General features: G+C 39.1%; 1 pseudogene; it reads left to right on the top strand.

Annotated features, from left to right (window-relative positions):
* The first annotated feature begins 1,473 nt into the window (after positions 1–1,473).
* Positions 1,474–2,390, top strand: LOC114688262 (annotated as a pseudogene).
* Positions 2,391–144,179: the final 141,789 nt, after the last annotated feature.

Below are 144,179 nucleotides of genomic sequence, written 5' to 3'. Positions count from 1 at the left end.
AAGGTACTACCCCAACTAGTTCCATGTTTTTATTAATTTTGTCCTTTGACAATTTCATACACGTATATAATGCATTCTGATCACTCTTTACTGAACACCCTATCTTATCTCCTCCCTTTCCCTGTGAACCACCCCAGTATCCCTTTCCCAGATTCATGATTTGGGGTTTTGTTTTGTGAATCATTTAGTTTAGTCAGTGTCTCAGCCAGTTTTCTATTGCTGTAAAAAGGCACCATGGCCACAGCAATTCTTACAAAGGAAAGCATTTAATTAGGGCTGGCTTACAGTTTCAGAAGTTTGGCCCATTGTCACCACAGCAGACAGACATGGTACTAGAGAAATAGCTGAGAGTTTTATGTCCAAGGCAGCAGGAAGAGAGAGACTTTGAGCTTGGACTGGTCTGTTTGAAACCTCAAAGTCTGGGAACAGTGACACTCTCCCTCCAACAAAGCCACACGTCCTGATCCTTTCAAATAGAGTCAGGGCCTGATGACCAAGTATTCAAATCTATGAGCCTGTGGGGGCTGTTCTCATTCAAACAAGTACAGTCAGAGACATCTGTGTAACCACTGGGTTTCCACTATTTCCTTGAGCCTGGTGGGATGTGTGGTCATCATCAGAAGGTACAAAATTGAAGACAAGGACTTTGCACTCCCTAATTCTATCAATAACAAATAGTTCAGCAGTGAGGGGTACTTCCATGACTTACTGTTAAGAGCTCATTCTTGTGTAGACTCAGTGCTGGCTGACATCCACTGAGTGGATGAACTCAGGTACTGAGTTCCTGATTGCAGTGGCCATGTCTCTCTCAGAAGGTGACATTCTGTGTAGCCCTCCTCCCTACTTTCTTTCTGTTCCTTCTAATGTACCAGAGAGTATCTTGATTAGTCTCTACAGTTCCTTAAAATCCTGACCTTTTTAGCCAAGTGTCTTAGTGCATGTTATTAATCACAGTACTCTGGAGGCAGGTAAATCTCTGAGTTCCAGGCCACGCTGGTCTACAATGTAAATTTCAAGAAAGCCAGGGCTACATGGAGAAAGCCTGTTCCCGAATTTCTAGATGTGCTAAATATGTCTAGAGAAGAAAAGGAACACTTAGCCCTTAGAAATGGAGGACTAAGGCAGAGGCAGGAAAATTTGAGCCCTGTGTGGTTTACATAGTAAGCTTGGAGACAGCCAAGATTACATAGAGCCTGTCTCAAAAAATTAAAATTAAAATTGAAAAAAAAGAGAAAAGAGGATAGTCATAGGAAAAAAAAAGCCAACCAACTTCAAAGTAAAGGGAGAAAAAGGGAGCAGAAAGGAGCTAGGGAGAAGGGTTACACAAAATACTGTCATCTGGACTGCGGCTCTGCCGGCAGTTGGTAAGAGTGTGAGGTGGATGAGGTAAAAGCCAGCATCATCATACAGAAGGAGACCAGCATCGGGGGGGCACCCTCAGAGCAGGAAGCAGTACGACCCAGAGATACACCTATGACCCAGAAGTGACTTAGAGCTTCCTGGGTGCTAACTGTCTGCATGAAAGGACTTGGGGCTTAAATTGCCAAGAATCTTATCCTAGTGGGAGTGAAAGGACTGGCCATGCTGGATCACAAGCAGGTATCTCCAGAAGACCCTGGAGCTCAGTTCTTGGTTTGGATGGGGTCTGTGAACCAGAATAGGGCTGAGCCAAGAATCCCAACCCCATGGTGGATATAAAGGTGAACACTGAGAATATAGAGAAGAAGCTGTATGCATTCTTCACTCAGTTTGATGAGGTATGCTTGACTTGCTACTGCAGGGACATCATAGTTAAAGTCGACCAGATCTGTCACAGAAACAGCATCAAGTTCTTTACAGGAGATGTGTTTGGGTACTGTAGGTACACCTTTGCAAATCTTGGAGGGCATGAGTTTGTAGAAGAGAAAAACCAAAGTTCCCAAAGTTGGCCAAGGAATAGAAGATGGACCCAATACCAAGAGAGCAAAACTTGATTCATCTGAGACAACCACGGTAAGAAGAAAGTACTTTTCTGCTCTGTAAAAGAGGTGCTGTAAGTGCATTTGAGTGGAGAGTAAGTAATCTGAGCATACAGCCTCAGCTTGCTTTCTGCTGCAAGTGCTTCTGAAATTCCATGCAGATAAATGGAGAGATCCTAGTTCTGATAACTACAGTGAGGATACAGAGCTGCTGCTGCAGATCTAAAAAGATGCACTTGATTCACTGGTGTGAATTCCTGACCTGCTTCCTAATGACTTTGTCAGGTATTGCTTCACTGAGATGGCCCCAGTATGTGCTGTTGTTGGAGGGAAATTGTGAAGGCCTTGTCCCAATGAGACCCTCCTCACAACGACTTCTTCCTTTTCGATGATATGAAGGAGAATGAAATTGTGAAGTGCCTGGGTTCTTAGTGAGCCTAAGGTGTGGCAGCTCAGAAGTGCATGTGTGCTCCACACCCACCTGTCACCTGCTTTCTTCCCAAGAGGGCTTGCCTGGATGACAAAGAGCAAGGAGGCAGGAAGTAGTTCTAGCAGCTGTCAGCAACCTGCAGGCTCCCCAAGTATGACCATTGCCTAGCATCCCTCTGGCATTGCTCATTTGTGCTCTCATTGGGGACTGGTGATACTTGGCGAGAGCAGCATGCTTCATGATGTCAGAGCTTCTTGCAACCTCTTGGACTTACTCCCTTTCATAGGTCAATGGGAAGGAGCAGTGATACAATGCCCAGAGCCTTTGAAACCCAGTGGAAGTGCACTTTTGTCAAAGCTTGGAGGACTGAGAACAGCCCTCATTTATTGAGACTTGGTCAGGCTGTAGCCTGAATTCTGGAAGGGAGAGACTGTTACCCAGTTGTCTTGCAAGTTAAACCTTAGTGGAACTGCTCATTTCTTGTCTTTTTGTTGTGAGCCTAACTAATGGCTGAGCCCGAATTTTTATTTCCAAAAGGCAGCTTCAATGCAGGGGGCCATGACGTAGGCCTGTAATCCTAGAAATTGGGATGCAGGGGCAGGAGGATTGCTGTAAGTTCTAGGGCAAGTTGGTCTACAAGAGCCTGTCTCAAAATATAATAAAAGGAGCATTCCAGAGTTAGGATTGGGCCACCATCTCCCTCAGTTCCTCGTCTTGGGCTCCCAGGTCCTCTCGAGGGAGGGCTGAGTTGGTTTAGTCTTCTTTTTGGGAGTGGAGGGGCAACTTGTTTTCTCTAGTTTGTAGATTCTCTTAGTTGTTTTATGAGGAACAATAATAAAGTGATTCTCTCTCTCTCTCTCTCTCTCTCTCTCTCTCTCTCTCTCCCTCTCTCTCTCTCTCTCAGACACACACACACACACACACACACACACACACACACACACACACACTGTAATAAAGATTGAAATAAGCAAGCTAGTCCTGTAGTAGAGGATGAGAACAAAGTAAAGATAATAGATGGAATTTTAAGAGGAACAACATTTTGGGTTGTAGAAAATTATTAAAGACACTTACAATTTATAAGATTGACAAAGATAATATAAAAATAAAGACACAGGATATTGTAGATATTCTAAAGGCATACTAAACCAGGCATTCAAGAAACATTGCTGCTTTTTGGTTGTTTATTTAAAGGACTTAGAAAACTCTGAAGTTTCTGTTAAAAGATGTTAAAATATTTGAGACCCTTGCAAGGATCTTTGTAGCAGGTAGGCTTGTGGTATCACCTACTTCCATCTTAATTTACAGAGAGAAGTTACTGAGATTTTGACTAGATATGAATGGTGGAGAGGCTAAAACTGCACAATCTTTACTCGGGGCAGACAGTGGGTATAGTGAATCTTCTGCTCTGTTTCAATAATTTAAAAAATTTTATTTTTATTATTTTTAATTATGTATAAGTGTATACATATGGGTATGTACACCTGAATGCAGGTGTCTACTGATGCCTGAAGCCAGAGACATCTAATCCCTTGGAACTGGAGTTACAGGTAGTTGTGATCTGCCTGACATGGGTGCTGGAAACTGGGTGCTGGGAGTCAGAATCGGATCCTTTGGAAGAGCAGCAAGCACTCTTAACTGTGGAACCATCTCTCCAGCCCACTAATGGCTTTGCCTCTTTTCAGATAGCAAACATTATATAGTTATTAAAGTGTATTTCACTTCAGTCTTCAGGCCAGGTGGTTTGTGCTGGTGAATTTTTTAAGGCTTTTCCAATATTGACTTTTGCTCCTTTATATGGATTTATGCATGAGTCTCCATTTAATTATGTGTTATAGATTTGTGATTAGTGAAGACAGAAACAGTAAATTAAAAATGTTCAAAGGTCAGCTTCCAATTATATAAATCAGGAAATATCATTTAATATACAAATAACTGACCTCTCCCCAGATTTTGTTGAAATATTCAACTCACCCATTATTGTATATCTTTACTCTGAAGGTCCTTCTGCAAATCTGGGTCTGATGGTCCCAGTCAAACAACAGAAAATGATAGTAACATTGATACTAAGGTAATATTCTCCTTTGTGAGATTAATTTTCTTGCTCTGAATTCTGTTTTTGTAGTGTTTGCTAAACTTTACAGTTGTCTTCCCATCATTGTTTCATGTGGAGAGTTGATCTAGGGGGATATTTTTGTAGAGTTGTGACTGATTTTATTTTTACCTTTCATAAATTCCAAATGACAAGTAAAATACTTCTGATATAGTGGTGGCCAAATAAGAGAATAGACTGAAAGAGAGAGACAGCTCATTGGTTAAGAGCACTGGCTGCTCTTACAGAGAACCAGGATCATCATTCCCAGCACCCACACAGTGGCTCTATAATTCCAGTTGCTGGCATGTCTAAAGGCTTCTTTAGGACTCTGTGGGTACCTGGCATGGTCATGGTACACAGACTTACATGTAGGCAAAAAAGACTTACACATGGCTGGGCGGTGGTGGCGCACGCCTTTAATCCCAGTACTTGGGAGGCAGAGGCAGGTGGATCTCTGTGAGTTCGAGGCCAGCCTGGGCTACCGAGTGAGCTCCAGGAAAGGCACAAAGCTACATAGAGAAACCCTGTCTCGAAAAACCAAAAATAAATAAATAAATAAATAAATAAATAAATAAATAAATAAATAAATAAAAAATAAAAAAATTAAAAAAAGACTTACACACAAAAAATAATTTAAAAAAATGAGAAAATGGGCTAGGTTTGTTGGTGCATGCCTCTAATCTCAGAACTCATCAGGCAGAGGCAGACAGACTTCTGTGAGTTCTATATCAGTCTTGTCTACATAGTAAGTTCCAAGACATCCAGGATTACCTAGAGAGACTCTGTCTCAAAATGAACAAACAACAATAACAAAAAATAGTATGGGTTTGAACATACACAGTGACTGGATATTTATATTAGGAATAGTTTCTCCATAAAGAGGATATTTGTTATTTGACCAAGAGTTATTTGGGTAAATCTACATTTAAGTGACTTTTTTCCTTTTTCATGTGTTTGTGTGCGATATGTATGTGTATGTATTGGGCACACATTTGTTTGTTTGTGTGCGATGTGTATGTGTGATGTATGTACACATGTGTGCACAAGGGTGTAGAGGCCTAAGGCTGATCTTGGGTTCCTTCTTCACCCTGTTTCACATCAGTTTTTGATGCAGCATTTCACTGAACATGGAATTCACTATTTTGGCTGGTTTAACTAGCCAGCTTGCTCTGGGTATCCCCACCTTTAGAGGATTGGGGTTACAGATGGGCCACCATTCCTGCATGGCTTTTCTGTGAGTGCTGGGATCTGAGCTCCAGTCTTCATAGTTCATGGAAAGTGCTTTATTTACTAAGCTAAGCCTGCATTGGTAGAATGATCTTTGAATTAACTAATATGATTTTGATAATACTAACACATAACTAAGTAAGTTCCAATGGACTGGGTAGTTATTATCTTGGAATCTCTCTGGTGCCTTAAGCTTCACAGAAGAGCCTAGTCATGTCTTCCTTGGACACTCTCATTTTACCAGCATATAGGTTTTAAAGAACTTCTCTATGTCTATCTTTTCTCCTATATTAGGTTAACATTAAAGAAATTGTGGAAATATAAACATTAATAATGTACCTGGTATCAGTGGAGGCCAGAAACAGGTGTTGTATCCTCTGGAACTAGAGTCACAAATGACTGCTAGTCTGACAGTAAGGGTGCGGGGGTCCTCTGGACACATAGCAAGTACTCTCAACTATCAAGTCATCTCTCCATCCACCATTCAAAATATTTAAAACTAGTTAAATTTCTTACAATGTGGTGAAGATTCAACATAATAATCTAACATTATTAATTAATCAATTAATTAATTAGGTAATTAATTGAGTCAGGGTTTCACTATGTAGTCCTGGCTGGCCTGGAATTCACTATGTAGACCAGACTGGAACACACAGAAGTCCACCTGCCTCTGCCTCCCACGTGCTGTGGTCAAAGACATGTACCACCACACCTTGCTTTCTCATTTATTTGTATAGACAATGTGCTTATTCAATTTAGGGCATGAAATATTTAGTTTGGAAAAGAAAATTACTGATCTGTAAAGGATCTTAGAAAAAAGTTAGAGTGACTAGGTCACTGTGAACTGGGCGTATCAAAGAATTCATTGACATTTCGTCCTTTTCTAAGCAGTAACAGCTACTCAGGCAAGAGAATGAATCCTGGTCTCCATTCTCCAATGTCTTAAAGGAAAGTGGGAGGGATTTTTTTTTTGCATTTTTATATAGTGAAATATGAAGGTACATTTTGAAGTCACTGTTCCCTGAGCTGTCACTATCCAGGAAAATTATAGGAAGTTGTCAGCATGTGACTCTGACAGTTTTCTCCTCAAAGGGAGGAGGGAAAGATATGTCTGTCTGCCTAGTTCCCAGGAGACCATGTGACACAGAACCCTGAGTGAATCTGAAAATGCAAATCCAAGTGCTCTACTGAGTTTTATTCAGCAAATCTAATAGGGCCTGGATATGAATATGTAAAAATATTTTTTCCAGCCAGTTAATTCTAGTACTTGGGCAGGTAAATTTTGCCACAACAACTCCAGTGTCTTCTGTGTGACATAAACAATTATGTCAATAACAGTGGACGAGAGATACCTGTCCCACTGGACTAAGCTCCCTGGCAGAGTGCCCGTGTTATGCCTCCCTCTCGAAGAAGATTTGCTTTACAGATCATGAGCTCTCTGGGCTATGGGTTCTGTATAACTGCTTTTCTGATAATGTTCTAATTAATCTATGAAGCACAGCAAAAATTAATGAATGCTTGGGTTGTGAACTATGGTGGAAAGGGGAAGCTGGACATGGATCTTAATCAGATGTAGCAAAATGAGCTATTTTTAAGACCTCAAGCCACTAGATAAAGAAAGTATAATAGTTTAGGCACTTCTAGAAAATGAACACTCACCCACTAGGAATCCTTTAGAAATCCCAACTAAAGTGATTTATGATAGAAGATGTTATCTCATAGGAGGCAGATGATGGGCCCCTCCGTTGAGGAAGTTCAGCATGGGAAACTTAAGTACTACAGCAGAACCCCTTCCCCTTACAGGTGTAAAAGTACAGGAGTCCATATTCCAACAGGTAAAAAGGTTTTATATTAGAAGGGATATATAGTAAAGAACTGAAGAAAAACTTAGGGAGGATCTACAGCATCCAAATTGGCTAAGTAGGTCATGAGAACCAGAAAAGTAGAGGTACATAATAAACTAGAGAGTGGCTGAGATAAAGATGAAGGACACAGCTGCAACCACAAAGAAGCCTTCACAAGTCTAGGGACTGTACTAAGTTTAAAAACAGACTGCTCTTTGGGTCATAAAGTTCTCATGGGTAAAGGGATATGTCTAGCACCGATTAATAATTCTGTGCTTACTGTTTTTTAAAGATGATATAATTGAATTATTGCCAAACTCTTGTTGTTCCTTGTACGACTTGATAGTTTTCTTTTCTGTATATAAACTACTGATTTGTAGACGTAAAATTGCAGCAGATTCAAACCACTTCTGAGTGTGTTGTCTGTCTGTCATTCGCCGAATCCTTGCCTTCCTGACTACCCAAGCCCTGGTTCCCCTACGGTCGTGGGACCCTGATGGGCCAGTCCGTCGCAAAATTTCTCAGACTAGCGTAGCCAGCTTAGGTCAGGGAGTCCCTGTCTTCACTTCTGTGGGATTGCAAGTGGCAGGCCATTAAGTTTTTAAAGTGGATTCTGAGGGTCCAAACTCTGATCTTCATGATTGTGTGGCAGTCATTTTATCCCTTAAGTCATCTGCTCAGCTCAACCCTTGGCTTTTTATTTCTGAATTATATTTTTGCCTAAAACATTTTGAATGTAGAAACACTAAATAAAATATAAACTATCCTTAGAATATCTTTATAATTGAGGTATCTTTTCCTGTGTAAAGAAAAGGTTTATTTTTATTTACTTGTATGGGTGTTTTGCCTGCATGTATAGCTGAGCATCATGTATGTGCCTATTGTCTTTGGAGACCAGGAAAGGGCATTAGATTATGCTAGAAGCAGAGTTACAGGTGGTTGTGAGCTGATATTTGGGTGTTGGGAATAAAGCTCAGGTTCTTTGGGAGATCAGCCAATGTTCTTAACCAATGAGCTAGCTCTCCAGCCACTCTGTGTAGTTTTCATGCTCTTGTTTATGTGATAAAGGCATGATCTAAGTTGAATTCTATTTTTAAGTGGTTGGAGTTGTGAACATTGTAATAGTGAAAGCACTGGGTTAGAGTCAAGAACAAGGGATTAATTCCCAGTGGTTTTATCAGTTACTCATGCCAACTGTATAGAATTAGTTCTGCTTCATGGTCTCTAACTGCTCTCAGGGTTTATTCTAAGGGAGAGAGCAAAGTTATAAAACCAACCCAGTCATCCTTAATAGACTTGTATCTACCAAAATATAACCTGTGGTGTAGTGCACTGTCTAACTTACTTGTAGTATTTACTTATATAGTAAATACTGTGAAAGTATTTATGCATTGTCTTTAGTGGAAATTAGAATATTTGAGAACTGAACTTAACACAGACCATAAAGGTGCAACTTTAAAAACAATAATATGTAGCTTAAAGTAAAATTTAAGAACTGATTTCCTTTTTGATGGATATTTATTAATTTTTACTCTTACTCATTTAATACTTGCCTAATTCTTAGTTAGTGACATTTAGAATAAAGGACTTATGTACACAGGGATTACTATGATCTAGGTAAGGTGAGGTAAAACTATTTTTAGATGAGAATTCCTTTGTAATTTTTTTTTGGAACAAGTCTATGTAACTCTGGCTGTCCTGGTTTATTCCCAACACCCAACACTGTTGAGACCAGGCTGGCCTTGAAATCACAGTGATCTCTCTGCCTCTGTCTCCTAGTACTAGGATTAAAGACATGTACCACTATGCCTGGCTTCTTTTTTAATATTAAAAGATAATCTAACTTAGTTGAGTATAGTGGACCACAGCTTTAATGCCAGCTTTCAGGAGGCAAAGGCACAGATGTCTGTGAGTTCAAGGCTAGCCAAAAGTGCAAGCAAGACTCTGGCTGAAAAAAATCATTTACTTCTTAAGTCTAGCAGATAATGACATGTTTATTCCAAATAACATTGACAAAGGTAAGTTCGTTACCTCATGATTCTCTTCTAGTCTAGGCTGGGGTAAGTTATTTTCACTTTTTATTATTGTTTTTATTTTCTGGTGCTAGGCATTGAATTTATTGCCTCACAAATTTGAGGCAAGGGCTACACCACTGAATTATATATGCAGACCTGTTCAATTCTTAATGATAGGCCAGTGGGTTGTGAGTGGCTAAGCAGATATGAAGATATGAATTTATTTCTATTTGTTCTTTGCCTCCCACCCCAATAACATGTAAGGGTGAAGTTGCTTTAAAAACAAGTACTCCAAGACAAAAAGCATTACAAACCAGAAAAACAAACCTTCAACATGATCATCTGCAAAAGACATCTCAGGAACAATAAAGGAAGAAGAAATGTGACACAAGACATACACCTGCACTTTCAGGATGTCTTCTTATGAAAACAGATAAGGAAGCCCAGCAAAGTGAGCAGCTTAACAATGTCCTGAAAAACAAATTAAAGACATCTTCTGAATCTTTTGAGAATGAGCCACCACTTGGCATCTTTAAAGGAAAAGCACACTTAAAGGTAATTCCCTTTAATTTGAAAAATATTAGATCTGTCTGTGAGGGAAAAGATGTATCTGGAGAGACTGTTCCTATCGAATTGCAGATATTTAAAAACAAACAAACAAACACAAAAAACAATGGATTCCATCTTGACATTGTCTTTGCGCCTCCTTCTTGTCCTCAGTTCAGGGTTACACTTGTCACTCACCTTCTAAGGTTTAAGTAAAAATAAATTAGACTATGAGGACAACAAACCAGAATAAGAAATTTTATTTTATATGTATGAGTGTTTTGCTTGCTTATATGTCTGTGCACCATGCAGTACCCTTGGAAGTCAGAAGAGGGTGTTGGATTCTCTGCAACTAGACTTACAGGTGGTTGTGAACTGCTATGTGGATGCTGGGACTCAAAGAGGGGTCCTCTGGAAGAGCAGCCAGTGCTCTTAACTGCAGAGCAGAGTCACCTGAACATATTTTTTTAACACAAATAAGGACAATTTTTATAACAATTGTAGTGGGTAGCCATTCCAACTTGGTTCTGGAAGTTCCAACCCCCATTGAGACTCTGGCAACTGTCACGCCTACGAGGCGGGGCGAGGGGAGGCGCCTGGGGACCCGAGAGCTGGATGGGCCAGCGCTCGCGCTGGGCGCTCTCTCGTGCCGGGACGCTGACCAGTGCAGATTGACTGTGTAGAGCTCCGGAGAACACCGTTGGACTGCATTACACCTTCCCCAGACCCTGCGACCTACCCATTACTTAATTTGTGAGTTTTGCCATTAAATACATATCCTTTTAACTACATGGAGTGGCCAAAATAATTTCTCCAATATCTGGCGCTCACGTGGGGCAAACTCCAAAGGCCTGGGCGGCTCCCGCCGTCTCCTCCCTAGCTGGCGGGTACCTAAACCCGCCTGCAAAGTTCCATATAACCAGGGAACACCTACACGGTTCCATTCCCGAAAAAGGGAGCAGCTAGTCCTATCTCAATTCCCTAGCTTAGCCCCAGACCAGCGAAAGAGGCAGGAGAGTGCTAGCTCCGATTTCCGCCATCTCCGCCATTCCGCCATCTCCCTCCGACCCCAGCCAAGATCGCCAGCAGGCCCTGTTTCGGAGCTGTACCAACGCCACCTGCTGGCTGAAAAGGGCTACTACACGAAAGGTAAGCATATTGTTTCAAGTAAAGGTACTTGATAATTTTACACCTTAAAATTGACTAACAAATTTTGAGTAATTCGTGTAATATGGCCGACAACATTACCTCACAAGAATTTAAAAACCTTTTTGCCTGTATGATGAATGACATCTTCCTGGAAATATACGACATTCCTAAGGCATATCTGGGCTGTACCATTTTGGCATTCATCATAATAATTCACACACTGTTCAAACACTGGTTTAAGAACAAAGATGAGTCATTATTGGGACTGATACAGGCTTTAAAAGATAGCAATGAAGGCTTAGAGAAAAAGATTCTCTCTCTGGAATCTGCTTTCAAAGATAGCAATGAAGGCTTAGAGAAAAAGATTCTCTCTCTGGAATCTGCTTTCAAAGATAGCAATGAAGGCTTAGAGAAAAAGATTCTCTCTCTGGAATCTGCTTTCAAAGATAGCAATGAAGGCTTAGAGAAAAAGATTCTCTCTCTGGAATCTGCTTTCAAAGATAGCAATGAAGGCTTAGAGAAAAAGATTCTCTCTCTGGAATCTGCTTTCAAAGATAGCAATGAAGGCTTAGAGAAAAAGATTCTTTCTCTAGAATCTGCTAATCAGGATTTACAAAACAGGCTTGTACCCAAAATTGATTTTATTGATAATAAATATGAATATTTAATGGATAGAACACTAACTCTCCAGAGTGAAGTTGTGGCTACTCAGACAGTATATAAGGAAGAAAGATTATCGTTAATTGATAGGATAAGGTCCATGGAATCATGTGTTTCTGAGGAACATAAAAACTTCTATGATTCCATGAGAAATATGGAGTCCCTTACAAGAGAGGAGGTTCACTCCCTAGAACAGACCCTAGGTGCTCGTTTGCAAGCCCTAGAAGAAACTCTCAGTAAACATGACAAGGGAACTAATAAGCAGAAGGTCAAGACCATAGAGGTTGTAACATCTCCAAATGGCTCTCATACAATGGCTTATCCTGTTATTGTCCATGAGAAGCCAGCAGATGACACACACCCCGAGCCATATATGACATATACATTACAACCAATTTCAACAAGGGACTTTAAAAATATAAAGGAAACAGTAGTTACGTATGGGATACAATCCACATATGTAAAACAGATGTTAAATTCGTGGTCTACCTCACATAGAATCATTCCAGATGACTGGCATCAGTTAATTTCAGCTGTTCTAGAATATAGTCAGCAGTTACAGTGCAAAAGCTGGTTGAGAGAAGAGGCAAAAAATTTAGAACAACAAGGTAAAATCAGAGGTTTTGTGATCTCCCAAGATCAAATACTTGGTGAGGGATGTTTCGCTGACAGGAATGTACAAGCCACTTATGATGAGCATACAATATCCCTATGCCGTACAGCAGCTCTAAATGCTTGGGAAAAAATTCCAGAACCTGGAAAACCAACTGAGGTATACACAAAGATATTTCAGGGACCGCAGGAACCCTTCACTGATTTTTTACAAAGACTGAACAGAGCTATAACAAGAGCTGTGTCAGACAAAGAATTAAGAAAAGTATTAACTGAGTCCTTGGCATTCGACAATGCTAATGCAGAATGCAGAAGAATACTTACACCATTAAAGATCAGATCAGCTCCTTTGGAAGAATGGATTCAATATACTAATGGTGTTCAGTCTCTTAACTACAGTAATGAGGCTTGGATAGGAGAGACAAATCCCAGAGGTGAAAGAAGGCCCCGTGTTACCAAATGTTTTAAGTGTGGTACACCAGGTCATATAAGTAAAAACTGTACATGGGGTACTCCTAGAAGCAATACTCCTTCTAGGAATAGCCTAAACAGGAGACCCCAACCACCTCCTGGATTATGTAGAAGATGTGGCAAAGGCCGACATTGGACCAGTGAGTGCAGATCAAAAATAGATATACAAGGCAACCCTTTACTGGCGGGAAACTCCTCAGGGGGCCTCTTGCAGGCCCCCAAACCAAACGTAGTACGAACATTCCCTGCCACTGTGGAAGAAATTCCTCTCCAGGACAACTGAATAAACCAATGCCTAATGTAAAAACTGATATTGCAATGGATGATAAAACAGCTTTGATAGCTGGATCACAGTTTACAAACAACACTATAAAACAAATATTTTGGCAGACTTCCATAAATGAACAAAGACCAAAGCTTAGAATTCGAATTAATGGCCTGGTTCTGGAGGGCATGGTAGACACAGGTGCAGATGTGACTATAATTACACCAAAATCATGGCATCCGAATTGGCCTCTTCAAGAGGTAGATGTCCAACTGTTAGTGATTGGCACCCTATCTCAGATAAAACAGAGTTCGAGATGGGTTGAATGCATAGGGCCAGAAGGACAGAGAGGAAGGCTGAAGCCTTATGTAGCAAATGTAGCAGTAAATCTTTGGGGCCGAGATCTGTTACAACAGTGGAATACCCAGATTAAAATTCCTACACTTTCAGAAAAGGAATACAGACCAATGCATGTTTCTAGGAATAATATCATAACATGCTATAAAAATCAGTCACCAACCATTCAGGCTGTTCACAAACAGAGCACGACTGTTGTTGAACTCTCAGAAGTACCAACTGCCTTACCTTTAAAATGGCTAACTAATAAACCTGTCTGGGTTGGACAATGGCCTTTGACAAAAGAGAAGCTACAAGCTTTAGAACAGCTGGTTCAAGAGCAGTTAAATGCTCAACACATTGAAGAATCTACCAGTCCTTGGAATTCTCCTGTATTTGTTATAAAAAAAAAATCTGGTAATTGGAGAATGCTGACAGATCTGAGAGCTATTAATAAAGTAATTCAGCCAATGGGCTCCCTACAGACTGGGATGCCCTTGTCCTCTATGCTACCAAAAGAATGGCCTATAATAGTTATTGACTTAAAAGACTGTTTCTTTACCATACCCTTACAGGAAAATGATAGAGAAAAATTTGCCTTCACAGTACCTAATTATAATAATTCTCAGCCAGTCAAGAGATATCAATGGAAGGTCCTCCCACAGGGAATGTTAAACAGTCCTACTTTGTGTCAATACTTTGTGCAGAAACCATTAGAGATTATTCGTGTAAAGTTTCCACAATCCATAATTTATCACTATATGGATGATATCCTATTAGCTGATAAAAAGTTAGATACATTGGAAAGCATGTTTAAAGAAGTAAAAAAGGTTTTGCCTCGCTGGGGACTGCAAATTGCTCCTGAAAAAATACAAAGAGGAGATTCTATTAATTACTTAGGATATAAGATAGAGCTACAAAAAATTAGACCCCAAAAGGTACAACTAAAAAGAGATAGATTGAAGACTCTTAATGATTTTCAAAAGTTATTAGGAAGCATTTCCAACTTACTGGGTATCATGGGAATACCCAAAGATGGACTACAAAATTTGGCTAATACTCTAGAAGGGGACAAAGAATTAAATAGTCCAAGAGAATTATCAGCCGAAGCTGAGAAGGAATTGGCTCTAGTAGAAAAGACAATTCGAGAAGCACATGTGGATCGTGTGGATCCAGAACTTAAATGCATTCTTGTCATATTCCCCTCCAGACATTCCCCAACAGGTATTTTGATGCAGAGGGAAGATATTATATTGGAATGGATATTCCTACCACGTAAACCAAATAAGAAATTAAAGACTTATATAGAAAAGATCTCTGATTTGATTCAAAAGGGTAAATTAAGACTTCGCCAGTTGACAGGAATGGACCCAGCAGAAATTGTAGTACCATTAACTAATGAGGAAATTTCATCACTATGGAAAGATAATGAATACTGGCAGAGAGCCTGCAGTAACTTTTTGGGAGAGATTAACAACCACTATCCCAAAAGCAAGAGAATAGAATTCATAAAGAAGACTGAATGGGTCCTTCCTCACATTGTACGACAAAAGCCAATTTCTGGAGTCCTCACATTCTATACTGATGCAAATAAATCAGGGAAAGCAGGATATAAATCAGGAGACTTAAGTAAAGTGGTGCAAAGTCCATATAGCTCTGTACAAAAGGCAGAACTGTATGCCATTCTTATGGTACTGATGGACTTCACAGAACCCCTCAATATAGTCACTGACTCTCAATATGCAGAGAGAGTTGTTTTACATATTGAAACTGCTGAATTTATTCCTGATAATACAGAATTAACTTCATTATTCATACAATTGCAGGAAATCATCAGAAAAAGGGAACATCCTATATATATAACACATATCAGATCCCATACAGGTCTGCCAGGACCTTTAGCACAAGGTAATGATGAGATTGATCAGTTACTAATAGGTAATGTGCTAGAAGCTTCAGAATATCATAAGAAACACCATATAAATAGCAAAGGTTTGAAGAAAGATTTCTCCATCACTTGGCAACAGGCTAGGGATATTGTGAAAAAATGTCCTACTTGTTCCATCTATAACCAAACTCCATTACCTGCAGGGAATAATCCAAAAGGTATACAAAGAAATGAAATTTGGCAGATGGATGTGTTTCATTTTGCAGAATTTGGAAGATTAAAGTATGTACATCATACCATTGACACCTATTCAGGATTTCAATGGGCAACTCCTATGAGTTCTGAAAAGGCTGATTCTGTGATTACACACCTATTAGAAGTTATGGCCATCATGGGAATACCTGTACAAATTAAGACAGACAATGCCCCGGCATATGTCTCCAATAAAATGAGACAGTTCTTTGCTTATTATAATATAAAGCATGTTACAGGTATACCACACAATCCCACAGGCCAAGCAGTCATAGTGAGATCCAATCGAACTTTAAAGGATATGCTAAATAAACAGCAACAGGTAACAATGACTCCTAGAAATAGACTGCATAGTGCTTTATTAACCTTGAATTTTCTCAATGCTAATGAGAAAGGAACAACAGCTGCGGAGAGACATTGGACAACAGACAAAACTCCTGAGCTAAACCAACCAGTTTATTTTAAGGATGTGCTGACCTCAGAATGGAAACCTGGATATGTTCTACGTTGGGGAAGGGGTTTTGCCTTTGTTTCTGCAGGAGAAGAAAAGCTATGGATACCAACAAAATTAATAAAAATTCGATTTGAACAGGAAAAACCCCTTGATGAAGACAAGTAAAAGATCATCCACCAATGTGACATCTCTACAAGTTGTAAGAAAAATTTAACAATCAAAGGGTGGGGTAGGGTTCTGTTTTTGTCTTTACAGGATAATGGAAATACCCATCTTTCAAAACTCATAAGGCCTTGGATATCCGGATGTCTACAGCAGAAAGGAAGAATCTATTGGTACCAATCTACACATGGTAAAATCTCACTGTCTAACATCTTTCTCTCTATCAATCTAGAAAAGTTGTGGTTCCAATTCAATTACAGCCAAGCTGGCTTTGGAGATGGAATTGGCTCACTCCTTCTCTAAACCCAAGCATATTGCTAAAAGAAAAGTTTAAGAGATTCTTCAGTCCCATATCAGAAGAGCCCTCTGGTGTGAGACAGAAGGAAACCAATAAAAAGGGACCATTGTCTTCTAAATTCTAATTCTCTCCATGCTTACTCTTGATTTCTCAGAATCCTTTCTTACATGCTATGTCCTCTTTAAATCCAAACCTCCCATTTTTGATAACAAATAAGTTTTTCCAATAGCAATCTCAGAAGTCACCAGAAGGAAGATGGGGCCCCAACAACAACAACTCTACCCAATCCAGAATGATGCCATGGTAATCATCATCATACTACACTTCTTGCCAGAATTTCAGACAATCTTACCCATTACTCTAAAACTTGCTGCAGAACCTACAGTTAGTCTAACTGAGATTTAACTATCTGAGCTTTCTCACAATACCCAACAGAGATAACATCACCCCCTAAACGGCAGGAAGCAATTCTAAGAAAACGACGCCCCTTCTCCCTTAGGTTTCATAATTCTCAGGGTTATGGATGACGGTTATAGGGTTGGGGGTGGAAGAAAATATTAACTCAGGATTGTAAAAAAAAAAAAAAGAAAAGAAGGGGTGGGGGGAGAAGAAATGGAACGGATAGGTATAAGATATGATGGTAAATCATTGTATATACTAGTAAACAAACTTAGTAAAATAGCAATCTTAGATAATTTGCACTGTAATTTGTACTGTTATAAAATCTTATATGTTGATACAAATGTAGACTATTTTTATACTCCTGTTTAAGATAATTTGTATATTGATACAAATACAGAACTATATTTGTTATAATGTACATATATTTCTACTCTTATTTGAAACATTTTTATATTGATACAAATGTAAATTTATATCTGTCATACTTTATATATGTTCTACTTCTGTTTAGGATATTCGGTATATTGATATATACTTAATATTATTGTCATATTGCATATCGCACTATATATTCCTACCTCTGTTATAAATATCTTGTGTATTGTCACAATTTTGAAGTCATCGTTCTTCACCATACATTTGCTTATAGACTGTTTACCTTATTTACGTGAAGCCTTAGTCCTTAGGTTATTTTGATAGATAAGATTTATAGATTTATAGTCGCCTATGTCATCTCTATAGTTACGTTAGTTAGGTTATCCAGATTTACAGATATATAGGTTAGATGGGCAGGTAATCTTCAAACACTTCATAGACCTGGAGAATATGGCATTTAAATAACTTAGAATTATGTTGACGTGAGACACAATTGCTCCTGGCTGCACCAATTGATCCCGAGAGAATGTTGGGCTTCTAAGACATTTCCATTTGGAAGTTTGTCTTTTGGCACAAAATGACCTACTGGGCAAAGAACTGCCCTTGCCTTGATGGCTGACAGTACAAATGAAATGCTCTCCTTTCTGGACAAGCGGGACACAAGGAAAGTGACCACTGTACTCTGCCAAGACAGGGTAAGATGGTCTTTCAGAAATCCTGCTTCTGAAAATGGTCTGTCAGATACTCTAGGCCTGTAGCCAATTTGAATGCACCAACAATGCTGAGAAACATTAGGTGACTGTCCAGGCTGCCAGCTGTCTTGGTCTACTCTTGCAAGATTCCCGAAAGTTGCTTGCATCCGTCTTCCATTTCTCAGGTACCGTTATATTCCTTCTCAGGTCTTTGATGGGATTGAAGACTAGCAGTTATAGTTACAACTTAGTATATATAATATCTTAGATAGAACTTATTAAGTATTAGGTTCAGGTTCTTTAGGATAGGACACCTTTGAATGATCTTTATAATATGCTGTTTACCTATGCTCTATACTTCTCTGGATTTTAGTATGTGTTTCTTGCTTGATATTGTTTGCATTGGTTGTAGTTACATCTTATCTAGGTCATTATCTCTCATTATTTCTGGACAATATTTGATAACCATTCCTTTGTATATAGTCTTGTATTAGTTTAGAACCTTCTTATTTAGACAAAAAGGGGAGATGTAGTGGGTAGCCATTCCAACTTGGTTCTGGAAGTTCCAACCCCCATTGAGACTCTGGCAACTGTCACGCCTACGAGGCAGGGCGAGGGGAGGCGCTTGGGGACCCGAGAGCTGGATGGGCCAGTGCTCGCGCTGGGCGCTCTCTCGTGCCGGGACGCTGACCAGTGCAGATTGACTGTGTAGAGCTCCGGAGAACACCGTTGGACTGCATTACACCTTCCCCAGACCCTGCGACCTACCCATTACTTAATTTGTGAGTTTCGCCATTAAATAAATATCCTTTTAACTACGTGGAGTGGCCAAAATAATTTCTCCAATAACAATAAAGAAAATAATGATGATGATAATAATAATGATTTCTAGAGTACTTACATTTGGAATGAAAAGAACCAACATGTTTGATATACAAATTATAAATTCTCAATACATCATGGGACTGAAAAAAAGTATTTCTGCAATTCAATTAGTCTAAAACCACACCAACAAGACTTGGAGTAGAAGTTATTACCTGGCAAAGGCAATATGCTAGGTGTAAAATCATGGACCAAGACAGACACTGACAGTTCTTCTCTACCACACTCTAGCAAAGCATCAAGTTTTGTGTCTTTTTAAAGGGTGACAATAAGCCAGCTGAAGCTGACAATGACACAGGCATATTACAAGGACGGTAATATGATAAAAAAAAGCTCACTTTGATCACTTCATGGATTTTCTCTGTCAATTTTATTCTGCTTACAAAAATTCACATGTACCATTGGGTTTTCTGTTAATGAAATTGTATCTAGATACAGATTACTTTTTTTGTGATACATTCCAGCAAGTCTGGACTTTGCTAAGTAGATCAAGTTGGCCTTAAAATCTTAGATCATCTCCTGCCTCTGCCTCCCCAGTGCTGAGATTAAAGGCATTCACCACCATACTTCTTGATATGAATTCTTTTTGATGTATAAATAAGAGTTGAAGAAAATATTTTCAGATATTTCTTTCTCAATCATCTTCATTTTTTTATTTTCCACATGGTGTGTGTATAAATTGACTTGGATTTATAACACGTGGCCTTCTGACTAAAAAATAGAGGGAGATGATAAAAGTGTTATAAACACAGGGGTTTTCTTTTTATTTTCTTAAGGTAAATTGCATAATGGGAGAAAACAATAAATGAGAAGAACTGTGAAAATGTGTCTAAGGCTGACAAATATTCTCATCAAACTCATGTGTTCATTGTAATTCAAGTTCATTTCTCTTATTAGAACCACTGAGCTTAGCCACACTACCATTTTAAGTACTCTTAACAAATACATACACTTCCACATCTTTTTTTATTATTAATCTGTCTTAACATTTTTGTTTCATCACCTCTTTATACTATAGTATTTGAATAAGTTTTTTTTTTTAAAAAAAAAAACTTAGATAGCATATAAAATTGGCAAATTTGGCATTTGATGCCAAAGTAGGATGCTGAATTCTGAGATACAATGAGTTGTTAAGACTGACAACAATCTAGAGATATTATTTAAAAGTAAAAGCAGATGAGGCTTCTCATATGCCAGGCAGCATTAAGTTGGTTTGTAAAACTCACTCTTTTTCTTTTACTTTTATGTATGCTTGCATATAAGTGTTTTGCCAGCATATATACCTGTGCACGATCGGTGCCTATTGAGGTCAGAAGAAGGCATTGGATCCTGTGGAACTGGAATTTTAGAAGGATGTGAACCCCTGTGTTGGTTCTTGAACTGAACCCAAGGGCTCTTAACTACTGAATCATCTCTCCAAGACCCAAACTCACACTACTTACATTTAACTGATTCAGTAGGTGTTCCGGGTAACCTATCTGAGTCAAGTTTATAGATTGTTTTGTTTCTTTGTTTTGCTTCTTTTGGGACAAGTTTCTCTGTGTACCCCTGGCTGTCCTGAAATTCACTCTCTAGACTAGGCTGGCCTTGAAAGATCTGCCGCTGCGTCCCAAGTGCTGGGATTTAAGGCATGTACGACCACAGGTTTATGGAAATTTATCAACTGCATTGTGACATAAACCAATGGATAACACTATTTCAGAGCTTTGAATGAATCCTTCAGGCTTTGTTCTATAATTTCTACTGTAAGTAGACAATGGTGCTGAAACAGGCTATTGCCAGCAAGTGTAACAGTTATGGTTAAGGCATGAGAGTTCAGAAGCCATCTCCAGACGCCATACTTGCAGCTCAGCAGCTCCCCTATGCTGTGGGTAGTGGCATACTTTGTTCATGCATTTCAAAGGTCACCTTCACTGTTCTGTTATCCCAGGATCCCATGGGGAAAGGACTAATTTAGTACAGAAGGGAGAGGTTCCTTTCATTCCAGAAGCCCTTTACTGTTACACCTGGTTGTTATGTAAAACCAGGTCATACAGACTGGATAGGAAGCATTTTATCCTTTTCTTGGTATTTCTTCCTATCATGCAGGAAGTGAATGGGTTAGGTAACAAAGAGTAGATTTTTAAAAGTCAGATGGATCATGTCCCCTTTGAAGATTTCTAAAAATGTTGGGTCATTTAGTCAAGCAGAAATGAAGCAGAGGTTACAAAATGTGAGTGATCTGTATGGATAAAATAAAAACACATATATTTGTAGACTAAAATCAAGACCATGGCATTGACAAATAATAAAATGAATGAAACTATAAAACTCCCTTTTAATGAAAAATAACATAACTTGAACTTTCCTTGAAGGCTGAAGAAGAGAGGAAGTACAGACTCCAGGTACAGGAAGTCACACTAGAGAACTGTTGTGACAGAACTGCTGGCACTGTTGCTTCTGCTGATGCTGACACTGCTTCTGGTTTCACGTCTACTTCATCTGCTTCTAATATTGTTTCTGCTGCTTGTGCTTCCACTTCTGCTTCAGCTTCTGATGCTCCAGTGGCTGCTGCAGCTGCTTCTGCTTCTGCTTCCACTGCTTTGACTGCTGCAGCTTCTGTGGCTTCCTCCAATGCTGTTATTAATGCTGTGGTCACTGTTGCTCTCACCGCTGTTACTACTACCGCTGGCCACAAAGGCAATGAACGAACCCGGCAAAGGCACAGTGGGACTACTAACAAAAAGGATTTTGCTCTTCAGGATAAAGAACAACACAATAAGTAAGACTATAATTTTAGTTTAAAATAATCATTTTGATTTTTGAAACAAATCATTTTGGCTAAGGTTCATGATGAACACATATACTTGGTCTAACAATAGTGAGACATTGCTCACTATCAGAAACATTTAAATAGTTTGATCTCATTTTCCAGTTACATAGAAAGTGATTTATATAAACATAATCCTCATAGCTGGCAAACGTGAGGGATGCCCATTGCCATTTCCCATGGTTAAATGAATTCATTGACACAGAAGTTAGAATGCTGTTCCTCTCCTAGAGCCCACTTACCTCCAGTTATGTTCAGAGTACATGCCACATTATCTCATGAGACAAGTACATCAGGCTCTTGTATTATCTCTGAGTTGATCCTGGGTTTTTCTTTGTTATTGCACCCCAGCCACATTGAACACTCAAGGCATATTTCTGAACTTGCAGGTTTCCTGACAGCTGCCTGCCATGTCCTTGGCTGTTGTTTACAAGCCATGTTCTCAGCATAGCCCAGCTGGTCCTACTTATTCATGTTCTTTTCACCTCACCCCTACAATACATAAAAGTTTATTTTTCTCCTCTAACATACTTTATGTCTGTATGTGTCTCTGTCTCATTGTTAGTTTATGTACTTTGTGGGAGACAAGCTCACACTTTTTGCCCCAGAGTACTCTTGAGGAGGGAGAAGTGAAAAATATTTAGATAGAAATATAGAGGGGAGAGAGACAGGTAGAAACACAGGAGAGCTAGATCAAAGCATACGACACATCAAAGTTGTATTACCCTTCCACACACGTGGTAATCACACACGTGGTCAAGCAATCCTCTAATGCAGCTCTGCTGGGTAAAGCAAGCTCAGATCTCACTAGGAAACCTTTGTGGGCCTCCACAGAACTTCAATATCGGTAGGCTTTTGTCTACTTACTACTGTAGCCTTGTTGATTATGTAATGGGCTAGCATACAGTAAATGACTACTCAAAGTATATTTTTTGAATGAGCAATTAACTTTACATCGAGTGTTGTTATAAACTTTAGACTAATTGTCACTTTAAATAAGTTTAATGTGGATCAATTCTGAGAATTTCACTTACTAATTATGATCATTAAAAAATTCTGGTAATCTTTTATAGTCATCACAAGAGTAATTTTAACATAGGTAGAAAGTACTACCATTGTAGTTACCATTATTTATTCTTCTGCTTGCATTTATGATGGTTTTATCTATAGCAAATAGACAAAGGAATAGCAAAAGTCACTTATATGTATGTTATTAACAAAATAAAATATAAGGAGTAAATGTAGTAAAAGCCATTGTAGAAGTGGGAAAACTGTTACCAAGGAGGTTCCTATTGATATGATAAGCAGCAGTTCAAGAAAAATCATTGAGAGACTTCAGTTTCTCCCACGATACACATTTGAAGTTATTGCTGTCTATGGTAAGAGAGAGCTGTGCTGGTCAAGCACAAGTATAACACTTAATTCTTCCTAATTTTACATGATTTTTTTTGGAATAGTGATACTAAGAGATGTGCCAACTTCAACTAGGTTCACATTTGGAGAACATGGAGTTTTTCTTAGTTAGAGCTTCTATTGCTCTGAAGAGACACCATGACCACAGCAACTCTTATGAGGGAAAACATTTAATTGGGTGCTTTACAGTTCAGAGGTCCAGTCCTTTATCAGCATGGTGGGAGATGGTGGTGTGTGTGCAGGCAGACATGGTACTAGAGAGGTAGCTGAGAGTTCTACATCTTGTGCAGGCAACAAGAAGTGAACTGAGACACTGGGCAGTATCTTGATCATAGGAGACCTCAAATCCCACTCCCACAGTGACACACCTACTTCAACAAGGCCATACTTCCTAATAGTGCCATTCCCTATGAGATTATGGGGGCCAATTACATTCAAACTACCACATACCTGGCCCCCATAGGCTTGTAATAATATCATAATGCAAAATGCATTTAGTCCAACTTCAAAGTTCCCATAGTCTATTACAGTTTCAACGATGTTTTAAAGTTCAAAGTTCAAAGTCTCTTCTGAGATTCATGTAATCTGTTACTGTAATCCCCTGTAAAATCAAAATAAAAAAGCAGATCACACACTTCCAACATATAATGGCACATTCCAAAGCATAGGGAAGGGAGCATAGTGAGTAAATACTGGACCAAACCAAGACCCAAAACCAGGTAAGCAAACTCCAAACTCTGCATCTCCATGTCTGATGCCAAAGTGTTCTTCAGATCTCCAACTCCTTTCAGCTTTGTTGACTGAAACCACCACCTTCTTCTTCTTCTTCTTCTTCTTCTTCTTCTTCTTCTTCTTCTTCTTCTTCTTCTTCTTCTTCCTTCTCCTCCTTCTTCTTCAATTTTTTAAGACAGAGTTTCTCTGTGTGACCTTGACTGTTCTGGAACTAGCTTTGTAGACCAGGTTGGCCTTGAACTCACAGAGATCCACCTGCCTTTTCCTCCTGAACACTGGGATTAAATGTGTGCTCCACCACCACCAGGCAAAACATACTTCTTTCTCTTGGACTGTTTCTACTCCCTGTTAGCAGCCCTTTCAGGTATCCCACAGTTCTGGCATTGCTAACACCTTGGGGTCTCCTTTAAAGCTTCACACAATGGCATCTCTGGGCCTTCATTCAGGGATACCCCTAACATATGACTGAACTCAGTGGGTTACCTCAGTCATGGAGGAAGGTTCCATAATGCCTTTCTTCTAAACTTTGTGGTGGTAATCTAATTGTACTGAAATGTGATTTTGATTGTATGTTAATAAATAAAGTTGCCCGGGGGTCAGAGCTCTTAGAGCCATAGCAAGAGTGTGGTGGTGGTGGTGGTGGTGGTGGTGGTGGTGGTGGTGGTGGCACACGCCTTTAATCCCACAGACCTCTGTGTGTTCAGGGATACAGCCAGCATTGGAGACATATACCTTTAAGACCTAGGGGGCTGTACATTCAGACAGTGACGAGGCAGTCACATGTTTGGGTTTACAACCAATGAGAAGGCAGAACAAAATACTATAAATAGGCGAACAGACAGGAAATAGGTCTCTTTCGGGAAGCTGGGACACCGCAGGCGGAAGGGTGAGATCTTAGCTCTGAGCTCTGACCTCTCGGCTTTCTCTTTTACATTGTTTCTGTGTTTCTTATTTAATAAGACGGTTAGATACATCTACATCTGGCGCCCAACATGACAAGAATCCATTAAAAACTGCTTGGCTTGGCGGCAGGTCCGTTTTCCCGCAAGGGTGGCAGACCGGGTGGCCGATGTCCTAGTCCAAGCGCCGGCTTCCTAGTCCGAGCAGCGGCCCCCTAGTCCTTGGCCTCAGGCCGGACTAACTGAGCTGCTTGCTTAAATCCTGCTAGCTTAAAGCTGGTGCTACAAACAAGTCAGACCTGCCCTGCCGAACAGGGCCCTGCCTGTAAAGCCAACGCATGTGGTTGGAGCTTAAGGGAGCCAGACCCAAGCCTTGACTCGGCACAAGAGGGAACACGTGATTTAAGCTTTAGCCAGCTATGCTTTCTTGTGCGATCTCTTTCTCTTTCCTCTCTCTCTCTCTCTCTCTCTCTCTCTCTCTCTCTCTCTCTCTCTCTGGATTTACACCTGGGACACTAGGTGGCTGCTTTGAAAATCCCCTCGGATTTCTACTGTTCTACGCAGATTTGTTAAGTCATAACATATCAGATATTTTAAAGGAAACTATCTAAAAGAGAAATTTTTTCCACATTAAAAAACAAATGGGTTTTATGTGTACATTGGAAGAAAATTGGTTTTTGTTCGAAATTTTAGGCAGTCTGACAATGGAACAACTATATAATATTAGTATTGGTGGAATTATGCACCTTATCACTATGCTAATCCACATTTTAATATTTAAAAAGATAGTCAATTTAAGTGCCAGGATAACAGCTTTAGAAGAACTTGTTAAACCTGTAAAAATTCAGACAGAAGAAATTAACAGTGAAGTTGTTTCAAGTTTGGATCATAAGGTTGCAGAAAGAAAGCCTGTTTTACAACAGTCTCCCTTAATTTATCCTGTAACCGTACAGCAGATGCCTGATCAAATGGCTACACAAAATATTTGGGCTCCAGTTGAAATGTTGGATTTAAAAAGGTTTAAGGAGGCAATAGTATCTTATGGCATGCATTCCCCATATGTAAAGCAAATGTTAAACTCTTGGTCAACATATAATAGGATAGTACCACAGGACTGGCGGGACCTTGCACAAGGTGTTCTGGAACCCAGCCAGAGACTTCAATTTCTGACCTGGTTTAAGGAGGAGGCTAAAAACATAGAAAAACAATGGAGGGATAAAGGAATACAAGTTTGCCAGGATCAGCTAATTGGAGAAGGCCAATATGCTTCAGTACAAACACAATGTTTATATTATGTCTAAACCCTAATTTTATGTCGAACGGCAGCCTTGAATGCATGGGACAGAGTTGAGGAACCAGGAAAAAAATCTGAGTCATTTACAAAGGTGATGCAAGGCCCAAAAGAGTCTTTTACAGATTTTTTACAAAGACTGGCTTCAGCAGTAAAGAGAATGGTCTCGGATTCAGAAGCTGGTAAGGCAATAATTGAATCTTTGGACTTTGAGAATGCGAATGCAGCATGCAAAAGAATAATCAGGCCATTAAGGGCAAGATCTGCACCTATGGAAGATTGGATTAGAGAAACAATTAATGTTGAAGCTGATGAGCATGATGATACATGGGTAGGGGAAGTAATTTCAAAAGGTTTGAGGCGTGTTAGATGTTTTGGATGTGGAAAGCAAGGACATTTGAAAAGGGACTGTAGACAGGTCATTCTGAGAAACAATGTTTCTTCAAGGAACAATGGCAACAGAATGCCCCTTCCTTCTGGAGTATGCAGAAGGTGTGGTAAGGGAAAACACTGGACCAACGAATGTAGATCAACAAAGGAAAGACAGGGTAATCCTTTGCCTCAGTCTTCGGGAAACTCCCAGATGGGCCTCGCGCAGGCCCCCAGTGCAAATCCAGTTCAAACCTTTCCTGCAGCCATAGAGGAAATCCCTGCTCTGGAGAGCGATTAAATAACCAAATGCCTATTGGAATAAATCATGCTGGTCAGGTTGATGAAACAGAGAGAATAGAAAATTCAGGAGAAAACATAAAGAAAATTTTTTGGCAAACTTCTATTAATGAACAAAGACCAAAATTAACAATAAAAATAAATGGTATTTTGTTGTCTGGTCTGGTAGACACAGGTGCGGACGTTACCATAATTGCACCAGAATTTTGGCATCCAACTTGGCTTCTTCAGGAGGAAAACGTTCAACTGTTAGGAATTGGGACATTATCTCAGGTGAAACAGAGTGCAAGATGGCTCGAATGTATAGGTCCAGAAGGACAGAGAGGAAAATTAAAACCATATGTGGCTAACATAACTATGAACCTGTGGGGTCGAGACTTGTTGCAACAATGGAATACTCAGATTAACATCCCTCCAATCTCAGAAACAAATCATAAACTAACACATGTTACTGAGAGAAATATTAGAAGATATTGTTCTAATGAGTGGTCACCAGCCATCCATATTATACAAGAACAGGGCACAATAACTGATGATCTTCCAAAGACACCAACAGCTCTACCTTTAAAATGGTTAACAGACAAGCCTGTATGGGTCCAACAATGACCTTTAACAACAGAGAAACTCCAGGCTTTAGAAGAGCTGGTAGAAGAACAGGTAAATGCTCAGCATATTGAAGAATCAACCAGCCCTTGGAATTCTCCTGTAGTTGTTATTAAAAAGAAATCTGGTAAATGGAGAATGGTAACAGACCTTAGAGCAATTAACAAAGTAATTCAGCCAATGGGCTCTCTACAATCTGGGATGCCTTTGCCTACTCTGTTACCAAAAGGATGGCCTCTCATAGTTATTGATTTAAAAGACTGTTTCTTTTCAATACCCTTACAAGAAAAAGACAGAGAAAGATTTGCTTTTACAGTGCCTACTTATAATAATTCTCAACTGGTTAAAAGATTTCAATGGAGTGTCCTTCCTCAGGGAATGTTGAATAGCCTAACTCTGTGCCAATACTTTGTACAACAGCTATTGGAAGTGATACGTAAAAAATTTCCTAAATCTATAATTTATCATTATATGGACGATATTTTACTAGCTGACTCAAATGCAGATACTTTAGAAATAATGTTTGAAGAAGTAAAGAAAATTTTGCCTTGCTGGGGATTACAAATTGCTCCTGAAAAGATACAAAGAGGAGATTCTATTAATTATTTAGGATATAAAATAGAGCTACAAAAAATTAGACCCCAAAAGGTGCAAATTCAGAGCGATAGACTACAGACTCTTAATGACTTTCAAAGATTATTTGGAGACATTTCTCATCTACGAACTATTGTTGGGGTAAAAAATGATGAACTGACTAATTTGTTCAAAACCTTAGAAGGTGACAAGGACTTAAATAGTCCAAGAGAATTATCACCTGAAGCTGAGAAAGAATTGGTCTTGGTAGAAAAGAAAGTGCATGAAGGACACGTGGATCGTATTGATCCAAAGCTGGATTGCATTTTGGTTATTTTACCTTCTAGGCGTTCTCCTACTGGAATATTAATGCAGAGGGAAGATATTATATTGGAATGGATATTTTTACCAAATAAACCAAATAAAAAATTAAAAATTTATGTGGAAATAATCTCTGACTTGATTTACAAAGGAAAATCCAGGCTTCGTCAATTAGCACGCATAGACCCAGCAGAAATTGTCATACCATTAACTAAGGAGGGCATTGAAAAATTATGGACAGAAAGTGAACCTTGGCAAAGAGCTTGCAGTAATTTTTTGGGAGAAATTAACAGCAAATATCTCAAAAGCAATAGAATTGATCTTATAAAGAGAGCTGATTGGATCTTGCCTCGAATTGTACGGCAAAAACCCATATCTGGAGTTCATACATTTTATACAGATGCCAGCAAAGAAGGAAAGGCAGGTTACAAATCAGAAAATTTAAGTAAAGTGGTTCAAAGTCCGTATAATTCTGTTCAAAAATCAGAATTGTATGCTATTCTGTTGGTATTAATGGATTTTTCAGAACCTCTCAACATAGTAACTGACTCTCAGTATGCTGAAAGAGTGGTGTTACATATTGAGACTGCAGAATTTATCCCTGATGCTTCAGAATTAACTTCACTATTTATTCAATTACAAGATACAATCATGAAAAGGAATCATCCTTTATATATAACTCACATTCGATCTCATACTGGTCTGCCAGGCCCTCTAGCACAAGGCAATGATGAGATTGATAAATTATTGATAGGAAATGTGCTGGAGGCCTCAGAATTTCATAAAAAACATCATGTCAATAGTAAAGGTTTAAAAAAGGATTTTTCCATAACTTGGCAACAAGCCAAGGAAATAGTAAAGAAATGTCCTACTTGTTCCTTCTACAATCAAATGCCATTACCAGCAGGATGTAACCCAAAGGGTACTCAGAGAAATGAAATCTGGCAGATGGACGTGTTTCACTTTGCAGAATTTGGAAAATTGAAATATGTATACCACACTATCGATACTTATTCAGGATTTCAATGGGCAACTGCTTTGAGTTCTGAAAAAGCTGATTCTGTAATCACTCATTTGCTAGAAGTTATGGCCATCATGGGTATACCTGCACAAATCAAAACTGACAATGCTCCAGCATATGTCTTCGTTAAAATGAAACAGTTTTTTGCTTATTACAATATAAAGCATATTGCAGGCATACCACATAATCCTACAGGTCAAGCAGTTATAGAAAGATCAAACGGAACTCTAAAGGATATGCTAAATAAACAGAAATGGGTAACAAAAACCCCCAGAAATAGACTGCATAATGCTCTTCTAACTTTGAATTTTCTGAATGCCAATGAGAAAGGAACAACAGCTGCAGAGAGACATTGGATAATAGAAAAAACTACAGAATTAAATCAGCCTATATACTTTAAGGATGTGCTGACCTCAGAATGGAAACCAGGGTATGTATTACATTGGGGACGAGGTTTTGCTTTGTTTCTACAGGAGAAGATAAGCTGTGGGTACCATCAAAATTGATAAAGGTTCGATTTGAACAAGAGAGACCTCTTAATTAGAGGAGGTGGTAGTTCATCAACCAGCATGCACATCCAATTTAAACTAACTTGTATCAATAACACATGCCTTTTCATTTAATTAGATGATAACTTGTCAAAAGGAAACATCCCCAAAATTAGTCTTGGGGAAAGGTTTTTGTTTTTGTCTTTTCGGAGAATGAAGGTTAAGGAATTTGAAGAACACTGGACAAATGAGACAACTGAAGAAAAGGGACAAATCATCTATCCCAAGAAACAGAATGAAACGATGTATGGGTATATATTATCTAAAAAATTTTATGTCTTCCTAAATGTTTGTTTCTGCTTTTCTCTAAAGATTTAACACTATTGGTCTTCTAATAGTCCCAGTTCAATTAAAATTTAAAGCTGACTTTGGAGTTGGAGAATGGCTCTCTCCTTCTTTAAACTCAAGCATGTTGTTAAAAGGAAAATGCAAACTCCCTGTATCATGCCAGAATAAAAGAGCCATCTTCTGCTATGGTACAGGACAAAAGCAAAATTAATTAAGGGACTATTCTATTACTAATCTCTACTCTTTGATTCTATTCTGATTCTTTAAACTTTTCTTAAAATATAAATTTTATATCAAAATTTACAAGATTAATATATATATACATTTTAAACTTTGTTAAGATATGAATGGTCATATAGAGTACTAACTAATTCTAGAAAAAAGGCTAGCTGCATATATATGTTTTTGTGTTCGAGTCTCTTATCAGTTTTCTGCAGGAAATCAAGGCCAGGCCTAACATCAACTGAAGTCTCCAGGAAGAAGATGGGGCCCCACAACAACAACAATTCCACGTGGACAATAATAATGTCATTAAGCTGACAAACATCATCCACAGATCAGCTTTGAACTAGAAGGTGCTCAGAGCAATTTTGAGATGACTAGCTGAGATGATCCAGTCTCAAAGACTACTTGAATAAGGACTTGAGATAAACCCTGAACTTTTGGCATTATACACAGACTGGATAATAGTTACCTCTCCTAGAATTTGACAATTAACCTAAAACTTTTCTTTCAGGATAAAGAAAACTTCGCCCATACCCAGCAGGAAGCAATTTTAAGAATACGACGCCCACATTCCCAAATAGGTGGTCTGGGGCGGGTGGTTTTTCGGTCTTTTTAATGGGTTTTGGGTCTGGGATAATTTTCAGTATTTAGGGGGGTTGGTTACAAGTTGTTGTCAATGGCTAGGAAAAAGGTTAAGCAAAGGAGATTAGATTTAAGGTTCTTATTTAAAAAAAAGGAAGGAAAAGAAAGAAAGAAAAGAAAAAGACAATTACTAGTTTTAAATACTTTACATTGGATTGGATTGTTTTATATTGTATACAAATTTGAAACTGATATTGTTAGAAAATGCTATATGTATATTTTTAATTGTATTTATACCATTCATTTAACAATGTAATGCAAATTTCTGATCCTTGAATGTTATTATTACCAACTATTAGGATATAAAGAAATGAAAGTTAGTAGTTAGATATTACAATAGAACTTGTAGTCATATTAGATATGTTTTAAAAATTGAGCAGAGATGTTTTAGACAGGTCATCTTCAAACTCTTCAGAGATCTACAAAATATGGCATTTAAAATGTTTTAATAACTTAGAAAATTTTTCTTTTTTGAGACATGTCAGCTCCTGGCAATACCAATCTATTTCAGAGAAAATATGGGCCTTGAAGAAACTGCATATGGAGTCAACTTTCATTGTGGCAAAAGTTAGCCACTGGACAACAAAGTATCCTCGAATCAACAGGACAAAATGGACAGGCAGAACATGAAACAAGGGACTACTGATTCTTGCCAAAACCAGTGTGGTTATGGCTTTATCAAAAGGCATCTTCTGAGGCCAGGACAATATGGCCCCATCCCTGAAGTGGCCTTCACATCCGGAAAAGGTACAGTGCCCTTTTCTTCGAAGGCAGCTTAACAGGCAGAGGGCCAATGGCTTCTGTTGTGCAATGGAACAGCAGCTGAAAGTTCATGCCTCTCGAAAATAGACTGGCATTTAATAGAGGGATGTGGAGAAGAAGGGGATGCTGAGATGAAGCCATATATACACAGCCAAGAAGAATGGACAGCTGAATTTAAAAACTGTCAACAATTTCCAGAATTTAAAATCCTGAATCATGACAGGACACTAGTGGAATTCAGGTGTTTCTGGTACGTGGACTGCTCTCACCCAATGTGAGGTTGAACTGTTGACCTTGTGTACATCCTACATCACAAATGAGTCTGTCAGATACACTAAGCCTATAGGCTGAAGATGATGCCCCAACACTGCGGAGAAACCTCAGGTGACTGCCCAGGCAGCTGGCTGTTTCTGTCAACTCACAAATTTTTTGGAAGTTGCTTGCATGCACTTCCTGTTTTTATTTTTGTTAGCTAATATTATTTCCTTCTTGGGTCTCTGAGGGAGTTGAAGATTAGTTAGTTATGGTTGAAGATTAGTTAGTTATAGTTGAAAATTAATTAGGATAGAAAGTGCATTAGATACATCTTGGATTTACCAAAATAGGATAGATAATGGAATTATTTCTCTGATTTGTCAAATACCTGTTTAGGTATTTATTACTTGTATATATTGTATATAGTTATTGTACTTTTGTATATAGTTTTTATTTTGTTAGTTATAACCTTTTTCTTTTTTTTCTTTTTATTAAAATAGAAAAGAGGAAATGTGGTGGTAATCTAATTGTACTGAAATGTGATTTTGATTGTATGTTAATAAATAAAGTTGCCCGGGGGTCAGAGCTCTTAAAGCCATAGCAAGAGTGTGGCGGTGGTGGCACACGCCTTTAATCCCATAGATCTCTGTGTGTTCAGGGATACAGCCAGCATTGGAGACATATACCTTTAAGACCTAGGGGGCTGTACATTCAGACAGTGACGAGGCAGTCACGTGTTTGGGTTTACAACCAATGAGAAGGCAGAACAAAATACTATAAATAGACGAACAGACAGGAAATAGGTCTCTTTCGGGAAGCTGGGACACCACAGGTGGAAGGGTGAGATTTTAGCTCTGAGCTCTGACCTCTCGGCTTTCTCTTTTACATTGTTTCTGTGTTTCTTATTTAATAAGACGGTTAGATACATCTACAAACCTTGATTCTAAATCCAGAACCATGTGGCTGAAGTTCTGCTCCTTATTGGGGCTAGAACATGGGCCCCTCATTCAATTGCAATTTCACCAGCATTCTGTTTTCCATGGTTCCCTTCACTGCCTAATCTTAGCTGTCCTTGAACTTACTTTGTAGACCAGACTGGCCTCAAACTCAAGAGATCCACCAGTCACTGCCTTCTGAGTGCTGGGGTATAAAATATGCACCTCCACATCCAGCTCTATGCTTTTTAAAATTCCTTTTCATAGGTTGGAAACTTTGCTGGGTGGGATCTTGCCCTGAGATCCAACCAGCCAACATCAGCAGCTGAAAAAGTAAGCAGACTGACCCCTGCAGTGTATATTAAAACAGAATCATACTAATCAACATATTACTATTGTTGCCCTGTATTATAAATATCAAGTATTTTAAAAGTAAGGTTTTTCTCTAAAGGTATTTTTTTCACTCTCTGTTACATTATATAGTCAGTAATATTTTAAACTAAAAGTTAATGTTATATTTAAACAAGACAATAATATAGCACAAATCTAATTATCAATATTATTCCTATGTCTAGCAGTGACTGGGAAGATGTCTCAGCTAGTAAAATGTTTGCTCTGCAAGCAAGAGGACATGAGTTTGGATCTAAGTACTCAAGAAAATGCAGGCATGGAAGCATGTTTCCACACTTCTAGTCCTGGGGTGGGAGAGTGGGAAGATGGAGGCTAGTCAGCATGGCTTTGGATTCAGCAAGCATTGCTGTCTCAAAAATAAGATGGTGGAGGATACCCTCTGTTGGCTTTGCCCCCCTCATCCCTTTTACTGCTTGTAAGCAGAAAGGTCCAACCATCTGCTTAGCATTTACAAGCAGTATGACATTCATCTCTGAATACTTGTATGTTTTCCATTTTCCCTTTTAAGATGCTTGGTACCATGCTGGTAGTCTTTAGTCTCATTCTATTCTCTAAGTAGAATGGTTTCCTCTCAGGTATTTTCTATTTTACTTTTCTGCAAAGCCTTCCTCATGAGGAACACCCACTGTTTATCCATCAACTCATGTATATGTTACCTGTTTTCATAATTAGGAAATATATCTTTCATTGTCTTTTTCTGTAACATTTTAATCTTTTTAAATGAATAAGTGAATTAATACGGGGAAGACAGGGTTTCATCCAGTTGTTTCTTAACCTTGGTTGCTAGAATTACTAAAAAAAAAACCACTGGCTTTTATGACTCTTTTAAAGGAGTGAAACTGCCACACATTTGATAGAAATAAACAAAAGTGAAAATACAAAATATTTTTTTTCCAGAGTCTGTGACTATACCAACAATTGGGAAGTGTACTTCAGACATGAGTGCTCTGCTACAGCTGAAGGACAGTTGTGCTCATGAACTACATCAGGATAAACAAAACTAACAATTAAATGTTTTGTTCTCTGTGAAGGAATATTAGAAGTGAGTACTTTCTCTTGAAATAAAATAAACGACTATAGTAGTCATCCAAAGCATTCATTCACTTCATTTACTCAAAGAATACTCAGCTGTACCAATGCTGCTGGAAGGCTGAGTGAGATCAGGACAGTGGTCATAATAGAAGCCCAGATGCTTTGAGAGTGTTGACTCAGAGAAGCATTAGAGAAGGAGGTAATAACTGTGGAAGAATGTGAGATTTAGGTTTCTCTTATTAAAATGAACACTATGGAGTATGTGTGTTTGCATGCTCTTGGAAAGGGGATGGACATGAGTATGGGGGAATTGTCAAACCTTAGTCATTTAACATTAGAAAGCACAGGCATAATGGGGGACATGGAAGTATGGGGCCAGGTAAGGTTTCTTTTTTTTTTTTTTTTTTTTTTTTTTTTTGGTTTTTCGAGACAGGGTTTCTCTGTGTAGCTTTGCGCCTTTCCTGGAGCTCACTTGGTAGCCCAGGCTGGCCTCGAACTCACAGCGATCCGCCTGGCTCTGCCTCCCGAGTGCTGGGATTAAAGGCGTGCGCCACCAACGCCCGGCAAGGTTTCTTAAGGAATGAAATCTATAAGGTAAAATCACGACACAGAACAGAGCTGAGACATTACCACTGATTCAGCTGCTACCATCCTGCTATTCTGCTCAAGGGTAATGGAACAAAACTGCAAGTCATGCTTCTCTGCTGCTTGCTACTGCTCTGACCATCTAAGAGAGAGTGCAACCCTTGCTCCACAGTTTTTAACGGGTCATGTATCTTCAAAGAAAACCACATCCATAAGGCCAAAACATTTCATCCAATTGGTCATTGGACCAATTGAAATTCCCACAACACTTCTCCTATTTTGCCTAAAATAAAAGGAAGATTCTAATCATAATCTAGTAAAAACTATATACAATAAAATCTATTAACATGTATTGTCCAGAAGGAAGGAAAGGTAATAATCTTAACAAAAATTGAAACTACATACAACAAGAACAATTATCAGTAAGGAATACACCCTAGACATCCAGACCATGGATAATTGGCAATTTTTATAAAGATTGCTCCAATAGTTGTTCTTTCCCAAAGAATCTAAGTTTTGTACCTAATATGTCCTTGGCAAAGATTTGGGAAGATTGTAACTGTAACTATTGAGTCGTAAACACCATCAAACATCTGAGAAGGAAAATAATACTACCTGAGTAATCAGGAAGTGCAAGCAAATGAATTAAAAAAATGTAAGAAGTGACAGAAACAGCTGGCTGCCTGGAAAGTCACCCAAGGTTTCTCTGTAATGTTGGGGCATCCAACTTTGGCTTACAGGCCTAAAATGTTTGATATACCTTTTTCAGAAGCAGGAAAATTTGAGGGATTGTCCTACCTGGTCTTGGCAAAGTTTGGCAGTCACTTTTCTTTGTGTCTTGCTTGTCCAGATTGGACAGTGTGTTTACAGTTGAGGCAAGGACAGTTTCTTGCCCAATAGGTCAGTTTTGCCAATAGGAAGACAAACTCCATATGGAGTGTCTTTTGTGCCCATCATTCTTTTGGGAGTAGATTGGTGCTGGCAGGAGCAGATGTGTCTTATGTCAAAAGAATTCTAAGTTATTAAAACATTTCAAATGTAGGTCTTTGAAGTGTTTGAATATCATCTATCTATTTAGAACATATCTGTGCATGCCTAGAAAACCTAACTAGCATGACTATAGGTTTGACAAATATGGGTGACTATTATATTGTAATTCTCATCAACCTACATACCTTAGGGACTGAAGCTTCACATTATAAGAAACAGAGGTACAGTATAAGGACAATAACCTTGTAATTGTGACAATATATAGAATGTCTTAACCAGAGGTAGAAATATAAAATGCAATATGACAAAAAATAACCTTAATTTGCATCAGCATACAAAAATATCCCAAACAGAAGTAGAAACATACATACAGTATGACAAAAATAATTTTACATTTGTATCAATATACAAAAATATATTAAACAGAAGAAGGAATGTATATACAATATAATAAAAATAATTTTGAATTTGTATCAATATACAAAACTACCTTAGACAGAAATAAAAACATATATACAGTATAGCAAAATAAATTTGAATTTGTATCAATATACAAAAATTCATATCAATGTAAATTATTTAAAACTGATAGTGTATCTTTTAATCCCATCATTCCTATCTTCCCCTTTTTCTATTCCAAATGAGATCCCTGAGTTTAATCTCTATTGTTCAGCCCCCAAACCTATAGCAACTTTTTACCAACCCCCTACAAATGACAATTATCTATAACCCAGAGAAAAACCCAAAAACCATTCACTCCATCTAAAAGGAAAATGGGCATTGTGAATGACTTCCTGCTGTCAGGGGAGCGGCAGTGTTTCTATGGAACCCTGTAAGGACTGAGACAATGGGTAAGTCTTAGTATAACTAGCTGCAATATTTGAAATTGCAATATTCAGTCTCTGAGTAATGGGTAAAACTTATCTGAAGTTCTGGCTGGAGTGGTGCAAGAGGGTGGACCATCTCAGCTAGCCACCTTAGAATTGTCTTGAGCAGTTTGTAGTCCAAAACCAATCTTTGTGTGGTGTCTCTCAGCTCAATGGCATCAAAATAAACCAGGTAGAATCATTGTTGTGGCACTCCATTATTCTTTTGGAGACTTCAGAGATCATTGTTAGGAAAATTTATTGTTTACTACAGAATATTTAACCATCATTAATATCAAAATGGAAAGTTTAGGTTTTAAGATAGTAATAAATAAATTAAATTTGAGAGGAAAGAGATTTGTGACAACAATAGTCTTTAGATTTTGGTTTTCTTCAGTCCCATACCAGGGGGCTCTTCTGATATGAGACAGAGACTCTGAGTTTTCTTTTAGCAACATGCTTGGGTTTAGAGAAGGAGAGAGTCATGTTTTAACTCCAAAGCCAGCTTTGACTTTTAATTGAGTTGGGACAACAAATATTTTGAGAGGTGAAGAGATTTTACCCTGTAGAAGCAATTATAGCATCATGCCAGATTGTTTTTTTTTTCTTGGTAATTTTTTTCTGGGAAGTTCTCCCTTCTTCTTTAGATGTCCATCTGTCCAAAGGTCTTTGCCATTCTTAAGATGGATATTTTTATTCTCCTGTAAGGACAAAAACAGAACCCTGATGTAGACGAATTTATAAACAGTCTTATTAAATAAGAAACACAGAGCCAACTACAGGGGTGAAAGCCTTAGAGATCAGAGAAATAAGGATAGCCACCAACCTTAGTTCACCATGCCTCCATAGCTTCCCAAGAGAACCAGCTTCTTCCTGTCTAACCTGCACCTTTATTGCCTTGTTGTTCTGCCTTCTCATTGGTTCTTAGCCCAGCCAACTCACTTCCTTGTCACTGCCTGTCTGTACATACCTCCATGTCTCTATGGTTGGTACTGGGATTAAAGGCATGTGTCACCACACTTGGCTGTGTCCTTGAACACACAGAGACTCTGCCTGTCATGTGATCAGATTAAGGGTTTGTGCTATCATCGCCTGACTTTTGTTTATGGCTGGCTATCTCTGTCCTCTGATCTCCAGGCAAACTTTATTTATTAACATATAGATAAAATATCACCACATTTTAGCACAAATAAAATATCATCACACCCTGCCCCAATCCTAATTTGGTGAGTTTTTTCTTTTGACATGAATTTCCACATCAGTTAATGAACAACCACTTCTCCTAATCAAGAGGTCTTTCTTGTTCAAATCAAATCTTTATTATTTTTTATGGTATCCATAGCTTTTCTTTTCCTGTGGAAATAAAAGAAAACACCTTCCTCAACATAACTGGTTTTCACTCTGAGGTCAGCACATACTTAAATCACTTACACAAGCTGATTTAACTCAATAGTTTTTTCTATTGTCCAGTGTCTCTCCACAGCTGTTATTCCATTCTCATTAGCATTAGGAAATTTAGAGTTAATAAGGCATTATGCAATCTTTCTCTGGGGGTCTTTATTATCCCTTTCTTCTTATTTAGCATTTCTTTTAAATTTTGATTAAATCTTTCTATAACCGCTTGTCCTGTTGGATTGTGTGGTATACATGTAATATGCTTTATTTTGTAGTAGACAAAAAACTGTTTCATTTTTCTAGAGACATGTTGGAGCATTGTCAGTCTTAATTTGTACAGGTATTCCCATGATGGACATGACTTCTAATAGATGTGTTATTACAGAATTGACCTTTTCAGAATTCAAAACAGTTGCTCATTGAAATCCTGAGTATGCTATGGTATCATGTACATATTTTAATTTTCCAAGTTCTGTAAAATGTAATATATCCATTTGCCAAATTTCATTTCTTTGAGTACCCTAAGTGTTACTTCCTGCAGGCAGTGGAGCTTGATTATACAAGGAACAAGCAGGACATTTTTCTATAATTTTCTTGGTGATGGAAAAATCCTTTTCCAAACCCTTACTATTAACATGATGTTTTTTAGTGAAATTCTGATGTCTCCAGCACATTTACTACTAATAAGTGACCAATTTCATCATTACCTTGTACTCGAGGGCCTGGCAGACCCATGTGGGATCTTTATATATGGGATGATTCCTATTCCTGACTGTTTCCTGTAATCATATAAATAGCAAAGTTAATTCTGATGCATCAGGAAATAAGTTCAGTGGTTTCAATGTGTAAAACAACTCTTTCTACATATGAAGTTAGTAACTATATTAAGAGGTTCTGTAAAATCCATCAACACCATGAGAATAGCATATAATTCTGACTTTTAGACAGAATCACAAGGGCTTTGTGCCACTTTACTTAAATTTCCTGATTTATAACCTGCTTTTCCTGATTTATTTGCATCAGTATAGAATGTAGGGGGTTCTAGTTATTGGTGTTCCCCATACAATGGGAGGAAGGACCCAATTGGTTCTTTTTATGATTTGAAATCTCTTGCTTTGGGGATATCTGTTGTTAATCTCTGGCAGAAATTTAAACTCTTTGCCAATGTCCATTTTCTGCCCTTAAAGAAGAAATTTAGTAAATTTAAAATTAGTAAAAGGTACTGCAATTCCTGCTGGTTCCATTCCTGTCAATTGACAAAATCTTAATTTCCCTTTTAGAATCAACTCAGAAATCTTTTCCACACGTCTTTAATTTTTAAACTCTGTATTAAAAATATCCATTCTAAGATAACATCTTACCTCTATATTAAAATTCCTTTGCAGGAATGTGTAGAGGATAATAAAATTGAAGTGCAGTCAAGCTCTGGATCTAAGTGACCCACACGTGCATCCTGTAATTTCTTTTCCCAGAATCCACTGATAATTTCTTGGGACTACTTAAGTCCTTGTCACCTTTTAAGGTTTGAAACAAATTATTCAGTTGTGGAGTTGTTATTCTACTAGTTTGCCATAGAGAGGCAATATCTCCCAGCAATCTTTGAAAGTCATTAAGAGTCCACAATTGATCTCTCTTAATTTGCACCTTTGGGGATGGAATTTTTTATAGACCTGTTCCATATCCCAGATAATTAATAGAATCTCCTGTTTGTATTTTTTCAGGAGCAATTTGTAATCCCCAGCAAGGCAAATCTTTCTTTACTTCTTCAAACATTTTTTTCTTTTCTTTTTAATTTTTTTTTATTTTATAATTTGATTTAATTTTACCTATCAGCCACGGATTCCCTTGTCCTCCCTCCTCTCGCCCCCTTCCCCCCAGCCCACCCCCACCACTCCCATCTCCTCCATGGCAAGGACTCCCTTGGGAATTCAGCTCAACCTGGTAGATTCAGTCCAGGCAGGTCCAGTCCACTCTCCCAGGCTGAGCAAAGTGTCCTTGCATAGGCTCCAGGTTCCAAAAGCCAGCTTATGCACTAAGGACAGGTCCCGGTCCCACTGCCTGGGTGCCTCCCAAACAGTTCAAGCTAATCAACTGTCTCAGTTATCCAGAGGGCCTGATCCAGTTGGGGGCTCCTCAGCTATTGGTTCATAGTTCATGTGTTTCCACAAGTTTGGCTATTTGTCCCTGTGCTTTTTCCAATCTCGGTCTCAACAATTCTCGCTCATACAATCCCTCCTCTTTCTTGCCGATTGGATTCCTGGAGCTCCACCTGGGTCCTGGCCGTGGATCTTTGCATCTGCTTCCATCAGTCATTGGATGAGATTTCTAGCTTGACAGTTAGGGTGTTTGGCCATCCTATCACCAGAGTAGGTCAGTCCAGGCTTTCTCTTGACTATTGCCAGTAGTCTATAGTGGAGGTATCTTACCTAATAACCTGGCCTGCTGGATGGGTCACTGAATAACTTAAAAATGACTTTTTAAATATTCTTTGACAGAGTTACTTTTAAGTAAACTTACCAATCAAAAAATGTTCTTCCATTATTACCTTTCAAACATATATAAAGTGTATACTTGTGAGAGACTGAAATGAAGAGTAAAAACACATGAACTAAATGGGAAAAATAATGGGGATATAGCATTTTTATTAAGTCAATAGGATATTGATTTATTAGTATGATGAAAATCTCAGTTACAAAAATTAAAATTTTCTTTTCTAAAGGATGAATGTCTTAGTTGTGTTTCTATTGGCAAAATACTGTGACCAACTCAATATCTAGAAGAACGTATTATGTTTGGGGCTCATGGTTCCAGAATGTTAGGAGTCCATGAAAAAGATCATGGCATCAGAGAGGAAGGCAAGATGCTAGAGCTGTAGCTGAGAGCTTAGATCTTGAGCCACAAGCATGAGGCAGAGTAAGAGAGTGGGCTAACTGGGATTTATTTAAGATTTTGAAATTTCAAAGCCCATTGCCAGGGACAAACTTCCTCTAAAATGACTATACTTCATAATCCTTCCTAAACAGTTCCACCAACTGGGGACCAAGAAAGAATTCAAATATCTGAGCCTTTGGGGGCCATTCTCATTCAAGCACCACAATGAATATTAATATAAGCATATTTAATTACAGATCTCCCAAAACAAAGTGAGAAGAGAGCAAATGATGGCTGCTTTTATGGAAAAATGAAAACTGAGTTCAGAGGTGGGGAAAGGCAATATCATGAATAATTTCGAAGGCAGCTTTGGTCATCACTATACCATCAATGCTATAATGAAGAATTTGAAGTCAGTGAGCATGAAATGTTCCTAGGGAATCTAAATATTTAAAGACTTTAAAAAACAGTGTGACACAGGTAAATTAATCATCACTGCAAATTTCATATCTCATCAATATTACTTGTATCAATTTATGCTTTATGTATGTACATAATATCTATTTATATTCATTTATCTATCTACATATTTTCATGTCACTAAAGGGATGCTGTTTCAAAAATGTATTCATTGACAGTTTCACCATCCTGAAAACACCAAAGGATCTACTTATATAATTGTAGTACATTTGCTGCAACCCTGGGCAGTATCATGTGTAGGACCACCACTGATTATACATATATGCGATATGTATATATACATATACATACACACACATATATGCAATATGATGTTTTTGTGCAGTGTATTATTGTATCATTATGTGTTAAACAAATTGTTATCACATCCTAAGATGAAATTATGACACAGTTGAAATTTATTGTTGTCATTTGTTTTTGTTCATAACAAGTTAGTCTGTAATTTTGCATTACTCTTTCAGTTTTTTGTATTGTTGTTTGTTTGTTTAAGAGATAATCTTGGATAAGTATAAATTTGCTGAAGGAGAAATGATATTTGATAAGCATGTAACTTTTACTTAAATTGAACATATTTTTGCTTAACAAGATAAAATTAAGCATTTCATATCATATACTTAAGATTTGTGAGATAAATGTGGGTAAGCAATTAAATATGAAAATGAAAGCACTTATTCTAATAGAAGATGATTATTTTGGTAAAGTCTGTTTTCTAACTATGGAGACAAACAAGATTTTGTTTCCTTTGTTATGTAGCTAATTGGGAACATAGATTTGCAGCATTTTACTCACAAAAAGAGCTCTGGCTCTTGCTTTTCTGATAGCATTCCACATATCCTTCATATACTACTCAGAGTTCTAGATAAGGCAGCTGTATTATTCAGGGTTCTCTAGAGTCACAGAACTTAAGGAATGAATCTTTTCTCTGTCTATATGTATATACATACACATATATACATACGTACATACATACATACATATATATATACACATACACACATACACATATACATACACAAACATACATACAGTCCCACAAGACTGGTTGTCTCAGACAGCCTTCTATATATGCTAGAAACTCAGAGAAGTAGGTTCCAATGCCAGTGAAAGAATGGATATGCTGGCAAGGTGAGGGCAAGCATGCAAAGAAGGAAACCTTCATTCTTCTATTGTCCTTATATAGGCCTGTGGTGATATTTTATTTGTGCACTCTAGTAAAGCTTATCTGGAGATCAGTGGGAAAAGCCAGCCACTATATTAAACATAGAAGTCAGGCAATGGTAGCACATGCCTTTAATCCTAGCATTTGCGAGGCAGAGATTCATCTGGATCTCTGTGAGTTCAAGATCACACTGGGAATAGAGCTAGGCATGGTGGCACACACCTTTAGTTCCCAGCACTAGTTAACCATGGAAGTCTGGAAGTCTGTGCAGACAGACAGGCAGTAATAGAGCTGGGCAGAAAGAGGAAGTGATGTAGCTGGGCAGAGAGAAGAAGTGAGATCGCAGGGACAGAAAGGATATAGGCATGAGTATACAGGAAGTAACTTTTTCCTCTTTGGTTGAGGATTTCCTAATGGTAAGAATGTAGCTGACTTGTTTCTGCTTCTTTGATCTCTCAGTTTTCATCCCAATATCTGGCTCCAGGGTTTTTATTAATAAGACTGTTTAGCAGTGGTAAAAAACAATGTCATCATGAAATTCATAGGCAAATGGATGGAACTAGAAAAAATCCTGAGTGAGGTAACCCAGACCCAGAAAGACAAACACGGTATGTACTCACTCATAAGTGAATGTTAGAAGCAAAGTAAAGGATAACTGGGTTACAATCTACAACCCCAGAGAAACTAGGTAAAGAGGAGGACAATAGAAGGGATACACATGGATCTTCCCAGGAATAGGAAAGGGTTAAGATCTCCTGGGCAAACTGAGAGGGGGAATAGAGGGGAGGGGACTGGAAGGTGTAGGAGGTGGGAACATGGAGGAGAGAAAGGGAGGAAGAGCATTGAAAGAAATACCTTGACAGAGTGTACCATTAAGGGGATGTGGAGAAATCTGTAGCTAGGGAAAACCCCAAGAACTCACTAGATTGTCCCCAGCAATGGTGGAGAGGGTTGTTGAACTATCCTTCCCCTGCACTCGGATTGCTGTCTACCCTAACTGTCATCATAGAATATACATCCAGTGACAGAAAGATGCAGATGCAGAGACCCACAGCCAAGCACTTGACCAAGATTCTGGAGTTCAGTTGAAGAGAGAGAGGAAGGATTATAAGAGCAAGGAGAGGGGGTCAGAAACATAATGGGAAAAAACCACAGAAATAGCTGACACAAGCTAATGGGAGCTCATGAACTCTGGATTGACAGCTGAGGAGCCTGCATGGGACCAAACTAGGCCCTCTGAATGTAGGTAAAAGTTGTGTGGCTTGATGTGTTTGTGGGTCCCCTAGCAATGGAACTGGGACTTAGCCTGGGTACACAAAATGGCTTTTTAGACCCCATTCCCTAAGGTATGATGCCTTACTCAGCCTTGATGCAAGAGGGAGGGGCTAGGTCTAGCCCCAACATGGTATAACAGCCTGTGTTGACTACCCAAGGGAGGCCTTACTCTCTATGAGGAGGGGATGGTGGTAGGTTGGAGGAGCAGGAGAAGAGGAGGGAGGGGGAGTAGGTTGGTATGTAAAAATGAAAGAAAATCTTTTTTTAAATAAAAAAGTTATATAAAAAAAGACCATTTAGTAATTCATCTTAAATAGGCCTCCAGTAGAAAGTGTGGCCTAGGTTAAAGCTGTGTCTTCCTACCTCAAGATCTGGGTTAAAGGTATATGTCTTCTCACCTCAAGATCTGGATTAAAGGCTGTGTTATCCCACCTCAAAATCTGGGTTAAAGGTATATGTCTTCTCATCTCAAGATCTGGATCAAAGGCATGTTATCCTCCTGCCTCAAGATCCAGATCACAGGTTTGCACTCCATTTCTGGATTATAAATCATTCCAGATATAGTCAAGTTGAGAACCAAGAATAGCCATTACAGCTAAGCATTAACACTTACTAGAAATGAGATCAAGATTTAAGAACTTTGATCTCAAAACAGAGTCCATTATTATGTCTGTCTTTATCAGGTACCACATCAGTTACATGTTGCTTATTGTAGAAGGTTCTATTTGCATTTTACTGTATGATCATGGCACTGAAAGTACTGAGAAAAAGTTGCTTATGGCCCGACTTCCCTTCTGGACCAGAGGTGAGTACCTGGGTCCAACCCGGACCCCATCCCTGGGCACCAGCCACTCTGGGAAGACCTGCCCAACTTGACACCAGGTTCTGGCCACTGGGCAGCTCCCCTTCTAGCCCCACCGGGAGGGATCCCCTTTTCCAAGCCCCCCAGCAGCCCCTGCAATCTCCGTGCCCTGCCCCCACGCTCAACTGCCCGAGACCCCAGCCACTTTCTGAGACTTAGAGACTGGCCCCCAGCTCCCAGCCTGCCCCAGACTTCCCTTCTGGTCCAGAGGTGAGTACCCGGGTCCAAACCGGACCCCATCCCTGGGCACGAGCCACTCCGGGAAGAACTGCCCAACTTGGCACCAGGTTCTGGCCATCGGGCAGCTCCCCTTCTAGCCCCACCGGGAGGGATCCCCTTTTCCAAGCCCCCCCGGCAGCCCCTGCAATCTCTGCGCCCTGCCCCCACGCCCATCTGCCCAAGACCCCAGCCACTTCCTGAGACTTAGAGACCGGCCCCCAGCTCCCAGCCTGCCCCCAACTTCCCTTCTGGACCAGAGGTGAGTACCTGGGTCCAACCCAGACCCCATCCCTGGGCACCAGCCACTCCGGGAAGACCTGCCCAACTTGGCACCAGGTTCTGGCCACTGGGCAGCTCCCCTTCTATCCCCACCGGGAGGGATCCCCTTTTCCAAGCCCCCTGGCAGTCCCTGCAATCTCCGTGCCCTGCCCCCACGCCCATCTGCCCGAGACCCCAGCCACTTCCTGAGACTTAGAGACTGGCCCCCAGCTCCCAGCCTGTCCCCGACTGCCATTCTGGACCAGAGCCTGCCCCAGACTTCCCTTCTGGACCAGAGAGTTAGACAAGAGAACTCCCTTTTGGACAAGAGAGAGAGTCTTCCTGAATCTGTCAGCTCTTACTGAAACAAGTACACTGAAAAGCCCAAGAAGGAACCACAAGGAGATGGGCAGACGTCAAGGCAGAAGTACATACAACAAAATGAAGAGCAATACAGCATCACCAGAACCTAGCCCGCCTCCAACATCTAGACCTGAACACCAAAAATTGGAAGAAGCAGAACAAAGTAGCCTTATGAGTAACTTCATGAAGAAGGTAGAGGCTTGTGTAGAGGAAAAGACAAGAAAATTGGTAGAACGCTGTAAACAACTAGAGGAAAGGGCAAACAAATTAGAAGAAAACAATAAAGTCCTGGAAGAAAACAATAAAGCACTGAAAGAAAATCATGAAAAAGCAATGAAACAAACAAAGGAAACAGTCCAAGAACTGAAAAGGGAAATTGAAAAAATAAAGAAGACATAAACAGAGGGAATGCTGGAAATAGAAAACCTGAGTAAAAGATCAGGAACTTCGGATGCAAGTATAACCAACAGAATGCAAGAGGTGGAAGAGAGGATCTCTGGCATTGAAGACACAGTAGAAGAAATAGTTTCATCAGTCGAAGGAAACACTAAAGCCAACAAAGTCATGAACCAAAATGTCCAAGAAATCTGGGACACCATGAAAAGACCAAACCTATGAATTATAGGGATAGAAGAAGGTGAAGAATGCCAACTCAAAGGCACAGAAAATATAGTCAACAAAATTATAGAAGAAAACATTCCCTACTTAAAGAAGGAAATGCCTATGAAGATACAAGAAGCCTATAGAACACCAAACAGACTAGACCCCAAAAAAGTCCCCTCGACCCATAATAATTAAACAACTAAATGTACAGAATAAAGAAAGAATATTAAGAGCAGCCAAGGAAAAAGGCCAAGTGACCTATAAAGGTAAGCCCATCAGAATAACACCCGATTTCTCAATGGAGACTTTGAAAGCCAGAAGGACCTGGTCAGATGTAATGCAGACACTAAGAGACCATGGATGTCAGCCCAGACTAATATACCCAGCAAAACTTTCAATCATTATAGACGGAAGGAACAAGACATTCGAAGACAAAGCCAGATTTAAACAATACCTATCCACAAACCCAGTCCTACAGAAAGCACTAGAAGGAAAATTCCAACCGAAGGAAGTCAGATACACACTCGAAAACACAGGCAATAGATAAAGCCACAACAGTAAACCCCAAAGAAGGGAAGTACACACACACTACCACCAAAAATAGCAGGGATGAACAATCACTGGTCATTAATATCCCTTAATATCAACAGACTTAATTCACCTATAAAAAGACATAGACTTACAGAATGGATAAGAAAGCAGAACCCATCTTTCTGCTGCATACAAGAAACACATCTCAAATTCAAAGACAGACACTACCTAAGAATAAAAGGCTGGGAAAGGACTTTCCAATCAAATGGTCTTAAGAAACAAGCAGGGGTAGCCATCCTGATATCCAACAAAATAGACTTCAAACTAAAATCAATCAAAAGACATAAAGAAGGACATTACATACTCATCACAGGAAAGATCCACCAAGATGAAGTTTCAATTCTGAACATTTATGCCCCAAACACAAGGGCACCCACATATGTAAAAGAAACATTACTAAAGCTTAAACCACATATAAAACCCCACACATTAATAGTGGGAGATCTCAACACCCCACTTTCACCACTGGACAGATCTCCCAAATCGAAACTTCACAGAGAAATAAAGGACTTAACTGATGTCATGACCCAATTGGACCTAATAGATATCTACAGAACATTCCATCCTAACAAGAAAGAATATACATTCTTCTCAGCACCCCATGGAACTTTCTCTAAAATCGACCACATACTTGGCCACAAAGCAAATCTCAACAGATACAAAACAATTAGAATAACCTCCTGTGTTCTATCAGACCACCATGGTTTAAAGTTAGATTTCAACAACAACAAAAACTACAGAAAACCTACAATCTCATGGAAACTGAATAATGCTCAACTGAATCACCAATGGGTTAAGGAAGAAATAAAGAAAGAAATTAAAGACTTCCTAGAGATCAATGAAAATGAAGACACCACATACCCAAACTTATGGGACACTCTGAAAGCAGTGCTAAGAGGGAAATTCATAGCACTAAATGCCCATATAAAGAAGTTGGAGAAATCTCACACTAGTGACTTAACAGCATACCTGAAAGCTCTACAAGAAGAAGCAAAGTCTCCCAGGAAGAATAGATGCCAGGAAATTATCAAAGTGTGAGGTGAAATTAATAAATTAGAAACTAAGAGAATAATACAAAAAAATAATGAAACAAAGAGTTGGTTCTTTGAGAAAATCAACAAGATAGACAAGCCCTTATCCAAACTAACCAAAAGACAGAGAGAGAGAATCCAAATCAACAAAATCAGAAATGAAAAGGGAGACATAACAACAGACATTGAGGAAATCCAGAGAATTATAAGGTCATATTTCAAAAACCTCTACTCCACAAAACTGGAAAACCTAAAAGAAATGGACATTTTTCTGGATAAGTACCACATACCTAAGTTAAATCAAGACCAGATAAACTATTTAAATAGCCAAATAACCCCTAAGGAAATAGAAACAGTCATTAAAAGTCTCCCAACCAAAAAAAGCTCAGGACCAGATGGTTTCAGCGCAAAATTCTACCAGATCTTCAAAGAAGAGTTAATTCCAATACTCTCTAAATTGTTCCACATAATAGAAACAGAAGGAACATTACCAAACTCCTTCTATGAGGCTACAATTACCCTGATTCCTAAACCAAACAAGGATACAACAAAGAAAGAGAACTACAGACCGATTTCCCTCATGAACATTGATGCAAAAATACTCAATAAAATATTGGCAAACAGACTCCAAGAACACATCAGAACAATTATCCACCATGATCAAGTAGGCTTCATCCCAGGGATGCAAGGGTGGTTCAACATACGAAAGTCCATCAACGTAATACACCATATAAACAAACTCAAAGAAAAAACCCACATGATCATCTCACTAGATGCAGAAAAGGCATTTGACAAAATCCAACACCCCTTCATGATAAAAGTCTTGGAACGATCAGGAATACGGGAAACATACCTAAACATAATAAAGGCAATATATAGCAAATCAACAGCCAACATCAAAATAAATGGAGAGAAACTCAAAGCAATTCCACTAAAATCAGGAACGAGGCAAGGCTGTCCACTCTCCCCATACTTATTCAATATAGTACTTGAAGTTCTAGCCAGAGCAATAAGACAACATAAGGAGATTAAGGGGATACAAATTGGAAAGGAAGAAGTCAAGCTTTCCCTATTTGCAGATGACATGATAGTATACTTGAGTGACCCCAAAGATTCCACCCAGGAATTGATAAAGCTTATAAACACCTTCAGCAACATAGCAGGATACAAGATCAACTCAAAAAAATGAGTAGCCCTCCTATATACAATGGACAAAGAAGCTGAGAAGACAATTATAGATACATCACCCTTTACAATTGCCAAAAATGACATAAAATACCTTGGGGTAACACTAACCAAGCAAGTGAAGGACCTATATGACAAGAACTTTAAGTCCCTGAAAAAAGAAATTGAAGATGTCAGAAAATGGAAAGATCTCCCATGCTCATGGATAGGCAGGACCAACATAGTAAAAATGGCAATCTTACCAAAAGCAATCGACAGATTCAATGCAATACCCATCAAAATACCAACACAATTCTTCACAGACCTGGAAAGAAAAACACTCAACCTTATATGGAAAAACAAAAAACCCAGGATAGCTAAAAAAACCTGTACAATAAAACAACTTCTGGAGGCATCACAATCCCTGACTTCAAGCTCTACTATAGAGCTACAGTAATAAAAACAGCTTGGTATTGGCATAAAAACCGACATGTGGACCAATGGAATCGAATTGAAGACCCTGACATTAACCCATACACCTATGGACATATAATTTTTGACAAAGAAGCCAAAAGTGTACAATGGAAAAAAGAAAGCATCTTCAACAAATGGTGCTGGCATAACTGGATATCAACGTGTAGAAGGCTGCAAATAGATCCATATCTGTCACCGTGCACAAAACTTAAGTCCAAGTGGATCAAATACCTCAACATAAATCCAGCTGCTCTGAACCTGCTAGAAGAGAAAGTAGGAAGTAGTCGTGAATGCATTGGCATAGGAGATCACTTCCTAAATGTAACACCAGTAGCCCAGACACTGAGACAAACAATCAATCAATGGGACCTCTTGAAACTGAGAAGCCTTTGTAGAGCAAAGGATACGGTCAACAAGGCAAAGCAACAGCCTACAGAATGGGAAAAGATCTTCACCAACCCCACAGGTGACAGAGGACTGATATCCAGAATATATAAGGAACTCAAGAAATTAGACATCAAAACGACCAACAATCCAATTGAGAAATGGGCTTTAGAACTAAACAGAGAATTCTCAACAGAGGAAACCCAAATGGCTGAAAGACATTTAAGGAATTGCTCAACATCCCTAATCATCAGGGAAATGCAAATCAAAACAACTCTGAGATACCATCTTACGCCTGTCAGAGTGGCTAAGATCAAAAACACTGAAGACACTTTATGCTGGAGAGGTTGTGGAACTAGGGGAACTCTCCTCCACTGCTGGTGAGAATGCAAGCTTGTACAACCACTTTGGAAATCAATATGGCGCTTTCTTAAAAAATTGGGAATGAATCTCCCCCAAGATCCAGCTATACCACTTTTGGGCATATACCCAAGAAATGCTCAATCATACCACAAGAGCACTTGCTCAGCTATGTTCATATCAGCATTGTTTGTAATAGCCAAAACCTGGAAACAACCTAGATGCCCTTCAACTGAAGAATGGATAAATAATTTGTGGCACATATACACAATGGAATACTACTCAGCAGAGAAAAACAATGACATCATGAGGTTTGCAGGCAAATGGATCAATCTAGAAAAAATCATCCTGAGTGAGGTGACCCAGACTCAGAAAGACAAATATGGTATGTACTCACTCATAGGAAGATGCTAGATGTGGAACAAGGATGACTGGACTGCTACTCACATCACCAGTGAGGCTACCTGTAAAACGAGACCCCAAAAAAGACACGGAGAAATGGATGAGATCTACATGAACAGCCTGGTCATGAGTGGGAACAATGAAGGGTAACGGTCGAGGGAAAGAGAGTGGGAGATCCTAGCTGGATCAAGAAAAGAGAGGGAGAACAAGGAATAGGACACCATGGCAAACAACAATCAACAATCGGAATTTTCACTTGAAAATCTGACAAACACAGTGAATGATCTGTTTGGTGCTGGGACAGAGACATCAAGCACAACGCTGAGGTATGCTCTCCTGCTCCTACTGAAGCACCCACATGTCACAGCTAAAGTCCAGGAAGAGATTGATCGTGTGGTTGGCAGAAACCGCAGCCCCTGCATGCAGGACAGGAGCCACATGCCCTACACGGACGCCATGATTCATGAGGTCCAAAATTCATTGATCTCATCCCCACCAACCTGCCCCATATGGTAACCTGTGACATTAAATTCAGGAACTACCTTATCCCCAAGGGAACAACAATAATAACATCACTGTCATCAGTGCTGCATGACAGCAAGGAATTCCCCAACCCAGAGGTATTTGACCCTCGACACTTTCTAGATAAGAATGGAAACTTCAAGAAAAATGACTACTTCATGCCTTTCTCAACAGGAAAACAGATTTGTGCAGGAGAGGGCCTGGCACGCATGGAACTGTTTCTATTCCTGACCACCATTTTACAGAACTTTAATCTGAAATCACTGGTTCACCCTAAAGACATCGATACAACCCCAGTGGCCAATGGATTTGCCTCTCTGCCACCCCCTTACCAGATCTGCTTTCATTCCTGTTTAAAGAAGAACAGAATTTCTGGCCTAAGCTGTGTTGTTTTCTGCAATCATGTTTACAGCTTCATCCAGCTTCTTCCTCTTCAGGGACAAGGTGTCTATTTTCCCTCTCAGGTATTCCCATTGTGTCAAGACCAAGGAAACACCTGTCAACCATTTTGCTGTTTCTGAAACCACTGCACAAATATACTGCTATTTTCTCTTCTCTGCAACATTGTTATTATCCCTTGTGCTAATGTGTATCTGAACTTGAGTTAAAATAGAACTTCACCGTAAAACAACAAATATAATAAAATAATTCATGATAAAAAAGTTGCTTATGAATTATTTTAAATGGATTATTATAAATTGGTTACTGGTACAGTTGTAAAAGTTTTGTGAACTATTGGTGACAAATTATGGGCCTCATGTTCTCTATGGTTGCTGCTTTCAGCATTATAAAAATGATACAGTGCCCCTTGCACAGAAGACCTATACTGGTATGCCAAGCACATATTATATCATCTCTTATCATGGATTAAACTACAAAGCATTAATACTGAAAGCAAATATTATATACAGCTCCCCATGTACCAATTACTCTTCTGAGTCCACTGTTTTAAATATATGAATCTCTTTATTTTAGAATCAGAACCACTGAGGTATAGAAAGCTAATTCATTCCAGTTCACACAGATATTAAATTTGTGAGCTGGGATACAGACCCATCTACTTGTCACCCAGAGTGTCTTAGTCAGGGTTTTTATCACCGTGAAGAGACACCTTGACCATGGCAACTCTTTTAAAGAAAAACATATAATTGGGTGGCTTACATTTTTAGAGGTTTAGTCCATTATCATCATGGTGGAATATGGCAGAATGCAGGTAGACATTGTGCTGGAGAGGTATCTGAGAGTGCTACATCTTATGCAGGCAAAAAGATGTGAACTGAGACACTGAGAGTTGCTTGAGCATATATGAAACCTCGGAGTCCACCTCCACAGTGACCCACTTCCTCCAAGACCACAACACCTACTCTAACAAGGCCACACCTCCAAATAATGCCATACCCTTTGCACCAGTTTCTTTCAAATCATTACATTCCACTCACTGGCCCCCAAAAGCTTGTAGCCATCTCATAATGCAAAAATGCATTCAGTGCAACTTCAAAAGTCCCCATAGTCTATAACAGTCTTAAATTAATTTAAAAGTCTAAAGTTCAAAGTGTCTTTTGAGCTTCATGCAGTTAACTGTAATTACCTGCAAAATCAATATCAAAAAGCAGGTCACATACTTCCAACATATGATGACACAGAATATACATTACCATTCAAAAACATAGGGAAGTGAGTATAGTGAGGAAATACTGGACCAAAGGGGGACTAAAAATCAGCTGGGCAAACTTCAAACTCTGCATGCTCATGTTTGATGTCAAAATGATCTTCAGATCTCCTATTCCTTTGCTCTTTGTGGGATGCAACATAGTTCTTCCTCTTAGGCTGGTTCCACTCCCTGTCAGCAGCTCTCCTTGGTCTTTATCCCATGGCTCTAGCATCTCCAACACTTTGGGTTCTCCAAAGCAACCCAAGCTTCACCTTCACAGCTTCATGCAATGGCCTCTTTAGGCCTCCAGTCAGAGACACCCCTGACAAATACTTGGCATTAGCATCTTTCCTTGGTTGTAGAGGGAGATTCCACAATGCCGTCTATCCTTAAAACCAGAACCATGTGGCAGAAGCTGCCAAGTTCTCTGCTTACTGGGGCTGGAACATGAGTCCCTCACTCAGTTACATCTTCACCAGCTTTCTGTTTTTGATTGTTACCTTTACTGCTTATGTTACCTTTACTCTTACTACAGAGAGTTCTAAAGCTCTCTGTAGACCACCAGGCTGGCCTTGAGCTCAGAGAACTTTCAATTACAACTTCTCCAGCTTTCTGTTTTTGACAATTTCCTTAACTGCCTTAGCATGGCTGTTCTGGAACTTGCTCTGTAGACCAGACTGTCCTCAAAGTCACAGAAACCTGTCTGCCTCTGCCTCTGGAATGCTGATATTAAGGGTGTACACCACTACTGCTTGGCTCTAAGCTTTTATTCAATTCCTTTTCACAAGCTGGAAACTTAGCTGGGTGGGATCTTGCCCTGTAGTCATCACTCTCTTTATTCCAATTTTTTTTTGGTTTTTTGAGACAGGGTTTCTCTGTGTAGCTTTACGCCTTTCCTGGAAATCACTTTGTAGACCAGGCTGGCCTCAAACTCACAGAGATTTGCCTGTCTCTGCCTCCCAAGTACTGGGATTAAAGGCATGTGCCACCACCGCCTGGCTTATTCCATTTCTTAATCAATCCTTGAACAGAGGATTTAGCTCCATTCCACTTTTAGTGCTCCTTTTCTCCTCAAATATTATCTCTTGCTCAGATTGCTCCTTTTTATTTTATATCATCATTAGAGTTAACAATGGTAACCACACAACAGAGTCTAAACCTGGCTGTTTTGAGATTTACTCTGCCAGCAGAATTAATCCAAAACTTTTCACTTTAGCCTCAGGCAAACTTTTTGGACAAGAGCAAAAGCAGCCACATTCTTCATCAAAACATCACAAGAATGATTTCTAGGAAACATGCTAAAGTTCTCCTCTGAAACTTCTTTAGCCAGCTTCCCACAGTTCAAACTACTCCATGCTGCTGTGGAATAATCCTTCTGTACACTAAAAATGTTGCTCTCATTGTTAATAAAAATCTGATTGGCCAATAGCTAGGCAGGATTTTCAGAGCAAGAAGAATGCTGGGAAGAAGAAGGGCAAAGTCAGTGGAGTCACCAGCCAGATATGGAAAGGAAATACAAGATTCAAGATGAAAGAGAGGTAATGCCATGTGGCAGAATGCAGACTAATATAAATGAGTTAATTAAGTTGTAAGAGCTAGTTAGTAATAAGCCTTAGCTATTGATTGAGGATTTATAATTGATATTAAGTCTCTGAGTGGTTATTTAGGAGTGGCTGCCATGATACAGGAAAACCCTGTCTACACCAAGCTTCTACTGGTATTGTTCATTAAACACTGCTTAAAGCATTCACTGCATTCCTAACACAAACTAAATTGGACTAAAAGTCCAAATTCCTCTAAACAAAAGCATGAGCAGGTCTTTCACAGCAATATGCCAGTCCCATGTACCAACTTCTGTTTTAGTTAGGGATTCTAGGGCTGTGAAGAGACACTATGACTGTGGCAACTCTTTTAAAGGAAAAACATTTAATTAGGGTAGCTGATATTTTTCAGAGGTTTAGTCCATTATCATCATAGTGGGATATTGTGGCATGCAGGAAGACATGGTGCTAGAGAGGTAGCTTAGGGTGCTACATCTTATGTAGGACACAGGATATGAACTGAGTGGCTATGGCTTGATCATATATGAGACTTCAAAGCCTACCTCTACAGTGACTCACTTCCTCCAATAAGACACAACTGCTCCAATAACACCACACCTCCTAATAGTGCCACTCTCTTTGTGGGCCATTTTCTTTCAAATCACCACACAGTATATCATCTTAATTTTTTTAATCATCATTGGTATCCTTTGATTATTCATCTACATGAATTTTTCAAATGATCATTTTTGGGGATATAAGTAAATTCTTCACACAGGGAATTTCTGGGTTTTCTCCCATTTTACCAATTTTCTCCATTTGAGTATCTGATAAAATATAATTTAAAAACAAGAATCATGTGCTTCTGTTCTAGATGAGAAGTCATTAACTTTTCTGCAGGAAAGTGTAATGTATCATTGTAAGCTATACAGGGATAGGGGTTTTTGTTCCAACAATTCTGGTCTTAGTCTGTACAGTATGAAAACTCCCCCCAATAACAGATGAATGAGGAACGGTTGCAGCTCTTTTGGGTAGAATTTTACCACAAAAATAGGTGATGGATAGGTGTGTTCTGGATGAATACTATAGGCTTTTGTTTTCTTTTTTCGTTTTTGTTTTAGTTTCAGGAAGCACAGTTACAGGAAGACCCACAGAGAGAAGGCATCCTGAGTTTTTCAAGAACAGAATATCAGCTATGGAAGTATGACTTAAAGCCACATGAACAATACCTCAAGCAACTATAAATATGATCATCAGTGTAGGATGGAGATTGTGTAGGCTGTGGTAATAAACACATCTGTGTTAAGCCAGAGAGACTTTTCACTTTATGTTATATACAATACCCAATTTAAAGCTGGGATGTAAGTCAGTGCTATGGTACATAATTTGCATGGGCAAGACCCTGGATGCTATCATCTTTCTGCTTTTCAGTTTTTTCAGAATTAAATTAAGAATTGAAAATAATTAGTTATTATGTTAAATACCTTTTAGACTGGAAGTTGAGTGTTTCAAGTTAGAAGGCTCAGTAAAGAACCAAGCAGAAGAAATTGAAGAGATTGAGATTCAACTATTAAGAGATTTGGTAAGTTAGTGTATTTTTCATTCCTGCCACCAAGAAAAGGAAATTTTCTTTCCTCATTGCTACTTGATAACATTTATTTATGTGTTCATGGTGATAATACATGTAATGATGCAAGCCCTCTTGACTTAACAGAAGAAATTGATTGAATTCATAGAATGAATGATTTGTGCAGTAAAGTCTTACTAGAGAAGATTCTGACAGTTGAAACCCAACATTTCTCACACACCTCACTGTGTTTATCTACCCATCCAGCTACCAAGGGACATCAGGGCTGTTTCCACCTTTTGCCTTTTGTAACATTACTCTAGAGGGACTTGGGTATTCTGTTCTCTGCTTGAGGCTCTGTTAGTATTTTTTCTTATAATGCTAAGTAGTCATTTGATATAGTATTAAGAATCTCCCCTGTAATCTAGCCTTTCAGGGAGGTTTTAAGAATAAATATCTTTGAATTTGTATTTCATTAAGAGCCATACTTGGCCCTTATTCAAACACTTCCCCCAATCAAATTTACTTTTCTCTAGACATAAAAGGAAGATGATGCAATAATTTGGTAGAAATGGCTGCTTGATGCAATAGGGCCTGGTAGAGACACATGGTAACATTTACATTGAAGGTGCAGAATCTAATATTTTCAATCACTTATGCTCATTATCTGTCCAAAGACATGACACTTAAATCCAGAAAAGATAGAGATATAATTCAATATGCCATTTAATGGTATATAATGAAAATAATATTTATGCTTATCAATCAGAATAGAGTCTGCATACTTTCATTTGTAGAAATTGACATCACAATGGGCTGGAAAGCTAGTTCAGCACTTCAGACCCTTGTGGAGGACCTGAGTTTAGTTTTCAGTACCCATGTTCTGATGCCCTTCTCTGGACTCAGGGGGCACCTGCATTTACATGTGCACATTACCAAACAGAGACATAAATATAGGCATAATTAAAAACAAAATAAATCTTTTAAACAAAAAAATAGGATCATAAGATTGCACTGTAAGTTATAAATTGGAGCAATGATATATTTGTTCCTATTGATTTGTCTAGTCTTTATTATATTATACACATATACTTATCAGGGCAAAGTAGAACAGTTGTATTGACTGTTCTTCCTCATGACTGAAAAGGCATTGAGAAAGGTTTTTACTTTTCTTATTAATCAGTCTACCTATTACCATGCTTTTCCTGCACATATAATGTGACAATATATCAGTAAGGATATCAATAAGACTTCTGGGGGTATGAGGGAAGGCTTCCCATGGGGAGTCAGCAAAGCCTGGTACACTCAGTTGATGTAGGTCCAAGTCCCTCCCAGCTGCATCAAGGCTGTGCAAGGTATCTCACCATAGGTAACGAATCTCCAAAAAAAAAAAAACCAGTTCATGCAACAATGTAGATTCTGATCTCATTGCCAGGGGCCCCTTAAACAGACCAAGCTACACAATTGTCTCCAGTATGCAGAGGGCCTAGTCTGGTCCCATGCAGGTTTTACATCTGTTGGTCTAAAGTTCATGAGTTCTTATGAGCTTGGTTCAATTGTCTCTGTAGATTTCTCCATCATGATTTTGACCTACCTACACTTGCTCATATAATCCTTCTTCCCTCTCTTCAACTGTACTCCTGGAGCTTGGCCTGGTACTTGACTGTAGATCTTTGTATCTGCTTCCATCAATTAACTGGATGAAGGTTTTATGATGACAGGATATTTACCAATCAGATTACCAGGCTAAACCAGCTCAGGTACCCGCTCCACTATTTCTAGTAGTCTAAGCTGGGGTCATCCTTGTGGATTCCTGGGAATTTCACTAGCACCTGGTTTCTCCCTATCCCCATGATGTCACCCTCTATCATGGTATCTCTTTCATTGCTCTATTGTCTTCCCTCACCTCCAGTTTCCTCAGGAGATGTCATCTATTTTCCCTTCCCAGGATGATAAATGTGTCCTTCTTGGGTCTTCCTTGTTAGATAGCTTCTGTGGAGCTGTGGGTTGTAGTTAGGTTAATCCTTTGCTCTACATCTAGTATCTACTTATAAGTGAGCACATACCATGTTTATCTTTCTAAGTCTTGATTGCCACACTCAGGATAATATTTTCTAGTTCCATCCATTTGCCCGAAAATTTTGTGATGTCATTGTTTTTTTTAATGCTGAGTAGTACTCCATTGTGTATATGTATCACATTTCCTTTACACATTCTTTAGCAGAGGGGCACCTACCGGTAGGTGGTTTGCAGGTTCTGGATATTACAAATAGTGCTGCTATGAACATAGTTGAGCAAGTATTCTTGTAGTATGATTGAACATTCCATGGGTATATGCCCAAGAATGGTATCGTTGGATCTTGAAGTAGATTGATTCCCAATTTTCTGAGAAACCACCATATTGATTTCCAAAGTGGCTGTACAAGTTTGCACTCCCAACAACAGTGGAGGAGTGTTTCATTTGCTCCATATCCTCTCCAACATAAGCTGTCATCAGTGTTCTTTTTATTATTATGAAATTTTCTATTCACTTTACATCATGATCTCGACATCCCCTACCCACAGAATCCCTCTTCTCTCTCATTGATTGGATTCCTGTGTGCCCAGCCATGGATCTCTGCATCTGCTTCAGTCAGTCACTGGATGAAGGCTCTATGATGACTGTTAGGGTATTCACTAGTCCAGTCACCAGAGTAGACCAGTCTAAGTACCCTCTTAACCATTTCCAGTAGTCCAAGGTAGGGCCATCCTTGTGGATTCCTGAGAACTTCCCTGGCACCCTGCCTCTTTCTATTCCCATGGTATTTTCATTTATCATGGTATCTCTTTCCTTGATCTCCCACTCTGTCCCTGTTCCAGCTCGATCTTCCCATTTCATTATGTTCTCCTCCCCATCCCTTGCCTCTATGGTGTCATAGATTTTCCTGAATGATTTGTGTTATGATTTTTTTGGCTTTAGTGTTTTTTTGACTGATAAATCTATTTCCTCTATTGTATCTTCTACACCAGAAATACATCTCTTCCATCTTTTGCATCCTGTTTATTATGCTTGCATCTATAGTTCCTGTTCATTTACTTAGATTTTCCATTTCCAGCATTTCCTCAGTTTGTGCCTTCTTTATTGCTTCTATTCAGTTTTCAGGTCTTGAACTGTTTCTTTTACCTGTTTCATAGCTTTCTTGGTTTTCTTGGCTTTCTTTAAGGGATTTATTTATTTCTTCCAATTTTTTGTTTGTCTTTTCTTCAATTTCCTTAAGGGAATTTTTCATTTCCTCTTTTAAGGCCTCTATTGTCTTCATACAGATATTTTTAAGTCATTTTCTTCTGTGTCTTCTATGTCATGATGTTCAGATCTTGCTGTTGTAGAACCTCTATGTTCTGGTGATGTCATGTTGCTCTTTATGTTGTATGTTTTCTTGCACTGGTGTTTATCCATCTCTCCTGCAGTTGGTGCAAGAGGTGTCTGTGTGTGAGGGATCTGCTATTGGTCCAATCTGTGCTGACTGTGTCTCTGTAGTCACTCTTGTTCTAAGCAGAGCTCTTGGTGGTCAGAGCTGGTGACTTCTGTGTCTCAGGGAGCCCCTCATGTTGCAGGAGCACAAGTAAGTTTGGGAGAGGAAATTGGTCTTGAATATTGCAATATCCCCTGGTGGGTGTTTGTGGGGAGGCCTGTCTGCAGAAGTCTTCCCTGCTGGCCTCCAACTGGGGAAGCATTGGGTGGTAGAGGGCTCGGGTTGTGCCTCAGGTCCTAGGGCTTAGAAACAGAACTTTCTGGCTGGGAGAAGAGTCACTCACCTCTTGGTATAATAAGAGCTTGCAGATTCTGTGTCTCAAGGAGCCTCACAAGTCATAGAGGATGGGTGGGTTTGGAGGAGGGAGTATGTTTTGTAGATTGCAGGGTGCCCTGGCTGGAGTCTTCCTTGTTGGCCTGCAACTGGAGCAGCAATGAGTGGGGGTTGGGAGCAGGGCTTGTGCTTCAGGGCCTAGGTCTTAGAGACAGGCTGGGAGAAGAGTCATTCACCTCTTGGCCCAATCAGATCTGGCAGATTCTGTGTCCCAGGTACCCACTGGGGTCACAGGAGGATGGGTGGGTTTGGAGGAGGGAGTGGGTCTTGCAGATTGCAGGGTCTTCTGGGGGATGTTGATGGGGAGGCCTGTCCACAGGAGTCTTCTCTGCTGGCCTGCTAGTATGGAAGTAATGGGTGGTGGTGGGGCATGGGCTGTGCCTCAGGAACTAGGTCCTAGAATGGAATCAGATATTTAATGAGACACCTTTCTTTGTGTGAACTTGATAATTAGAACTAACTCTTCCATAATGTTCTCAGATCATAGGTTCCTTACACTAGATATTATCTTTATTAGGTGCTTGATACAATTTGAAGGTTAAGAGTCTAGATTGGGAATATGAGATCTCTGATACTGTTTTGCACACAGTATAGTTGAATGTCATGTGAGGGTAAGACCTTAATATCATGTCTGTTTGGCATAGTAGATTAATCAAAAGAAAAGAAAGAAACAACTGATCATCTGATGCTCAAAGAAAAGTCTAGCACTCTAAATGAAAAACCACAGCATGCATGCACTCCCCATGCATAGGGTCTTGGTTCCAATGCCCAGCACCACAAAAAGGATTTGATTGTGTCTTAGTCAGGGTTTCTATTGCTGTGAAGAGACATCATGACCATGGTAACTCTTATAAGGATCACATTTAGTTGGGACTGACTTACAGTTTCAGAGGTTTAGTCCATTATCATCATTGTGGGAAGCAAGGCAGCATGCAGGCAGACATGGTGCTGGAGAGGTAGCTGAGAGTTCTATATCTTGATGTTCAGGTGACAGGAAGTGAACTGTGTGCTACTACTCTGGGCATAGCTTGAGCATATGAGACCTCAAAGCCCACCCTCACAGTGATGCACTTCCTCCAACAAGACCACACATACTAGAACAAGGCCATATCTCCTAATAATGCCATTCCATATGTGCTATGGATTCAAATATATGAGTTTATGGGGGCCATACCTACTTAAACCACCAGAGAATGTAAGAGATAACAGGGTCTTTCAGGACCATAAAGATGTCTAAATATTATGTAGGAAGTTGTTGTACTCAGCTTTTTAAAAAATGGGCCCACACATAGTATCACAATGCACAAAGCAGATAAAATGGTAGTTGTTTTGTTATAAGTGAAGGGTCAAGGTTCTGGTACTTCCTTTGCATTCCCTAAATGGTAGCTGGTGTGTCTTTTGGGGTTGTGTTACATGATGGTTTTTATTTGGAATTCTTTTTGTTCTATTTTTCTTTTATTAGAAATATTATTTTCATGCAATATATTCTGATTATGGTTTCTCCTCCACCAACTCCTCTCCTCCTCCCCTCCCATCTGAATCTACCCCCTTTCTGTCCTTAGACCATAAATAGGCATCTGACAAAGAATAAAACAGAACAAATAAACTGGAAGAGAACAAAACTAACAGAAGAAAAAACTTTTGAAAATTTTTGTAAAAATAGCATATATTAGCATAGATTAACAGGATAGTTTACACCAAAGACTGGCAGATTAGGGGGTCAAACAGTCCCAAATAGAGGGGAGAGTAACCACACCCACTTCTCCAGTGGTTCAGAAGTGAGGGGCTGGGGACAGGGGAAGGGTAAACTTGTCACTACTTTGAAAGATATTGCTGGCAGTTTATTATCCTCATCTAGTTACCCTCTTGTTTGTGTGGACATCTGTTCTGTGTCTTGCTGTGGAACAATCCTTTTCTACACTATGAATATATATTACTCTCATTGGTTAATAAAATAATAAAAAGCTAACAGGCCAGTAACTGGACAGGAAGTTATATGGGAAAGCCAAAGAGAATGCTGGGAAGGAGAAGGGTGGAATCAGGAGTCACCAGCCAGATGCAGAGGGAGCAGGAGATCAAATTGCCATGCTAATAAATTTACCACCACATGGAAGAATGCAAATAAGGAATATAGGTTAACTTAAATATAAGAGCTAGCTAGTAACAAGTCTGAGCTATCAACCAAGCATTTATAAGTAATATTCAGCCTCTGAGTCAGTTACTTGGGACTGATCAGTCAGGACAGGAAATGTCTGATTACATATGGAGTTCCATTGTGTGGCCAAAATTTCCACATAAAACCTGACAAAGCTTAAAAAAAGGATTCTATTTTTTAAGTTCCTCTTGTGGTTTTTTCTTTATTTTTTTATGCTGAATGTAGTTTATTGAAGGAGGGAGGAGGTCTTAAATATAGGCTTACAGCACAATGGGAGAACCCCAGAGGGTATAAGTTTGCTACTGATGTTTTACAATCTTGCATCTAAGCTGTTAATGCCCAATGTGCAGGATACACAGGCAAGGAACTTCCCTTAAGCATTCAGGAGGGTGGAATCTGGCAGGGAATTAGCATAGGGAGGATATCAAGGTCAAGGTCAGCAAGCAAGGCAATAGTTACCCAAAATGGGGCCAGGGCCCTACAGTTCTCCCTTTTACTAAAAAATGAGTTTCTGACTTAGGTTGCATGGGACGTCAGCAGGTCACCTTACACCTTACGTGCCCAGGCCACACAGGTACACTGTCTTAGGTTGGTAAGGACCCTCCAGGCATTACCCATCTCTGAATACTCATTATCATACAGGCTCAATCATGTGTGAGCTGCAGAGTTAATTGCTGCCAAAGATCTCAAAGTGTCACTGGGCTTGCAATCTGTGTGTTTTACACAGAAAAGCCCAACAGAAGTCCTAACCCACCCATAGCCAGTAGGCTAAAGGAAACTGAGCCATTCTCTTTCTTAATGAGTCTTACTACAAATTGGAGTCCTTGTAAGATGGTATCCCAAAAGCAAATGGAACTTGAGTTTATAAATTTATAATTTTCAAAGCCAATCAAAATGTATATAACTATTGAAAAAAAGAAAATACTGCCAACAACTACAATATAATTTCAACTGCATGTAATCTAATTGCACATCAATGAACTAAGTTAAAAGTTAAAAAAAAGAATTCTAGACACACAAGAATGGAGTCAAGCATGGCTTCTTGGTAGCTGCCTTTTCTCTGGTTGATTCTATTTCTTGGCAGCAAGCAGAGGCATAGCTCCTTTAAGAGATGGCCTCCTGGCTAGATGCTAGTGGCAAAAACTGCATGGCTCTTTTCAGAGGTCCTGTTACCACTTAAATGGAGTTTATGAGCAGTGGGTGGCAAGTTACTTGGTGGGAGCATGGACCCAGAAACTTCCAAGAGTTGGGGTGGTAAACATGGCTCCGAGATCTTGTGGTAAAAAGGTCTCTGACATGAGACTAAGCTCTCAGGGAACTGACAGGGAGGAGCCAGCTCCAGCATGCCATGATTTAAGTTACACAGCAGTTTTTTTTTGCTCATGTAGACAGAAAAGGCTACAAATGTGCTGTAAGGACAGATTAAGCAAAAAGAGCATCTAAATGAGTCATAGTGTGTTTAAAAAAATATATGTAGGCTTGGGAGAGAAAAGAAAAAGGGTGTAGAAAGTCCCTAAGAAAGGAATAGAGTAATAAAATACATAATAAATTATGTCAAGATGGAAAACACACAGAGTCTGAATACTGTATATAATTGTGTTGTCTTTAAATTTTTTTGACTGCTAATGACCAAATAATAAGTGCTAAGAGACATTTGATTATGAAAGCTGCTAGATTAAACCAACCTATATATTTTAAAACATCTTGACTTCAAAATTTAAGTCAAAATGTATGTTACTTTGGCAAAGAGGTTCTGATTTTATTTCCACAGGAAATTAAAGGCTCTAAATTCATTCTGAGCTAAAAAAAAATCAGATTTGATTTACGAAGATCCCCTGAAAAATCCCTGATGGGAATGGATGGGCGAGATGATCCAATGTTTCAGAATGCATCTGTTGCAGTTTCCTCTGAATTTCTATATCCAGAACAGCTTCAAGGCTGTTGCCTGAGATGACCCAGCTTCATAGAATACTCATCAGGACTTGACCATAATCTGATATTTTCTCAGGGTCCCCCAAAGAGTACCAGTGCTCTCAGTTAGCAGGAAGTCTAGAGAACTATGCCTACATTCCCAAAATATTGGTTATAAAGGTCTTATTTTCATTTATGGGATGTTGGTTACAAATTGTTATTGGTCATACTCAATCTCTTTCAGAAAAAGAAAGGGGAATATGATATAGAAGTGATGGGAAAATGGGTAGGTTATTATGATGGGAAAAAGGGTAAATTCACAGGAAAGTCTATCAGATATGGTAGGCCTGTAGGCCAGAGTTGGACACCCCAACGTTGCATAGAAACTTTGGGTGACTGTCAGACAGCCCGTTGTTCCTGTAATTAGGCAACATTTCACTCTTCTGGGGTCTTCGATGGAGTTGAAGACTAAATAGTTATAATTATAGTTTTCCTTAGTTATAATAAAAGTAAATTAGATAAAAAACTTTAGACTCACCAATATAGGACAATTATTTTCTCTATTTTTGCCAAATGCAAATGGATTAGATAGTGTTATTGTAATTATTACTTAATAACCATTTTTGCTGTATATAGTTTTACTACATTAAGGTTAAAACCTTCTTTTTAATTATACCAAGAGGGGGAAATGCTGTGGAAAAATCCTTTTCTACACTATGAATATGTATTACTCTCATTGGTTAATAAAAGGCTGACAGGCCAGTAGCTGGGTGGGAAGTTAGATGGGAAACCGAAACTGAGAATGTTGGGAAGGAAAATGCCAGAGTCAGGAGTCACCAGCCAGACACAGAGGGATCAGGAGATATGGTCCCATGCTAATAGAGGTACTGCCATGTGGCTTGGAGTAAATAAGACCATAAGTAAATTTCTTAACTTAAATGTAAGAGCTAGCTAGTAACAAACCTGATCTATTGGCTAAGCATTTATAAGTAATATTCAGTCTCTGAGTCAGTTATTTGGGACTGGGCAGTTGGGACAGGAAATGTCTGTTTACAGTGCCTGTGGTGGTTTAAAAGAAAATGACCCCCAATGGGAGTGGCACTATTAGGAGTTTTGACTATGTTGGAGTAGGTATGGCCTTGTTGGAGGAAGTGTGTCACTATGGGGGTGGGCTTTGAAGTTTCTTATGCTCAAGATATGCCCAGTGAGACAGACCACTTCCTGTGGTCTGCCAGTCAAGATGTAGGACTCTCAGTTCCTTCTTCAGCATCATGTCTGCCTGAATGCTATCATGCTGCACCGTGATGATAATGGACTAAACCTCTGATAATTTAAGCTGCCCCAACTAAATATTTTTTTTTATGAGTTGGTGTGGTCATAGTGTTTGTTCACAACAATAGAAACCCTAACTAAGACACTGTCCTCCAGCTGGGTAGTCTTTCTGTGCATTTCAGATAACCACAGCTGGCCTCAGCCTTGGTTCAGCATTTGAACCATGCAATATCAAGTAATGTACTGTAAGGCTATTTGTAACATCAGGTTCTTCAGTTTCTACACTGGAAAGAGGTTTAATGTTTACTGAAATATTGAACTGAATGAAATCATTGTAAATGACTTTTTCAGAATTATCTTAGAATAAAATCAGAATGATGGTACATTTTGTAGTCCAGGGACTTGTCCCTGGACTACAAGATGTTTTGACACAGTGCTTATTTAGTAAAGGAGTAGATGGAAATTACAGGTGTTTCTTGCACTTAATTTCAGGAAGAGATCTTGTCCTTGGACATAGACAGATGAGGCCTGCATATATTCTAGAATTCTAAAATTCTAACTTACTGTGTTTGATACTTTTGAAACACCATTAAACATTAAACACTTTTCCTAGCATCAGTTACTAAAATAAAGAATACGACAATGATTTGTGGAATATCATTGGAGTGCAGGAAAGAAGGTCAGTGCCTAATGTACAGTTGGCATAGGATAGATTTCTTCCTACTTCTACCTTTTCTGACATCACTCTCCTGGGATTTATTCTTTCCTGTATTTTCATGATTGAGACTGTCTTTTTTCCTTCTCTCTGTGTAGTATTTCTTTAGGTATCTTCTGCAGTGCTGGCTTAGAGGTCATGAAATGCCTTAGCTTGTGCTGCTATTGAAATGTCATCATTTTTCCATTAATTTAATAGAAAACTTCCAGTCTCGAAATGCATCATCCCATGTTTTCCTTTGAGGGTCCCCATTGAGAGGTCTGCTGTTATTCTGATATGTCTGTCTTTATAGGGAAGTTGATATTCCTCCTTTTATATTTAACAATTATTAACTTAACTTTTCTTGCATTTTTGCATATTTAGCTATAAAATTGTGGAAAGTTTCTTGTCTTATTATATCCATTTGTGCTTTTATATTCTTCTTATATTTGAATGTCTATATCTGTAGATTGGGGAAATTTCTTCCATAATTTCACTGAATATGTTCTCTGTGCCTTCTCTGCATTTATCTTAGATCTGCCTTCTGTCTCTGGAGTCATAACTTTGGCCCTTTGATTATATCCCAGAATTATTGAATGTGTCTTGCTCATTTATTTAGTTTTTTCTTGTAGTTACTTTTTACATTTATTTTATGTGTGTATGCGTGTGTGTACTCTATGTGCACATGTATGTGTGTGTTTGCATGTGCCACAGAGTGTGTGTGTGAAGATCAGAGGACAACTAAGTCTGTCTTATCTGTGGATGTAACTCAGTTTTTAAATACCAATTTCCCTTTCAAGATAGTACCTGGTCTCTGCCCTCTGGTTCACATAGTGTGATAAAATAGCATATCTGTCCATCAATGATCCATCCATGGAGGCATCACTGGCTGACCACCTTCAGCAACTGGGTTTGATGCTTGTGAGGGTTGTGGGCTTGTCTTGAGGGCAAAACTGACCAGGTTCCTCTGGATTATATTTCTGTAAGCTGCACAGAGAAGACTATGAAGCCAAGGCTATGTTTGGGTAGCTTCCCTGCAGTACTGAGCTTTGCTTCTGCTCATTTTCATTGTCCTCCATTTCTCTCAGAAATTCTGAAGCTAGTTTTCTCTCTTTGAAATAAAGTCTTATTTTTCTTATTTTGTATCTTTCCTCTGCTAGTTCTTACAAAATCAACATCAAGTCTACCATCTTACCTGGAAATAAAGATTAATAGTAGCGGCTTTTATGGGTGTGTGTCTGTGTGGTTATTTTGTGTGTGCTGCATGTTTGCTGTGGTCAGAGAAGAACACTGTATCCCCTGAAACTAAGTTTCAGGAGGTGCTGTTTGATCTGATGTAGGTGGTAGAAACTGAACCTAGGTTTCCAGTTTCCTTGATGCAAGAGCATCATGTGATCTTAACCACTGAGCCATCTCTTTAGTCCCAAGATAAAGATAAATAAGATGGAGAAATCTCATACCAACGACTTAACATCACAACTGGAAGCTTTAGAACAAAAAGAAACAAACTCACCCAGGAGGAATAAATGCCAGAAAATAATCAAATTGAGGGTTGAAATCAATGAAATAGAAGCCAAGAGAACAATATAAAGAATCAATGAAACAAAGAGTTGGTTCTTTGAAAAAATCAACAATATAGAGAAAACCCTAGCCAAATTAACCAAAAGGCAAAGAGAGAGCACCCAAATTAACAAAATTAGAAATGAAAAGGGAGATATAACAACTAACAATGAGGAAATCCAGAGAATCATCAGGTTATACTTCAAAAACCTGTACTCAACAAAACTGGAAAATCTGAAAGAAATGAACATTTTTTTCTGGATAAATACCACATACCAAAATTAAATCCAGACCAGATAAACCATTTAAATAGACCAATAAACTGTAAGGAATGAAAACAGCCATTAAAAGTCTCCCAACCAAAAAAAAGCCCAGGACCAGAAAGTTTCAGCACAGAACTAATTCCAATACTCTTTAAATTGTTCCACACAATAGAAACAGAAGGAACATTACTAAACTTTTTATGAGGCCATAGTTACCCTGATACCCAAGCCAGACAAAGATGCAACAAAAAAAGAGAATTACAGACCAATCTCCCTCATGAACATTGATGCAAAAATACTCAACAAAATCCCAATGGAAACCGAATCCACAAACACATCAAAAAATTATCCACCATAACCACATAGGTTTCATGCCAGGGATGCAAGGATGGTTCAACATATGAAAATCTGTCAATGTAATACACCATATAAACAAACTGAAAGAAAAAAAACCACATGATCATCTCATTGGATGCTGAAAAAGCCTTAGACAAAATGCAACATCCCTTAATGATAAAGATTCTAGAGAGATGAGGAATACAAGGAACATACCTAGACATAATAAAGACAATTTACAGCAAGCCAACGGCCAACATCAAGTTAAATGGAGAGAAACTCAAAGTGATTCCACTAAAATCAGGAACAAGACAAGGCTGTCCACTCTCCATATTTGAAGTTCTACCTAGAGAAATAAAATAACAAAAGGATATCAAGGGGATACAAATTGGCAAGGAAGAAGTCAAACTTTCACTATTTGCAGATGATATGATATGAGTGACCTCAAAAATTCTACCAGGGAACAGGTACAGCTGATAAACTCCTTCAGTAAAGTGGCATGGTACAAGATCAACTCAAAAAAAAAAATCAATAGCCTTCCTATACACAAATGACAAATGAGCTGAGAAAGAAATCAGAGAAACATCACACTTTATACTAGCAACAAATAATATAAAATACCATGGGGTAACTCTAACTAAGCAAGTGAAGGACCTCTATGACAAGAACTTTAATTCTCTGAAGAAAGAAATCAGAGAAGATATCAAAAAATGGAAATATCTCCCATGCTCATGGATAGGTAGAATCAGCATAGTAAAAATGGGAATCTTACCAAAAGCAATCTACAGATTCAATGCAAACCCATCAAAATACCAACACAATTGTTCACAGACTTGTAAAGAATAACACTCAACTTCATATGGAAACACAAAAAACCTGGATAGCTAAAAGAATCCTGTATAATAAAGCAATCTCTGGAGGCATCATCATCCTTGACCTCAAGCTCTACTATGGAGCTATAGTAATAAAAACAGCTTGGTACTGGCATAAAAACCGACATGTGGACCACTGGACTAGAATTGAAGACCTTGACATTAATCCACACACATATGAACACCTGATTTTTGACAAAGAAGCTAAAACTATACAATGGAAAAAAAGTATCTTCAACAAATTGTGCTGGCATAACTGAATGTCAACATGTAAAAGATTACAAATAGATCCATATCTGTCACCATTCACTAAACTCAAGTCCAAGTGGATCAAAGACCTCAACATAAATACAGTTACACTGAACTTGATAGAAGAGTCAGGAGAAAGTATTCTTGAATGCATTGGCACTGGAGATCACTTCCTAAATATAACGCCAGTAGCACAGACACTGAGAGCAACTATTAATAAGTAGGACCTCTTGAAACTGAAAAGCTTTTGTAGGGCAAAAGACACAGTGAATAAGACAAAAAGACAGTCTACAGAATGGGAAAAGACCTTTTCCCAACCCCACATCTAACAGAGGAGTGATCTCCAAAGTTTATAAAGAACTCAGGAAACTAGACATCAAAATACTGAACAATCTAATTAAAAAATGTGCTACAGAGCTAAACACAGAATTCTCAAAAGAAGAATCTCAAATGGCTGAAAGACATTTAAGGAAATGCTCATCAGAGAAATGCAAATCAAAATGACTCTGAGATACCACCTTACACCTGTCAGAATGGCTATGATCAAAAACACTAATGACAGTCTATTCTGGAGAGAATGCTGAGCAAAGGGAATACTCCTCCACTGTTGATGAGAGTGCATACTTGTACAACCACTGTGGAAATCAGTATGTCAGTTTCTCAGAAAATTGGGAATAGATTTACCTCAGGACCCAGCCATACCACCCTGGGGCATATACCCAAGGAATGCTCAGTCATACTACATGTATGTTCATAACAGTATTATTCATAATATCTAGAACCTTGAAACAACCTAGATGCCCGTCAATTGGAGAATGGATTAAGAAAATGTAGTACATATACACAATGGAGTACTACTCAGCAGAGAAAAACAATGACAGCATGAAATTTGCAGGCAAATGGATGGAACTAGAAAATATCATCCTGAGTGAGGTAACCCAAACCCAGAAGGACAAACATAGTATTTACTCACTCATAAGTGGATACTAGATATAAAGCATAGGACAATCAGACTGCAACCCACAGATCCAGGGAGGCTACATAGCAAGGGGGACCCTAGGATGACTTTAAGCCTTAGGATGATAAGCTTCAATGAAACATTTCACTATTAAGATAAAAATTTGTACTGTATCAAGCTGATACTAGAAAAAAATAAAATAATAAAAAAAGAAATTACTTCTGCTATGAAAAACCCAAAAAACAATAACTGCTGGCTACTCATTTGGCCCCAGAGGTAACTTTAGGCAGGATGAGAGCCTGGTGCACTGTCTGCATTTGCACCTAACTCCCTCACTTAGTGTCACCTGCTCACCTTTGCAGATAGGCATGTAGTTACTCAAGGTGTGTCTACTTAAGAACCAGTAATGCCCAATCTATCTCATTCTCCTTCAAAGCTGAAGGCACAAAGATAATAGTACCCAAAAGCCAGAGATGCAGTTCCATTGGTAGAGTGGTTGCCTGATATCACAAAGCCCTGGGTCCTGTTGCCAAGCCGTGCATAAAAAGAGGCATGGTAGCACGTAATGTATGCTAAGATACTATGAAAAAGAACAAGAAAAATATAAAGGAAAAAGCAATAAAAGCAATAAAAAATTGAAGATCATAAAGACCTTTTAAGGGTCTTTTTATATATATTTATTTCTTTAGTGTTTCTTTTTAAGTGAGACTATAAGCTCAGGTTTCAGTAAAACTTGAAAAAAAAACATACCAGGAGGGGGAAAAGTTCCTTCATAACCAAATAGTCAAGATCTCTAAATTAAACACTTAATTTCCCCCTCCAATCCCTATTTGTTAGGAGGCTGCTCTATTATGTACTATTATTTGGCCTGTTGCCAAAATAGAATGTAAAATAGGGAAAGGTAAAAAAACTGTAGTTTTTAAAAACCTTAATTCTTTTTGATCCTTGGGGAAAAATGAAAAAAGCAACTGCCATTCTAATCTTTTATTTGCCTTATTACTTTATTATTAATATGTATATTTGCAATGCTTTCACTTGAAGAAAATATGTTAGAAGGAGAGCTAATGTTTTTCATAAGATGACAGGCAGAACCTGTCAAATGCTATTTACAGCTTGCAACACAGAGCTGGAGAACAATTTATTTGGCTTATGCCCAAATTCTGCCTATGCCCAAAAGCCAATAAAATTCCAAACTCCTCAAATTCTGAAACATCAGAACCCTGTGATTAAATGTTTTGATATCCACCATCTGTCTGATGTCAGCAGTTACCAAAAGTATATTTTTGTACCCTTCATAAATATTTATATATGTGTATATTTCTTCCTTCCCTTGGTTATTGATCTCTGTTTAATATTTAATTAATTAGGTAATGCTTCATATTAACATAATCATGATAGTTAATTTTCATTGTAAACCTGACCGAATTTAGAATCACCCAGAAGACATACCTCTGTGATGTTTGGTAAAGTGTTATTAGAGAGGTTTAAACGAGGAGGGAATACCTACTCTGAATTTGGGTGGTACTACCCAAAAGGCTGGGGGCCTGGAATAAATAAAAATAGTAAAGTGAAAAGCTCATCTGAGTGCCAGTATTCATCTCTCTTACTACAGATAAAATATGACCAGGTACCTTACACTCCTGATACCATGTCTACCTTCTATAATGGACAGCTTCATCTCTTAAACCATAAACCTCAAATTGCCTCTTTAAGTTATTTTTTTAACCAGGTACTTAACCACAGCAATAAGAAAAGTAAGTAATACAGAAAAATGGTATCAAGGAGTAGGGATGTTGCTGTGATAAACCTATGTTGTTTGCAAGCCATTGGAAGTGATTTGTTGGGGGAATGTAGAAGAATTTAGAGCTGTGGGCTAGCATGATTGTAATCAGAATGTGACAGGCCATTCTGCAGGCAGTTGGATAATAAAAATTCCAAAAGAAATGTAGTCACAAGGTTTATGAAAAAATAAAGAATTTTACTGGGAATTGGACTAGAGGCCATTCATTTTATATTCTGGCAAAGAATTTGCCAATTTTCTGCCCATTTCCCAAAAACTTGAGTGAGAAATAATTCAAAAGTAATGGATTAATTTGTTTGGCAGCAGAAATTTAAAGACACTTGCTGTGGGATGGTCTGTATGTCAAATTGTTCTGATTTGTCAATAAATAAAACACTGATTGGCCAGTGGCCAGGCAGGAAGTAGGTGGCCAGGCAGGAAGTAGGAGGGACAAGGAGAGAGGAGAATTCTGGGAAGCAGAAGGCTGAGGCAGAGAGACACTGCCAGATGCCGCCATGACCAGCAGCATGTGAAGACGCTGGTAAGCCACCAGCCATGTGGAAAGGTATAGATTTATGGAAATGGATTAATTTAAGCTATAAGAACAGTTAGCAAGAAGCCCGCCACGGCCATACAGTTTGTAAGCAATATAAGTCTCTGTGTTTACTTGGTTGGGTCTGAGCGGCTGTGGGACTCGCAGGTGACAAAGATTTGTCCTGATGGTGGGCAAGGCAGGAAAACTCTAGCTACAGACACTATAACATTCTCAAGTTGAGTCATGGTTCCTGCTTGCCACTCTTATCTAGGTTCACAATGATAGATAGATATAGATAGACACACAGACAGACAGAGCAGAATGATATGGAAAAATGTACATTTCAGTGAGGTAAGTTCAACTTGCAGATGATTCCAGTATGGAGAAAGCAGTAAAGTAAAGTAGTTTAACAAAATTATTGAGGAACTTCACACTTTGCATTGGCATAATTGGAAAGGAACCTTGAGGATAAGACTGCTCATCAAAGGCCTAGTCTCACAAAATTGCAAATTCATTTGAAAGGAGAGAGACTGAAACTGATAATGCTTCTGAAGAGCCTCCCATTCATATTCCAAGGCATGAAACTGCCACTACAGCTGTGGCACAAAGTGCCAGAATACTTCTCAGATGGACAACACCATGCTCATATTTTTCCCCCATGGTTTTTCAGGCATGCAAAATATAAGAATTACAGGGTCATGGAGGTTTTCACTAAGGGTCTAGGAAGCTTCTGAGGCCAAGCAATGTGGCACAGGCAGGTTTGATACAGGAGATTTTGAGAAGCCACTACATGAAGCTGTGATGATGAAGTCTAAGCTGTAGTGAAGACCATAGGATGCTGGGCAGTCCCATAGGACTGTGGGATGTTCATCAATGAAAACTACATGGAGATAGTGGAGTACATCTAAGAGAGGTCACATGTCCTATAGACAGAAGAGAAGGAGGATTATGGGTGGCTAGTAGGGGCCGTTGGATATTCAGATGTTTATGTCATGAACCATAGAAGCCAAGAATGTGGTTGCAGTCTTTGGTTTTTGCCTGTTCAGTTCAAGCCTGACATTGCCTCCTTTCCTTGCTATGCCTTCATCCCTTCCTTTTGGAATGAGAATGTTTATTTAGTACAATTGTATATTGAAATTATGTAACTTAGGTTTTGATTTTATAGAGGTTATAGTTAAGAGACTGCCTTGATTCTCAGAAGAGACTGAATTTTTGGGTTTTGAACAGTGTTAGAGCTGTTAAGATTTTGGAGAATTGTTATAGATGAGATACCTTGTTTTGCAGTAAGAGATGCCCATGAATGAGCAAGATACAGGGTAGAATATTGTTATTTAAAAGGAATGTGAGGCCAGGCATGGTGGTACATGCCTTTGATGCCATCTCTTGGGAGGCAGAGGCAGGCAGATCTCTGTGAGTTTGAGGTTGGCCTAGTCTCCAAAACGAATTCCAGAACAACTAGGGCTGTTACACACAGAAACCTTGTCTTGAAAAAAAAGGATGGGTTTTGGTGTCAAGTTGACAAGGGATCTAATTATAATAATGTTCATTTTCAATTTGACTGGATTTAAAATCAACAAAGAGACATATTTCAGGGTTCATCTGTGAAGGTGTTCCAGAAAGGTCTAACTAAGGAGGGGAGATTTATCCTGAATATATATAGGTGATATCACCTAAATGACTAGAATTCTGGATTAAATAAAAAGAGAAAAAGAAATATAGTTGAATACCAGCATTCATCTCTTTCCCCACTACTGACTCTGGGCACAAAATGACCTGCTGCCTTACATGCTTATGACCACAGTGAGAGCAGCTATGATCAACATGACCTCCCCATTATGATGGACTTGACTTTCAAACTGTAAGTCAAAATAAGCCTTCCTCACATTTTGTCAGAGTTCCAAGAAAATTAGCCATTACCGTTCTAAAAATGAACTTCTGTTTTCCAAGGAATTTTCCATGTAGTTACATGTTTATTTGCCAAACTAATTATTAAAATTTTTTTCATTAGCCACAACTTGTTTCAGAGATAAGTGATCTTGGGGTGCCTGTCCCCAATTAATACATTTACTCATGACCACTATACTTCAGACTCAGGGAACATTGTAGAAGAGTAGTGGAAATGTTTTTAAAGACAAAGGACCAGGAAATATGCTGCAAAAATAGTTCCTTTTAAAATAAATAAATAAATAAATAAATAAAGAAAGAAAAGAAAAGAAAGAAAGAAAGAAAGAAAGAAAGAAAGAACACAAAGTGGGGGAGACATGGCTCTGGGAGGAGTTGTGGTCAGGGGACATGATTAAGATACATTATATGTGGGGTGGCGAGATGTCTCAGTGTTAAGGGCACTTGTTGCTCTTCCAGAGGATCGGGGTTTAATTTCTAGCAGCCCAATGACAGCCCACAACTATCTGTAACTCCAGTCTCAGGAGATATATAATGTCCTCTTCTGACCTCTGTATGCAGCAGGCACACACACATGGTACATATACATACATGCAAGCAAAACACCCATAGACATACAATAAATATTAAAATACAGTGTATGAAATTCTCTAAGAAAATTTATGTAGTGGTTAGAAAGAAAATGGCCCCCAAATAGAGTGGCACTATTAGGAGGTGTGGCTTTGTTGGAGTGAGTTTGGCCTTGTTGGAAGAAGTGTGCCACTATGGGGAAAGCTTTGCGATTTCCTATGTATATGAATTTTCAGTAATTTTAGGTTGGTACAAATGAGACTGTTTGATACTTTATAAATTATTTTCTTTCCTGTCTGTTTAAATATTTAAGTGCTTACACTTAAAATTTCACTTGTTAATTATTTGTTTTTATAGATTTATGAAAGTCTTAAAAGTAACAGGAAAAAAGGTAAATGAATGTGAAAACAGAGAATTATATTTCTATGAAGATGCAAAAAGTACATTTGAAATGCTAAGATATGAGGTAATTTTAAATCAGTTTCAAGACCTAAAATCTTTCAATTTGGGGAAGCATAAGACTCCACGTTCTTTGTCCATTAAATATATGAAAATAAAAAAAATGTTTATTATTATTGTGTGTGCAGATGGTGTGTGTTTGTATGTATAAATACATGCATGCTGTGTGGTGTAGTGCTAATTTTAATTGGTCTTAATAATAAAAACCCAGAGTCAGATATAGGGGTAAATGCTAAAAGATCAGAGAAGTAAAGGAGCTAGCCAAAGTCACCTCTTACCTCCATGATTTCTCAGACCAAAAAAGTGCTCAGCTCCTGTCTCTGCTCTACCTTATCAATTCCTGTATATTCTCCATACAGACCTCTATGGTTAGCTAATGGCTAGTTCTACCCTCTGGTCATCAGGCAAGCTTTATTTGTTAGAGCAAAAACAAAATATCACATTTCTTCCTTTTTGTCTAAAATAAAAAGGTTATAATTAATATAAGGAAAACTATATACTACAAGTATAATAACTATATACAATATATACAGGCAATAAATACGTCAACAATGTTTAGTATGTAAACATTTGACATATTCAGAAGAAAATACTCCATTATCTATCCTAGCTTAGCAAGTCCAAAGGATTGTACCTAATTCACCTTCTATGCTAATTGGCATTACTAACCCTAAACTATCTTTTGATGTCTCTCAATCCTGTACACTTTACACCTCTTCAGTGAACTTCTTTTCTGAATCTGGTAAAAAGGAAAACTATAACTATAACTATAAAGTCTTCAACCCCATTAGAGACCCAAGAAGGAAATAATATTACCTAAGTAAGCAAGAATTGCAAGCAGGTGACTTCCAAAAAATATGAGAAATGACAGAAACAGCTGACTCACTGAACAGTCACCCAAGATTCCTTTGCAACGTTGGGGCATCCATTTTTGGCCTACAGGCCTAGCATATCTGACAGACTTTTCTGTGAAGCAGTATATTCTGAAAGGCTGTCCTACCTTGTCTTGGCAATGTTTGGAGTCACTTTTCTTTGTGTCCTGCTTGTCCAATTTGAACAGTATACTGTCAGCAATTGAGGCAAGAACACTTTCTTGCACACTGATTAACTTTTGCCACAAAGAAAGTAAACTTCATATGAAGTTTCTTCAATGCCTTTCATCTTCTCTGAAGTAGATTGGTGCTGCCAGGAGCAGACATTTCTCAATGTCATAAAAAATATTGTGTTAACAAAACATCTTAAATGTCATATTCTGTAAATCTCTGAAGTGCTTAAAGATCATCTGTCTATCTAAAATATGTCTGTTTGACCTTGAAAACATACCTAACATGACTGCAAGTTTGATTGTAAACTACTAACCTGCATTTCTTTATTATCCTAAGTAGTTTGTAATAATAACTTTCAAGGACTAGAAATTTGAATTACATTGTTCAGTGTGTTTCATAGTTACAATACCTTGAACAAGGTTAGAAATGTATGTACAGTAAAAAAACCTTAAATTTGTATTAATATACAAAATCCATATCAATGTAAAATATTTAAAACTAGTAGTTGCTTTTTTCATTCAAAAGTAGATTCAATAATCTACTTTTAAAACCCTATTTCTATATCGCCCGTTTCTTTTCATAGTAGATTCAATAATCTACCCTTATATACTAACATGTGTGTATCCCCCTTTTTTCTTTTCAAAACAAGAATCCTGAATCTAAACTCCATTGTTTAGCTTTTTTCCTGTCCATTACCAACTTGTAACCAACTCCCCCTAAACAATGACAAATATTTATAAACCATTGAATAACCAAAAAACCACCCACCTCACCTCTTCAGAATGTGTCATTTTCTTAAATTTACTTCCTGCAACAGCATATTTAGCAAATCCTGAAAAGAAAATTTTGGGTTAATTGTCAAGTCCTGGGAGATGTAGCTATATCATTTGTTGTCCAGTCTCCATGTAATGGGAAAGTGCATGGCTTGTCTCAAGTTCTGGTTAAAGTGTTCTGTGAGGCTAGATCATCTCAGTTAGCCACATTGAGATTGTCCTGAACAGTTTGCAGTTCAATGTCAATCTTTGGGTGCTGTTTGTCAGTTTAGTGGCATTATCATAGACCCACTGGAATTGCCATTGTATGGCCCCATCATCCTTTTGGTCACTGTTAGGCATGGTCATGGTTCACTGCAGAAAATTTAAACATTTTAAATGTCATTTGCAGCAGATCTCAAAGAGGTTTAAGGATCAATATTTGTTATGTATATCCAGAATACAAAAATTTAATTTGTAGTTACCTGATAGAGACTCAAACCCAAAATTGTGTATTAGAGGCTGGATGAAGCCTTTTTCTAGAATTAGCTAGTACTCTATATGACCATTAATATCATGACAAAACTTTAAAAAATAAGTCTTATAAATTTTGAGAAAATATTTATACCTTAAGAAAAGTTATTAAAGAGTCAAAATAAAACCAAAGGATGGTGAGATTAGTGAAAATAAAATAGTCCCTTAATTTTTGGTTTTTCTTCTTTCCTATATGAGGTAGCTCTTCTGATATGAGATAGAGATTTTGGATTTTGCTTTAACAAGCATGCTTGGGTTTAGAGAAGGAAAGAGCCACACTCCAACTCCAAAGCCAGTTTAAATTTTTAATTGTATTGGGACTATAGAACATTTGCATTATATGTCTGTAGAGAACAGCAGAAACAAATGTTTATGAAGATTTATGAAATTTTATCCTTTTAGAGATGTTATATACCAATAGGCCATTTTAGTCTTCTTCTTGGGATATTTTTTTTTCTGGATTATTTGTCCTTTTTCTTCACATGTCTCATTTTTCTTCAGATTCCTTATCTGGATTCCTTCATTTTCCTGAAAAGACAAAAAGAAAACACTTCTCCAACCCTAATTTTGGGGAGGTTCCCTTATGGCAAGTTATATCTGATCAAATGAAAAGCATTTGTTAGTTTTATAGGTTAGTTTAGATTGAACGGCCACACTGTTTGATGAACTATCACCTCTTCTAATCAAGAGGTTGCTCTTGTTCAAATGTAATCTTTATCAATTTTGATTTTCTTCTTCTGTGGAAACAAAAGCAAAAACCCCTTCCCAAACATAACACATATCCTGGTTTCCATTCTGAAGTCAACACAACTTAAAGGTTACAGGCTGATTTAATTCAGTAATTTATCTATTATCCAATATCTCTCTGCAGCTATCATTCCTTGCTCATTTGCATTTAGAAGATTTAAAGTTAATAAAGCAGTGTGCAATATATTTCTGTGGTCTTTATTACCCCTGTTTATTTAGAATATCCTTTTAGAGTTTGATTTGATCTTTCTATGACTACTTGGTCTGCAGTATGCTTGCAATATGCTTTATATTGTAATAAGCAAAAATCTGTTTTATTTTACCAGAGATATATACTGGAGCACTGTCAGTTTTAATTTCTACAGGTATACCCATGATTGTCATAACTTCTAGCAAATGCGTGATTATAGAATCAGACTTTTCAGAACTCAAAAACAGTTGCCCATAGAAATCCTGAATAGGTATCAATGGTATTGTGTACATATTTAATCTTCCAAATTCTACAAAATGAAACATATCCATCTGCCAGATTTAATTCTTTTGAGTACTCTTTGGGTTACTTTCTGCAACTAGTAGAGTTTGGCTGTATAATGAAAAAGTAGGACATGTCCTTATAGATTTCTTGGATTATTACCAAGAGATGGAAAAATCTTTTTTCAAACCTTTGCTATTGACATGGTGTTTCTTATGAAATTCTGAGGCCTCCAGCACATTTCCTATCAATAGTGAGCCAATTTCTTCATTACCTTGTGCTAGAGGGCCATACAGACCTATATGGGATAAAATCCTATTCCTGATTATTTCTTGCAATCATATAAATAAGGAAGTTAATTTTGACTCATCAGGAATAAATTCAGTTTCAATGTGTAGAACAACTGTATACTGAGAGTAACTATGTTAAGATATTCTGTAAAATCCATTAATACCATTAGAATTGAATGTAATTCTGACCTTTGTTCAGAATCATAAGTGCTTTGGATCACATTACTTAAATTTACTGATTTATAGTTTGCCTTTCCTGATTTGTTTGCATCAGTATAAAATGTAGGGGCTCCAGAAATTCATGTTCCCCATACAATATGAAGAAGGATCCAGTTAGTTCTCTTTATAAATTGAATTCTCTTGTTTTGGGGATATTTGTTGTTAATCTCTACCAAAAAATTACTGCAAGCTCTTTGCCAAAGTTCACTGTCTCCCCATAATTTGTCAATTTTATTATTTGTAAAAGGTGCTACAGTTTCTATTGGGTCTATTCCTGCTAATTGATGAAATCACAATTTTGCCTTTAGGATCAACTCAGAGACCCTTTTCACAATTTTTTTTTAAATTTTTTACCCAGTATATGTGGTAAAAGATCTATTCTAAGGTAATATATTTCCCCTGCATTAAAATTTCTGTAAGACAATGAGTAGAGGGTAAAAGAACCAAAATGAAATTAAGTTCTGGATCCAAATGATCCACATGTGCATTCTGTAATTTCTTTCCCACCAAAGCCAATTCTCTCTCAGCTTCAGCTGACAATTCTCTTGGACTATTTCATTCATTTTCACCTTTTAATATTTGGAACAATTATTACTCAGTTCGTCCTTTTTATTCCAATAGTGGGCTCTAGATTGGCAATGTTTCCCAGCAATCTTTGAAAGTCATTAAGTGTCTTCAATAAATCTCTCCTGCTTTGCAGCTTTTGGGGTTGAATTTTTGTAAACCTATTTTATAGCTTAAGTAATTAATAGAATCCCCTCTTTGTGTTTTTTTCAGAAGCCATTATTAATCCCTTATAAAGCAAAATTTTCTTCTTCAAACATTTTTTTCTAAAGTATCTACATTTGAATCAGCTAATAAGATTCCATCCATATAATAGTAAATTATAGACTGTGGAAATTGTTTCTGTACCATTTTCAATGGCTGACATACAAAATATTGGCACAGAATGGGGCTAGTTAGCATTCCCTGTGGGAGAATCTTCCATTGATATCTCTTAACAGGCTTAGAATTATTATAAGTAGACATCATAAAGGCAAATATTTCTCTGTCTTTTTCTTGTAAATGTGTAGCAAAGAAACAGTATTTTAAATCAATAACTTTAAGAGGCCATCTTTTAGGTATTAGAGAAGGCAAAGGAATTACAGATTGTAGAGAGCCCATTGGCTGAATCACCTTATTAACAGCTCTTAGGTTAGTTACCACTCTCCATTTTCCAGATTTGTTTTTAATAGTAAATACAGGAGAATTCCAAGGACTGGTTGATTCTTCAATATGCTGAGCATTTAGCTGCTACTGTACCAGCAGTTCTAAGGCCTGGAATTTTTCTGATGTTAAAGGACATTGCTCAACCCATACAGGTTTGCCAGTTGACCATTTTAAAGGTAAAACTGTCAGTGCCTTGGAAAGATCAGCAGCTGTTGTACACTGTTTCTTGTATAACCTGAATGGTTGGTGAGTGTTCTTTATAATACCGTCTAATATTTTCCCTAGAAACATACATTAATTTATGACTTGTTTCTGAGATGGAAGTAATGTTAATCTGGGTATTTCCCTGCTGTAACAAATCATGTACCCATAAATTGATTGCTGTGTTAGCCACATATGTCTTTAATTTTCTTCCCTGTCCTTTTGGCCCTATCTCATTCAACCCATCTCATGCTCTGTTTTACCTGAGATAACATTCCAATCCCTAAAAGCTGAATATTTACCTCCTGAAGAGGCCAATTTGGATACCAAGATTCTAGTGCAATTATTGTCACATTCACACCTGTGTCTACAAGACCTTCAATGACAATGTCATTTATTCACATTTTTAATTTTGGTTTTCATTTATAGAAATTTGTCAAAATATTTGCTTTATGGTTTCTCCTGAATTTCTTTTTTTCTTTTTTTTTTACAAGGAGAAATGTGTATTTTAATGTTTTGCATTTATATATTATATATATATATATATATATATATATATATATATATATATATATATAATTTTACAATAACATTCAGTTCTACATATCAGCCATGGGTTCCCCTATTCTCCCCCCTCCTACCGACTCCCCTTACCCCCAGCCTACCCTGCCACAATCCATTCATGATTCATCTCTGGGAGATACTGTGACTTAAAAACTGGGAGGAGAGGAAAACAATACTTGATCATCATTCCAACTCAGGTATGCAAAGCTGGCCAGCCCTACTAAGCTATCCAAATTCAAACAACAGGTCCCTTCTCAAGATGGCCTCTCCAGCCCACTGAGGAGTCACTGAGATGATGTGCCAGGTTACTGTGCATACCCCAGGTTACATCTACAGTTGGGCTGCCACCTAGGGGGGGTTTTGAGTTGTCAATAGCCAGCACTGCTAGTTTCCATGATAACAGTTGTTTGGAAGCCTTTCTTTCTTTCTTTTTTTTTTTTGACTTTTTTTTTATTATATATATTTTATTTTACAATACCATTCAGTTCTACATATCAGCCATGGGTTCCCCTATTCTCCCCCCTCTCCCCCCCTCCCCTTACCCCCAGCCTACCCTCCATTCCCACCTCCTCCAGGACAAGTCCTCCCCCGAGGACTGCGATCAACCTGGTAGACTCAGTCCAGGGAGGTCCAGTCCCTTCCTCCCAGACTGAGCCAAGTGTCCCTGCATAAGTTCCAGGTTTCAAACAGCCAACCCATGCAATGAGCACAGGACTTGGTCCCACTGCCTAGTTGCCTCCCAAACTGATCAAGCCAATCAACTGTCTCACCTATTCAGAGGGCCTGATCCAGCTGGGGGCCCCTCAGCCTTTGGTTCATAGTTCATGTGTTTCCATTCATTTGCCTATTTTTTTTCAATAATTCAGTAAAACTGAAATTTATTATAAGCCACAGTTGTCCTAGGGACCTCCATGCTATATATATAGCCTCTATGGTTCTATGGGTTGTGGTCTGATTGTTCTTTATTTTATATCTAGAATCCACCTATGAGTAAGTACATACCATAACTGTCTTTCTGGGTTTGGGTTACCTCACTCAGGATGATTTTTTTCTAGATCCATCCATTTGCCTGCAAATTTCATGCTTTCATTGTTTTTCTGTGCTGAGTAGTACTCCATTGTGTATATGTACCACATTTTTTTCATCCATTCTTCCGTTGATGGGCATCTAGGTTGTTTCCAGGTTCTGGCTATTACAAATAGTGCTGCTATGAACATAGCTGAGCATGTATCTTTATGGTATGAATCAGCATTCCTTGGGTATATGCCCAAGAGTGGGATGGGTGGGTCTTGAGGTATTTCGATTCCTAATTTTCTGAGAAACTGCCATACTGATTTCCACAGTGGTTGTACAAGTTTACATTCCCACCAACAGTGGAGGAGTGTTCCCTTTGCTCCACAGCCTCTCCAACATTGGTTGTCATTGGTGTTTTTTATCGTAGCCATTCTAACAGGTGTAAGGTGGTATCTCAGAGTCGTTTTGATTTGCATTTCTCTGATCATTAAGGATGTTGAGCATTTCTTTAAATGTCTTTCAGCCATTTGTAGTTCTTGTTTTGTGAATTCTCTGTTTAGCTCTTTAGCCCATTTTTTAATTGGACTGTTCATTACTTTGATGTCTAGTTTCTTGAGTTCTTTATATACTGTGGAGATCGATCCTCTGTCAGATGTGGGGTTAGTGAAGATCTTTTCCCAATCTGTTGGCTGTCTTTTTGTCTTATTGACTGTGTCTTTTGCCCTGCAAAAGCTTCTCAGTTTCGAGAGGTCCCCTTTATTAATTGTTGTGCTCAGGGTGTGTGCTGTTGGTGTTTTATTTAGGAAATGGTCTCCGGTGCCAATGTGTTCAAGAGTGCTTCCTATTTTCTTTTCTATTAAGTTTAGTGTAACTGGATTTATGTTTAGGTCTTTAATCCACTTGGACTTGAGTTTTGTGCATGGTGACAGATATGGATCTATTTGTAATCTTTTACATATTGACATCCAGTTATGCCAGCATCATTTGTTGAAGATACTTTCTTTGTTCCATTGTATAGTTTTGGCTCCTTTGTCAAAAACCAGGTGTTCATATGTTCATGGATTAATGTCAGGGTCTTCAATTCGATTCCATTGGTCCATATGTCGGTTTTTATACCAGTACCAAGCTGTTTTTATTACTATAGCTCTATAGTAGAGTTTGAGGTCAGGGATGGTGATACCTCCAAGGGTTGCTTTATCGTATAGGATTCTTTTAGCTATCCTGGGTCTTTTGTTTTTCCATATAAGGTTGAGTGTTTTTCTTTCCAGGTCTGTGAAGAATTGTGTTGGGATTTTGATGGGGATTGCATTGAATCTGTAGGTTGCTTTTGGTAAGATTGCCATTTTTACTATGTTAATCCTACCTATCCATGAGCATGGGAGATCCTTCCATTTTCTGATATCTTCTTCAATTTCTTTCTTTAGAGATTTAAAGTTCTTATCAAAAAGGTCCTTCACTTGTTTAGTTAGTGTTATCCCAAGGTATTTTATATTATTTGTGGCTATTGTAAAAGGTGATGTTTCTCTGACTTCTTTCTCAGCCCTTTTATCATTTGTGTATAGGAGGGCTACTGATTTTTTTGAGTTGATCTTGTATCCTGCCACTTTTTTACTGAAGGAGTTTATCAGCTGTAGGAGTTCCCTGGTAGAGTTTTTGGGGTCACTTATGTATACTATCATATCATCTGCAAATAGTGAAAGTTTGACTTCTTCCTTGCCAATTTGTATCCCTTTGATCTCCTTTTGTTGTCTTATTGCTCTAGCTAGAACTTCTAGTACCATATTGAATAAATATGGGGAGAGTGGACATGCTTGTCTTGTTCCTGAATTTAGTGGTATCCCTTTGAGTTTCTCTCCATTTAATTTGATGTTTGCTGTTAGCTTGCTATAAATTGCTTTTATTATGTTTAGAAATGTTCCTTGTATTCCTGATCTTTCTAAGACCTTTATCATGAAGGGGTGTTGGATTCTGTCAAAGGCTTTTTCAGCATATAAGGAGATGATCATGTGTTTTTTTTTCAGTTTGTTTATATGGTGTATTACATTGACTGATTTTCGTATGTTGAACCATCCTTGCATCCCTGGGATGAGTCCTACTTGGTCGTGATGGATGATTTTTTTGATGTATTCTTGGATTCGGTTTGCCAATATTTTGTTGAGTATTTTTGTATCAATGTTCATGAGGGAGATTGGTCTGTAGTTCTCTTTCTTTGTTGCATCTTTGTGTGGTTTGGGTATCAGGGTAATTGTAGTCTCATAAAAAGAGTTTGGTAGTGTTCCTTTTGTTTCTATTGTGTGGAACACTTTGAAGAGTATTGGTATTAGTTCTTCCTTGAAAGTCTGGTAGAATTCTGCACTGAAACCATCTGGTCCTGGGCTTTTTTTGGTTGGGAGACTTTTGATGACTGTTTCTATTTCTTTATGGGTTATTGGTCTATTTAAATGGTTTATCTGGCCTTGACTTAATTTTGGTATGTGGTATTTATCCAGAAAATTGTCCATTTCTTCCTGGTTTTCCATTTTTGTGGAGTACAGGTTTTTGAAGTATGATCTGATGATTCTCTGGATTTCCTTCTTGTGTGTTGTTATGTCTCCCTTTTCATTTCTGATTTTGTGAATTTGGGTGCTCTCTCTTTGCCTTTTGGTTAATTTGGCTAGGGGTTTGTCTATCTTGTTGGTTTTTTCAAAGAACCAACTCTTTGTTTCATTGATTTTTTGTATTGTTCTCTTGTTTTCTATTTCGTTGATTTCAGCCCTCAATTTGATTATTTCCTGGCGTCTATTTCTCCTGGGTGAGTGTGTTTCTTTTTGTTGTAGAGCTTTCAGTTGTGCTGTTAATTCATTGGTATGGGATTGCTCCATCTTCTTTATGTGTGCATTTAGAGCTATGAATTTTCCTCTTAGCACTGCTTTCATAGTGTCCCATAAGTTTGGGTATGTTGTACTTTCATTTTCATTGAATTCTAGGAACTATTTAATTTCTTTCTTTATTTCTTCCTTGACCCATTGGTCTTTCAGGTGGGCATTATTCAGTTTCCATGATTTTGTGGGTTTTCTATAATTTTTGTTGTTGTTGAGGTCTAACTTTAAGGCATGGAGGTCTGATAAGATACAGGAGGTTATTCCAATTTTTTTTGTATCTGTTGAGATTTGTTTTGTGTCCAAGCATGTGGTCAATTTTTGAGAAGGTTCCATGGGGTGCTGAGAAGAAGGTATATTCTTTTGTGTTAGGATGGAATATTCTGTAGATATCCATTAGGTCCATTTGAGTCATAACATCTGTTAGGTCCTTTATTTCTTTGTTAAGTTTCAATCTGGTAGATCTATCTTTTGGTGAGAGTGGTGTGTTAAAATCTCCCACTACTAATGTGTGGGGTTTGATGTGCGTTTTAAACTTTAGTAGTGTTTCTTTTATGAATGTGGGTGCTCTTGTATTTGGAGCATAAATGTTTAGAATCCAGACTTTATCTTGGTGGATTTTTCCCGTGATAAATATGTAATGTCCTTCCTGGTCTCTTTTGATTGATTTTAGTTTGAAGTCTATTTTATTAGATATTAGGATAGCTACACCAGCTTGTTTCTTAGGTCCATTTGCTTGGAAAGCCTTTTCCCAGCCTTTTACTCAGAGGTAGTGTCTGTCTTTGGAGTTAAGGTGTGTTTCTTGAATGCAGCAATTGGATGGGTCCTGTTTTCTTATCCATTCTGTTAGCCTGTGTCTTTTTATAGGTGAGTTGAGACCATTGATATTGATGGATATTAATGACCAGTGATTGTTAATTCCTGTTATTTTTTGTCGTTGTGTTGTGTTGTCCTTCTGTGGTGTATGTTGGTGTGGGCTTATCTATTGCTTGATTTTTCTCCTGAATTTCTTATTCTCTCTTCGATAGCTGTTCTGTCATCAAGAGAACTATGGTTTCTTACAATGGGCATTAGTTTCCTTAATTGTTCTGAGAAATAGTTCCCTCCATGATGACAGGAAATGACTGAACTGAATTTGACATGGGGGCCTGTGAGAGGCCCTCTCGAGGCAAAGGGTTAGTTTGTCTGTCCCTTGTTGAGCTACATTCAATAGTTCAATGTCTGCCTTTGCCATACCTTCTGCATACTCCAAAAGGGAGGAATGTTCTGTTGGGATTATTCATAGAAAAAAAACATTGTTTCTAGAATGTCCTGTTTACAATCCCTTTTTACCTTATTTACCACAATTGTAACACTTGGCATTTTGATTTTTCTTCAAAACTCTGGAAATCATCTCTCCTATTCAAGTTTCATCATGGCTATAAGATTCAATATTGACTGTATCTCAGATTCATTCCTTTATGGGTGCTGGTCTTGCCCTTAAAGTCCTAATTACCTGTTTGTATTGTGCCTTAGCATTTTCAAAAACCAAAGATCCAATTATTATTTGTCTAGCTTCTGAATTTAGTATCATTCTATTTACTGGTGAAGTCAATCTTTGTAAGAAATCAGTGAAGGTTTCTTTTGTGCCCCATAAACTTTACTAAATGCCTCAGTTTCCTTTCCTATTTTTCCAATTCTGTCCCAAGCATTCAAAGCTGCTCGATGGCATAAAGCCAGGGTGTGGTCATCATATAGATATTTTCTTTGTATATTATCATAATCTCCCTCTCTAAGAAATCTTAGGAGGTTTCCCTACCTCTAGCCCTACTTGGTTGTTCAATGGTCTTAGCCTCATCTTTCCACCAGGTCCTCCATTTAATTGAGGACTAAGCTCCAAGACTGCTTTAACCAAGTCTCTTCAGTCTTGAGGGTAATTCTATTACAAGTTGACCACAAGTTTAACATATGCTTCACAAAAGGTGAATGCATGCCATATAAGGCTATTCATTCCTGAATCTCCCTAAATCTAACATTTCCACAGGAGTCCATTCAGCTCTTACACATCCTTGGGGATATCTATCATTTGACAATTCCTGTAATGTTACTGTATAAATTAATGTTGGTTTTTTGAAAACCTTAGGCTGGTCCTCTCTAACCTTATATGCAATGCTGAGATTGGTTCTCCTTTAAATTCTTCTATCTGGGTCTGAATATCTCTATGATCTGTTTTAATAAATTTTTCTAAAGCTTATATCTTAGCACTCATATTAACCAACTCTTTTAGTTATAGCACAAAAATTATAAAACTGATATTGTTTGACATAATTGATATAAATCCCATCTAAATATATTATCCACTTAATTGTTCCAGTTTCAATCTGTTCATGGTATTATCATACAGAGACCTAACTCCCTCTGTTGTAATAGTGCATTCCATTTTTTAATATGGGAAAATTCTCTCTTTTAACTAATTCCCCCCTTTAAGAAATCCCAATTGTCTCACCTAATCTGCTGATGACAATGAAGATGTGAGGCTGAATGCTGCTGTGCAGAACAGTAGAAGCCTGAGTGTATATTCAAGGTAGCTACCTAGTTTGGCAGGAGCTTGAGGAGAGGTTCAGAGACAGCCCACAACCCACTGGAGGGTGAACCTACTGTCTGAAAAATGCACAAAGGATATTGTGGGGAAGAAACACGTGTGGCAGGAGCTACATATAGGCAGCACTGGCTGGTGATGAAGGGCTAACTCTGGAAGGATATTGACACCACATACCTGTGGAGTTTGTTGAGAGAGGCTGCAGCAAAAACAGCTGGCAGGGTACTGACTGTGGCTGCATGCAGCTCTGGCCTGTACCAACAGCTGCAAAGCCACAGGCAAGTGGCCTTTTTATGAATTCAGCTCCAAAAGTTACATGCCAGGTAGCATAAATTCTAATTGGTCTTAATAATAAAAAAGGAAACATGAAGTCAGATATAGGGGTAAATGCTGAAAGATCAGAGAAGTTAAGGAGCTAGTCAAAGTCACCTCTTACCTCCATGACTTCTCAGAGCAAAAAGGTGCTCAGCTCCTGTTTCTGCCCCATCTTCACTTTCTGGCTATCCTCTGTACAGACCTCCAGATATCTATGGCTAGGTAATGGCTAGAGAGCTCCACCCTCTGATCATCAGACAAGCTTTTTTTGTTAGAACACAAACAAAATATCATGACAATGAGGAAGTCAGAAGATACTTCTGTGGAGTCAGTTCTCTCCTTCCACATTTATATAGGTTCCTGAGATTGCACTGAAGTTGTTAAGCTTGTATGTAAGTACCCTTATGGGTTATATCAGCTATAGTATATGACCTTTGGTGAGTGAGAAGGTATCAGCGCACAGCTCTGGATTTTAATCTTATCTGGATTGTGAAAAGCCAGATTGTGCATTGACTTGGTTGAAACCAGTCAGGCATTGTTCAATAATAATAATAATAATAATAATAATAATAATAATAATAATAATAACAATAAACAATAATAATTCCTCCCAGTAAGCTCTCCTCTTGTCTAGGGGTACCAGAATGAGTCTGTGTTATCATAAGGGAAATTGCTTTCCCTCCCATAGTAGCCACACCAACAATGGTGCTTCTTTTTTTTTTTTTTTCCAATTTTAAGGCTGTTTTATTTATTTATTTTTTATTTATTTATTTTACAACACGATTCAGTTCAACATAATAGCCACAGATTCCCCTGTTCTCCCACTCTCGCCCCCCTCCCCCTCCCCCCACCCCCCACCCCATTCCCACCTCCTCCAGATCAAGGTCTCCCCGAGGACCAGGATCGACCTGGTAGACTCAGTCCAGTCAGGTCCAGTCCCCCCCTCCCAGACTGAGCCAAGCGTCCCTGCATAGGTCCCAGGATTCAAACAGCCAACTCATGCAACGAGCCCAGGACCCGGCACCAACACACAGCTGCCTCCAAAACAGATCAAGCCAAATGACTGTCTCACCCATTCAGGGGGCCTGATCCAGTTGGGGGCCCCTCAGCCTTTGGTTCATAGATCTTGTGCTTCCATTCATTTGGTTATTTGTTCCTGTGCTTTATCCAACCTTGGCTTCAACAATTCTCGCTCATATAAACCCTCTTCTTTCTCACTAATTAGACTCCCAGTGCTCCACCAGGGGCCCAGCCATGCATGTCTGCATCCAGATTCCTCAGTTATATAGAAATGCATTATATCTGAATCAGAAAACATAACAGGCTCTTATTTTTTGCTGAAGGCAATCTAATCTGTAGCCTCATGTATGCTCTTTTTTCTAAACTGTCTTCTTGTTTTAAGTGGCCTGCTAGAGCAACATTGGGTGGTATCCTGAGCATAGGAAACCTCAGAGCCCACCCCACAGAGACACACTTCCTCCAACAAGGCCATAACCACACCAACAAAGCCACACCTCCCAATAGTGCCACTCCTTATCAGATTATGGGGGTCAATTACATTCAAATTACCATATTCCACTTCCTGGCCCACATAAGTTTGTAACAATATCGTAATGCAAAATGGCATTTAGTCCAACTTCAGAAATCCCCATGGTCTATTACAGTCTCAACAATGTTTTATAGTCCAAAGTTCAAAGTATCTTCTGAGATCCATGGAATATTAATTGTAATTACCTGTAGAAATCAAAATTGCAAAGCAGATTGTATACTTCCAACATATAATGGCACAGGATATACATTATATGTTTCAAAACACAGGGAAGGGAGAATAGTGAGGAAATATTGGACCAAAGCAAGACAAAAAATCAGCTGGGCAAACTCTAAACTCTACATCTTCACATCTGATGTCAAAACACTCTTCAGATCTCCCACTCTATTCAGCTTTGTTGACTGCATCACACTTCTCTCTCTTGGGTTGGCTCCACTCCCTATTAGCAGCTTTCCTCAGCAGATATCCCATGACTCTGGCATCCCTAACATTTTGGGTTCTCTAAGGCAACCCAGGCTTCAACTTTAGAGCTTCATGCAATGGCTTCTCTACTATGCCTCCATTCATGGACACCCCTGACAAGTGCCTGGCCTCAGCAGCTTTTCTTAGGTATGGAGGCAAATTCTATAACGGAGTTTTTCTTTTTTTAAATTTTATTTATGTATTTTTTATTTTTATTAAGGAATTATTTTACATGTCAATCACAGATCACCCTCTCCTCCCTCCTCCTGTCCCTCCCACTTTTCCTCCCACTCCACCCCTATTCCCTCTTGAACAAGGCAAGGTCTTCCATGGGGAGTCCACAGATCCTAATACATTCAGTGGAGGCAGGTCCAAGCCCCTCCACCCACATCAAGGCTGTGCAAAGTGTTCCACCATAGGTAGTAGTCTACAAAAAGCCAGCTCATGCATCAGGAATGGATCCTGATCTTACTGCCAGGTGGCCCCTTAAGCAGATCAAGCTACACAACTGTCTTGCCTATGCAGAGGAACTAGTCCAGTCCCATGGAGATCCCACAGCTGTTGGTCTAAAGTTCATGAGTTCCCACTAGTTTGGTTTGTTTGTTGTAGCATGAATCTTAAAAGTCCTTATTAATAAAATCAAACCTGAGGCCAGTTATTGGGGTCCATGCTGGTAGATCAGAGAGACAGAACAAGCCACAGCTATCTCACCTCGCCGGATCCTCAGCTGGTCTTGTCTCCTCAGACTGGAGGCCTCTGAGTCCTCATCCCGAATGGGTCTCAGCTGAATTACTGCTCAAAAGCCTGAATGCTTAACCAGCCAAAATGTTTAACCAGCCAAATGCTTCTAGTTTCTGGTCCTCACGCCTTATATATCTTTTTGCTTTCTACCACCACTCCCTGGGATTAAAGGCTGGCTTTCTGGGATTAAAGGTGTGTGTCACCATGCTTGGCTATTTACAATGTGACCTTGAACTCATAGAGATCCAGAGGGATTTCTATCTCTGGAATGCTAGGATTAAAGGTGTGAGTGCCACCATTTTCTAGCCTTTGTATCTAGTGGCTGTCTGTTTTCTGACCCCAGATAAATTTATTAAGGTACACAATATTTTGGGGAACACAATACCACCACATTTCCTCTCTTTTTGTCTAAAATTAAAGAAAGCTTATAACTAATACAAGAAAAACTATCCAATAAGTATATACAATATATACAGCCAAAAATTACATTAATGATGTCTAGTCCATTAACATTTGACAGATTCAGATAAAAACTCCATTATATATATTAACAATGTCCAGTCCAGTAACATCTGATAAACTCAGACCAAAAAATTTTCATTACTTATCTTATTTAAAACAAGTAGTTTTTTTAAAGTAGATTCCATAATCTCCCTTTTTATCTTATCATATCTATATTTTCTCTTTTTTCTTTTCATAATAGATTCATTAGTCTACCTTTTGTCATTTTTATATCTTCCCCTTTTTCTTCAGTGTAGATTCAGTGATCTACCTATTTATCCTATCATTTCTTTATCTTTTTTCTCAGAGTAGATTCGATGATCTATCTCATATCTATATTCTCTTTTTCTTTTTGCTTTCTAGGGGTGAAGATATCTTTAGGGAATCTTGAAAAGAAAATTTTGGGGTTAATCATCAAGTCCTGTATTATTTGTCCAGTCTCTGCATAATAGGAAAGTTCAGGGCTTGTTTCAAGTCCTTGTTTGAGTAGTCTGTCAGGCTGAATCATCTCGAAATTGTCCTGATCAGTTTGTAGTCCAAAGTCAATTTTTCCGTAGTGTTAATCAGCCTAGGCTTTATCATAGTCCATGTGGAATCACTGTTGTAGGATCCCATCATACTTTTGAAGATTTCAAAGTCACTGTTAGGCGTGGTCCTGGTTCCCTGTGAATTTTTTTTTTTTTTGCCTCCTCTGTGGTTTGGAGCAATCACAGTCTGATAAATGTCTGTCTCTCGGAACCATGAACATTCTTCCCTAGAACAGAAAATCTTCACAACAATTTCTCCCCACCATTTGTCTTGCCAAACTTTTCCAAACTGACCTTTGCCAATGCTTTCTTGTAACACGATGGTCCTGGCAATTCTTCTCTGAACCAGCAGCAGTAAACCCTTCGTCCCATGTAGCAGCATCACCGCAGTCACCAACATGATGAGAAGGAGCTGGCAACATGGAGCAGTAGCCACTGCTTCCATGGTCCCACCACTGTTTGTGGTTCAGTCCGGGCCAAAGCTTCTCCCAAACCTCCTAGGCTGGCTCAAACTTGGGATCCTCCTGCCTCTGTCTCCTTCAGCAAATCCTACCGGCGTGCGCCGCCGCCGCCGCCACCACCACCACCGGCTGAGTGTAGCTTGGGCCTGAGCTCGGGCTCACAAGGCCACAGGCAAACAGCTTTTTCATGAATTCATAACACCAACGTTGGGCGCCAGATGTAGCATGAATCTTAAAAGTCCTTATTAATAAAATCAAACCTGAGGCCAGTTATTGGGGTCCATGCTGGTAGATCAGAGAGACAGAACAAGCCACAGCTATCTCACCTCGCCGGATCCTCAGCTGGTCTTGTCTCCTCAGACTGGAGGCCTCTGAGTCCTCATCCCGAATGGGTCTCAGCTGAATTACTGCTCAAAAGCCTGAATGCTTAACCAGCCAAAATGCTTAACCAGCCAAATGCTTCTAGTTTCTGGTCCTCACGCCTTATATATCTTTTTGCTTTCTACCACCACTCCCTGGGATTAAAGGCTGGCTTTCTGGGATTAAAGGTGTGTGTCACCATGCTTGGCTATTTACAATGTGACCTTGAACTCATAGAGATCCAGAGGGATTTCTATCTCTGGAATGCTAGGATTAAAGGTGTGAGTGCCACCATTTTCTAGCCTTTGTATCTAGTGGCTGTCTGTTTTCTGACCCCAGATAAATTTATTAAGGTACACAATATTTTGGGGAACACAATACCACCACAGTTTGTCTTTGTAAGTTTCCCCATTATGATCTTGATGCCCCTTGCTCAGAGAATCACTCTTCCCTCTTTTTGACTGCATGCCTGTTGCTTGGATATGAATCTCTGCATCTGCTTCCATCAGTTACTGGATAAAGGCTCTATGATGACAGTTAGGGTATTCATCAGTCTGAATAGGCCAATTCAGGTACCCTCTCCAATATTGCTAGTAGTCTAAGCTGGGGTCATACTTGGATTCCTGGGATCCTCCCTAGTACCTGGCCTCTCCTCATCCCCATGACATCTCGTTCCATTATGGTATATCCCTCAAAGCTCTCCCACTCTGTCACTGTTCCAGTTCATTCCCTCATGTTCTCATCTTTCACCCCCCACCATCCACTGGACCCCATCTCCAGTTTACCCATGGAGATCTCCTCTATTTCCCCTTCCCATGGTGATCCATGTGTCCCTCTTAGGGTCCTCCTTGTTAGCTAGCTTCTCTGGATCTGTGGGTTGTAGTCAGGTTATCCATTCCTTAACATATAGTATCCATTTATGAGTTTGTCCTATATACTACGTTTGCCCTTCTGAGTCTGGATTACCTCACTCAGGACAATATTTTCTAGTTCCATCCATTTGCCTGCAAATTTCATGATGTCATTTTTTTTCTGCTGAGTAGTATTCCATTGTGTATATGTACCACATTTTTTAACCCATTCATGGTAGAGGGGCATCTAGGTTGTTTTCAGGTTCTGGCTATTACAAATAATGCTGCTATGAACATAGTTGAGCATGTATCCTTGTGGTATAGTTGAGCATTCCTTGAGAATGCCTAAAAGTGGTATAGGAGGGTCTTGAGGAAGATTGATTCCCAATTTTCTGAGAAACTGCCATACTGATTTCCAAAGTGGTTGTACAAGTTCTCACTCTCACCAACAGTTGAGAAGTGTTCCCTTTGCTCTACATCCTTTCCAACATAAACTGTTATCAGTGTGTTTGATCTTAGCCATTCTGACAGGTATAAGATGGTATCTCAGAGTCATTTTGATTTGCATTTCTCTGATGACTAAGGATGTTGAGCAATTCTTTTAAATGTCTTTGGTCATTTGAGATTCTTCTGTTGAGAATTCTCTGTTTAGCTCTGTAGCCCATTTTTAAATTGGATTGTTCAGTATTTTGATGTCCAGTTTCTTGAGTTATTTATATATTTTGGAGATCATCCCTCTTTCAGATATGGGGTTGGGGAGGATCGTCTCCCACATTGTAGGCTGTCATTTTGTCTTATTGACCATGCCCTTTACCTTTCAGAAGCTTCTATGTTTCAGAAGGTCTCGTTTATTAATTGTTGCTCTGTCTGTGCTACTGGTGTTATATTTAGGAAGTCATCTCCTGTGTCAATGCATTCAAGACTACATCCTACTTTCTCTTCTATCAGATTCAGTGTACTATTCTTACATTGAGGCCTTTGATCTACCTGGAGCTGAGTTTCATGTATGGTGATAGATATGATCTATTTGCAATCTTCTACATGTTAACATCCAGTTATGCCAGCCTCATTTGTTGAAGATGCTTTCTTTTTTCCACCATACAGTTTTGGCTTCTTTGTACGTCAGATATATTTTGCACTCATGTGTTCATGTGTGTGTAGATTACTCTCAGGGTGTTCAATTAGACTCCTTTGGTCCACATGTTGGTTTGTATACCAGTACCAATACCAAGCTGTTTTTATTACTATAACTCTATAGTAGAGCTTGAGGTCATGATGGTGATGCTTTCAGAGCTTGCTTTATTGTACAGAATTATTTTAGCTATTCTGGGTTTTTGTTTTTCTATATATACTTGAGGATATTTTTATTGTTATTATTAAGAAATTTTCTATTCATTTTACATACCAACCACAGATCTCCCTCTCCTCCCCCTTCCCACCTCCATTACCATCTCTTCCAAGGCCAGGTCTCCCATGGGGAGTCAGCAGAGCCTGGTACATTCAGTTGAGGCAAGTCCAAGCCCCTCTTCTCTGAATCAAGGCTTTGCAAGATGTGCCACCAAAGGCACTGGGTTTCAAAAAGCCTGCTCATGCACCAGGCATGGATCACAATCCCACTGCCTGGGGGCCTCCTAACCAGTTCAAGCTAAACAGCTGTCTTGCCTATCCAGAGGGCCTTGTCCATTCCCATGGGGGCTCCACAGCTATTGGTTCACAGTTCATGAGTTTTCACTAGTTTGGTTGGACATCTTTGTATATTTTCCCATCATGACCTTGATGTCCCTTGCTCATAGAATTCCTCCTCTATCATCGATTGGACACCTGGAGCTTGGACTAGCACCCAGCTGTGGATCTCTGCATCTGCTTCCATCAGTTAATTTATGAAGGCTCTATATGACAGTTAGGGCATTCATTAATCTGATTATGTGAGTGGGACATTTCAGGTACCCTCTCCAATATTGCTAGTAGTCCAAGATGGGGTTATCCTTGTGGATTCCTGGGAACTCCCCTGGCACCAGGCCTTTTCCTATTCCCATTTATCATGGAATCTCTTTCTCCTACTCTGTCCCTGTTCCAGCTCGAACCTCCCATTCCCTTATGTTCTCCTCCCCCATCCCTTGCCCTCCATTAACCCCCTCCACCCCTACTTTCCTCATATAGATCTCATCTATTTCTCCCTTGCTGGACAATCTGTGCATCCCTCTTAGGGTCCTCTTTGTTAGCTAGCTTCTCTGGAACTGTGGGTTGTAGTCTGGTTACTCTTTGCCTTACATCTAGTATCCACTTATGAGTGAGTACATACCATGCTTGTCCTTCTGTATCTGGGTACCTCATTCAGGATTATGTTTTCTAGTTGTACCCTATTGTCTGTAAATTTCATGATACCACTGTTTTTTTTTACTGCTGAGTAGTACTCCATTATGTATATGTGCCACATTTTATTTATCCATTCTTTGGTAGAGGGGTATTTAGGTTGTTTCCAGGTTCTGGCTATTACAAATAATACTGATATGAACATAGTTGAGCATATATCCTTGTGGTATAGTTGAGCATTCCTTGGGTATATGCCCAAGAGTGGTATAGCAGGGTCTTGAGGGAGATTGATTCCCAATTTTCTGAGAAACCACAATACTGATTTTGAAAATGGCTGCACAAGTTCTCACTCCCACCAACAGTGGAGGAGTATTCTCCTTTCTCCACATCCTCTCCAACATAAGCTGTCATCAGTGTTTTTGATCATAGCCATTTTGACAAGTAATAAGATGGTCATTTTGATTTGCATTTCCCTGATGACTAAGAATGTTGAGCAAACACTTAAATGTCTTTCAGCCATTTGAGATTCTTCTATTGAGAATTCTCTGTAGCCTATTTTTAAATTCAGTGTTTTGATATCCAGTTTCTTGAGTTATTTATATATTTTGGAGATCAGCCCTCTGTCAGATGTGGGGCTGGTCAATGTCTTTTCCATTCTGTAGGCTGTTGTTTTGCCTTATTGACTATGTCCTTTTCCCTACAAAAGCTTCTCAGTTTCAGGAGGTCCCATTTATTAATGATGCTCTCAGTGTCTGTGCTACTGGTGTTATATTTAGGAAGTGGTCTCCTGTGCTAATGCATTCAAGACTACTTCCTACTTTCTCTTCTATCAAGTTCAGTGCAACTGGATTTATTTTGAGGTCTTTGTTCCACTTGGACTTGAGATTTGTAAATAGTGACAGATATGGATCTATTTGCAGTCTTCTACATGTTAACATCCAGCTATGCCAGCACCATTTGTTGAAGATGCTTTTTCCCCCATTGTACAGTTTTGGCTTTTTTGTTAAAAATCAAGTGTTCTCTGGGCAGTGGTGGTGCACGCCTTTAATGCTAGCACTCAGGAGGCAGAGGCAGGCAGATCCCTGTCAGATTGAGGCCATTCTTATCTACAGAGCAAGGTCTAGGACAGGCACCAAAACTACAAAGAAACTCTGTCTTAAAAAACAAAACAAAAAATTTAGGTTTTCATAGTTGTGTGGATTAATGTCAGAATCTTCAATTCCATTCCATTGTTCCACATGTTTTTTATGCCAGTGCCAAAGTGTTTTTATTACTAATCTCTATAGTAGAACTTGAGGTCAGAGATGGTGATGCCTCTAGAGGTTGCTTTGTTTTACAGGATTCTTTAACATTCCTGGGTTTGTTGTTTTTCCATATGATGTTGAATATTTTTCTTTCCAAGTCTTTGAAGAATTGTGTTGGGATTTTGCTGGGGATTTCATTGAATCCGTAGATTGCCATTTTCACTGTAGTTCTCTTTCTTTGTTGTATCCTTGTTTGGTTTAGGAATCAGGGTAATTGTAGCCTCATAGAAGGAGTTTGCTAATGTTCCTTCTGTTTCTATTGTGTGAAACAATTTGAAGAGTATTGGTATTAACTCTTCTTTGAAGACCTGGTAGAATTCTGTGCTGAAACCATCTGGTCCTGTGCTTTTTTTTGTTGGGAGACTTTTAATGACTGATTCTATTTCCTTCGTGGTTATTGGACTATTTAAATAGTTTATCTGGTCTTGATTTAACTTAGGTATGTGGTACCTATCCAGAAAATTTTCCATTTCTTTTACGTTTTCCAGTTTTGTGGAGTAGAGGTTTTTGAAGTATTACCTGATGATTCTCTAGATTTCCTCAAAATCTGTTGTTATGTCCCCCTTTTCATTTCTGATTTTGTTAATTTGGATGCTCTCTCTCTGTCTTTTGGTTAGTTTGGAGAAGGGCTTGTCTATCTTGTTGATTTTCTCAAAGAACTAGCTCTTTGTTTCATTAATTTTTGTATTGTTTTCTTTGTTTTTATTTTATTGATTTCAGCTCTCAATCTGATAATTGCCTGATGTCCATTCTTCCTGGAAGACTTTGCTTCTTCTTGTTCTAGAGCTTTCAGGTGTGCTGATAACTCACTAGTGTTTAATTTCTCCAACTTCTTTATGTGGACATTTAGTGCTATGAATTTCCCTCTTATCACTGCTTTCATAGTGTCCCATAAGTTTGGGTATGTGGTGTCTTCATTTTCATTGATCTCTAGGATGTTTTTAATTTCTTTCTTTCTTTATTCCTTAATCCATTGGTGATTCAGTTGAGCATTATTCAGTTTCCATGTGATTATAGGTTTTCTGAAGTTTTTGTTGTTGTTGAAATCTAACTTTAAACCATGGTGGTCTGATAGAATGCAGGAGGTTATTCCAATTTTTTTTGAATCTGTTGAGATTTGCACTGTGTCCAAGTATGTGTTCAATTTTAGAGAAGGTTCCATGGGGTGCTGAGAAGAAGTTATATTCTTTCTTGTTAGGATGGAATGTTCTGTAGATAGTGTTTAAGTCCATTTGAGTCATAACATCAGTTAAGTCCTTTATTTCTCTGTTAAATTTCGATATGGGAGATCTGTCCAGTGGTTGAAGTGGGGTGTTGAAGTTTCCCACTCTTAATGTGTGGGCTTTTATATGTAGTTTAAGCTTTAGTAATATTTCTTTTACATATATGGATGTCCTTGTGTTTGGGGCATAAATGTTCAGAATTGAAACTTCATCTTGGTGAATCTTTCCTGTGATGAGTATGTAATGCCCTTCTTGATCTCTTTTGATTGATTCTAGGTTGAATTCTGCTTTGCTGGATATTAGGATGGCTACACTAGCTTGTTTCTTAAGACCATTTGATTGGAAAGTCTTTTCCCAGCCTTTTATTCTTAGGTAGTGTCTATCTTTGAATTTGAGGTGTGTTTCTTGTATGCAGTAGAAAGATGGGTCCTACTTTCATCACATCTATTCTGTAAGCCTGAGTGTTTTTATAGGTGAATTAAGTCCATTGATATTAAGGGATATTAATGACCAGTGATTGTTCATTGCTGTTATTTTTTGGTGGTAGTGTGTGTGTGCTTCTCTTCATTGGGGTTTACTGCTGTAGCATTATCTATTGCCTGTGTTTTCGAGGGTGTATCTGACTTCCTTGGGTTGGAATTTTCCTTCTAGTGCTTTCTGTAGGGCTGAATTTGTTGATAGGTATTGTTTAAATCTGGTTTTATCATGGAATATTTTGCTTACTCTGTCTATGGTGATTGAGAGTTTTGCTGGGTATAATAGTCTGGTTTGACATCCATGATCTTTTAGTGTCTGTATAACATCTGTCTTGGACCTTCTGGCTTTCGGAGTCTCCATTGAGAAGTCAGGTGTTATTCTGATGGGTCTGCCTTTATATGTCACTTGGCTTTTTTCCTTTGTGGCTTCTCATAATGGACCAATCTTAATAATATTCTTCCCAGGGGCCCAGAAGAGACACTATCAATGGTGGGGGAATGAATCTAGATAAACCAAGCTCTTTGTCCATTGGCTTTATTCCTCTATAATAAAATTCTATCTATACAGCTTTACATCTATCCTCATATTCAGTTCCTCGTTGTGCCTATTTTTCCTGTCCTCATACTTTTAATAAGTTCCTATGTTTTTGACCTTGTCTTTGTTCTCTGTTCCTTTATCCTCCATCTCTCCTTCCTACCTGGTTCTCAGAAAACTCTACAAGAGATCTGCCTTACCCTCTACAGAATCTCTGTCTTCCTCTTCCTCTCTTCTCTTTGGCCATGTGGTTCTGTCTCTCAGGAATCCTGTTCCACCTTTCACTCCACCTGGATATGCAAAACCTCCTTTGTCCACAGTCAATTTCTCTGGAATGCCATGAGGCCTGAAGACAAGGTATGGTCTCTGCTATTCTTTTCCCCACTAGTCCTTCAATGCTTTGTTTGGGGCTGGCCCCAGCTAAAAGGGAAATTTGCAAAATGCAGATACCAATTCAAATGCTAAAAAGGGAGCATGGAGCTCAGAGGCAGAAGGCCTTGCCTATGTTACCTTATCCAAGTACTGGCCTGAGCAGGATGATCACACATACATTTTCTATGGGAATTATGAGCACAAGAAATTCATAATGGGGAGCAGCTGAATATTAAAGCTAAATAACCCTGATATTTAGCTTCTTCACATTAGCCTCAAGCAGACTCTTTGTATAAGGGCAAGTAGCAGCCACTTTCTTCATTAAAATATCCCAAGACCAATCTCTAGGCCACATTCTAAAATTCTTCTCCTCTGAATCCTCTTGATCCCCACAACTCATCAAATCACACTCAGCACCACTGCTTTCCATACTCCTCCTAGGATAGCCTATTAAGCAGCACTTATAGCATTCCACTCCTTTTCTAACTGAAACTCCAAAGACCATATTACTCCAAACAATAACATGGTTAGACCTATCATAACAATACCTCAGTCCTTGGTATCAAATCTGTCTTAGTTATGGTTGTTATTGATGTGAAGAGATGCTGTGACCACAGCACTCTTATAAATGAAAGCATTTAATTGAGGTGAGTCACAGTTTCAGAGGTTCAGTCCATTATCATCATGGAAGGACATTTTGGCATGTAGTCAGTCATGGTGATGGAGAAGGAGCTGGGATTCCTACATCTTGCAGACAACAGGAAGTCAATTGGGACACTAGCCAGTATCTTGAGCATTTGAAACCTCAAAGCCCACCCACACAGTGACACAATTCCTCCAACAAGGTCATACCCACTCCAAAAAGCCAAACCTTATAAGAGTGCCACTCCACATGAGATTACAGGGGTTAATTACATTCAAACTACCACAATAGATTATGGACAGAGTACATAGAGAGTGAGTGTGAATATATGACAAATGATTTCAAGGATTAATTTTTTGAAACCCAATCTGGTTTTGAAATCTAAACTGAAACCTAAAACCACAGAATTTTGGGATCTTTTGTAGCTCTTATTAATTGTATACATTTAAGGAGTACAACTTCATGTATTGATACATTCACACATAGGATACTCACTGTTATTGGGAAGCAAATTAACATACCTACAATTTCATATATTACTCTTTGTAAGGCAAAATATTTTTGCTGTCATCTTTAGGGATGTTGTTAGTAGAACCTTTTAGAAGGTAACAGTGCTACTTGTGAAGCTATGACTCACTGATAACCAGCTTTCCCTCTCAGACTTTTTTATTATGAGAGAGGAATTCCTCTGGAAGTAGACTAACAATTTAAAATCTGTAATTGTATATATTAGTTACAGGCTGATATATTTTTGGCTCAAAGACTATTTAATGAGATATTCTGATAGCATTTTTCAAAATGAAATAAATCATAATTAATTACATAAGTTATATAACTAACTTACATAAACTATAAGAGTAATTTAGGAGAAAACTGGGATGCTAAACATGCCCTTGTTGCAACCTTCATAGGACGACAGAAAGGCTAAAGATTTCTAAAACAAAGCTTATGTGGGTGAACCAGCAGAAGAGGACTTTGGAAAATATTATGAGTTCCCTGCCTGTTCACAAGTGCCCTAATGTTGCCAAGGTTAATACTGTTGTGAAACACAACCCCATTTTTCCTCAAAGAGATGCCTCATTTCTTCTTACCTTGGAGCCTCAGCCTGTTTGTAGATGTATAAGGAAGGACTTGTCTAAGGTTAGTAAAATTGTCTTTTGTTCCTTTGGGAAAACATCAATTTCTGATATAGTACTTATTTTAAATTTGATGAAATACTGAGTTGTTTAGTTGGCTGACACAGGTTAAGTAAAAATTACAACAGTATTTACAAATGAATAGATATTTTTATTTTTTATATTTTTTAGTGAATCAGTAGAGCTTGTCTTTTCAAGAAATACCCAGTTGTTGGATTTTCCAGATGGTTTTTATAATGTGGTTTCTAAGAGTGGTTTACAAGATAATTGCAGGGCCAGTTTCAGGTTATTTGTCCTTTTTCTGGCTCAGCAGGCTGATATCAGAGTATGGACACATTACTTTTCTATTATTCTTGAACTCATAGAAAGACAGGGTCTTTTCACGTTAACAGCCATTTTAAGTTAGATTTTTCTTTTCATACTTTTCATTTTTAAAAAAATGAAGTAAACTCCTTTAAAGGAGAAAATACATAGATTTTATAGCTTGAAAATGTTATGAGCCACAAATGAACAGTAAAAATGACCCCACATGTAAGATGTGTATTGCAGATTACATTTTCTGAAGCATGATCACCAGCATCATAGCATACTTGAATATTCATACTCTTTCTACATAATTTTCCCTGTGCTTTCCTAACATAGTTAAGCTCACATGAAGTTTGGTCTTTTCAACCACTCTTCTCAACTTTTGAAATTTCATTTTAATTGGAAAATAAAAGAAAACAAAAACAAAAACATAATCTTATCTCTAGGTTCCTCCAATGAAAAGTGGCACAAAATTGTCCCTGCCTCTCTGGGTAAAGGAACATTTTGAAGAAGGGTATTGGCAATGTAATCATGCTGGAATTTGGCTATTTTAAGGACTCTTAAGTGATTTTGAATACTCTGACTTATCAAGGACAAAAGATAGTTGAGGAGGAAGGGCTTAGAGGCGAGATAAGGAACAAAGCAGTGATAGGGGTTTTGGAAGGAGTTATCCAGGAAAAAGCAAGACCAAGTATTTGAGTTCCGTTTGGACAAGTCTGAGAGCCAGGATTTGTAGTTTTGTCAATTATTTTAGCCTTATGTTGCCACTAAGGCTTGATACCTTTCTAAGTTGGTTTATTGCCATAGAAACAACATTCTTGTTATAGCATAGCACAGATACTGCCTTTGAAATACCATTCCCACTAGATCATTTAATTTTCTTTGTACTTGTATGTACAAAGTTCAGTCTCTGGCCCTTTGACTTACAAATAAGGGGAATTTTCTCTTCTGGATATATTCAGAGCTGAGTCCCACCTGAGAAAAACCCTAAAGGGGGAAGTTCTAGAGACAAGGTTAAATATTAGCTTTATTTCTAATTTTTGTGAATCAAGTATTGGACAGAGAGTTTCAGTCAGATACTAGATAATTTAGTGGAGTTATCATGACAAAGTATCTCAACTCTATGGAAGACACAGACTTGTGAGTGTAGATTGAGAGGAGAGACTGTGTATCAATGAGTGATGGTATGCACTGATGGAAGTCCAGTCTAAAGATGTATTGAGAAATGTGGGACAGAAACCTGACAATAAAATGAACTAGAAGTCCTTTATTTAATATTTGCATCACCTTTTGAGTGGTTTTGTAGTAGGGATGGTGGTGATTAGGGATACAAAAGAAGGGGAAATAGAGGAAAATTATAAAAAATGAAAAGGACAAATCAGAGGGTAGCATGGTTAAGCCATACTTTGAGGGGAATAATTGATCCTACCCAGCTGGAAACTTACAGGCTTTCATGCACAAATCTAAAATTACAACTCTTGTGAGGAGGAGTAAGAGAAGCTGAAATAAAAAAAAATGTTGTAAAGCACCATAGTCCATTCAAATAAGCAGTTTCTAAATATGAGGTATTTTTTCAAGGGAAATCCTGTCCTAGACTAGAAGTAGGGTAATCTGAACAGTTTTATTTGTAGGCAAGTTCCTGAGGTATTGAGTGAATAATCAATCTGGGCTAGGGAATGTGGAGGGAGTGAGAAGATGTTGATGAACATTCTCCTTGAGCAGGTTTCTGACAAATTCTAGAGGTAGATAGTTTCCCTAGAGAGGGGGTTTGATATGGACATCAAGTTTGGGAAATGCCTTATGTTGAAAGCACTTAAATAAAAAGTGCTTCAACATAGCTCTAAATCTTTTTTTTTTTTTACTTTTTTTAAAAATTTTTTTTAAGTAAATTTATTTTACAACATCATTTAGTTCAACATAATAGCCACAGATTCCCCTGTTCTCCCACTCTTGCCCCCCTCCCCCTCCCCCCACCCCACCCCCCATTCCCACCTCCTCCAGATCAAGGTCTCCCCCGAGGACCGGGATCGACCTGGTAGACTCAGTCCAGCCAGGTCCAGTCCCCCCCTCCCAGACTGAGCCAAGCGTCCCTGCATAGGTCCCAGGATTCAAACAGCCAACTCATGCAACTAGCCCAGGACCCGGCACCAACACACAGCTGCCTCCAAAACAGATCAAGCCAAATGACTGTCTCACCCGTTCAGGGGGCCTGATCCAGTTGGAGGCCCCTCAGCATTTGGTTCATAGATCCTGTGCTTCCATTCATTTGGTTATTTGTCCCTGTGCTTTATCCAACCTTGGCTTCAACAATTCTCACTCATATAAACCCTCTTCTTTCTCACTAATTAGACTCCCAGTGCTCCACCAGGGGCCCTCTGCATCCAGATTCCTCAGACCTTCCTTGGGTGGGGTTTATGGCCCAACTAACAGGGTGTCTGGCCATCCAATCACCAGAGTAGGTCAGTTCCTGCCGTCTCTCGACCATTGCCAGCAGTCTTTTGTGGGGGTATCTTTGTGGATCTCCGTGGGCCTCCCTAGCTCTCTGCTTCCTCCCCTTCTCATATGGTCTTCATTTACCATGGTCTCCTATTCCTTGTTCTCCCTCTCTTTTCTTGATCCAGCTAGGATCTCCCACTCTCTTTCCCTCGACCGTTGCCCTTCATTGTTCCCACTCATGAACAGGCTGTTCATGTAGATCTCATCCATTTCTCCATGTCTTTTTTGGGGTCTTTTTTTCCAGGTAGCCTCACTGGTGATGTGAGTAGCAGTCCAGTCATTCTTGTTCCACATCTAGCATCTTCCTATGAGTGAGTACATACCATATTTGTCTTTCTGAGTCTGGGTCACCTCACTCAGGATGATTTTTTCTAGATCCATCCATTTGTCTGCAAACCATATGATGTCATTGTTTTTCTCTGCTGAGTAGTATTCCATTGTGTATATGTGCCACAATTTTTTTATCCATTCTTCAGTTGAAGGGCATCTAGGTTGTTTCCAGGTTTTGGCTATTACAAACAGTGCTGATATGAACATAGCTGAGCAAGTGCTCTTGTGGTATGATTGAGCATTTCTTGGGTATATGCCCAAAAGTGGTATAGCTGGATCTTGGGGGAGATTCATTCCCAATTTTTTAAGAAAGCGCCATATTAATTTCCAAAGTGGTTGTACAAGCTTGCATTCCCACCAGCAGTGGAGGAGAGTTCCCCTAGTTCCACAACCTCTCTAGCATAAAGTGTCTTCAGTGTTTTTGATCTTAGCCATTCTGACAGGCGTAAGGTGGTACCTCAGAGTTGTTTTGATTTGCATTTCCCTGATGATTAGGGATGTTGAGCAATTCCTTAAATGTCTTTCAGCCATTTGGGTTTCCTCTGTTGAGAATTCTCTGTTTAGTTCTAAAACCCATTTCTCAATTGGACTGTTGGTCGTTTTGATGTCTAATTTATTGAGTTCCTTATATATTCTGGATATCAGTCCTCTGTCACCTGTGGGGTTGGTGAAGATCTTTTCCCATTCTGTAGGCTGTTGCTTTGCCTTGTTGACCGTATCCTTTGCTCTACAAAAGCTTCTCAGTTTCGAGAGGTCCCATTGATTGATTGTTTGTCTCAGTGTCTGGGCTACTGGTGTTATATTTAGGAAGTGATCTCCTATGCCAATGCGTTCAAGACTACTTCCTACTTTCTCTTCTAGCAGGTTCAGAGTAGCTGGATTTATGTTGAGGTCTTTGATCCACTTGGACTTAAGTTTTGTGCACGGTGACAGATATGGATCTATTTGCAGCCTTCTACATTTTGATATCCAGTTATGCCAGCACCATTTGTTGAAGATGCTTTCTTTTTTCCATTGTACACTTTTGGCTCCTTTGTCAAAAATTATATGTCCATAGGTGTATGGGTTAATGTCAGGGTCTTCAATTCGATTCCATTGGTCCACATGTCGGTTTTTATGCCAATACCAAGCTGTTTTTATTACTGTAGCTCTATAGTAGAGCTTGAAGTCAGGGATTGTGATGCCTCCAGAAGTTGTTTTATTGTACAGGTTTCTTTTAGCTATCCTGGGTTTTTTGTTTTTCCATATGAAGTTGAGTATTATTCTTTCCAGGTCTGTGAAGAATTGTGTTGGTATTTTGATGGGGATTCCATTGAATCTGTCGATTGCTTTTGGTAAGATTGCCATTTTTACTATGTTAACCCTGCCTATCCATGAGCATGGGAGATCTTTCCATTTTCTGACATCTTCTTCAATTTCTTTTTTCAGGGACTTAAAGTTCTTGTCATATAGATCCTTCACTTGCTTGGTTAGTGTTACCCCAAGGTATTTTATGTCATTTTTGGCAATTGTAAAGGGTGATGTATCTCTGATTTCCTTCTCAGCTTCTTTGTCCATTGTATATAGGAGGGCTACTCATTTTTTTTTGTGTGTTGATCTTGTATCCTGCAATGTTGCTGAAGGTGTTTATAAGCTTTATCAATTCCTGGGTGGAATCTTTGGGGTCACTCAAGTATACTATCATGTCATCTGCAAATAGGGAAAGCTTGACTTCTTCCTTTCCAATTTGTATCCCCTTAATCTCCTTATGTTGTCTTGTTGCTCTGGCTAGAACTTCAAGTACTATATTGAATAAGTATGGGGAGAGTGGAAAGCCTTGCCTCGTTCCTGATTTTAGTGGAATTGCTTTGAGTTTCTCTCCAATAATTTGATGTTGGCTGTTGATTTGCTATGTATTGCCTTTATTATGTTTAGGTATGTTCCTTGTATTCCTGATCGCTCCAAGACTTTTATCATGAAGGGGTGTTAGATTTTGTCAAATGCCTTTTCTGCATCTAGTGAGATGATCATGTGGTTTTTTTCCTTGAGTTTGTTTATATGGTGTATTACGTTGATGGACTTTCATATGTTGAACCACCCTTGCATCCCTGGGATGAAGCCTACTTGATCATGGTGGATAATTGTTCTGATGTGTTCTTGGAGTCTGTTTGCCAGTATTTTATTGAGTATTTTTGCATCAATGTTCATGAGGGTGATCGGTCTGTAGTTCTCTTTCTTTGTTTCATCCTTGTTTGGTTTAGGAATCAGGGTAATTGTAGCCTCATAGAAGGAGTTTGGTAATGTTCCTTCTGTTTCTATTATGTGGAACAATTTAGAGAGTATTGGAATTAACTCTTCTTTGAAGATCTGGTAGAATTCTGCGCTGAAACCATCTGGTCCTGGGCTTTTTTTGATTGGGAGACTTTTAATGACTGTTTCTATTTCCTTAGGGGTTATTGGGCTATTTAAATAGTTTATGTGGTCTTGATTTAACTTAGGTATGTGGTACTTATCCAGAAAAATGTCCATTTCTTTTAGGTTTTCCAGTTTTGTGGAGTAGAGGTTTTTGAAATATGACCTTATAATTCTCTGGATTTCCTCAATGTCTGTTGTTATGTCCCCCTTTTCATTTCTGATTTTGTTGATTTGGATTCTCTCTCTCTGTCTTTTGGTTAGTTTGGATAAGGGCTTGTCTATCTTGTTGATTTTCTCAAAGAACCAACTCTTTGCTTCATTAATTTTTTGTATTACTCTCTTAGTTTCTAATTTATTAATTTTACCTCTCACTTTGATAATTTCCTGGCGTCTATTCTTCCTGGGAGACTTTGCTTCTTCTTGTTCTAGAGCTTTCAGGTATGCTGTTAAGTGACTAGTGTGAGATTTCTCCAACTTCTTTATGTGGGCATTTAGTGCTATGAATTTCCCTCTTAGCACTGCTTTCATAGTGTCCCATAAGTCTGGGTATGTGGTGTCTTCATTTTCATTGATCTCTAGGAAGTCTTTAATTTCTTTCTTTATTTCTTCCTTAACCCATTGGTGATTCAGTTGAGCATTATTCAGTTTCCATGAGATTGTAGGTTTTCTGTAGTTTTTGTTGTTGTTGAAATCTATCTTTAAACCCTGGTGGTCTGATAGAACACAGGAGGTTATTCTAATTGTTTTGTATCTGTTGAGATTTGCTTTGTGCCAAGTATGTGGTCTATTTTAGAGAAAGTTCCATGGGGTGCTGAGAAGAATGTATATTCTTTCTTGTTAGGATGGAATGTTCTGTAGATATCTATTAGGTCCAATTGGGTCATGACATCAGTTAAGTCCTTTATTTCTCTGTTAAGTTTCGATTTGCGAGATCTGTCCAGTGGTGAAAGTGGGGTGTTGAGATCTCCCACTATTAATGTGTGGGGTTTTATATGTGGTTTAAGCTTTAGTAATGTTTCTTTTACATATGTGGGTGCCCTTGTGTTTGGGGCATAAATGTTCAGAATTGAAACTTCATCTTGGTGGATCTTTCCTGTGATGAGTATGTAATGTCCTTCTTTATCTCTTTTGATTGATTTTAGTTTGAAGTCTATTTTGTTGGATATCAGGATGGCTACCCCTGCTTGTTTCTTAAGACCATTTGATTGGAAAGTCTTTTCCCAGCCTTTTATTCTTAGGTAGTGTCTGTCTTTGAATTTGAGATGTGTTTCTTGTATGCAGCAGAAAGTTGAGTTCTGCTTTCTTATCCATTCTGTAAGTCTATGTCTTTTTATAGGTGAATTAAGTCCGTTGATATTAAGGGATATTAATGACCAGTGATTGTTCATCCCTGTTATTTTTGGTGGTAGTGTGTGTGTACTTCCCTTCTTTGGGGTTTACTGTTGTGGCTTTATCTATTGCCTGTGTTTTCGAGTGTGTATCTGACTTCCTTCGGTTGGAATTTCCCTCTAGTGCTTTCTGTAGGACTGGGTTTGTGGATAGGTATTGTTTAAATGTGGCTTTGTCTTCGAATGTCTTGTTCCTTCCGTCTATGATGATTGAACGTTTTGCTGGGTATATTAGTCTGGGCTGACATCCATGATCTCTTAGTGTCTGCATTACATCTGACCAGGTCCTTCTGGCTTTCAAAGTCTCCATTGAGAAATCGGGTGTTATTCTGATGGGCTTACCTTTATAGGTCACTTGGCCTTTTTCCTTGGCTGCTCTTAATATTCTTTCTTTATTCTGTACATTTATTTGTTTAATTATTATGTGTCGAGGGACTTTTTTGGGGAGTCTAGTCTGTTTGGTGTTCTATAGGCTTCTTGTATCTTCATAGGCATTTCCTTCTTTAAGTTGGGAAATTTTTCTTCTTTAATTTTGTTGAATATATTTTCTGTGCCTTTGAGTTGGTATTCTTCACCTTCTTCTATCCCTATAATTTGTAGGTTTGGTCTTTTCATGGTGTCCCAAATTTCTTGGACATTTTGGTTCATGACTTTGTTGGCTTTAGTGTTTCCTTCGACTGATGAAACTATTTCTTCTACTGTATCTTCAATGCCAGAGATCCTCTCTTCCACCTCTTGCATTCTGTTGGTTATACTTGCATCCGAAGTTCCTCATCTTTTACTCAGGTTTTCTATTTCCAACATTCCCTCTGTTTGTGTCTTCTATATTTTTTCAATTTCCCTTTTCAGTTCTTGGACTGTTTCCTTTGTTTGTTTCATTGCTTTTTCATGATTTTCTTTCAGTGCTTTATTGTTTTCTTCCAGGACTTTATTGTTTTCTTGGAGGGCTTTATTGTTATCTTCTAATTTGTTTGCCCTTTCCTCCAGTTGTTTACATCGTTCTTCCAATTTTCTTGTCTTTTCCTCTACACAAGCCTCTACCTTCTTCATGAAGTTACTCATAAGGCTACTTTGTTCTGCTTCTTCCAATTTTTGGTGTTCAGGTCTAGATGTTGGAGGCGGGCTAGGTTCTGGTGATGCTGTATTTCTCTTCATTTTGTTGTATGTAATTCTGCCTTGACATCTGCCCATCTCCTTGTGGTTCCTTCTTGGTCTTATCAGTGTACTTGTTTCAGAAAGAGCTGACAGATTCAGGAAGACTTTCTCTCTTGTCCAAAAGGGAGTTCTCTTGTCCAACTCTCTTGTCCAGAAGGGAAGTCGGGGGCAGACTCTGGTCCAGAATGTCAGTCGGGGACAGGCTGGGAGCTGGGGGCCAGTCTCTAAGTCTCAGGAAGTGACTGGGGTCTCGGGCAGATGGGCATGGGGGCAGGGCACGGAGATTGCAGGGGCTGCCGGGGGGCTTGGAAAGGGGGATCCCTCCCGGTGGGGCTAGAAGGGGAGCTGCCCCGTGGCCAGAACCTGGTGCCAAGTAGGGCAGGTCTTCCTGGAGTGGCTGGTGCCCAGGGATGTGGTCCGGGTTGGACCCAGGTACTCACCTCTGGTCCAGAAGGGAAGTTGGGGGCAGGCTGGGAGCTGGGGTCGGTCTCTAAGTCTCAGGAAGTGGCTGGATTCTCGGGCAGATGGGCATGGGGGCAGGGCGCGGAGATTGCAGGGGCTGCCGGGGGGCTTGGAAAAGGGGATCCCTCCCGGTGGGGCTAGAAGGGGAGCTGTCCGGTGGCCAGACCCTGGTGCCAAGTTGGGCAGGTCTTCCCGGAGTGGTTGGTGCCCAGGGATGGGGTCCGGGTTGGACCCAGGTACTCACCTCTGGTCCAGAAGGGAAGTCGGGGGCAGGCTGGGAGCTCTAGCTCTAATTCTTAAAACAGCAAAAGGTAAGAGCTGAGAACAGCCTTGTTGAAGCCCAAGTGATGTCTTAGGGAGGTGTTTTCAGGTGGAGTGCTACTGTTCTATTTTTACCAAAGATTGCTAGTGATAGCCAGAGTGTAGTGTGACAACTGTTCAGTTATTAGGTAAACAAAGATTAAACAGTTTGTAGTAAGAAGTCTGTATCTGGAGATTAACTCTTTAACGAGTACCCTTGTGACTTCTGAAGCTTTTTATACTTTGTTTGGGAAGGCTCATGGGCTTCTAGCCAGCCTGAAAAGGTATAGTAAAGGTGAATAGGATTTGTATCATGTGTACTTAGATGCATAGATGAAATCCAATTCGCAGTTCTGTCCAGGTAAGAATGCATCTAAGCTGGTGAGTCAGCAAGGAAAGAGTGGTCTGAGATGTCCTTGAGGACTTACAGACCTGCAGTGAGGGCAGTTATCAGTGAGAATTTATAATTTAGTTCCCAGTTTGGGCAGTGGATATGGGGAATAAGGGACTTGCTGTAGAGATTTATTGCTTACGTACAATGAGTTCAGTGGTCTGTTGAAGATTCCCTTCTCTTAAGTGGCAGGAATGATTAAATCCCTTGTAAGAACTCCAATGTGTGGTGAGTAACTACACACTGCCTCAGTAGCAACTTCTGTTAGTTGTGAAATAAGTGATGCATTTTGGACAAGTAGGCCCTGTTATAATAAGTTCTCTTTCCTTCCAGACTGCACCATGTATGTGCAGAATATGGAAGGCACTGTGTGTGTGCAGGATGTGGAATGCATCATGCGTGTGCAGGTTGTGGAAGATATATCTGGAGTCACTATAGATGTTAAGTCTTTTATTCTCTAACAAAGTCAATAAGTTCTGCTTTTGGGGCAGTTGTGCTTGTGGGTTAGGTGGCAATGTCAGTGGTTTGAGTCATAGTTATTACTGCATATATTATTTTTCTTATTCTGTTTAGAATAAAAATGGCTCCCATCAGGGAACCACATAAGTCAACATTGGTTGAGTATTATAAAACCTCTGAACACAGATATTTCATGGTTTCTGTTGTCAGGATATGGGCTTTGGAATTTAGGGAATTTGTTTTGTGGATGGAAATATTTGGATTTCCTGAGATGATCTGATACCAGGTGAGGTTAAGAGTTGGTAAAGTACTAGAGAGATTATTCAGATGTATACCTTGGTGGAATGAAAAGAGTCTGTTTTCCTATATGTCAGATTGCTAGCTTCTTGGGCCAGCCAGTAAGACAGTAGCTTACTGTGGTTTACTTACACTAGTTAGCACTGTTGTCAGCAAGTTCAAAAAGTTCACACAGACATGGAAATATTGAATATAAATAGGAATAAATGCCAAAGATACATGTTGCACCTTCCTTATACTTAGATCTGCTGTTGCTCTTTGCACTGCTGAAGGTAATCTTTGCCAAAAGTGTGGTAGCCCGTTCTCAGGTTCCTCGTGGCTTTACCCAGCAGGTCCACATAGAGGATGATTAGGACCACGGGCCTGAGTGCAGGTGTCTGAGATGATCTGCACTTGGCTATGCTAGGGGAGGAGGTCTTTTGCTCCACCTCTTGGCATCTCTATAAAAACCCGGGGGCAGAGACAGTCAGGGCCCATTGGAAAAGGTTCCAGGCCCTCTCAAGGTTATCCTTTATTTTCTATCTGTTGATCTCCACAATATTCTCTGCAATAAATCCTTCTATCTACTATTTCCTGCTGCTCACACTCAAGAAAACTCTGGGAGCTGTGGGGTTGGTGGGTAAATGCCCCCCACAAAAGTCAGTGTAAGCCTCCCCCAACAAGGACTTTGGGAATTTTAGTGAAAGATTCCCTCCTTTTTCCCTTGTTCCTCAATTCTGTCCCAGGCCCTTCAAGCCGGTAAAGGACATTGTACTATAGTGACATCATTAAGTTGTTATTGTCTATGCCAGTCTGAAAATTGACCTTCAACTAACAAAAGCTCCCTAGGTATATTTACTCCTATAGTCTTATTATGTTGTTCTATGGCCACTGATTCCTCTGTCTACCATGTAAGCCATTATAATTGAGGGCCAGTTTCTGATATAGCTGTCATTAAATCTTCTCCATCTTGTGGTTTAATTCTATTCTGTGTAGACCTGTTGTTTATTATCTGTCTCACATGTGGCAAATGCATTCCATATGCCACCATTGCTTCCATTAATATCCTCATATCTGTTACATCTAGAGTTTACAATCAATCTGAACATGACCTTGAAGATGCTTATTTTTTTTATTTTACAATACTATTCAGTTCCACATAATAGTCACAGATTCCCTCATTCTCTCCCCTCCCGCCCCCTCCCCTTCCCCCCAGCACACCCCCCATTCCCACCTCCTCCAGATCAAGGTCTCCCCGAGGACTGGGATCAACCTGATAGACCCAGTCCCGGCAGGTCCAGTTCCCTCCTCCCAGATTGAGCCAAGCATCCCTGCATAAGTCCAGGCTTCAAACAGCCAACTCATGCAACGAGCCCAGGACCTGGTACCACTGCCTAGATGCCTCCCAAACAGATCAAGCCAATCAACTGCCTCACCCATTCAGAGGGCCTGATCCAGTTGGGGGCCCCTCAGCCTTTGGTTCATAGTTCATGTGTTTCCATTCATTTGGTCATCTGTCCACGCTTTATCCAACTTTGGTCTCAACAATTCTCACTCATATAAACCCTCCTCTTTCTCACCAATTAGACTCCCAGCAATCCACCAGCGGCCCAGCCGTGGATGTCTGCATCCAGATTCCTCAGTCCTTGGATGGGGCTTATGGCACAACTATCAGGGTGTTTAGCCATCCAATCACCAGAGTAGGCCAGTCCCGACTGTGTCCCGACCACTGCCAGCAGTCCTCTGTGAGGGCATCTTCATGGATTTCTGTGGGCCTCTCCAGCTTTTTGTCACCTCCTTTTCTCATGTGGTCTTCATTCACCATGGTCTCCCATTCCTTGTTCTCCCTCTCTTTTCCCGATCCAGCTAGGATCTCCCGCTCTCTTTCCCTTGCCCCTCGCCCCTCACCGCTCCCACTCATGTCCAGGCTGTCCATGCAGATCTCATCCACCTCTCCGTGTCTTTCTTGGGGTCCCATTTTCCAGGTAGCCTCACTGGTGATGTGAGTGGCAGTCCAGTCATCCTTGTTCCAAATCTAGCATCTTCCTATGAGTGAGTACATACCATATTTGTCTTTCTGAGTCTGGGTTACCTCACTCAGGATGATTTTTTCTAGATCCATCCATTTGCCTGCAAACCTCATGGTGTCATTGTTTTTCTCTGCTGAGTAGTATTCCATTGTGTATATGTGCCACAATTTATTTATCCATTCGGGCATCTAGGTTGTTTCCAGGTATTGGCTATTACAAACAATGCTGATATGAACATAGCTGAGCAAGTGCTCTTGTGGTATGATTGAGCATTTCTTGGGTATATGCCCAGGAGTGGTATAGCTGGATCTTGGGGGAGATTGATTCCCAATTTTCTAAGAAAGTGCCATATTGATTTCCAAAGTGGTTATACAAGCTAGCATTCCCACTGGCAGTGGAGGAGAGTTCCCCTAGTTCCACAACCTCTCTAGCATAAAGTGTCTTCAGTGTTTTTGATCTTAGCCATTCTGACAGGCGTAAGGTGGTACCTCAGAGTTGTGTTGATTTGCATTTCCCTGATGATTAGGGATGTTGAGCAATTCCTTAAATGTCTTTCTGCCATTTGAGCTTCCTCTGTTGAGAATTCTCTGTTTAGTTCTAAAGCCCATTTCTCAATTGGACTGTTGGTCGTTTTGATGTCTAATTTCTTGAGTTCCTTATATATTCTGGATATCAGTCCTCTGTCACCTGTAGGGTTGGTGAAGATCTTTTCCCATTCTGTAGGCTGTCGCTTTGCCTTGTTGACCATATCCTTTGCTCTACAAAAGCTTCTCAGTTTCGAGAGGTCCCATTGATTGATTGTTTGTCTCAGTGTCTGGGCTACTGGTGTTATATTTAGGAAGTGATCTCCTATGCCAATGCGTTCAAGACTACTTCCTACTTTCTCTTCTAGCAGGTTCAGAGTAGCTGGATTTATGTTGAGGTCTTTGATCCACTTGGACTTAAGTTTTGTGCACGGTGACAGATATGGATCTATTTGCAGCCTTCTACATTTTGATATCCAGTTATGCCAGCACCATTTGTTGAAGATGCTTTCTTTTTTCCATTGTACACTTTTGGCTCCTTTGTCAAAAATTATATGTCCATAGGTGTATGGGTTAATGTCAGGGTCTTCAATTCGATTCCATTGGTCCACATGTCGGTTTTTATGCCAATACCAAGCTGTTTTTATTACTGTAGCTCTATAGTAGAGCTTGAAGTCAGGGATTGTGATGCCTCCAGAAGTTGTTTTATTGTACAGGTTTCTTTTAGCTATCCTGGGTTTTTTGTTTTTCCATATGAAGTTGAGTATTATTCTTTCCAGGTCTGTGAAGAATTGTGTTGGTATTTTGATGGGGATTCCATTGAATCTGTCGATTGCTTTTGGTAAGATTGCCATTTTTACTATGTTAACCCTGCCTATCCATGAGCATGGGAGATCTTTCCATTTTCTGACATCTTCTTCAATTTCTTTTTTCAGGGACTTAAAGTTCTTGTCATATAGATCCTTCACTTGCTTGGTTAGTGTTACCCCAAGGTATTTTATGTCATTTTTGGCAATTGTAAAGGGTGATGTATCTCTGATTTCCTTCTCAGCTTCTTTGTCCATTGTATATAGGAGGGCTACTCATTTTTTTTTGTGTGTTGATCTTGTATCCTGCAATGTTGCTGAAGGTGTTTATAAGCTTTATCAATTCCTGGGTGGAATCTTTGGGGTCACTCAAGTATACTATCATGTCATCTGCAAATAGGGAAAGCTTGACTTCTTCCTTTCCAATTTGTATCCCCTTAATCTCCTTATGTTGTCTTGTTGCTCTGGCTAGAACTTCAAGTACTATATTGAATAAGTATGGGGAGAGTGGAAAGCCTTGCCTCGTTCCTGATTTTAGTGGAATTGCTTTGAGTTTCTCTCCAATAATTTGATGTTGGCTGTTGATTTGCTATGTATTGCCTTTATTATGTTTAGGTATGTTCCTTGTATTCCTGATCGCTCCAAGACTTTTATCATGAAGGGGTGTTAGATTTTGTCAAATGCCTTTTCTGCATCTAGTGAGATGATCATGTGGTTTTTTTCCTTGAGTTTGTTTATATGGTGTATTACGTTGATGGACTTTCGTATGTTGAACCACCCTTGCATCTCTGGGATGAAGCCTACTTGATCATGGTGGATAATTGTTCTGATGTGTTCTTGGAGTCTGTTTGCCAGTATTTTATTGAGTATTTTTGCATCAATGTTCATGAGGGTGATCGGTCTGTAGTTCTCTTTCTTTGTTTCATCCTTGTTTGGTTTAGGAATCAGGGTAATTGTAGCCTCATAGAAGGAGTTTGGTAATGTTCCTTCTGTTTCTATTATGTGGAACAATTTAGAGAGTATTGGAATTAACTCTTCTTTGAAGATCTGGTAGAATTCTGCGCTGAAACCATCTGGTCCTGGGCTTTTTTGGTTGGGAGACTTTTAATGACTGTTTCTATTTCCTTAGGGGTTATTGGGCTATTTAAATAGTTTATGTGGTCTTGATTTAACTTAGGTATGTGGTACTTATCCAGAAAAATGTCCATTTCTTTTAGGTTTTCCAGTTTTGTGGAGTAGAGGTTTTTGAAATATGACCTTATAATTCTCTGGATTTCCTCAATGTCTGTTGTTATGTCCCCCTTTTCATTTCTGATTTTGTTGATTTGGATTCTCTCTCTCTGTCTTTTGGTTAGTTTGGATAAGGGCTTGTCTATCTTGTTGATTTTCTCAAAGAACCAACTCTTTGCTTCATTAATTTTTTGTATTACTCTCTTAGTTTCTAATTTATTAATTTTACCTCTCACTTTGATAATTTCCTGGCGTCTATTCTTCCTGGGAGACTTTGCTTCTTCTTGTTCTAGAGCTTTCAGGTATGCTGTTAAGTGACTAGTGTGAGATTTCTCCAACTTCTTTATGTGGGCATTTAGTGCTATGAATTTCCCTCTTAGCACTGCTTTCATAGTGTCCCATAAGTCTGGGTATGTGGTGTCTTCATTTTCATTGATCTCTAGGAAGTCTTTAATTTCTTTCTTTATTTCTTCCTTAACCCATTGGTGATTCAGTTGAGCATTATTCAGTTTCCATGAGATTGTAGGTTTTCTGTAGTTTTTGTTGTTGTTGAAATCTATCTTTAAACCCTGGTGGTCTGATAGAACACAGGAGGTTATTCTAATTGTTTTGTATCTGTTGAGATTTGCTTTGTGCCAAGTATGTGGTCTATTTTAGAGAAAGTTCCATGGGGTGCTGAGAAGAATGTATATTCTTTCTTGTTAGGATGGAATGTTCTGTAGATATCTATTAGGTCCAATTGGGTCATGACATCAGTTAAGTCCTTTATTTCTCTGTTAAGTTTCGATTTGCGAGATCTGTCCAGTGGTGAAAGTGGGGTGTTGAGATCTCCCACTATTAATGTGTGGGGTTTTATATGTGGTTTAAGCTTTAGTAATGTTTCTTTTACATATGTGGGTGCCCTTGTGTTTGGGGCATAAATGTTCAGAATTGAAACTTCATCTTGGTGGATCTTTCCTGTGATGAGTATGTAATGTCCTTCTTTATCTCTTTTGATTGATTTTAGTTTGAAGTCTATTTTGTTGGATATCAGGATGGCTACCCCTGCTTGTTTCTTAAGACCATTTGATTGGAAAGTCTTTTCCCAGCCTTTTATTCTTAGGTAGTGTCTGTCTTTGAATTTGAGATGTGTTTCTTGTATGCAGCAGAAAGTTGAGTTCTGCTTTCTTATCCATTCTGTAAGTCTATGTCTTTTTATAGGTGAATTAAGTCCGTTGATATTAAGGGATATTAATGACCAGTGATTGTTCATCCCTGTTATTTTTGGTGGTAGTGTGTGTGTACTTCCCTTCTTTGGGGTTTACTGTTGTGGCTTTATCTATTGCCTGTGTTTTTGAGTGTGTATCTGACTTCCTTCGGTTGGAATTTCCCTCTAGTGCTTTCTGTAGGACTGGGTTTGTGGATAGGTATTGTTTAAATGTGGCTTTGTCTTCGAATGTCTTGTTCCTTCCGTCTATGATGATTGAACGTTTTGCTGGGTATATTAGTCTGGGCTGACATCCATGATCTCTTAGTGTCTGCATTACATCTGACCAGGTCCTTCTGGCTTTCAAAGTCTCCATTGAGAAATCGGGTGTTATTCTGATGGGCTTACCTTTATAGGTCACTTGGCCTTTTTCCTTGGCTGCTCTTAATATTCTTTCTTTATTCTGTACATTTATTTGTTTAATTATTATGTGTCGAGGGGACTTTTTTGGGGAGTCTAGTCTGTTTGGTGTTCTATAGGCTTCTTGTATCTTCATAGGCATTTCCTTCTTTAAGTTGGGAAATTTTTCTTCTTTAATTTTGTTGAATATATTTTCTGTGCCTTTGAGTTGGTATTCTTCACCTTCTTCTATCCCTATAATTTGTAGGTTTGGTCTTTTCATGGTGTCCCAAATTTCTTGGACATTTTGGTTCATGACTTTGTTGGCTTTAGTGTTTCCTTCGACTGATGAAACTATTTCTTCTACTGTATCTTCAATGCCAGAGATCCTCTCTTCCACCTCTTGCATTCTGTTGGTTATACTTGCATCTGAAGTTCCTCATCTTTTACTCAGATTTTCTATTTCCAACATTTCATTTTTGTGTCTTCTTTATTTTTTCAATTTCCCTTTTCAGGTCTTGGACTGTTTCCTTTATTTGTTTAATTCCTTTTCTTGATTTTCTTTCAGTACTTTATTGTTTTCTTCCAGTACTTTATCGTTTTCTTCCAGGACTTTATTGTTTTCTTGCAGGACTTTATTGTTTTCTTCTAATTTGTTTGCCCTTTCCTCTAGTTGTTTACAGCATTCTTCCAATTTTCTTGTCTTTTCCTCTACACAAGCCTCTACCTTCTTCATGATGTTATTCATAAGGCTACTTTCTTCTGCTTCTTCCAAGTTTTGATGTTCAGGACTGCATGTTGGAGGCGGACTAGGTTCTGGTGTTGCTGTATTTCTCTTCATTTTTTTGTATGTACTTCTGCCTTGTCATCTGCCCATCTCCTTGTGGTTCCCTCTTGGTCTTATCAGTGTACTTGGTTCAGAAAGAGCTGACAGATTCAGAAAGTCTCTCTCTCTTGTCCAGATGGGAGTTCTCTTGTCCAAATGGGAACTCCGGGGCAAGATGGAAGCTCTTATCTTGACCGGAAGTCTCTCGTTCAGAAGGGAAGTCTGGAGCAGGATGGGAGCTGGGGGCCAGTCTCTAAGTCTCAGGGGGTGGCTGGGGTTTCGAGCAGATTGGTGTGGGGGCAGGGTGTGGAGATTGCAGGGGCTGCTGGGGGGCTTGACAAAGGGGATCCTTCCCAGTGGGGCTAGAAGGGGACCTGTCCGGTGGCCAGAACCTGGGGCCAAGGTGGGCAGGTTCCCAGAGTGGCTGGCGCCCAGGGATGGGGTCCTGGTTGGGCCTGGATACTCACCTCTGGTCCAGAAGGGAAGTCAGGGGCAGGATGGGAGCTGGGGGCCAGTCTCTAAGTCTCAGGAAATGACTGGGGTCTCAGGCAGATGGGTGTGGTGTCAGGGCGCAGAGAGTGCAGGAGCTGCCAGGGGGCTTGGAAAAGGGGGATCCCTCCTGGTGGGGCTAGAAGGGGACCTGCCCAGTGGCCAGGACCTGGGGCCAAGTTGGGCAGGTCTTCCCGGAGTGGCTCACCAAGCTCACCAAGATGCTAAGCCTTCATTTTCCAAAGGAGCAGAATGACTCAGCTTTTTTTTGGAAAAAATAGACACGTAGTTAACTGTCTCTCCAGAGGTCAGGCTCTCCAAAGAAAGAACATTTCTTCGAGGTTTAAATAGTCTTACAACATTTTTTTCAGGCTTTACCGATTAACCCAAACATAGCGTAGGCTTTGTTGAAATATTTTGCTCAAAGCAAGACATAATGGCTTTATAATACTTGTCACTTAAAGCCAGAGATAAAGTCTTTACTTGCATATTAATCCTTTTCTCCCTTAACTTCTTGGGGTATTGGCATAATTCAGACAGGTTTAAACTGGTTCACACAGATTCAAACTAGATTAAACTGGTTCAGAGTGGTTTGATCCTCCTCAAGCCATTTTTATGTTCATAAAAGTAGTTCATACTGGGCTGAACTGGTTTGGACCAGCAGAAATTGGAAAAATCCAGTTCAGGCTGGATTGGACCATTACAGACAAGAATGATACTGTCCAGACTGGATCAAACTTGCTTAGACCTACTCAGTCAGGATCAAATTGGAATATACCTTTTCAGACTGGTTGAATTAATTCAGTTTACATTTAATTGAACCAGTACTGACTGGTTTGATCCAGTTCAGACTGAATGGAACTTGGACAAACCAGATTGATCTGGTTCAAACTGGTTTGAGCAAGTTCCATCTGGTGTAGACCTGATCAAAGTGGTTTGTACTAGATCAAATTGGTTCCATCTGGTCAGAGGAGCTATATGAATTGGGAAAAGTAAGAATAGAGGAGCAACCACATCAGAACTAAGGTTGATTATTGAAGTAGCAAGAGCCACCCAGCTTCTTGGCAATGAAAAGTGAAGTATTATATCATGAATTGGTACAATCACTGAAGGGAAGAGAAGGTGAAGTCACAGTATATCCAGGGTAGAGGGAACTACTTTACCAGGTGCTCTTTAAAAACTAGGGGAAAAAGTGATATTACTTATATTTGTTATACCCCAAATAGAAATTATCCACAGATTTAAGATCTGTTCATACAGAGCTACAGTGTACTCAGGGGAAAAGTGCATGTGTAGTTCACACAAGCTCTTGGAGTCAGTCAACACCAAAGCACACAAGCAAGCAAGCAAATGAGTGAAGTGGCAAGGGTGAGTAAGGGGAAAAAGAAAAGGAAAAGAAATTAAAGGATGCCTTTCAATTGGCAAAAGTTAGGACAAAAGTAAGGAATTTTTGGCAATGCTCTGTCTGTCTGTCTCTGTCTCTGTCTCTGTCTCTGTCTCTCTCTCTCTCTCTCTCTCTCTCTGTGTGTGTGTGTGTGTGTGTTTAGGCTGAGGACCAAAGAGGGTGTCTGGTTCTATGGAGCTAGAGTTACAAGTAGTTATGAGCTGCCTGACATGGGTGCTAGGAACTGAACTGGGGTCCTCTGCAAGAACAGCATATGCTCTTAATGACTAAGCCATTTCTCTGACCACCAAGATGAAATTGCTATGAAAATACTTCAGAAAAAGTATACATAAATCATAAAATCTAATACCTATAAGAGTTAAATAATTCAGAAAAGCGCTTTGAATGGAAGATATTGTCACATTGGTGGTTTTTAACATAGAATCTTTTTAAAACGGGACACTTCATGTAGTGTTTATTAACAAGAATCTCTTCTTGTGTTGAAATGTTACATTTATAAAACCTTTCTATAGTGCTATTGTCACAGAAATGTCATGGAAAGGGGTGTCTGCAAACACTGGGAAAACTGTCAGTCAAAGAAATCTATCTTTACAACTAAAAGGAATGAGGGCATTGACTGGCACTTTCTCATTATCATCAAAGCATGCTGGGTTATGCTTTCTGTTTTAGGATCTGCTTAGGATGTTAATAAAATAATTCAATGTTTCTCAAAGATTTAATTGGCAGCATGGGAATGGGTGGCATTTTCAATATAGTCTGAGTACTTTTATGCATTTTATAATTAACTAGATAACTATAACTAGAAAACCTTTGTAAAAGATTTTTAAATTTTATTTTATGTGTATGAGTATTTTACCTGAATATACTTACATGCACTGCATGCATGACTGGTATAAAAGTTTACTACAATTCATGAATTAGTGTATTCAGTATAAATATGTATTAATTTAATCTTTATATCAATAAAATATTCTATTTAATAATGCATATTTAGTAAACATATTTATTGGGTACTCTTGCTCAGATCTTAGTGGCACAGATATATTTTCTGATAAGTAGGAGTTTTATTTATATGATTTTGTTTTCTTAAACCAAACCTTATTGAGTCTAGTTTATAAAATCTCACTTAAAAGCATGTTTCCAAATATCTATCCTGTTCATCATAATAACTTTTAAACATTCTATAAGTAACATTTGACTTATTTCTGAGGCAGATGGGGTTGGTAAAGCACATAACCGGAGCAGCAGAAGAAGGTATGCTCCCTAACTTAAGAGTTAAATTTAGATTAAGTAATAGATTTCTAAAGTATATTATAAGCAGCAAATATAACCTCTTCCCTATTGTTTGAAAACTACATTAACTTGTCTCTTTAGGAGATCAAACAAGAGATGTGAACATACACATTCCTAATGAGAAACAAATTAATTCCCTGTTTTTCATGATCTGTGGCTTTTATATCTCACAGAGTAACTGTACCTCCACACTTTCTAGCCCAGCACTTTCCTCATCTCTGTCATCATCACCATTTCAGGCTGATGGCAGAGAAAAAACCACACTCATCCAGTAACACTTAGACAAGGCATTCCTCTGCATGCTGTCCCCTGCAAGTACCATTGTTACTGCTTTCTCACCCCTTTGCTTTTCTCTCAGGAAAAATATAATTTCCTTAGCCTGCACTAACACATCCTTATGAATTAAGTAGTTCCCCATCTCTTGCCATCTGCCTACTCCACTCCTTTCTCTGTAGCTTACCACCACTCATGTTCTTCTTAGCCCCTACTGCTTCTGTCTTTCTGGTTTGCTCTCTCTTAACTGTTTCCCTCCACCATAGATCCTATAGCACTGACCCAAGACTAACTTCTAAATCCCTTCTGTGTGTTCCAGTAGTTCCCTGTATTATACCTACATAGAACCTGAGTGGGAATTACCTGTATATCTGATGTGGGAGGATTATATCATATTGTTGCAGAGTAGTGGAGCCTGTCCTTTTGAATGTACTGCTTGGTCCTGGTATCATAACACAATAGATATGAATGAAAAACTGGTACTTAGCCATGATGATATCAAAGTCTGGGTACAACAATGGGCACCCATAACAATTCTTCTCATTTTATATCATAGTGGTACATCTCTAAATTTGTTCTTAAACATTGGCATTTCTCTTAATGTTTCTGACTGACTTCTGCTAAGTTAATTACAAAGCCTTTAAAATTAAGCATATATTTCTTTCTAGTTTCTGCTCCAGTTGATCCTTGGTCTTTTGGATCTTCTCTCTTGAGACACACTGCTACATCAAGCTACAATCTACATCAACTAGAATAAAAAAATTTCAAGAAAAATATTTTTCTGAAAGATAACATTTTATTTATTGAACTGTTTGTGTATTATTTTAATAGCTTCCCACTTACAATGTATTAAGCAAAAGTCATAAGTTTCAAGCAGTTGAATGGTGGTTAATCTGAATTTTTTCCTTTTTAAAAATTTTATGCCACTGCCCCTCATAATAATTGCCCATAGTTTCTTACTGAGGGGTGGAGATTTATGATCCCCTCCCCATGCATTATGGCACGATGATGCCCTAACTGTGTGTAGGATTTCCATAAGAAAATACAGCTGTATTGAGTTCATGAGTGAGTCACCATGTCATGACCAGAAGACTCCATTTTACAGCATTTCTCACCAAACTTTGACTTTTTTATTTTTATGGTTTTTGATTCTCTCTTCAATAGGATTGCCTGAGCCTTGAAAGTTGTTGTACTTTTTGATTTTTGTCAGCTTGATAGAAACCTAGACATAATCAGGGAAGAGTGAATCTCAATAGAGGGATTGTCTCCATCAGATTGTCTGGTAGGAAGCCTATGGGGGCATTTTCTTGATTGATGATGGATGTTTGAAGGCCCAGCTTACTGTGTGTTTTGGCACTCCAGGGAAGGTGGTTCTATAACAAAGCAAGCTGAACAAGTCATGGTGAGCAAGCAATGAGCAATGTTCCACTGTGGCTTTTGTAGGTGTGTGTGTGTGTGTGTGTGTGTGTGTGTGTGTGTGTGTGTGTGTATGTGTGTGATATGTATGATAGTTGTGCATGTAAGGTACATATACAGAGATCATATTGAAACTTTTGGGAGTTCAATCCTCCTACCATGGAATCTAGGGACAAGTTCAGGTTTGTATGGAAAGAGAACTTCTATGTTGAAACATCTCAATGAACTTTTCCCTAAATTTCTTCTCATTAACATTGTTTTCATTAAAAAAACAAAAAACAAAATTAGTCAGGTGGTGGTGGCCCATGCCTTTAATCCCAGCACTCAGGATGTAGAGGCAGGCACATCTCTGTGAGTTCAAGGCCAGCCTAGTATACAAAACAAGTTCCAGAACAGCCAAGGTTGCTACACAGGGAAACCCTGTCTAAAAACCAAAAAAAAGAAGTATAAAAAACAAAACAAGAAAGAGAAGACTTTCTTAGATTCCTCTCCTTCATTAAATAGAGTAACATCTTGAAAAATGCTAAGTATTAAAGAATATATATATATATATATATATATATATCTGTGTATGTAGTTCAACGGTAGAGTGAATTCCTCCTCTCTTCCTCATTTCTCCATCCTCCATTTCCTTTCAGAAAAGAACAGATCTCCCATAGATATCACCTGAACATGGCATAACAGGTTATGATAAGACTAGGCACATACCCTCATATCAAGGCTGGATGAGGCAACCCAATAAAAGTAAAAATGTCCCTTAAGCAGGCAAAAGAGTCAGAGACAGCCCCCCACTACCACTGTTAGAAGTCCTACATCAACACCAAGCTTCACAACCATGACATATATGTAGAGGGTCAGACCCATGAAGGCTCCCTGATTGTTGGTTCATTCTTTGTAAGCCTCAGTGGGCCCAGGTTAGTTGATTCCATGGATTATGCTCTTATGGTGTTTTTGACCCACCTGGCTCCTATAATCCTTCCTTCTCTTTTTCCAAAGGATTCCCTGAGTTTCACCTAATGTTTGGCTTTGGGCCACTGCATCTGCTTCTACTAGCTGATAATCATGTGATGATGATTATGCTACAAGTATAGCAGAATATCATTAAGAATCATTTCATTAACTTTTTTTAGTCATGCTTAGTTCTATATTAGGTCTCTGGACTTTCCAGCTTCTGGTTCCTGGCCACCTAGGCAGTGTCAATCAGACAGGACAAATTGTAGCTCAAAGGTTTTGTGGCTGGGTTGGTGTTCCAGTACTACCATTCGAAGATTTGTCTGGTTACAAAAGATGGCCAATTCAGGCTCTGTATCCCCCATTACTGAAGTCTTTAATAAGCTCACTCTTAAAGCTTCCATTGTACTAGGTTTTTACCTTGACCCTGAAGTGTCCCCAATTCTAGTCATCTCTCCCAGCACTCTAGCCCTCCATCACTCTTTTCCACCTGATACCTCCTGTGCCCATCCCTACCTTCCCCCACAGTCCACCTGAAAAACCTATACTATTTCCCTTTACCAGGGAAATCTATGCATCCCCTCTTGTGCCTTTCTTATAACTTAGCCTCTCTAGGCTCTGAGTTGTAGCATAATTGCCCTTATCTTTAAACTAATATCCATCTTACAAGTGAGTACATGTCATGTTTGTCTTTCTAGGTTTGGGTTTCTTCACTGAGGATGATTTTTTTCTAGTTCTATTAATTGCTAGCAAATTTCATGATGTTATTTTTTAACAGCAAAGTAATACTCCACATTTTCCTTATCCTTTCTTTGATTGAGGGACATCTAGACTGTTCCCAGTTTCTGGCTATTGTGAATAAACATGCAATGAACATAGTCAAGCAAGTATCCTTGTGGTAGGATGAAGCATCCTTTGAGTGTATGCCCAGGAGTGAAGAATAAGATCAACAGAAATATTGAAAACTAGCCCTGTATCCTATTAGATCACCATGGATTAAAGCTAGATTAGAACAACAATAGAAACAATACTCTACAAACTCATATAAACTGAACAACTCTCTACCAAATGACCACTGGGTCATGGCAGAAATAAAGAAATTAAAGTCTGTCTAGAACTCAATGAAAATGAAGTTATCACATACCCAAACCAATGGGACACAATGAAAGTAGTGCTAAGAGAAAGTTCATAGCACCTAGTGTCTTCATAAAGAAATTAGGGAGCTCTCATACTAGCAACTTAAGAGCACACCTAAAAGTTCTAGAAGAAAAAGAAGCAAGTTCAACCAAGAGGAGTATACAGAAGAAAATAATCAAACTTTCATAATAATTAGAAGCAAAGATACCAATACAAAGAATTAATGAAATGAAGAGTTGGTTCTTTGAGGAAATCAACAAGATAGACAAATCCTTATCCAAACTAACTAAAAAGTGGAGAGAATATCCTAATTAACAAAAATCAGAAACAAGAAAGTAACCATAACAGCAGAAACTGAGTAAATCCAAAGAATTATTATGTCAACTTTAAAAACCTGTACTCCATAAAACTAATACCAATACTCCTCAAATTATTCCATGAAACAGAAATAGAAGGAATGTTGCCAAATTCATCTTATGAGGCCACAGTCACCCTGATACCCAAAACACAGAGATTCTACAAAGAAAGAATTACAGGCCAATTTCTTTTATTCAAAAATACTCAATAAAATACTCACAAACCAGATGCTGTCTGGATCAGGTGAGTGCAAGCCATCCATACACCAAGACCTGAGATGGTGAAAAGACATCTGTAATCTCATTATGAATGAGCAAGTATAGAGAAATGGGAGAGAAAAAAAATGGAATGGCTCATGTTTTGTGGAAAGAGATAGAATGGAATAAGTGAAAGCAATGAGTAACAGACTGAGGTGGGCAGTCTTCTTGCCACCCAGAGCCATGGTGATGTCCAAGCCCAGGCTGCTACCAAGGGTCATATCTGTGCCCGTGATCCTACCAAAGCCAGGGTCTATGTGGCCATCTATGGCCCATGTTGCCAACAAAGGCAAGGATGTCCATTGTCTGGGGTTGCCATTGCAGCCATATAGATGTCCAAAAGCTGTACAGCCACCAGTGCCATACTGATCTTGGTGGACTGTCCTGCCTCCTCAGGCCACAGTGTTGTCCAGGCTTGAGCTCCTGGTGAAGACCATATCCGAGTCTGTGGTCCTACTACAGCTGAGATCTGTGTTGAAGTCTGTGGCCCATGTGACCACCAGGAGCCACATGGAGGTGTGGAGTCTAGAACATAACCTGCAGCCTTGTTAGGGTCTGGGGGTCATGCTGCAGCCTGGGCCATACAGATCTGAATGGCTTGTGGTACCACCTGGTGTCATGGTATCATCAAGGCTTTGGCTATTGCTGAGGGCCATGTCTGGGTCCATAGCCCTAGACGAGCCAGGGTTTGTGTTGATGTCTGTGGCTCCTGTTGCCATGAGGGCCAAGCAGATTCTTGGAGTCTGTACTGACAACAGGGGTTGTGTTGGTGTCTGAGGGTAGGGCTGCTGGTGGGGCCATGCTGGTCTGAATGGCCTCTGCCATAATATATGGCCATGGTGATTTCCAGACCTGGGCTGCTTCTGAGGACTATGTCTGGGTCTGTGGTCCTACTGTGGCTGGGGTCTGTGTTGAAGACTATGGCCCATATTTCCACTGAGTGCTGTGTGGATGCTCAGGGTCAGGTCAGCCACCTGAGTCCATATTAGTGGCTGAGGGACATGCTGAAGCCAAGCCCATGCAAATCTGAGTTGCCTGCACTGCTACCCAATGCCATGGTGATATCTAGGCCAGACCTGCAGCTGAGGGCCTGTCTAGGTCCATGATCCTATTGCAGCCAGGGTCTATGTTGAGGTCTTAGGTTCCCGTTACCATCAAAGACCATGTAGATACCCAAGATCTGGGGCCATGGTAGTATCTGAGGGGCATGCTACTGCTGGGGCCTTGCTGATCTGAGTGGCCTGTATTGCAACCTCTAGCAATGATCATATCCAGATCTGGCTGCTTCTGAAAACCATGTCTGGATCTGTGGTCCCACTGCAGCCAGAGTCTGTGTTGCCACCAAAGATTACATGGAAGCCCAGGATCAGGTTTTAACCTGTGGCCTTGTTGGTGTCTGGGGGCCATGCTTCCAGAAGAACCATCGTAATCTGTGTAGCCTATGCTTCTACCCAGAACTACAATCTTGTCCATGTGCAAGCTGCTGCCAAGGGCCATGTGTAGGTCAGTGGTCCTACTGCAGCTGGGGTCTGTTGATGTCTGTGGTCAGGGTCCTCAGTGGGCATTTGGAACCATTCATGATGGAATCAGAGGGCCATCTTGAGCCAGCCCTGCCCTTCACAGGCCCTGGGACAGCTGGCCTTACCCCTGGTTAGACACTACAGCAAGAGAACTGGTCCCAACCCTTATGGGAGCTCTGGGTCTCTATACTCAGGAGAGACAGCCCCATCCATCACCACAGTGGGGGAGAGCTGACCCTGATTGCATGGCCATAGGGGAACTGGCTCCACTTCTTGCCTGAGGGGGGCAACACCAGTGGCCTGGACTGGTCAGCTCAACTACCACCCAGACCCATAGCTGGGCCTGGAATTGGCCCACTCTACCTAGATCTATCCCATCTAGGACCTGCTAGAGCTTGTTAAAGGACTATTCCTGTGGAAAGATAATCCAGGATCTCCATGACTTGGGGCAATTGAGGGATATCCAAGAAGACTTTCGTGAGGATACAGTGATGTTGTACCAGAAACCAGAGGCCTTGAACCAGACCAGTGACTCATTGAAATGAACATTTGCAAGTAAAGCTGATTGGACAAAAAGGTATACTGTGTGACACACCATGGCTCTCAATGCTACTAGGAAAAATGAAGAGGTGTTGGAGAAGTGAAAAAGATGAAGGAGTGAAGAGGGTTTTTTTTGCTGTTGTTTTATTTTTGTTTTTTTTCTATTCATGCTTGCTTGCTTTTCCTGTTTTTTTTCATTTGGGGGGCTCCTGCAGTGGGTAGGGGAGAATATGGAGGAATGATGACGTGAGTTGAATTGAGGTGCATGATGTGAAATTCTCCAAGATTCATTAAAAAATTATGCTAAAAGTATTCCTGGCAACAAAAGCTGGGAGGAAAGTCTAAGGCAAAAGCCCTGGACTAATAACAGGGGAAATTCCTAATAAAATTGTCAGAATAGGATTGGCAAAAAGATAGGTCTAATATTTGAAGGACAAAGGATAATGATTTACATGGAGGAAATTGTCAAAGTGAAACCTATTTATTCATGTGATAAACCCCAATTATAAAATGAGTTAGCTTTAAAAAGAAACTAAAAGAATGTTAATGGGATAAACAAAGAAGGCAGAAAAAATATAAAAGATGATATAACCTAGTTGAAAAAAGAAAAAGAATTCATTTCTGATTACATGTCCCTTTTTCTAAGGAGTTGACCCCCTTTTTTCTATGTCCAGAATGTACATGCTATGGATGAGGCATGACTTAGCAACATTAGAAGGAAAGTTTAAAAAATCAAAAGAAGTTGCAGGACATTGACCAGAGCAATATGTCTTACAATATTCTGTCTACAGGAGCAGTTTATAAAACATATTCATGTTTAGTCTAATTGCAATGGGACGAGGGATGATGTGTGTCATTCTTGGTATGTATCCCAATTCCCATTATCTACAGAAATTGTTGAAATTTAAATTTAAACTGTGCTTCTGAAAATCTTGATCTTTCACTATTATTGCTCTTCTAAGAATGTCTGAGAGTAGGGAAAGAAAGGCAATTTCAGTTCTTCAGATATGTCAGAAGTCAGAGTCTTGCTTATTTACCAGAAAGTTGGGTATCTGATATTTTCAAAAATTACACACTACTGTAAATCTCACATTAGTGACTTAACAGCACAACTGAAAGCTCTAGAACAAGAAGAAGCAAAGTCTCCCAGGAGGAATAGACACCAGGAAATAATCAAATTGAGAACTGAAATCAATAAAATAGAAACAAAGAGAACAATACAAAGAATCAATGAAACAAAAAGTTGGTTCTTTGAGAAAATCAACAAGATAGACAAGCACTTATCCAAACTAACCAAAAGGCAGAGAGAGAGATCATCTAAATTAGCAAAATCAGAAATGAAAAGGGAGACATAACAACTGACAATGAAGAAATCCAGAGAATCATCAGGTCATACTTCAAAAACCTCTACTCAACAAACCTGGAAAATCTAAAAGAAGTGGACAATTTTCTGAATAGGTACCACATAAACTATTTAAACAGACCAATAAACCCTAAGGAAATAGAATCAGTCATTAAAATTCTCCCAATCAAAAAAAGCCCAGGACCAGATTGTTTCAAGGCAAAATTCTACCAGATGTTGAAAGAAGAGATAATACCAATAATCTCTTCCATGTAATAGAAACAGAAGGAAAGTTACCAAACCCCTTCTATAAGGCTACAATTACTATGATTCCCAAGCCAGACAAAGATGCAACAGAGAAAAAGAATTACAGACCAATCTCCCACATGAACATTGATGCAAAAATACTGAATAAAATATTGGCAAACAGACTCACGAACACATCAAAACAATTATCCACCATGATCAAGTAGGCGTTATCCCAGAGACACAAGTGTGGTTCAACATATGAAAATCTGTCAATGTAATACACAATATAAACAAACTGAAAAAAAAAACCCCACATGATCATCTCATTAGATGTTGAAAGGCATTTGACAAAATCCAACACCCCTTCATGATGAAGGACTTGGAGTGATCAGGACTATAGTGAGCATACCTAAACATAATAAAGGCAATTTACAGCAAGCCAACAGCCAACATCAAATTAAATGGAGAGAAATTCAAATTGATTCCACTAAAATCAGGAATGAGGCAAGGCTGTCTGCTTTGGACAAATGGGAAAGGAAGAAGTCAAGCTTTACCTATTTGCAGATGACAGGATAGTATACATAAGTGACCCCCAAAATTCAACCAAGGAACTCATACAACTTAAAAACACCTTCAGTAATGTGGCAGGGTACAAGATTAACTCAAAAAAATCAGTAGTTCTCCTTTATACAAATGACAAATAGGCTGAGAAAGAAATCAGAGAAACATCACCCTTTACAATAGCCATAAATAATATAAAATACCTTGGGGTAACTCTAACTAAGCAAGTGAAGGACCTGTATGACCAGAACTTTAAGTCCCTGAAGAAAGAAATTGAAGAAAATGTCAGAATATGAAAAGATCTCTCATGCTCATGAATAGGCAGAATAAACATAGTAAAAATGGCAAAGATACCAAAAGTAATATACAGATTCAATGCAGTCGACATTAAAATCCCCACACAATTTTTCACAGACCTGGAAAGAACAATACTCAACTTCATATGGAAAAACAAAAACTCCAGGATAGCCAAAAGAATCCTGTGCAATAAAACAACCTCTGGAGGCATCACAATCCCTGACCTCAAGCTCTACTATAGAGCTAAAGTAATAAACACAGTAAGGTTCTGGCATAAAAACCGACATGTGTACCAATGGAATTGGACTAAAGACCCTGACATTAATTGGCACACCTATGAACACATAATTTTTGACAAAGAAGCCAAAACAGTACCATGGAAAAAGAAAGCCTCTTCAACAAATGGTGCTGGCATAACTGGATGTTACCATGATGAAGACTGCAAATAGATCCATATCTGTCACCATGAACAAAACTAAAGTCCAAGTGGATCAAACACCTCAACATAAATCCATTCACTCTGAACTTGATAGAAGAGAAAGTAGGAAGTAGTATTGAATGCATTGGCATAGGAGATCACTTCCTAAATATAACACCACCAGAACAGAAATTGAGAGCAACATTAATAAATGGGACCTCTTGAAACTGAGAAGCTTTTGTAGGGCAAAGGACACAGTCAATAAGATAAAAAGACAGCCATAGATTGGGAAAAGATCTGCGCCAAACCCACATCTGACAGAGGGCTGATATCCAGAATATATAAAGAACTCAAGAAATTAGACTTCAAAACACTGAATAATCCAATTAAAAATGGGCATTAGAGCTAAGCAGAGAATTCTCAAAAGAAGAATCTCAAATGGCTGAAAGACATTTAAGGAATTGATCAACATCCTTAGTCATCAGGGAAATCCAAATCAAAATGACTCTGAGATACCATCTTACACCTGTCAGAATGGCTAAGATACTGAAGATAGCTTATCCTGGAGAGGATGTGGAGCAAGGGGAACTCTCCTCCACTGCTGGTGTGAATGCAAATTTGTACAGCTACTTTGGAAATCAAAATGGTGCTTTCTTAGAAAATTGGGAATCAATCTCCCCCAAGACCCAGCTATACAACTCTAGGGCATATACCTAAGAAATGCTCAATCATACCACAAGGGCACTTGCTCAGCTATGTTCATATGAGCACTGTTTGTAATAGCCAGAACCTGGAAACAACGTAGATGCCCTTCAACTGACGAATGAATAAATAAATTGTGGTAGAAATACACAATGGAGTACTACTCAGCAGAGAAAAACAATGACATCATGAGGTTTGTAAGCAAATTAATGGATCTAGAAAACATCATCCTGAGTGAGGTAACCCAGACTCAGAACGAAAAATATGGTATGTATTCGCTCATAGGAGGATAATAGATGTAAAACAAAGATGACTAAACTGCTACTCACAACTCCAGGGAGGCTACCTAGAAAACAGAACCCTAAGAAAGACACAGGGTTTGCCCAATGACAGAGAAATGGCTGAGATCTACATGAACAACCTGGACATGAGTGGGGATAATGAAGGGCAAGGGTCGAGGGAAAGAGAGCTTAGGGGAGCAGGAGATCCCAGCTGGATCAAGAACAGAGAGGGAGAACAAGGAAAAAGAGACCATGATAAATGAAGACCCCAGGGGAATAGGAAGAAACAAGGTGCTAGAGAAGTCCCCAGAAATCTACAGTGATACCTCCACTATAGACTACTGGCAATGGTCAAGACAAAGACTGGACTGATCTACTCTGGTGATAGGATGGCTAAACATGCTGTCATGCTAGAAATCTCATCCAATGACTGACGGAAGCAGATTCAGAGATCCATGGCCAGGCTCCAGGTGGAGTTCAAGGAATCCAATCAGTGAGAAAGAGGAAGGATTGTATGAGCAAGAATTGTTGAGACCAAGATTGGAAAAAGCACAGGGACAAAGATCCAAATGAATGGAAACACATGAATTATGAACTAATAGCTAAGGAGCCCTCAATTGAATCAGGCCCTCTGGATAAGTGAGCCAGTTGATAAGCTTGAACTGTTTGGAAGGCACCCATGCAGTGGCACTGGGACATATCCTCAGGGCATGAGCTGGCTGTTTGGAACCTGGGGCTTATGCAGAGACACTTTGCTCAGCCTGGAGGAAGGGACTGGACCTGTCTGAACTGAATCTACCAGGTTGAGCTGAATCCCCAGGAGAGTCTTTGCCCTGGATGAGATAGGAATGGAGGGTAGGCTGAGGGGAAGAAGGGAGGGCAGGAGTGGGGAGGACAAGGGAATTCGTGGCTGATATGTAAAATTAAATTAAATTATAAAATAAAAAACACTGAAGACAGCTTATGTTGGAGATGTTGTGGAGCAAGGGGAACACTGCTACACTGTTGGTGGGAATGCAAATTTGTACAGCTACTTTGGAAATCAATATGGTGCTCTCTTAGAAATTTGGGAATCAATCTCCCTCAAGAACCAGCTATACCACTCTTGGGCATGTACCCAAGGAATGCTCAATCACACCACAAGGGCACTTGCTCATCTATGTTCATATCAGCTTTGATTATAATAGCCAGAACCTGGAAACAACCTAGATGCCCTTCAACTGAAGAATGGTTAAATAAAATGTGGTAGATATACACAATGGAGTACTACCCAGCAGAGAAAAACAATGACATCATGAGGTTTGCAGGCAAATAGATGGAACTAGAAAATATCACCCTGAGTGAGGTAACCCAGACTCAGAAAGACAAACATGGTATGTACTCACTCATAAGTGGATAGTAGATGTAAAACAAAGGATAACCTGACTGCAACTGAGAACTCCAGGGAGGCTACCTAGTAAAGAAGAACCTAAGAAAGATACAGGGATTGCCCAGTGATAGAGAAATGGATGAGATCTACATGAGCAAACTGGGGGTAGGGGGTAATGAAGGGCAAGGGTTGAGGGATAGAGAGCTTAGGGGAGGAGAAGATCCCAGCTGGATCAGGAACAGAGAGGGAGAACAAAGAAAGAGATACCATGATAAATGAAGACTCCATGGGAATAGGAAGAAGCAAAGTGCTAGAGAGGTTCCTAGAAATCCACAAACATGACTCCACTATAGACTACTGGCAATAGTAGAGAGAGTGCCTGAATGAATCACTCTGGTGATTCGATGGCCAAACACCCTAAATGTCATGATAGAATTCTCATCCAGTGACTGATGGAAGCAGATGCAGAGATCCACAGCCAAGCCCTGTGTGGAGCTCTAGGAGTCCAGTCACCAAGAGAGAGGAGGAGAGGAGGGATTGTGTGAGCAAGAGATATTGAGACCATGATTGGAAAAAGCATATAGACAAACAGCCAAACTAGAGCAAACACATGAACTGTGAACCAAGAGCTGATGAACCCTATGGAACTGAACTAGGCTCTCTGGATAAGGGAGATAGTTGATGAGATTGAACTATTTAGGAGGTCCCCAGGCAGTGGGACTGGGACATGTCCTTGGCTTTTTGGAACCTAGGGCCTATGCTGAGACACTTTGCTCAGCCTTGGTGCAGGGAGGAGGGTATTGGACCTGCCTCAACTGAATGTACCAAGCTGGGTTGACTCCCCAGGGGAGACCTTGTCTTGGAGGAGGTGGGAATGGGGGGTGGATTGTGGGGGGAAAGCTGGGGGTGGGAGGAGGGAGGACAGGGGTATCCATGGCTGATAAGTAAAATGACTAGAAAATCTCTTAATATAAAATAAAAACAAATTTTAAAAGAGAAATTAAAAAAACCAAAAGGTAAATAAAGAACAAACAGCAATAAAACAAAAAGAAGAAACTAATGAACAAAGGAAAAAACAGAAAAAGCAGGAGAAACACATATACATGCACATACACACACAAACAAAACCCATAAAACTCAAAATTGGAAACCATAATAGACTAGCAATAGACTAGCAAAAGAGTAGCAAGGTAAAAAGGAAAAAAAATTTTCAAAAATACCATTGCATTTGTTTTGTTTTGGCTATCTATTGCTGGGCATGTAGTCTGCCCTTAAATGTGGTTTTTATACCGAGTAAGACACTTGTGGAGAAACTAAGGGAAACATTGTTCTTAACAGACAAAACCTAATGGTTCTGAGAGAAATATGGGGAGTTAGAGCAGGGGCCAAGTAAGTGTGGCAATGATAGGAGCTTCTTGCAAGCTGAGGCAATGTAACTGAGAGATGAACCAGCATCAGGACCATTAAAAGTGGACACCATCATCTGATAGGAGCCAGGATGAAAAAACCAAGACAGCTGTTGGAAGTAAAAACTTCAAGAGTATTGAAAAAAAGAATAAAAGAAAGAACTGGATACTCATTATTTGTTTTGCAACAACCAGGGACTGAATCTGGGACCCCATACGTGTGGGTCATGTGCTCTACCTCTGAGCTATACGCCCCAGCATTTGAAATGTTCATATTAGAACCTCAAATACCTATTTTCCCATCATATAAAGTTTCATTCTCTAACAGATCCTATAGTGTAAATGTGACCAAGTAACCAGAGTGAATAAAAAATGTTTTTTGAGACAAAAAAGAGAAATTGTTGAAAAGTCACTGCATAAAAGCCAGATGAAGAGTCCTTAGGGAAAACATCTGAGGAAAATGCCAGGATCAAAATTGTTCCACAAAAGCCAGGAGCAAAGTCTAAGAGAAAATCCTTGGCACAAATGCCATCTGAAAATTTCTGGTGGTGATAATGCCTGGAGAAAAAGTTGGGCAAAAATGTGGGTGCAACATTTGAAGAATGAAAAATCATAATGATTTGCCTGGAGGAAATTGTCAGAATAAACCTATTTCTCTGCATGCTAAACCCCAAGTGGAAAATGAATTAGATTGAAAAATAAATTAGCTCAGCAGTAGTGGCATACACCTTTAATATCAGCACTTAGGAGGCAGAGGCAGGCAAATCTCTATGAATTTGAGGTCAGCTTGGTCTGCAGAGTAAATTTTAGGACAGTCAAAGCTATACAGAGAAACTCTTTCTTGAAAAAATATAAAAGGAAAAAAGACAGAAAAAAGAAATTAAAAGTATATTACCTGAATAAACAAACAAGAAGACACAATATAAAAATGAAATAACTTGATACATCTCTGATGACTGCAGCCCCTCCCTGAGACATAGACTCCACCAGCTCTGATTGGACCAAGAGGTGAGTGAGTGTTCTTGAAGCCCTATGCCCTGAGGCACACGTGCCCCTCTACCCTCACCCATTGCAACCAGTTGCAGGCCGTCAGTGCAAGAATACATTCAACAACAGAAAGAAAAATATGGCACCATCAGAACCTAGCAGTACTAAAACAGCAAAATCTGAACATCTCAACATAGAAGAAGCAGAAGAAAATGGCCTTAAAATGGCTGTATGAAGTTGATAGAGGCTTTTAAAGAGGAAATAAAAATTCCTTTAGAGAAATTGAGGAAAAGACAAGCAAAAAATTGGAAGAAATAAACAAATCCCTTAACTAAAGTCAAGAAAATCAAGAAAAAGCAATCAAACATGTGAAGGAAACAGTTCAAGACTTTAAAATTGAAATAGAAGCAATAAAGAAGACACAAATTGAGGGAATGATGGATATGGAAAATCTGAGTAAATTAACAGGAACTACAGATGCAAGCATAACCAAGAGAATGCAAGAGATGGAAGAAAGAATCTTTGTCATTAAAGATGCAATAGAGGAATTATATTTGTCAGCCAAAGAAAGCATTAAAGCCAACAAAGTCATAAAACTAAATGTACAGGAAATCTGATACACCTGGAAAAACCAAACTTAAGAATAATAAGGATAGAAGAAGGAGAATACCAGCTCAAAGGCACAGAAAATATATTCAACAAAATCATAGAAGGAAACATTCCCGACCTAAAGAAGGAAATGCATATGAAGATAAAAGAAGCTTAAAGAGCACAAAATAGAGTGGAACACTCCCCCACCTCAAAAAGCCCCCTCACCACATAATAATCTAACTACTAAACACACAGAATAAAGAAAGAATATTAAGAGCTGCAAAGGAAAAAGGCCAAATAAAATATAAAGGCAGACCCATCAGAATAACAACAAACTTCTCAATGGAGACTTTGAAAGCCAGAAGGTCCAGGACAGATGTAATGCAGCCACTAAAGACCATGGATGCCAGCCCAGACTACTAAACCCAGCAAAACTCTCAATCACCATAGACAGAGTAAACAAGTTATTTCATGACAAAACAATGGAATTTTAATCAATTTTAAAATTTAGTGATTTTAATTTAATCGTTACCTATCTACAGATTTAATTAATACCCATCTACAAATTCCATCCTACAGAAAGCACTAGAATATAAAAATTCAACCTAAGGAAGTTAGATGCATCCACAAAAACATGGGCAGTGGGTAATCCCACAGCAGAAAATCTTGAAGAAAGGAAATACACACATATTATTACCAAAAAATAACAGGAATTAACAATCATTGGTCATTAATATCCCTTAATATCAATAGATTCAATTCACCTCTAAAAAGACACAGGCTGACAGAATGGATAAAAAACAGGATCCATCCTTCTGCTACATATAAGAAACATACCTCAACGGGCGGTGGTGGCACACGCCTTTAATCCCAGCACTGGGAGGCAGAGCCAAGCGGATCTCTGTGAGTTCGAGGCCAGCCTGGGCTACCAAGTGAGTCCCAGGAAAGGCACAAAGCTACACAGAGAAACCCTGTCTCGAAAAACCAAAAAAAAAAAAAAAAGAAAGAAAGAAAGAAAGAAAGAAAGAAAGAAAGAAAGAAAGAAGGAAAGAAAGAAAGAAAGAAACATACCTCAACTTCAAAGACAGACACTATCTCACAATAAAGGGTTGGGAAAAGAGTCTCCAATCAAATGGACTTAAGAAGAGAACTTGTGTAGTTATCCTAATACGTAACAAAATAGACTTCAAACTAAATCCAATCAAAAGAGATTGGGAAAGACATTACATCATTACATATTCATCACAGGAAAAATCCACCAAGATGAAGCCTCAATTCTGAACATTTATGCTCCAAATATAAGGGCACCCACATATGTAAAAATATTACTAAAGCTTAAACCACACATCAAACCCCATATGCTACTAGTGGGAGGCTTCAGCATCCCACTCCCACCAATGAACAGATCTGCCAGACAGAAACTTAACAGAGAAATAAGGGACCTAGCAGATATTATACCTTAAATGGACTTGATAGATATCTACAGAATATTCCACCCTAACACAAAAGAATATACCTTCTTCTCAGCACTCCATTGAACCTTCTTTATAATTGGACACATACTTGGTTAAAAAGCAAGTCTCAACAGATACAAAAAATTGAAATAACCTTCTGTATTTTATTGGACCACCATGGCTTAAAGTTAGATTTCAACAACAACAAAAATTACAGAAAACCTACAATCTCATGGAAACTGAATAATGCTCAACTGAATCACCAATGGGTCAAAGAAGAAATAAAGGAATAAAGACTTCCTAGAGATCAATGAAAACGAATGTACAACATAGCCAAATTTATGTGACACTATGAAAGTAGTGCTAAGAGGAAAATTCATAGCACTAAATACCCAAATAAAGAAGTTGGAGAAATCTCACACTAGTCACTAAACAGCACACCTAAAAGCTCTAGAACAAGAAGAAGTAAACTCACCCAGGAGAAACATGCCAGGAAATAATCAAATTGAGAGCTGAAATCAATAAAATAGAAACAAAGAGAACAATACAAAGAATCAATGAAACAAAGAGTTGGTTCTTTGAGAAAATTAACAAGATAGACAAGCCCTTATCCAAATTAACCAAAAAGCAGAGAGAGAGAGAGAGAGAGAGAGAGAGAGAGAGAGAGAGAGAGAGAGAGAGCATCCAAATTAACAAAATCAGAAATGAAAAGGGAGACATAACAACAGACAACAAGGAAATCCAGAGAATCATCAGGTCATACTTCAAAACCTTGATTTCAAGCTCTACTATAGGACTATAGTAATAAAAACTGCATGGCATTGGCATATAAACAGACAGGTGAATCAATGGAATTGAACCAAAGACCCTGACGTAAATCCACACATCTATGAACACCTAATTTTTGACAAAGAAGTCAAAATTATACAATGGAAAAAAGAAAGCATCATCTTTTACAAATGGTGATTTTAGAACTCAATGTCGGCAGGTAGAAGAATGCAAATAGATCCACATCTGTCACTTTGCACAAAACTCAAGTCCAAATGGGTCAAAGACCTCAACACAAATCCAGAGACACTGAACCTGATAGAAGAGAAAGTGGGGAATTGCCTTGAATGCATTGGAATAGGAGAGAACTTCTGAATAGCACTCTAATAGGGCAGTCAATAAGATCAACAATAAATGGGAGGGAACTCCTGAAACTCAGAAGCTTCTGTAAGGCAAAGGACACTGTAAATAGGACAAAAGGGCAGCCTACAGAATGGGAACAGATCTTCACCATGACCACATCCAACAGAGGGCTGGTTTTCATAGCAGTTTTATTTGTAGTAACCAAGAACCTGGAAACATCTTACATGTCCCTCAACTGAAGAATGGATAAAAAATATGTAGTACATTTACCCAATGGAGTATTACTCAGCTGTTAAAAAACGATGACGTCATGAAATTTGAAGGCAAATGGCTGGAACTAGAAAAAAAATCATCCTGAATGAGGTGTCTCAGAAAGACAAACATGGTATATACTTATAAGTGGATATTAGTTGTAAAGGATAACCATGCTACAATCCAGGGGCCCAGAGAAACTAGGTAACAAAGAAGGCTCAAGGGGAATACTTTGATCTCCTTAAGAAGTGGAAATAGAAGAGATTTCATGGATGGATTGGGCAGTGGGTAGGGAGGGGGACATGAGGGATTAGGCTGAGTGTGGGTGGGGGAGAGAATACTGAAGGAGAGGACTGGAAAGGGGGTCATTTTGTGGTCAAGTAGAAACCTGGTACAAGGGAAACTCCCAGTAATCTACAAGGATGTTCCCAGCTAAGACTCTTAGCAAAATGGGATACATAGCCTGAATACATCTGCTGTGATCAAGCATGACTACCAGTGGATGAATAACTCAGCCACATAACCTTGGACCACATTCTGTTGAGTCTATGAGATGTGCTAGGGTAAGGTTGACACAGAGATTGTGGGTGTGGCCAACCCTTGACTGGTCCAACCCTGGTTGGATGACCCAGAGACCTAGGATAGAACTAAACAGGTCTGGAAGGGAAAAATGTCAATGTAATGATGTCTAAGAATATTCTGCTATACTTATAGATTGGTGCCTAGACCAATAGTTATTAGAGAGGCTTCATTCAGTAACTAGTGAAAGCAGATGCAGAGACCCACAGTCTCTCATTAGGCTAAGTTCAGGGAATCCTGCTGAAGAAATCGAGAGGAAGGATTGGAGGAGTCAGAATAAATGTCATAAGAAAACTCACAGAATCATCTAACCGGGGCTCATAGAGGCTCACAGAGACTGAATAGACAACCAGGGAGTGTAGATGTAATTTTGAACAGTGTTATTAAATAAGAAACACAGAGCCAAATGCAGAGTTAAAAGCCCAAAGATCAAGCAGCAGCCAAGAGCTAAGACCACCTCCCTGCCCCTTGCTGTCACTGTCGTCCTTTCCCTCAGAAAGAGACCTACCACCTGTGTGTCTGTATTTTTATTGACTTTCTGTTCGGCTTTCTCATTGGTTGTAAACCCAACCAAATGATCTCCTTGTCACTGCCTGTCTATACAGAACTCCAGGTCTCTATGGTTGGTATTGAGATTAAAGGTGTGTCTCAATGCTGGCTGTGTCCTTCAACACACAGAGGTTCTGATTGTCATGTGATCAGGATTAAGGGTGTGTGTTACCATTGCCAGACTTCTGCTAAATGGCTTGCTGTTAGCTCTGACCCCCAGGCAAATTTATTTATTAACATACAAATAAAATCACATTTCAGCACAAATAAAATATCACCATAAAGGAGTCTACATGGGACTGACCTAGGCACTCTGTATATATGTGATAGCTGTGTAGCTTGATCTTCTTGTGAGTCTCCTAACAGTGGGAGCAGAGGCTGTCTTTGACTCCGCTGGCTTTTGAAACCATATTCCTCATGTTGACTTGCCTTGCCCAGTCTTAATACATGGGGAGGTGCTTACTCTTACAACAACTTGATAGGTCATGTTTTGTCAATGTCAATGGGAAGCCTGCTTTTTTCTGAATAAAAAGGAAGGAAGGGTGTATAGGGGGAGAGGAGGTTGAGGGAAGGGACTAGGAGGAGAGGAGGGAGGGAAAACTGGGGTCTAGATATAAAATAAATGAATAACTTAAAAATAAAAAACAAATTTGAAAAAAAATGTGTTAATTTAGATTGGATTTGTGTGTGTGTGTGTGTGTGTGTGTGTGTGTGTGTGTGTTTCAATAACAAAGCACACATAGCACTTCTTAACCATTCTTTTTTTTTTGCTTACAAACTGTATGGCCGTGGCAGGCTTCTTGCTAACTGTTCTTATAGCTTAAATTGATCCATTTCCATAAATCTATACCTTGCCACGTGGCTGGTGGCTTACCGGTGTCTTCACATGCTGCTGGTCATGGCTGCGGCTGGCAGTGTCTCCCTCAGCCTTCTGCTTCCCAGAATTCTCCTCTCTCCTTGTCCCACCTACTTCCTGCCTGGTCACTGGCCAATCAGAGTTTTATTTATTGACCAATCAGAGCAACAGATTTGACATACAGACCGTCCCACAGCACTTCCCCTTTTCTTTTTTTAAAAAGGATAGTTTTAACTTTTATACATCTCCAAAGCCAGCTTGGTATATTTGGGAATTTGGGCGTAGCTTCTCTTACTACTTCCTGCTGGAGGGGGGCGCTGTATCTTACGGGGACACAAAGAAAATTTTAGGATCAAGGAGTAGTCCGTGAGACTGTATCATCTGAGCAAGTTGCCTTGAAACGATTCTGGATGTTGGATCATCTGGGCCATGGTGCCATCAGAGACCTTTAAGGTGGTCTTGGCTGGTCAAACCTGATGTATCTTAATCTGGAACAAATCCATAGCCTCTGGCTTTCTGTAGAAACAAAAGCAGAGCCTCTTTTCCAAAGCAACATATCCTTATAGCCAAATTTTGAAGTCAAGGTACCTTTAAAATATACATTTTGGCATAACTCAACAGCTTTTGCAATCAAATGTTTCTCTTCAGTTACGAATATCAAAGAGAACATAATCCAGATTCTCTGTGTGGTAGCCATCTTTATGTGGCTTATGTTTTATATTACCTTGAGCCTATTGCTTTAAACTGCAGCCTTTTAAGCCTGAAACGGCGCTGTGGCTGCTGGCTCCACTCACTTCAGCTTCCCAACATGGCGGTGGTACGTTTTCCACCAGCTCTGGGAGCCATCGTGGATCTGTGCTTTTATCCAAGCAGCGTGTAGCCCAGAAACCTCTTTTTTTTTTGTACTAGCAAAGGCTAAATCCACCGTGCAGCTTAATGTGCCACTTGCAGAGGCCTCATTCCCGCCATACTGCAGATCGAGCTTGCATGCTAGGAACTCGCCAGTAACTCAAACCGGCAGGCTGCCGCTCATTTGAGAGAGACAATTAGGAAGCTGTTTTTAGTTCCGTTTTAGAATCTTTTCTCAGGTTTTAGGTGGAAACTCTTGCCAACACATTGGGCGCCATTTGTAGCTAGAGGTTTCCTGCCTTGCCCACAGTCAGGACAAATCTTTCTCACCCGCCAGTCCCACAGCCGCTCAGACCCAACCAAGTAAACACAGAGACTTATATTGCTTACAAACTGTATGGCCGTGGCAGGCTTCTTGCTAACTGTTCTTATAGCTTAAATTGATCCATTTCCATAAATCTATACCTTGCCACGTGGCTGGTGGCTTACCAGTGTCTTCACATGCTGCTGGTCATGGCTGCGGCTGGCAGTGTCCTCTTAACCATTCTTAAGTGCACAGTGTTTGGTATTATCACACAGTTATGTTAGTTCGAGTGACCTACTAGAACTTTCTAATTTTGCATAAATGACCTGTTCACCTTAAACAACTTCTCAGTTCTCAATGTTACCAAATCCACACTACTCCTATTTTACTTCTGTTTGTGAATTGACTATTTTTCATATATCTGTATGCATTGTCTTTTTGTGACATATTTCATGATCCTGCTATAATGTTATCATTGTCCATTCATATTAGTACACAATGATGTTGTCTTCCTTTTCAAGGATAATACTTCCTTGTGTTTTATACCTTGTTCATCCATGTATCTTTGGATGCAGGTTTTGTTGTTTCTATTCCTTAGCTACATGGATAATGATGCTGTGATCACAGGTGAACACGTCTTTACTCTAGCTTCCCATTTTTGAGGGCATATATGCAGAAGTAAGACAACTGTTTCATATGGTAATGTAAACAATAATATGTCCAGCCTATATTGTTTACTCCCAGGTGTAGATGTCCTTGTCACCTTCTAAGGTTTTGAACAAATTATTCAGTTCGTCACTTTTTACCCCAACAATAGTTCGTAGATGAGAAATGTCTCCAAATAATCTTTGAAAGTCATTAAGTGATTAAGTGTCTGTAGTCGATCTCTCCTAATTTGTACCTTTTGGGGTCTAATCTTTTGTAGCTCTATTTTATATCCTAAATAATTAATAGAATCTCCTCTTTGTATCTTTTCAGGATTAATTTGTAATCCCCAGCAAGGCAAAATTTTCTTTACTTCTTCAAACATTATTTCTAAAGTATCTGCATTTGAGTCAGCTAGTAAAATATCGTCCATATAATGATAAATTATAGATTTAGGAAATTTTTTACATATCACTTCCAATGGCTGTTGTACAAAATATTGACACAGAGTTGGGCTATTCAGCATTCCCTGTGGGAGGACCCTCCATTGAAATCTTTTAACCGGTTGAGAATTATTATAAGTGGGCACTGTGAAAGCAAATCTTTCTCTGTCTTTTTCTTGTAAGGGTATTGAAAAAAAACAGTCTTTTAAATCAATAACTATGAGATGCCATCCTTTTGGTAACAGAGTAGGCAAAGGAATTCCAGATTGTAGAGAGCCCATTGGTTGAATTACTTTGTTAATTGCTCTAAGGTCTGTTACCATTCTCCATTTACCAGATTTCTTTTTAATAACAAATACAGGAGAATTCCAAGGGCTGGTTGATTCTTCAATATGCTGAGCATTTAACTGTTCTTCTACCAGCTCTTCTAAAGCCTGGAGTTTCTCTGTTGTTAAAGGCCATTGTTGAACCCATACAGGCTTGTCTGTTAACCATTTTCAAGGTAGAGCTGTTGGTGTCTTTGGAAGATCATCAGTTATTGCGCCCTGTTCTTGTATAATATGGATGGCTGGAGACCACTCATTAGAATAATATCTTCTAATATTTCTCTCAGAAACATGTGCTAGTTTATGATTTGTTTCTGAGATTG

The sequence above is a fragment of the Peromyscus leucopus genome, chromosome 9 (assembly GCF_004664715.2).
Source record: "Peromyscus leucopus breed LL Stock chromosome 9, UCI_PerLeu_2.1, whole genome shotgun sequence".
In the NCBI taxonomy this organism is placed as follows: Eukaryota; Metazoa; Chordata; class Mammalia; order Rodentia; family Cricetidae; genus Peromyscus; species Peromyscus leucopus.
This window is presented reverse-complemented; position numbering and strand designations above follow the sequence as displayed.